Source organism: Uloborus diversus, chromosome 10 (assembly GCF_026930045.1).
Source record: "Uloborus diversus isolate 005 chromosome 10, Udiv.v.3.1, whole genome shotgun sequence".
In the NCBI taxonomy this organism is placed as follows: Eukaryota; Metazoa; Arthropoda; class Arachnida; order Araneae; family Uloboridae; genus Uloborus; species Uloborus diversus.
Genome location: NC_072740.1, coordinates 74,291,415 through 74,435,593, shown reverse-complemented (window position 1 = coordinate 74,435,593; position 144,179 = coordinate 74,291,415). Strand labels below are relative to the sequence as shown.

The 144,179-nt window shown below is 32.7% G+C and overlaps 1 protein-coding gene across 4 annotated transcripts; it reads right to left on the bottom strand.

The window, feature by feature from the left end:
- Positions 1-33,629: 33,629 nt before the first annotated feature.
- On the bottom strand, positions 33,630-102,611 carry LOC129231389 (inositol polyphosphate-5-phosphatase A-like). Of its 4 annotated transcripts, none has more exons than XM_054865690.1 (18): positions 102,401-102,611; positions 86,755-86,796; positions 83,404-83,504; positions 79,626-79,713; positions 79,392-79,455; positions 78,076-78,179; positions 73,298-73,414; positions 67,957-68,012; positions 61,571-61,655; positions 60,607-60,702; positions 58,257-58,331; positions 57,631-57,701; positions 56,670-56,778; positions 53,259-53,333; positions 47,770-47,806; positions 46,218-46,304; positions 41,812-41,963; positions 33,630-33,822 (listed from the first exon to the last, which is right to left on the bottom strand). In XM_054865690.1, exons 1-16 carry the CDS (start codon positions 102,461-102,463, stop codon positions 46,261-46,263), a joined length of 1,227 nt encoding a protein of 408 aa, XP_054721665.1. In that variant the 5' UTR covers positions 102,464-102,611; the 3' UTR covers positions 33,630-33,822; positions 41,812-41,963; positions 46,218-46,260. The 4 variants fall into 4 exon arrangements, with proteins under 4 accessions (XP_054721665.1, XP_054721666.1, XP_054721667.1 ...); XM_054865691.1 differs by lacking the exon at positions 33,630-33,822 and adding an exon at positions 36,642-36,746; XM_054865692.1 differs by lacking the exon at positions 33,630-33,822 and adding an exon at positions 40,481-40,514 and having other exon boundaries at positions 41,812-41,975.
- Positions 102,612-144,179: the final 41,568 nt, after the last annotated feature.

Below are 144,179 nucleotides of genomic sequence, written 5' to 3'. Positions count from 1 at the left end.
CGAAGATAAACAACAATAACAACAACAAAAATGAACATGGAACGTTAAAAAATAAACTAGGAACATTGAAAACAAGAATTAATGAAATCATGGGTATTAAATTGCTGCTACGTTTACGAAGAGCTGGAGCAGCTGGCATATTAAATATTCTGCAAGGTTTATATATATATATATATATATATATATATATATATATATATATATATATATATATATATATATATATATATATATATATATATATATATATATATATATATATATATATATATATTGTGAAGCACGAGTATATAGGTATGTATACGTGCACACAAAGCCAGAAACTGATGGATGCAAACAAATCGCAATTTTGTTACACAAAGATGATTTTACCCAACATTTTAGTTTTTAAGAAGTATTTAGAGCAGTTGTTAAAAGTTACGGCCTTGTAGTAGCTCTAATACAAGCATCACAACAAAGGCGCAGCGACAGTTGAAACTTTTTTCAAAAGTCTCGTTATTGCAACAGAGTGCTTTGTGATTGCGATGCACATGTATTACAGCAGCTGGCCACAAATTTCATCAATCGGTTTAAAAATTTTCTTGAGACCTAAAATGTTGTGTAAAATTTTCTTTGTATAATATATAAATTTGTGACCTGTTTTGCATCCATCAGTTTCTGGCTTTGCGTATTGTGTTTGTGACCATATGTTCCTTATGATTCTTGCTTCTCATCCTTCCCTCTTACACATTTTAATAATTTGCCCAAAAGTTTAAACTCACCCTGTTTACTTGTATATCATATGCTTGTACGTGTCTACTCGAGTGCGTACGCGTATATTCATGTCTACCTGAGTATATAAGTGTTTATACATATACTAGTATAAGTGAGTATATACGTGTATAGTCGAATGTATATCTGTATAGATTAAAAATACTTCCAAATACTCATATACGTATTTATTGGTGCATTTATGTAAATACGTCTACGTATATACGTGCCTACACGAGTATATGCGTATGCATATGCATACACTCATAAATTTAACCCCGTTTACTGTAAAAACAATACATATTAAGTGAAATTACTATTTAATTTATATCTATCTGCCTTATACTTAACGATTAAGTGGCATTAGAAGAACAATATTTGTTAAGCCTAATATTATGACCACTTTACCCCATCTTACTTAAATTGTTCTAAAAAATTATCTAAAAGAGATTCAGATAACTGCTAATGAGTAAGAGTTCTTGAGACATGTAGGAAGCTTCCTATGCAGTCAATCTGCTCATAATTCTAACAAACAAAATTTCCTAAGGAAGTTAAAAGAGGTGTTTAGATTTAAAAACTTTTGATATTCACACAAAATATTTTTTTTCACCAAATAAAATTTTGCCAGTTGTAAAATTTTGTATTCAAAATGTAGTTTCTAACTGCCCTACTCTATAATAAAATTTTCACATTCATTCGAACATTTATTTCTAAGCTATAGCCATTTATTTAACGAATGACCACTTTCCCCCACTAGACCCAAAGCAATGTAAATTATCGCATAAAATTTCAATACTTCACTTAAAAAAGCTTTTAGAAGAACTCCACAGGGTTTAGGCCAATAAAATGTGTGGGAAATTTAAAAACATTATTATTATGTCGAAAATCACAATTTTTTTTTATTGTTTCATTTTATGAATGAGCAGGAGCTAAAAGTAAAACAGTAAGGTTAATTCTGAATAGAATCCAAGTGGTCTAGGCGTTAAATGTGTAATGTTAATCAAATTGTCAAAAAAAAAAAAAAAAAAAAAAGCACCTTGTTATAAAATGGACTCAACTTTACCTTGTAAGGAGCTGTCCATAAATAATGTCACAAAACTTTCGTCACAAAGTGTCACTGTTTACCTTACCCCTCCCCCTTTTGTCACATGTCATGCTATTTTTCAAAAATATTTTCTTATAAAAAAAATTCGTGTTGTCGCACTTCTTGTTACCCCCTCCTTCCCCTTTGCCACAAACTCACAATTTTACGAACTCCTCCACCCTCAAAACGTAATGTCATTTGAGGCAGTGAGAAGCAAAGGGATGTAAGTGGCAAAATTAAAAATTTGGAGATAAGTAGAACCAGTACACATGGTAGGTGAAGATCTCTTCTGTCTTGGGGCAAGAAATGGTACTAGTAGCCCTGGTAGTTGCTGCTATACAGCATGATTTAGAAAAAAAATTCAATGAAAGCCTACATAGAAGCTAATCTTTAAACGCGTTTTACTCAGAACTTCAAAATGTCCACTTGCATCCCTTTGCTTATCACTGCCTCATTTGTGGACAGTCAGACAAAATTTCGTCACGCGACGTAATTCAAATGCACTGTGAGCTGCACTAAAAACTCGGTTCAAGTTGAGAATCACAGATCACAGATCGAAATCATTTTAACCACACCAGAAAAATAGTGGATCCTCTTGAAGTTTCATGGATACACCGGAATCTTGTGAAACGCTGAACCTTTATTTTTAACAGTGTACATATGGAAAAAAAAAAAGAAGAAAGAAACACACGCTTCAAGTTTAATTGAATTCTACAATATTTTTTTAATGTTGTCGTTTTATTAAAAAAATTAAGTCGGAATTCGTATGTTAAATTAATGGGGACAGATAGTAAAGAAAGGAATTTCATTCCTCCATTATGGAAGTGAAATCGTGTGAGGTCATTGAAAGAAATCTGACATCATGTTCGGAAGGACGTCCCTCCGAATGGCGGAAACGCAAAACTTTCGATCGTACTGAGAACATAATCTAAGAGAAAAATTTGTAATCCCCCCTTCCTGTTACCTCAAGCCTCTCAGTACCCCTCAATACTAAAACCAATTGCAATAATTTTATTTGTTCACACTCTCACGAGAAATAACAACATATTAAAAGCGTCTGCTAGGATCTCTTTCGACTGCGAGGCATTGAAGTTTTCAGCGTTTAAAGAATTGCGAAAAAAGAAAAAAAAAGGTGAAAAGAAAAGTTTGGTTACGGCACCAGTAATAGACATGCTTAAGACATCGCTCTCAGGTTAACTCAATTTTCTGGGCCTTTTAATATATTTAGAGTTTTAAAACTATTTTTCTCTCATGCAACTACATCTCATCTAACGTTTGGCTGCTTCTGGATCCTCTGAACTAGTTAATTCTATTTTTATTTTCTCAATTTCGAAGAAAGGTCCGACCCCAGGAACAGATAGGATGAGGAAAGGATGTGTAATGGACAGAATTCCCCTTTTCTCTTCAAAATATGCAAAAGCTCTTTATTTTTAGATCTAAAACCTTATTAATTTCAAACAAACATGAAACACCGGCAGACCTCGTGGTAGCTGTTTATAACCTTCCACCACTGCCCTGTAAATACCAACTGGCTCATAAAATTCACTTTGATAACACTAGATGGTTGCACCGTATTCATGGGTCACAGCAACATCAGTTTTACCCCCCTAAAATTCTTATTATTTAAATCCAAACTTACGACTATCTGTTACTGGTGTCGTTACTCTATTGCATATTTTTGAAAGGAAAAAAATTTCTAAAGATGGTGAGATTTTTGACTTAGATTCATCAGAGAAGAAAAAGTAGGCATTTTAACTTATTGCTGGATGAGTTTAGAAAAATGAAACTTCGGGAAAAAAATTAATAAATAAATAAATCAACAAATAAAATAAAATAAAAAACGCATTTTGAAACGCCTTTTCAAAAATCTATGAAAATAAAAAAAGTCGCTCCACTTTAACGTACCCCCCCCCCACCCGTTTTGCTAGATTGGATTTTCTGCACTAATTTCCTAATTTCTCTGATGCAATCAGTTCTAGGTCTTTGAGGTAAAAAATGCTAAAAATCACATAAAACGTAAAATCTTTTTTTTCTAATTATTTTATCAGAAATTGGGAGCCGAGGTGCATACCCTCGGCAAAAGCTACCCCTGTGTACCACATTTCATGTTTCTAGGTCTTACCGTTCTCATGCGTAGAGCGTCACACACAGACACACCAACTCCTTATATTATTATAAGTGTAGACAGACTCATCATTTCGAATTTTCCCAAGATGGAGGGGCAATAGATATATACTTAATGTAAATTACCCCAAAACACAGCGAAAATCATCCTCATTTACCACGTGTAAATACATTAATTTCCCAAAACCAAGGCCTAAATGACGGGCCTGCGTGTAGATGATTTTAATTTCAAATTTTTATTGGACACTCCCGGAAAATTGTTAGACAAATATAAAGGAAAAAAAAAAGGCAATGGATGCTCCGTCTCAAAATGAAAATTAATGCAGAATTTTATCTGAAGCATGTTATTTGAAAGGAAAGGTTTTTAAAGAAAAGCAAATCGGAACGGCGTTCCGGACTGCCTTCACCTTCCGATTGGCACCTGAAGGCAGTCCGGAACGCCGTTCCGGTTTGCTTCCGAGTGGCACCTGAAGGCACCTTCATTAGTGCTGAAACCTCTGCTCCTCTGATATAAACGTCTTTCTTGTTTGGATCAATTTTGATGAGAAAACATTAATTTGTATATGTGAAATCTCTGTTGTGAAAAACTTAATAAATTATTATTTTGTTTAACAAAATGTTTAATAATTCTGATCGTTATTCAGCCTGTTATTTAATGGATGAATCTGATATTTCCAAATTTGGGTTTCCATTATAAAGAAAAAAAAAAACTAGAACATTATTTTAAACTCATTTCTCAATGAGTAAATTTCTAGGTTCGGGTCAACAGAAACGCGCAAAACAAACAAATGAGTCCAGTTTTTCATCGTTTATTTTTACACAATACATAAAAACATTACATGCACTGTAAACAATGAAAAATTTTTGCATGATTTTAAAATTCAATTTTAATTTCTAATAACAATGTTTTTCGAAATAAGCTTATGAAACAGCTTTTAACTTGGTCATTTTTACAATATACCTGAGGTTATGTAAGACATCAAATAAAACCAATGACTTATGTCTGATAAAATATATGTATTAACAATACATACAATACGAATTGCCCCGTTAATAATGAAACATCCGAAAAAAGTTCAAAATATTTAGTCTGAAAATATTCGTGGGGGGGACCTTAGTTTTGCATAAAATGACTTAGTCTCTATTAATAAAATAGATTCTAGAGTCTTTGTTGTTGTATTTAATGAGAAAATTTTAATTCTAAGTTTACTTTAAACAAAAACTGTTGACTTCAGAGAAGGTGTAACAAACAATTCCCATCATACATAAAACAAATTGAGAGTAAGAAGCTTTTGAGAAATTGATCTTTTATTTATCTTTTTATAAAACCAGCCAAATTCATTATCGACTACTATTTAGCTATAGAAGCAATATAATACCATTTTCGAACTTTTTTTGTTCTGCTATTGCAATCGACTTCTTAGTGAACAAACTGAAGTACTGTCCGCCTCTGAGAAGTTGAGTTGTGGCCTTGAGCAAGTCCACTTCTTGTAAGGGAGAGCAAACAGTAAGAAGATGAATTGTCAGCACAGAGTTGGGCTACCATCAAGCTTTTTGACCTTCAGCCGTTTTTCCTCACCCCTATTTCAGCAAGTGGAATCGTTAAATCCGCCGGCCAACGGAGTTCAACTTGCCAGACGCGGACAGTAGATAGTCATGTTGATAGTTACTTTTTGCATATATGTTTATAGGACAAATACCAATTACAACCGATTATTTAAGCATCAATTTAAATTACAACACAATTTTTTTTAGTCGTTTTCCCATATTTTGCTAAACAGGACACTTATTAATAATAACGCAAGTCAAATGCAATCGATTTCTCGAGTATATTTGTTTTAAAGTGAAGTATATTATCAACTGTTTAAGCCCATGAATTATTTTTACTGTTATTGTGTTAAGGTAGTGAAATAATCTTCATGTTCTTATTTTTTTATCTAAAAAAATATTTTGCATCGATTATTTAGCAATAAAATAAAAATCGTTATAGAAATGTGACATTTATGTATGGGATGATGATTGAAATAGTTTCAGTTTAACGGATACAATCAATTCTTGCGAATTTTTAAAGATAGGAAAAACATTTAAAATTAAATTGAATACTTATGCATAAAGCTAAAACTGACAGCAATAACTTATGTTTGTTTTCAAAATGGGGAGGAGAGTATTGGCTAATTTTCAAGCTTATTATCTTATTAATAATTTTTGTTATAATTAGATGTTATTGTTCTAGCCATAGAATTAAACTTATAAAATAATATTGGTATAAGTATAAAATGAATTTTTGTAGCTTATTATTTTTAATAGGAAAAATATTTTTCGTTTTAGTTATTTTCCCATGAGAATTAAAATTTTATTGAATGAAATCGTATTGTAGCACATGCTTTCTATACATTGAACAATTTTCGTATTGAATACTTACACATAGAAGTAAAATTGAAGTATTTTTTGGCACATAGACTCGATTGACTAGTAACTTAGTCACACATAATTTCACAAGGCAAACAAATTTTTAGTTATTTTTGAGCATAAAACTAATACTACGAAGCAGAGATTAAAATAGTACAAACACATTATTTTTTTTTTCTAACAGCATTTTAATGTAACAAAACAAAAAAGTATACTTGTTTAATAAGACAAAACTAATTACTACGCAATCAACATTTGACGTATAAACAAAATCAATATACCTACACATTTTTTAAACAGCAAACAATTTTTCCAATGTTCATAGAAACATACAACCAACATTAAACAAGTAACTTTTGGCTAACACTTAAAATTAACATTCTTAGACATTGTTTTTTTGCTTTTAGTAGCAAACGGATTTCTTATTGTTAACTTAAGAAGGCTCTATTCAAGGGGAAAAAAATGGTAGCATTCCGCTTGACTCTTCCTTTAAACCGTCTCCGCATAGAAATTCCGCAACCAGAGACGGTTTGAGGGAGGAGTTGTGACGTAAATCCGAAGCGGATTATAACTTGTTTTCTGGAATAAAGCCCTAAAACTTAAAATTCACATAATAGAGCTTTGTTTTGAAGATTCGCAAATAAACTTTGTATTCTCAGAAAAACTCTGTTCATTTAGAACGGTGTAAATAATAAACAGCAATACAATTTTAATATAAATTTTAAGTAGATTAATTTGTATTACGATGATGTCTCATGATTAAAAAAGCACCTTATTAAAATGATAGAGAACCTTATTGCGCATATAAAAATCACTAGGTGGTATCATTGAAAAGAAATGTCAATTTACAAACACGTGAATTTAAATCATACCTTTTCGCTAACGGAGAAGAAAATTGGGGACACATTAAAGCTTTTTGTAGCCTAAGAAAAGAGTAAATAAATATAGTAAAGAAGAGAGATCAGTAAAAAAAGGAGAGAAAATAAATACATACAAACTAACATTTTCATTATAGCGTACGACCATTATTTTTCGATATAATATTGAGTGATTCCAAGCTAAATTGCAATTCAAGAATGCACGTTTGCAAGCTCAAGAATGCAATTAAATATTCTATAATTTAGTAACTCATTTTCATTAGAGTAAATTTATGCTTTTTCTTATTATTATTACGTTCATTTTGAAAAAAAAATTAGTTTTTTAAATCAAAATTGCTATTTTCTTCATTTTTCCGAAAAAAAAAACCACGAAATTTATTAAAAACTTTTCAAATTCAAGTATGTTAAACTCTTTCAGCTGGATGAAAACAACCTGCAACATAATTTTGCATTGAAGCAAGAAAATGTTGCATATTAACTCTTTAAGCGTAGTATTTTTTGTGAAAATTTTATTTACGCATCACAGACGTTAATTTGGTCTTTTATTTAATTCTTACTCAAATATTTATTACATTTATCAATAACTTTCTCACTTTTGTACAACGAATTCGTTCCTAAAAACCTTAAAATATCATGGCTATGAGATTACAGTATAAAACAAATTTTGCTTTATAAATACAATGCCATTTCTTCTCATATTTTCTGGCGTAAAAAATTATCCAGGCATAAAGCTAATGAAAAATAGGCGAAATTTACAACCTGTGAAATGGCTTTTCTTTCTTTTTTCTTTTTTTTTTTGAGTAATCACATTGCTTATTGTTCTCATTTGACCGTTTTTGGTGTCCTAGGATTTTATTTTCCCCCCGCCTTCCTCTGCAGAGACATAGAGATATCAAGAATCGCAACTGAATTTAGCGATCGCTAAAACCAAAGGAGCACAAATCTCTGAGTATACGCAGAGAAAAAGTTGAAAATGCTTTGCAAAAATTAGAAATCGGGATTATAAGTTGAAAGTCAGTTGAAAAGGCTTTAAGTTAGAAATGCTCGCTCGCTGTCGCAAACAGCCGAATTTAGCAATTTGCGTTACACTTGCATAAATAACTTAGAGAATCAAAGCAACAAAGTTCCTGCGTTCAAGACTGTCATTATACTTAAATTAAAAGATTTTTTTTTTTGATAAACTCAGTTATGCCCCCAAAGAAATTCATAACCTAGATATCTATTAAATAGAGAGTAAGACATTTTGGGTGTTCAATGACATTTTCAGATAAATACATTGCAGGAAACAAGAATTTACAAGGATGTTTTCGTTTGAGTAGCAGATTTTTGTGATTTGCACATCCTATTATTTTCCCAGCTGCTTGTATGAAATATGAATAAAAAACATTTGCACACACGTATAGCAAAACATTGAAAGTGAGCCACTATTACGTACAACATTGACATGTGACGTACAATAAACACACAAATGAAAAAAGTGTTCAAAGCTTTCCGTCAAGAAAAAATAAAACTTCAAAGAAGCTTTATACATTAAATCTCTAATGCAGCGAATAACTAAGCCACATTACTTAGCACATACGAATTGCTTCAAAGTGCAGCTTTGGTGCAAGAATATATAGTTATTTGAAATTCATAAACTTTTCAAATCATCTTTTGATTATTGATTACACAATATTTCTATTCGTTAATATATTTGAAATATTCTTTACATATCTATGAGAAATTCAAAGGTAAAGTTTCCTATATAAAGAGATACTGGCCTCTAGTCATTTCTTATAGTAAACTCTATTGAAGACCTCTGTGCAAGGGGATAGCACCAAATTTAGCCCGTTTTGCATCTCACATTGAAATACACGAAAACAAAATATTATCTTTCAGTCTGTTCAAGAACAAGACACTCAGGGACGCCCTGAACATTTTTAGGTCAGCGGAAATGCTCAATTTTCCGAATGAAACTTCAAATTTCGCCGAATGAAACTCCAAATTTCGCCGAATGATGATAATTTTACCGAATAGACTCCACATTTTGCCGAATTAGGAAGAAAAAAATTGCCGAATAAGAAAATTTTTGGAAAGTCACAGTGACCACCAGTGATCTTCCATCAGAGCACACCTGGAAACACTTCAAACTAATATTCCATGAGATGTTAAAGGAATGCAGCTGTACAGGTTACTTTTCAAGAGAAGAACGATAAGCTCCTCAGAAACTCAATGCATTATTTTGAAATTAAAGTGTTTTTTTTTTACAATACTCTCTTTGTTTTCTTATAAGAACCAAATGCTGTTCATACTTTTATAAAATACTCACAATGCATTTAAATTATTAGATGTATTTGGAACAAGAGCGGGGCAGCTCCAAAATCTTTAAAAAATGTATTTTTAAAACGTTTTTGTTATTATTTTTTTGTGATTCCTGAAAGTTTTTTAAATGTCGACCCGTTTCCTTCTTGCACCGAGGTTTTCAGTTATAATTAATGATCGATAAACTTTTGACAAAAATTGAAAGCTTTTGTTTCTGAGAGTACCTCAAGAATGGCACCAAAGGTAATTTATTTATTAATTGAGCAGAACTTAAACAATATTGAGCATCTAATTATCTTGAGCTGAAAGCTTGTGACTGAGTAATTATAAGCATTGAAAATGAAAATTTCAGCAAGATTACTTTGTAACCAAGCCTAGTAAAAAAAAAAAGCTAAAAAGAGAGAATGATTCTTTGTGCTTAAACTCACCGAAATGCTTAGTAATTGGTAGATTGATAAACAACCTTGTGATTCAAAAAATTGGAGGGGGGATGCAAGCATGTGTTCCGGGCTTACAAGAATCTCCTTTTTCAATGCTAAAAAATTAACTTCAGTGATGTAAGCAGTCATAGTGAAGCTTGAAGGCTTTACATCAGCAACTCCTTGTAACTCCTGCTTGCGTACGCACTCGCGAAAAAGAGGTTAATTGTAACCCTAAAACATGTGTCTGCAATCATTTTTCAAGTCACAAGTTGAATCTTCATCTTCAGTTTTTGCACAAATATAAATGCTTACTATTTAGTTTTCTCTCTTAAAAGCCCAAAACATTAAAAATGTTTAAATTGTTATCATATTAATAACCTGTCCACTTGAAAATATATCAATGATACTAAACATAACAATGAAACAATTCGACAATCACTATAGCAAACATTTAAAATGTTACAATTAAAATCACAGGGAATAAAATATCACGCAAATTATTCAGTATATATCTAACCTTGAAACAGAAAACATTTATCACAATATACACTACCTAAAATACTTCAGGTGCTTAGAAACGAATTGTATTCGTTAGCACGGCAACTTGCAAGAAGGTGGTTTGGTTTTTATCAGAGTTGTTTCAGCGACGAACCTTTCTCAAAATCGAACATCACTGGAATTTGCTCTACATAATTTACGGAAAAAATCACAGCAATATAATCGAAATACTGCATAAATTTTATTTTAGGACATGGAACATTTCTTCGGTTCACATTTCGTGTAAGATACATCATATTTAATTTACCTAGTAAAAGTATCAGATGAAATGTCTTTAAAAATTATTTTGAACAAAAGTAAAATAATAATTATCTGGACATACACACACACATAAAATTCCCGCTGTTACATGAAACTGAGTATTATGAGGCAAACATACATCAGAATAATAATATAACTACTTTCCGTGGAAGTACGATTTAATGGCTGATGTTTCGTTAGGCATGTCTCAAAGTTTTTCATGAATAAACTCAAAAGAAGTTCCAATAAAGTTATGTTTGGAACTTTATGCAGTCATTAACAATATATTTGTGCTGCGAATAAGTAGACATTTTAGACAAAGCAGTAGCCAGAAACGTCCTGAATGGACAACAACAATGGAAAGAACATCCTGCCCTGTCCTGGCCTACAAGCAAATGTAGTTATCGTTGATGTCGGACATGAAAGATTCCGTTCTTACATTCAGTTGTTTTAGCTCTGAAAAATTTTCAATCAGTATTTTTCCATTACTCATTTCCATAAAATAAAGTTGATGCAGTTTTTCAACGTTGCTGAAAATTAATCGAATGAGTATAGACTAGTATGTAAAAAAAAAACGTACTTGACGAATCCAACATGTGTGAAACCGTACACAAATAATAAATCTGGTAAGTTAGTACTACACAAACTGACAAACTGCCCCAAAAAAGATTGCACATGTTTTAAATTCCTAAAAAAATCGCTAACAGAGAAAATAAAATAAATAAACAAACAAAAACTACAATAAAAGGAAAAAAAAAGAACTATCAGGTTTTATTCACAAACTTTTTCTGCTGTATATGGAATAAATAGCAATTTAAAATTAATTACATTTCAAACAATAACAGGTTTAAATGCTAACATGTTTAAATGATGTTTTTTTGTTATTGTTTAAAAATGCAAAAACCATAATTAGCAAAACCCCGTAATTTGACATCATGAAAATTTGGCATCTCGAATAATTCAGAAGTCATCCAATGCATTAATGTTGTACGGAAACGGTACTTCTGCATCGAAGTGTAGCATTATTACCACGAGTTTTACTCCCTTAAAAAAAAAATAAAAATAAAATAAAAAAAAAATAAAAAAAAAAATAAAAAAAAAAATCTTAGATCAGAAAACACTATTTCCATGATTTAATCAATTGTGCATGAAATTTCAACAAATATTAATGCTTATTTTAGACATTAAACAATGGGCATGTGATTCGAACATACTACGAAACTCTTAAGTAGTTGTGGTACTGCATACTTGAGCATGTTCCTAAAAATGGATTATGATTAATAGAAATCACTCTAAGTTCCCTTTTCGGTTTTAGGGAACATTTGGAATGTAAATAGGATGCAGCTTAAACATCTCATTTAATTGTCTGGAAAAGTCGGACGAAACTGGTAACCAAAATTATTTTTTCTTTTCTTAATCAATCATGTGAATAAATACTTCAGGTTTCATTTGACTAATAAATTAGTCCCCTCACCTTCCTTTTTTTTAACGTAAAAGAAATATATTTCGGAAAATAAATAAATCATTTTTAGAAAGAATGCAAGTACCCAGTTTCACCCGACCAAGTCGGATAAAAACGGGTACGTGTTGGAATATTAAAAAAGCTGCTTTTTATAGCTGAAATATTTAATTATGGCAATAAATTGGTGTAATGGTCCTTTTCCACTGATAAACACATATGAGGTAGTGAGAAGTAAAGGGAAGCAAGTGGCAAAATTAAAAATTTGGAGATGACCAGTACAAATAGTAGATGAACCCCTCCTCTGTCATGGGGCAAGAGATAGTACTAGTAACCCTGGTAGGTGCTGCGGTATAGCATGATTTAGAAAGAAAATTCAATTAAAGCCTACCTTGGACGTAATCTTTATACGCGTTTTACTGAAAACTCGAAAATGTCCACTTACACCCTTTGCTTCTCACTGCCTCATATGGTTCCAAACACAGAAGAAAATAAGTAATTTTGAATAATCCATTTGGAAAATATCTGATAAATTAGCTGAATTTTCTTTGAGTGTTAAGAACTAAAACCACGAAGAAAACTTTTACCATGCTCCTTTGCATTGGAACAGCCCAAGGCCTCATTACTAAACAGGACAACTAAGCCATGGCTCAGGGTTCCCACTTTTTAGGAGACTCCAAATGGCTAAAATTGCTTTAGCCAATAATCTGATAAGGTTAAAATTGTGAGGTTTGACTACAGGGGTCCCCGAAAAACTGCTTGGCCATAGGGCCTCTCTAAGTCTCAATCGAGCCCTGGAACATCCCCCTAATTTATGCATACTTCAAATCTTATAGTGGAGGCCCTTTATAGTTGTATCAAAGAACTAAACGATTCTGGCCAGGAGTACAGTTCAATGCAAGTTATAAAGACTTGGTCACTTTTCACATGATGTTGAAGTGGTTGAGTTAATGCTGAATTTTATATTTTTGTTCCCAGATTTGACAGAGACCTAAGCAGTTTAAACTCTAAGTTCTTTTTTTTTTTTTTCAAAGTCCGAGTTTAGATTTATGAGGTCAAGAGGTAGGAGTTATTGTCTTTACTCGCCTGTAGGATTTCTTCATTCCCGGGGTATTTTTGCACTACCAGGTTTTGTCCGACTGCAATATTTTAGAGAAAAGAAGGCCACAACATATTTTAAAGATGATGCAAAATCTGGTTTTAATAATTTCAAATAAAAGATTAAAAATATGTTATGAGCTTAACCTAAAATAAATCTTACTGAAACATTTGTAAAAAAAATCGAATCTTTTCCATGCCTCGTTTTTAAATCATCGTTAGTCACAAACAAATTGAATTCACGGCTTTTCTTTCAACTTCAAAGGACATGTATGAGTATCTTGTCTGCGATAGCAGTTTCATTTGTTTTCTGACAGATTGCAAATGTAACTTTGTCGAAATTACCTGCTTTTTCCACCCTGCCCTTTTTTTCCCTTTCAATTTTCCCTTACTCATTTTTCCGCAATCAAAAACGGATTCATTTAAAAAACATAAATATATAAAAAAAAAAACTTGTATAAGCAGACGACGAAAAAAGTTTGATTTTTGCAAGTTTAAAAACCTCTTATACAGGTTGAAAAATATTTTTTTTAGTAAAAGTCATTTCAAAAGGACAATAAATAAATAAATAAAGCTTATGAAGTTATATAAATCTAAAAACAGTGAACGCAAAATAAATAAATAAATAAAATAACAATATAAATAAATAAAAAAAGAAAATTAAAATAAATAAATGAAAATTTTAAAATGCAATAAGGAAAATGTTCGAATTATAAGCAAAACATGATAGTTATAGAATGAAAAGCAGAGCTAACGGGTGACTTTGCCCCACGGGGTCTCCCATAGCCCCGAAGAAGTAACGAGTGACATACTGGACAGCATCGGATTTAATTTCAAAATCAAGCAGTGTAAATGACTATTTGATTGCGTAACTTTCATTGATTTACACAGCAGGCATTTTGAGATTAAGTATGGATAGTGATGATGTCGGAAGCTGTTTAAGATGGCATAGCCCAATCCTTTCCCTCGATAAAACTTTCGAAGATATTTAACCAACTCAGTTCAAATTCAAAATTGTATTTTATTATTATTATTTTTTTTTGTCAGTCAAGAATTATCATGGTTTGTTAGCATAGACTGTGGACTTAACAAAACTCAAGAACAAAAAACCTTATAGGAATTAGCCACAAGATCAACGTCAAAATTCTGAAAACCACACACAGAAGAAAAGGTTTATAAACAAATTGATTGTTTCTGTTGTTTCATGGCGTGCAGCAACTAGCACCATCCTATTGAAACCATATTTCTTCGAAGTTCACATCGTCCAAATTACAAATAATCAAAATTACCAAAAATTATTTTAAAATGCTGGAAATATAAATCTGGTATACTAATGGCCACTTGTTCTATATTTTACATGTGTTGAACACTATTCTCACTAAAGCAGCGGCATGAGTTTGCAGACCTTTATGATTTTCTTTTCTGGGAAACTTGATGCGATCATTAACATGTGGCTTTGATAAGTTGCGGATTGACTTTGACAATGTCTACCTCTTTTTGGAAAGTTCAGTGAAAAAAAGGGAACTGTTACTGGAGCGGATTCGAATTGGAATACCTTCAGAAAACTACTACGAAAGTTGCTCAACTCAGCTCAGCGCCAATTTCTCTTCCCTATTACCTACAAAAGACATAAACATTGTCAACGTCAAGCCTCAACCCCTCAACTTATCAAAATCAAAGCCACACTATAAATGGCATATCCAGGATTGCCAGGTGAAAATTTAGAAAAATAACCAACCGTTTCGTGAAATTAGCCTAAAATATTTATAAGACATTTCCGGTGTTTTTATGTGCAAGATATGTTGATTTTACATCTAAATACTTAATATTTTTCTAAATATATTGTTCAAAAAACTGCTTTAATATTCTTTCTAAATCTTTTGATCAATTAATTTTACAATTTTTTTAGTATTAATCATGTTGCGTATGATAAATACTAAGCGAAATGTAGATCAGTTTGCCTAATACATTAGATTTTTTTCTAGCCAACTGTGATGCAAAATAACCAAAACGGCTAATATTAGTCACGCCTGGAAACCCTGGGTCTAGCCCTTGATTTTTGTAAACAATCTAATTTTCCATATATCAAAATCTACTCTTTTCGGAAACGGAAGATAATTGGATAGCCAGACTCTGCTTTTGCATTCCTTACAGGTGTCGAATTATCGAGGCTTACTATGTAAATGCCAAACACATTTTCTTTTTGCTTACAGAAGGCATAAATACACGCATAAACAGTCTTATAAGCAACCATACCAATAATATCAAAATCATTGTGCTCTCAGAGGTTCACACAAGCTTGGAGTAAAATATCTATTGGAGAAATGTGGAGACAAAAATGAACATATGACTAGACTGTGGTTTCTCTAAATATCCGGATAGGAGATCCAGGGTGTTTTACATGAATAAATCGACTGTAAGTAGTTGGATTTTTAGCAGCTGGGAATGTAACGCTGATGCGTGGCAGGTTAAGGTGCAGTTTACCAGCGTTCGGAGGAATTACTCGGTTATCTCTGCATATGGTTTCTGCAGAAAAAAGAATACAATATAATACTTTAAAACATTCACAATATGCATTGAAAATTATAGAACATACATCAATAATTATATACATGCTCTTGCGTAGGGTCAGTCGGAGTAAATGGAAACTGAAATTCAATGTTTCTACTAGAAATTCTTCTTTCCTTCTTGGATGAATTGAAGTATAAAATGCATGCGTACCGGTTCCCATGTCATGGGAGAAATCGAAGAACGTGCATTCGACTTCGAAGATGAAACGTAAAAGGCTTATCTCCTCGCGTTTCTGGAACATTAAACCTCTCATCCTCTCGGAAATATTCGAATATCACCATTGATATTATTTGAGGAAGATTATTTATATTGTGCTTTAACGAATCCGGCCTCCATAGTGTGTTCAAAAGGATTATTGAATTTCTAAAAAATAAAAATATCAGCGCGCTCAAAATGTCCCTAGCGAAAACAAGGGATCTTCGGCGGAAGGCTGCCCATTCGCGCCCTGTGACGTAGGATAGTGACGTTTCAGAAGAGCGCACTTTTGCGCGTGGATTTTTAAAAATTCATTAAAAATCAACCACGGTGTTTTAAAATTCGGTGATGGTGAATTTTTTAGTTTTGAGGGTCAATTAACAATATGCAATAGCCAAAATATGAACATTTAATAGGTTGCAACTTCCCTATTGCGCAATCAGTTTGGAAACCTAAGAAGTTCTCTACTAACGATACTCAATCTGCAACCCGCAGGTCACATGCAATCCATTGAATCCTTCAAAATTGAAGCATTCAAGCATCTACAGGGTGCGGCATATCAGCATCTACAGGCGCGGCATATTTCGGCATCGGTGGAGTTGTGGTGGGGATGTAGTAGAGAAGGTGGTATTGATCAATAGTACAGAGAACCAACAATGAACAAATGATGGATGACTATATTTGGGGAGTTATTTTTGAAAGTGAAGTGACCTACACCCTCAAAACTACATTGCTAGATTAGTGGTGGGGATGTAGTAGAGAAGGTGGTATTGATCAATAGTACAGAGAACCAACAATGAACGAATGATGGATGACTATATTTGGGGAGTTATTTTTGAAAGTGAAGTGACCTACACCCTCAAAACTACATTGCTAGATTAGTTATCAATTTGTAGATTTTTCGTTGAAATCTATTACTAATTTGTGAAGTATAATGTTCTCTTTTTGTTTTTGAATAAAGAGGAAATCAAAATTTCATGCGGTGTCCTGACCACAAAAACAAAGTTTTTGCAAGGGAATAAAAATTGTTTATATTTTTATGATAGTACCAAGTTGATAACTTAAACACAAAAATCTTGTAGTATAGTGTATGAGAATAACAAATGAAGTTAACATTCAAACAATTTAGAATTGCTCGGAAATCTTTTGATTCCCACCTGCCGTCTTGAAGAAGACTTGCAATCTTATGTTATTCTCAAGACATATTTTTTGAAAAATTTTCATTTTTTTCTGAGTGAATTTTCATCAAAATAGCACTCGAAAACTTAAAAGGTGGTGTTTTCTTCTATTTTTGTTTTATGTTATTATTAAGGTCTTTCGCGTTCTTTTTGACTTGAAGTTCCAGAATAGATCGTCATCCATTTTTCTAGACATTCGACAAAACGTCAAAAGTCCAAAATGACTGGTCACTGGTCAATTAAGGTCATACAGTATTAGTTGAAACTTATAATGAGCAAGCATTTAAAAAAGTATTTTCTACCCTTTCGTTCAATATTTTAAGAAAAATTTGTTTCAACTTCATTCTATTATACTGTTAAAACTACAAGTTGCATTCGTCACCTTGTATCTCTTACTAATATGAAAAACCGGCACCCTTAACCCAACGTGCACCGTGGGTGTAACATTGTAACCTAGTTGAGAAAAATAGCACATTTACTGCTTCCTACAGTGGATCTTGCCCCCCCCCCCCCCCGTGTTGTGTGCGTTTTTGAATACTATTGTGTTCTATTTATTGTTTTGAATTATGATGTACGAAGTCTTGGCACGTTTTTCACACTGAATTAAGGTTGAATTAAAATTTGTCATTTAAGGCATTCGGACTTTCCAACACAATTTAGAAGTGTTTGTGACTTCAATTCTTCTATCCGAGCTCTAACTCTCATACATACCCTTGGATTGTTCAGTATTTTTAAATGATATTGACATTTACAACAGCATGATACCGAAAATTTAGGTATTTATGGATCATTTACAGGTTCAGCCAAAAATATTCAGAAAGATTACAATTACGGAAAAATCAAATCGTTTCATAAAACGCAGGCGTTTCATAAACGTTCAAAATATTTTAATCAAGAGTAACATATTGATACGTAAATATGGTTCGACATTTGAATATCCTTTTTAAACATAAGTAATCTAATAGCACTTTATTTTTCTTTTTTAAACAGGAACATTTTTGGAATTAAAAGTCAAAACAAATTGTTAGCATTCTACCTGATGAAAAACATTGTAACAGAAATCCGAAATAAATAAATAAATAAATAAATAAAATAAAATAAAAAATAAAATAAAATAAAATAAACGCGTAGACACTGCATTCGTTTCTTGCAATAACGCCAACGAAAGACATAAACTTCAGGGGTGATTGTGTTCCGGTATTTTACCGAATTTCCGGTATTTTCGGACGTATTTCCGGTATTTTTATGTCCGAAAATACCGGAATTATGTTTTTTTTTGTTATGCTTTTATCTCCCTACCTCCGCAATTTTTTAAAATTATATAATACTCATCAAATATACCTGCAAGAGCCTTAAGATGGACACCTATCCCTTAAGATGGACAAATAAATGTCAAGATAATTTGTATAACACCAGCTCAAAAGTAACTTTGTAACCCATTAAAAATTTAATCACATGTACACACAATATTTTGACTCAGAACTATTTAATACTATGGCAAAGATGCACTTTAGTAATAAGGGTCAAAGATTACCCCCCCCCCCCGGTCTCGCTTTGAAACTTTCAGGTATTTTTTGATGAACTCACAACCACCCCTGTAATAAACGTAAACAATTTAAGTCATGACGACATTCTTCAAACACAGAGAGATTTCTTTTTCAAACTGCCCCCCCCCCCCCTTGCTCCATCAGTTGGCTAACGTCTACGCAGTTATTTTATTGAGATGAAAAATACATTTAGTGTATCTGCTGTAAGAGTTGAGTTACGTCATTGCGATATCATTCTGGTCACTTATTAATTATTTCGTACTGCAAACAATAAACATTTTTGGGGAAAATCCGCGAGACCACTGACGCTATAAGCAAGTAATACCATACATTATTACACGTAATAGAAAAAGTCACACATCACTATGTTTAAATCGGTTATCTAAACAATAAGTAGTACTGCAGTTTACTTCGAAATACAACTCTGAAAACACTAAACCTGTTGGAAAGCCCTAAATGTTACACCATGATTAAATGCCTGTACTTACGAAAAGTTTGTAAGATTTGTCCAAGAAATGTTGAATATTATTCCAGTTTCGTAGTCTATTCAATGTGAAAATTTAGTACCAACAACAAAGTAGCCAGCTTCGTCGTCCGCCATTAAAGTGGCTGAACTGAACTTACGCTGGAGCGCATACGCGAGCGAGGCACCCTTACGTAGGAAAAGATTCTGCTATTGGCTAGTGCGTGGGCTGATGGCTCTTCATTAGCTTCTTTCATCCATTGAGGTGCTAAAAGATATCGGAACAATATTTCCTAACCTCCATGGCACCCTGTGGCTCCGTCTTTGCACCCTAAGGCGGAAAAGGGCACCCATCTGGCACTTCTAGTTATAACAGTGTACTACTAATTAAACGAAAAATAAAAGGGGCTAGCATCTGCGCTTGCCAAAAACTAAAATAATATAAATTCTCCAGTTCACAACATGCGTTTTTTTAGCATCCAGGATGGCAACTGTAAACGTGAATTTTTACCGTGAGGCGAGTAGTAACGATTCTAAAAACGTGTAATGCTTGTCCTGTATCCCAACTGACATCGCGAAGCAAAGCTTTACCATTAACTAATACGGAACACCAGTAGCACTAAAATTTGTTCATAACTTACTTTTTTCTTAAATCATTCTCCGTAATTGTTTTCGGTTTTAATTAATTGTTTTATTTTGTTGTGATGATTAATGTTCTTCGACAATGCATTAATGCATGTGTTTAGTTTTCTATTTGAGAATTTTCCTCAATGGTTTCTTTTTTCATAATGATTCATTCCATTGAGAAGAGATAAAATGGAGGTAGTGAAGACTTTCATTCGTGAAGGAAAGACCCCAAGTCACTTGATAGATTTAAAAAAAAAGCATTGGAAGAAATAAGGTTTCTTTCGTTAGTTTCACGGAAAACGTGTCAACCATTCGTCGACGTTGAGTCACATGACATAAGCTCTTATCCCAAGCTTTTTCTTAGCCAATGATTGGATTTGCTTCTTCCGTTTTAATTCCTGCTCTAAGATACATTCCCTTTCACTTTTCTGCAATTTTTTGAGGGAAAGTGTGTTTACTTTTACTCATTTTCATGTACTGAGTGGCAGAATTGAACTTGTGACTTGAAAGAGATAAAACGAAAATTAAAATTATAATCAATGACCAAATAGTGAGTTTTTTAAATTAAATTCTTTGTCCTTTGGTTTTCTATTGCAGTCGAGCTTGGATTACATCTTGCAAAGCACCATAATACGCTTTCTTAACGTACCTCCTTTCTGTACATTGATTTTTTTCGAATTATTCTAAATTTTCCTGAACCATCTTGCCCAATAATATTTCAACCGAGCACTACATTAACTATAGAACTAATTTTGCATCATTTTTTGTATGATACGTGTTGGGTGCTCTGTATGTTACCACCGGATACTCTAAATTGTCTCTAGTAGGAAAAATAGCGTTTCTAAAATGCATCATGAATTCTACTTGATAAAATTCAAACTCATTAGTTTCTTAACCCTGTTTTCAAAAACACAATGCAATGCTTTCTCTTTTGCCAAAATTATTTAATTATGACAAACCTATCACCAGCACAATCACTAAAAATAAATAAAACAAACAGCAAATTATGTAATGTGATAAAAACCTTGTGAATAACAAGTCACTTAGTCTTTGCAACCCGAAACATGACAATAGACCAATAAACATTGATTAGTTCTAAGTAAGGAACTCGACAAATTTTAAACTTATAAAAGTTGTTTCTGATATTATTCTTACTTAAATGTTTAAAATTCATAAGAGTTCTTACATTTTTCACTTTTGAAATCAAAAATAGGCTTTCTCCTAAGTTATAACAACTTAGAACAAAGGAGAAGGACTTTTCCGAAACATCCGATATTAATTTAGATTATTTTTTTTACACAAATGGTGTCAAAATTCGCTATCTATTTACTTATTTATGTTTTGTAATATTCAGCCAATACCATTCCAGCATCCACCAACAAGTTATTGCTAACACAAGCGCCAGTACTCTGGAGTTTTAAGGAGAGAGAAGTGAAACAAAATTGTGATTAATGGAGTAGGAAGCCATGTAGGATATCGTTTCAATTCCATTTACCTTTCTATTTTCTTTCTTTTTTTTTAGTTCTTACCTTGTAAATGAAATGATTTTTTAAAAAAATTATGTAAACTTATTACGACAAATTCTATAGCGCAAAAGACAAATGCGATTGAAAAATATCAACATTTCAATAGTCATTCAAAAATAAATAGCTCACAAGCACATCCGAGTTTAATATTTTTCAAAAATTTTTGAATTGTTTCTTTAGTTAAAAACAATTTTGTTTTGCATAAACTTATGTAAATGAGACTTATGCACATGAAATGGAAATAAAACATATGGAACAATATGTATATTCTGATTTTTTATGATACGTTTAGCACCAATTTAGAAATTTGCAAAACAAATCTGTGAGAATAAATTGCAATTTCTTTTCATAAAAGAAACCTTGATTTCTATCGACCATTTTTCAAACCGAAACCTAAGTGAAAGAGCGAAAGGCAAAAATAGAAAAGTATTGATCACTAAAATATAATTTCCTTTTTTTTTTAGGTTATGGTTCTACCAGGTTATATCCATCTACTACTCTCCAGTAATTAGTGGGGATGAGGAATTACACGATTTACATACTACTGACGAATAGTTTTTCTGATGTGGCAAGTGTATTTTCGTTCATAATGTTTTTTTAAAATTTTTTAAATTTATTTATTTATTTTTTTTACAGATATTTATGTTCTTATTTTGTTATGTTATAATGTTATGTTGTAATTTATGTTTTGATTTTGTAGTAGTTTTTACAGCAGGGAAAATCATATTTTGTGGAAGAAATAAATAAATTTAAAAAAAATCGTAGCGAAATTTCGATTTTTGGAGCTAAAGGAAAACACGACTATCAATAGATTTTTAGTTTGTCCCTAGTGAGAAAAGGTACTAAAATTCTTTTAAAAAAGGGCCCGAAAAGGGACCTTTATCTTAGTTTGTAAAGGATTAAAATAGAGATGCATTGGTTAATCGGTCGTAACAAGCTTTGTCGATTATTTATAATTGATCAATTGTTACCGATTAATTGGTAATCTTTTTGACTGCTTAGAAAAAATACTTTTTCCGTTCATTACTGTAAATAATTGATTAAAATAATTTTTCAGTTAACTTGAAACAAATTTTTACCGATTAATCGGTAAAAATTTAGTGAAGTTAGATTAAAAACTGTTTACAAATTAGTATTTACTCTTGCTTTGAACAAGAAACCATCCTGAATGATTTTATAACACCAAACAATGGTTTCGAAATCTTACTACTGTACCTACATTAGATTAAAATTTAGAAATTATAGTAGAAAGGATGTGAGCAACACACAAATTAAAAAAAAAAGAAAGAAATTTGCTATTTGAGTTTACAGGGAAAATACAAAATGAAACTTAAATTTTAAAGGAAAAAAGGGACCAGATTTTGAAAACATGGGCTTAAGAGACGCTTGTAACTGAAAAAGAAACTTTTAGGAAAAAACGAACCTGCTGGGAACCTAGTAGCAGGGAAAATCTAGTTTTGCAATAGAAACATAAATAGCAGTTTTAATTTTATTTTTTTAAATGGAAATTTAAGCCTGCGTTATGCAGGCAAAAAAGAGAGAGAGAGAAAAATAGTCCTTAAACAAGAAACCTTGTAGAAAATGATACTTTAACCAAGTTATTTTTAGAATTTTTCTTTTCTTTTTAAGTCAATTCTGATACACGAAACAAGTTTAGAGAGATAGCAAACGAGATAATTCTTAAACTGTAGATTTTGAAACTAGCTAACTGAACAGCTCAGAGTAACTATAATTTTCTGAATAACAAATATTTGAGAAAAAATAAACTAGCAAGCTTTGTTTTTGGTTCTTTATATAAGACACAGTACATTATAATGATCGAATAAAGTAGTTCATAAAATCCTATTAATTGAAAGAGTAAAATAAATGTAAATCTACAGTACGCCCACTTAAGCCTCTTGTCACCCTCTTAATTTCGGAACGGCCGCTGCCAGTGGCGGCTCGTCACTTTGGGCCGGGCCCACCCGACAAAATAGTGCATAATTAGATTATTTAAAAATGTCTTTTGTGTTTCAGTTTTAAATAAAATCAGGGCATGAAACTGATTTTAAATTTCTAGCACTCTGCTAATCGCTAATATAAGAAAAAAGTGTTCCTTTTCTATCAAATAGCGACAGCGCTTTAAGAATGATTCTTTAGGCTAGGCCATTTTAACGGCGGCCCACAACTTAACCAACTGCGAGCATTAAATCAATGTAACGAAAGCGGCAAGCGACATCACCCGGAACGATGCGTATGAGCCGGCTCCCTTCCTGCCCCCTCGAAAAATATCTTCATCCAATAGCAATAGTAGAAGCAATGGGAGGAATTCGTCTCGACTCGCGTCGCTTATACAAAGTTTCAGTGAGGCGATGGGCAGAATTTTTGGAGCCCACCCCACGGGGAAAGGAAAAGTTCTCTCATCGCTTTCTCTCTCTTGATTTAATCCATTTTTTCCTTTTCTTTAATCTTAAAAGGCTGTTATTATGAGGTACAGGGGTTTACAATATTTTGGGTTCCCACTCATTTCATTGCATGGGATGTCCATTTTGATTTGTTTATTTTTCTTTATGGAACTTCGCGCATTCTCGAAATTTCTGAATGGACATTTTATTTTCGAAAAGGCGTTTACCATTTTTTAAGTTTCAGTTTGAATTTAGGATCAGTTGGTTTTCAGTGTCGTGCTGATATAATAAGAGTTAAGACTTAATATTTCTGAATTAAAAGCTGCACCTAAAACAATCTTCATTGGGTGAGATTTTTTCAATTTTCTTATAAGCTATGATATTTGGTTAAAGTAATAAGTCTTAATCGTGTTGGCCTTATTGTCATGCCTTTTCTACGCCAGAGTATTCCAACGCTGAGCAAACCTAAATTATTACACAATGAAAATTAAAAGTAATTTAAATTTCTTATAAAAAGAATATATTGGTAATTAAGTAAACTGTGTTTCTGGAAAAAATAGTTACCAGTTTCGTAATTTGATATATATGAGGCAGTGAGAAGCAAAGGGATGTAAGTGGCAAAATTAAAAATTTGGAGATAACCAGTACAAATGGTAGGTGAACCTCTTCTCTGTCTTAGGGCAAGAGATAGCACTGTTAGTCCTGGTAGGTGCTGCTCTACAGCATGATTTAGAAAAAAAAAAAAAAAATCTATGAAAGCCTACCTATGAAGTTATCTTTAAACGCGTTTCACTCATAACTTGAAAATGTCCACTTACATCCTTTTGCTTCTCACTATCTCATGTAATAACGAAGCATGTTAAAGTGAAAGTTAATGCTGCTGCATGATCCCAGTCACAATCTAATTTTTGCTATTCTGTATGGGAAAAAGGAGGGGGGGGGGTCTTATTGGTCTTCATTGCTTTATTATTTGGCAAGCCCACCTTAGTTCTCTTCATTTCATCTGTTTTCCTTTTTCTTGTGAAAACTTTATACAATCGTCAGAGGCAACCCGCAGGGCCGATCCTAGCAGGTGTGCAGAGTGTGCACCGCACAAGGGCGGCCAAAGCAAGGGGCGGCCGCAGGTCGCATCAAAAAGTTATTTTAATCAAGCAAAATTCCTCAAGAATTTCTCAAAAGATAACTTATAATAAGTCAAATAAATGTGCTAAATTTTAAATGTTCAATTATCAAAGTAAGTGCCGATTTCCCAACAGCATAGCATAGTTTAAGAAAAATAGATTGTTAGGGAACATTGTGCTGGTTCATTGTCCATTAATATCTACTCTTTACACACATACTTCATTTGGTTGCAAAATTTATGACAGAACCGGTAATCAGGCATGGATACAGGGGAGGGGAGATGAGGGAAATGCCCCCTCCTGAAGCATGAAAGGGTGCCTTCTAAAAGGAGCACTCAGGGCCACTAATTTTACCCTCCAAGCTTTTATAGACCTAAACAATGAAGACATATTTTATATATTATATTTAAAAAAAAGCTATACTGATTAGATACTCTCACAAGCATTTCAAACAACAAATTCTGTTTTCAACAATCGCGGCTGCGACTGGAAAATTGCGATTCCCCTGAGAGTCAAATATATATGAATGAACTAAAATTTTGTATTTTTTCCCCTTTACAGCATTTTTTTCGAATTAAAATCACTCATGAACTGCCCGGTTTGAGATCAGGGCTCTTGCCCCGGGTAGTAAATTTAAACGTGGCTTCAAAACGAAGATCCAAAAGGATGCCATGACCTTCTTGACGAGACTAAAGAAGACTTAAAATGGCGTTTTTAGGACTTTAATTTCAGAAAATTTTGCTGATTGAACCACCGATCTTAAGGACCCAATTAAATCTCTAATTCACCCCTTCCAACTTAACTTAATCAAACATAGCCTGAAAATGCTGGCTTTAAAATCCAAAATGTGTTTTCAGAGGACAGCCCTTCTTAATGTCATCAAAAAATTGGTTAATTTTTTTTTTCCTAATTCTTTTTCGAAATTTTTGTGATGTAGAGCCCCGAAATCCATTCCCAAACATTACTATTAAAGATAGTCTCAATTAGCGTCTTTAGAGAGGCCCCTAATCCCACCCCCTCAGTTTGAAATTGACTTCGGTTTAAAAAAACAGTTCGTGAGGATACACTGAACCCCTGCCCGCTTTTTGTCCCATCGTAATCAAACAATGCCTAAAATACGATTTTGGAAATTCAATTCCTAAAAAACTCTAGAAGAGAACTGCCTGGCTTATGTGACTTTTTACGGCGCTAGGGCATATACCCATCTATCTTCGAAGTGAGGTGGACAAAAGTCTATAGTTGTGTTTTTCAGGTATTAATATCGAAAAATATCCGAAAGATCCGCCGAAGCTTCCCAGTTTTGTAAACGTCACCAAAGATAGCATAAAATTGCGCTTTTAGAAATATCCGCTTGGGAGCCATAAAGCCCTTCCTTCCCAAAAATAGCCTAAAATGGATTTTAGTTCCGAAAAATATTTCGGTTCGGAATTTTTTCACGTTTTCCCTATCGTTTTCAAATATAGCCAGAAATGGGTTTTTGAAACAATAGTGCCAAGAAATTACCGGAAAAAAGCCGCCAGATACCTTACCGTCACCAAAGACAGCCTAAATTTGCGTTTTAAACTTCAATTTCGAAAACTTTCAATGGGAGATGATTGAATCTCCCTCTCTCTAGCAACGTCAACAAAGATAACCCAAAACTGCTTATTTAAAGCTTCAGTTTCGGAAAATTTTCGGGAAGAGCGGCGATTTTTCCTAAGCTACGGTCACAAAAAATAGCTTCGAATTGATTTCAATTTTGAAAGAATTTTAGGAGAGAACTCCAACATTACTTTTCCCCTGAAGTCTCGAAAAAGTTCCTAAAATAGCGATATTTAACGTCAATTTCGAAAATTTCTCCATGCACCTTGAATATACCCGACTCTTTTCTCCTTGCAACCAAACACAACCAAAGATTACTAAAACTATTTTTCATTCGCCAATTTCAATAATTTTCTGGGAGCAATCCCACCTCCCCTGATCTCCCTCCTCCATCCTTTCACTGATGTCACCGAAGAAAGACTATAAAATGCGTTTTTACGACTAGTAAATTTTGGCATCTATTATTTTCTTCAAAAATATAAATTGTACCTAAGAAGTTTCTTACTAGAAAATTTTTCTTCATTTTTATAAGTTCAACCTTCTGTTTCTTTTTATTTATTTTTCTTTTTTTAATTAGAACTTGGTTTTGAAATTTGAAGAAATATTTATATGGGCGTCAAAGATTAGTCAAAATATGCAAATTACTCTTGAAGGGCGGCACAGTAGGTCTTTGCACACGGGCGGCCGACACCCTAGGATCGGTCCTGGCAACCCGACCTTTTGGGAGGAGAGTGGTTGAGTTCTCAATTCACAAAATGAAACTCCGAATTTTACCGAATGATATAAATAAAGCATGCACACATACTAAAACATAATTAGAAGATACATTAGGCCTGAAATTTATATGGACTCCAAATTTGCCAAATAAAGAAACTTTTGGGAGGCCACAATGACCTCCATCAGGGCGCCCCTGATAACAGCGGGCCCACCAGCCAAATTAACCCACGAGCCTCCACTGGCCGCTGCTATCTTTATAAACGTGGTGTCTAGGCAGTCTAGGTATGCGTTACCGAATGAGACCGCTCAAAGCGCCACCTGGTGGGAGAATGCGGAGCTTGCTTTCGGATCTCGAAATCGCGACGCGATGGGGGGAAGAGTGAATTACTCAGTTGTAGAGCGTTATCGATGTGCGGAAGATATCTCATTGACGTGAATGGAAAAAATAAAACGGTTAAAACGCGCATTTGGGTTTTCGTGATTCCCTACTTTGCAAAGGTGACAAACGATGAAAGAAAGAAGAAAATAATTATCTATAACAATATACCTTCATTTAGGATGCTCAGACCTCTCACCGTCAGCAGCAATGCACATTTGGATCCTCGTTTGAATGTCACATTGAACGAGTTGGAGCATAGAGGGTGATCAAGTAAACACAAATAATGCACGTTTTAACCAAAATTTTTTTTTCCAGATCCATGTTTTTCGGTACAAAATCGTAACGCTCTACAACTTTGTACATAATACACTTAATTCGCTTATCTTGTTGCGTCTTCGAGACGCGAAATCTAACTCTGCTGTTTCCCACCAGGTGGTGCTGTGAGCGGGCGGTCTCATTCGGAAACGCATGTTCAATTTACTATACCTAGACACCATGTTTATAAAGATAGCAGCAGCCGTTCCGAAATCAAGAGGGTGACAGGGAAAGGACTTTAGTGGTCTTATTGTATATTGTTTTAATTACTCAGTGAAATTTGGATAATACTTTTTATGTTTTGATTTTTAAGGAACCAACTTTGACACTTTTTGACGATTTCTATACACATCTTCCATACGTTTTTAGTAACGGGACGGGAATTTTACCCAATGTAATTGCACACCTAAAATATAAAACTTCTCAAAACACTAAAAATATAGAAAGGGCAGGTGTGCAAATGGGCTCAAGCAAAATTTTCTGAAGTCAGTGTGAAATTTTCGGAAACTATGAGGAAAATCGAATTTCCCCCCGCCCCTCCCCTGTAAAAATTCTTTAAATATGCATACAGAAATCATTGAAACCATAAAACAAAACCATTTTAAAAAGTTCTTTTTTTTTTTCAATTTTTAAATGTGCTGTCATCCCAAAATTTTCGGAAACAGCAATCCAAAACTATCAGATCACAAACACCCCTTGATTAAAAGAAAACAATGAAACACATTGAAATAACACTGTTTCAGATATAAATTTCAATGACACAAAGTTGTAACACGTTTTTCTCACGTTAAGATAACCTCGACGTAACACTTAAACAAAACAATTTGTGCAATCGCTACTTCGGGTTTTCTCTGACGTTCGCTACCATATACCATGAAAATACAATATTAAGCATTTAAAAGGAATAGTTGTGTGACACGAGACACTCACAACAATGCAGAAACAATTTGTAACACCGTAATTCACATAATTTCAGTAAAATAAAAACTTACATGAAATACACCGCCAGCTCAGTCAATTCCAGCCGAGGACTGCAGTTTCGTGCTTATTAGCACTCATCTGCCTGGCATAGGAGTGACTGAGCTGGAGGGGGAAAACCTCTTAAGGAAGCCAAGAGTGCCAAACAAACTGGTAGCTAATACAGAATTAGCACTGACCAGATGAGTGATCGAGGCAATGGTTCGGTTCAACTCGAATTTTGAAGGCAAGGCAGGTACATTCAGTAAGTTACAGCCCTATAGCCAGGGCTAAGGCAGAAATACATGAAATACACTGTCAACTCATTCTGTATTAGCTACCAGTTTGTTTGGCACTCTTGGCTTCCTTAAGAGGTTTTCCCCCTCCAGCTCAGTCACTCCTATGCCAGGCAGATGAGTGCTAATAAGCACGAAACTGCAGTCCTCGGCTGAAATTGACTGAGCTGGCGGTGTATTTCATGTATTTCTGCCTTAGCCCTGGCTATAGGGCGGTAACTTACTGAATAAAATAAAAACTTGTTTTGCTGCACCTATAATTGATGATCCCTCCCCCCATTTCTTTTACACAGAAACATATTTAAGAAAGTAGCTTTTTTTCTTTTCTTATTTTCTTTCTTTTTTTTTTTTTTGTGACTTTAGAAATAGTAAACATTTCCTTTCTGAGAGACTATTTTTCTCCTCTTTCGTAATTTTCCAAAAATAATTTCAAAATTTCGTGCAATTTCTTTCAACCAATTTTCATAATCATATTAATAAAATCACATAATGTTAATTAGACATGAAAATTTAAAAATATTACTGGCAGCCGGTAGCATTTTTGAATTTAAATTGATTTTAAAATTATTAGTAGTTATTTAATCCAAGTTTTTCATTAATTTTTCAAAATGTTAATGAAGATAACTTTATCATTTTATAATAACAAAAATAATTTTTGAGATTCAACAAAATATTACAATATGAGAATAATTTTTGAAAATTGCTTGTATAGTGTTGAACTTGTCCATCTTGAATTTCACGGGACAGAAGAAAAATTCGGGATAAGGAGGTGTCGAAATATAGAGGTTTTGGTAAAACTACTCAAATAAGCAATTGAAACAGAGTCAAAGAGTTTCCAGATTCTTTTGCATTGATGTTGTTGAACATTTGATTGTATGACTTTTGTGATTATATGCTTGACTAATTTTAGTGATGATAACAATAAGTTTATCCATACCTTTAAGGAAAAAAGTTATCTTTCAATGCTTGTCATAAAAAAATGTTAAGACTATTATTTTATCCTCAATGGAAAAAATTAAACATTAGAACATCATCAATCCAGAAAAAACAAAATATTTGTCTTTAATGACTCAAAAGCAAAACTCATGAAGCTTTTTCCCTCTTCAACAACCCTCCCAATCCTCCCAGTTTCTTAGTGAATGGAATTCCTACAAAATTTGTTCCTTGTACTTGGTTTTCCTTGGACTACATGTCTCACAAGATGTTTGTAGGACTACATAACAGCTGATATTAGAAAGAATGCCCTTTTCTCCAAGTTCTGGTTTTGATTGCTGGGGATCAAATTCAAAAATAACAGTGTAGCCAGAATTCGAGATATAGAGGTTTAAGGCAGGGTTCGTTGATTTAAATCAAGTGATTTAAAAAAAATCATTGATTTAAATCAATTAATTTGTATCAAGTGATTTATTTGACAAAGTTATTGATTAAAATCAGTTGGTTTTATTTTTATAAATTACTTTCACATTTTTAGAATGTGTTGCTCTAAATTTAACAATACTGCATTATACAATCTTTACTTCAACTGGAAAAACTACAAACATACATCCCTCTTTCTGTGTGTGTAACAGAGTTTCCAACTCTTGCAATATTGCTTTTACTCCAGCATTAGTTCAAAACAAAATAAAAATTTGCAGTTTTTCCAAAACACCATGATTAATATAGTAAAATAAATAATTGTTCAAAATATTTTACACTAAAAACGTACATGTTGGAAACCTTATCTTTAAAAAAAGCATAAAACAAAATCACACCTTATCTAAACATTATAACATATTCATAAATCTTAAAAATTTTTTGAATATTCAGAACTTATCCTAATTGTAAGAGTAAGTGGAATGGATTGCAGAGTTTAGATTGCAAGGCTTTTTGCCTTCTTCATATCAATTGAACAATTTAATGAATTTCAGAACTTTTGTTGACTCTAAGCTAATTAACATAGAAAATATTTTTTAGAATTCTTCTTCTAAAAAGTATGAAAATTATAATTCCTGGAAATAATGGTACCATCGTTTCCTAGAATTTTAGTAAAAGGATTGGTGGTTGTAGCTGGGAGGGGTGGGGGTGGGGGTAGTGTTAAATTTAATTTGAATCCTGCATTTGTATTAAAACTCTGGTCTACTTATACCTATTATGAAAAATAGCTATTGTCATGAAATGAAAATAGCTAAAAAGTTGCTTTTTCATCTATTGTATGAAATAAATTATGTTTATAAATGTCTATTAATTAATACCTACAAATTTTTGAAGATTTTTTAACAAATTTAAAAAATTTGCTTTAAATAAAAAAATCTGATTTAAAATTTAAAAAAATTTGATTTTTTTTATTTAAAAAAATTAAAAAGATTACAAACTCTGACTTGCAGTAAAATTTATTTGAGATAAACATGATAAAAAGCATTGAATTTTCTATAAATTTAGGGACACTGAAACTTTTTGACGCAGAGAGGTTTTTGAGATAGGCAGGTTCGAGATAAACAAGTCCGACCGATCATATGCTTTGAGATGTACTATCATATGATCTTCAGATAACTTTTTTTTTCTGACTGGAACAGACTGTATATGTTACTAATGCACTAAAAAGTTTTCTTTTTATTTAAAAAAAATCAAAAAGTTTACAAAACCTGGTTTGCCGAAAAATTTATTCGAGATAAACATGATAAAAAGCATTGAATTTTTCTATAAATTTAGGGACACTGAATTTTTTTGACACAGAGAGGTTTTTGAGATAGGCAGGTTCGAGATAAACAGGTCCGACTGTATTATCATATGCTTTGAGATGTACTATCATATGATCTTCAGAGATAACTTTTTTCTGACTGGAACAGAGTGTATGTGTTACTAATGCACTAAAAACAGAGTAAATGTTTCATCATTTCACTTTGCTCTACATCCCCTACTTTAACTAATTTTAAATAAAAGCGTAGATATGAAACACAAAGTATTTTGTTGTACAGCTAAATAGGAATTCTTAGATCTAAACAAATTTTAGGTTCTTTGTTGGTGTATATTTACAAGTTTAACTTTAATCATATTCTTATTGCATTAATGTTAACTAAGTAAGGCTTTAAACAATGTAAAACACTTTTAAACGCCAAAAACAAGCTATTTTTGGAGCTTAATTAAAAACCATAAGTAAAATTTAGTATTAATACATATAGATATATATATTTTCATTTTATTAGCAACACTGCCTCGTTTTTCACTGAGATATTTCAATATGTACTGTATATTGTTGGATGATTAAAAGTACCTTTATAGGTAATTTTTTTTAACAATTTTCCACTGCTGGTTATGACGATAAGCTTTATTGAAATAAATAAATGTGCAACAGATTTACTCTATTGAAATATAAATGGCGTATAGAATCATATATTGCATTTAAACTATTACAGTGACAATATATGTATAGCATACTGGAATCAAAACAGCAATTACATCATAATTCCTGAATCCACATTTAATTTAATTGTTAGCTTCTTTAGAATACACTTATGAAAAAAAAGAAACCCTAGACAGCAAAATTTTGCATGAAAATTACTTCTGATCAAATAAATAAATGAAGAAAATTTGGAGGCTATCAATAACAAAGTTCTATAGCAATCGAATATGCATTGAAATCGTAGAAAAAAATGAAATATTTCAATTTCAAAGCACAACATCCATCCAAATTTCTTCAATGGTTTATTCTTATGCTACATTTCAGATAGGCAAAACTGCAAAATCTTAGGAGCCAGGAAAAAATTTTAGGCACCAGACAAATTTTTTGTCTTAGAATATAGGCAAATTCAGAGCAACATGTCTTTTGAAAGATACTTGTTCTGAAAAAAAAAAAAAAAAAATACCTGCCAAGGCATTTATTTAGTCACCTGGGCTTTGTCGGACATTGTGTATGATACAATTAATTCATTCAATCTCCGTGAAATATTTGTATTTTTTTTTTTTTTTTTGCTTTGAATGCTCAATAAAATAGTTATTCATAAAATTGCTTTTTTTCCCTGTTTCTTGAACATTGTAGAACATAAAGTAAAGTTACAAAAAATAAATAACTTATAGTTAAAAATTATGAGGAACAAAATTAAAATCTTTTTCTTACTCCACACATTAGTTTATTTAATTAAGCATTCAATAAATGTCAACAATGTTTTTCATTTTAATTTTTGAAGTTACGAAAAAAAAAAATCAAAGCTTAACTTTACACGTCATCTTATGTTGGCATATAATAATGTTCAACAAGTGTTTAAAAAGCACACTATGTACCATTGATTGCAGGGTTGAGATCAATAAAGAATTTTAGTTTTTATCAAGAAAAAGCTGTTCTTGAAAAAAATAAAAATTTAAGAGGGAGACATGCAAAGTGACATTATTTGCAGCAAATTATAGATAATTCAACAAATATTAATATTCAACTACAAAACACAAGAAAATAACACAAAAATTGAAGGAAAACATTTTAATAAAAGCTCTTCAGAGTAAAACTCAATAAAAGTTACTTTCAACATATATCTAAAATTATTTACAAATAAATAAAACAAACAATAAAATTTAATTTTTCAACAAAAATTGCTAAGTCAGAGTATGTTATGAATTCCACTGAGTAAAAAGCTCAATGCTATTCCCAAGCAGAGGACATACTAAATGCAACCTAGGTAGGAGAGAAAAATAATAAAAAAACAGTCATTCTTTAATAACTTTCTTTATAATGCCAGAATTTAAGACAAAATAATAATAAAATAAACATATGAATCTAAACTAGTTCTTAAAAACATGCTATAGGGTATTAGAGGAAAAATGATGCATTGTCTAACACTATTCCAAGGTTTTATATGGGAAATACAATTTTGAGTCACTAGTTCAGAATGAAATCATACCACTACATAATATTGATCCTCAATCATTTCTATTGTATATTCATGTTTGTGAAAATTGCAACAACATGAAGGACTCATTGGAAAGGAACAAATTTTATTGCACATATTACTCATAGGGCTGCCAATAAATGATCAAATTTACAGACCAATGAATTAAAAATGACAGACCTAAATTAATATTGAATGTAGCTACCCCGAGCAGCTATGAGATCCTGTATACATTTTGGCATTGAATCATAGAAGTGCTGAATGTTACGATTGGGAATAGCGTCACATATGGCTTCAATCTGAAGTCAATGTTCATCCCTACACACTGCCGGACGAGACACATGGGCAAATCTCCAACCAACGAGATCCAAGACATGCTCGATGGGCATCATATCCGGAGAACGAGGAGGCCAAGGAAGTAGGGTAACCTGTCGTGCTCCGAAGAACCCTTGTACCTTTTGTGCGAAATGTGGACGTGCATTGTCCCTCTGAACACTGCACCAGGAATGCTCTGAAGAAAGGGCAGTACCTCCAGCGTCACATCGTTAATACAGTAGCGATCGCTATGGAGGTTACCCGTAATTTGAAGTAGATGAGACTGCCCTTGATATTCAATAGCGCTGCAGACCATGACGCCTCAGGCGCCAGGGCCTGCCGTTATGCCGGTATGACGTTAGATTGTACACGCTGGGAGGTGACGTTCCCATGTGTAAAGCCTGACGCATACACCTCCATCGTTTTAGTGCAGATTAAGTCTGGACTCATCCGAGAAGACGAGCTGTTGCTAGTTTGCACGACACTGGGCGTGTTGGTGGGCCTATTGAAGCCGGAAGCAACGATGGTTAAGGGTGAAGGTATTCTTGTTTAGGAGAATCCTTGCGTGCAGGTCCTGGTGCAGCAGACATCGACGAACCGTGGATGCTGCAAGTGCGACATGATCCATTACAGCTCGACGGGTGAGGTGTAATGGGTGTCTTATCCTGTGGTGTCTTATGGTTATGTGGGCTGGTGCAAGCCCTTCGCCTGATTTCAGCGTCCTCTGTCCATCTTTTACAAATATGCATTACAGTTGAGGCATTACGCCTTGTGCGGGTGCTAATTTTTCTATACATAAGTTCACTCTCATGCATGCCGATCATGCGACCCCATTCAAACTCCGTTACTCATTCGTATGATATTCTGCGTTTTGGACGAGGCATATTGAGTACTAGAGAAACATTTACCATCGTCAGATAATGATACACCGATTTCAAAAAACCTTTTCAGCCCTTAATGTACAGAGTCTGCGCCGCAGTTCAGAGGGCATTTCTCAGTCCGCGTATCCGTGACGTCTCTCAAATTCTAATCAATTGCATAATTCCTTCTTGGTGGTGCAATTTTCACAAACATGAGGGTATTTAAAAAGGAAAGATTACAGTAGGGCAATTCCATGTCAGATCCATCACCTTTTTGACCTCCTCACCATTTCCGATTTTAATGAAATTTTGTGTGATGGACACATATGACAAGATAAGTAATCCTGCCAATTTTCAGAATTCTACTTCAAAAATTCTATGAAATACAGTGTTGTTAAAAACTTAAAAAGTGAGAAATAAACGGAAAGTTGTGACATGCAAATGGCTGTAACTTCTATTCTAATTATAGTAGAACAAAAATTTAAAAACCATTATAAAGTTAAAGAATAAAGCTTTCTATTGGTATAAAACATGGCTTTCTCAAGAGAGATTTAAGTTTTAAAGTTCATTGTCTGCCAACCCTGTGAACGTTTTCAAGTGTTCACCATGGTTCAGTTTACCGTGAATTTTGACCTTGAATGTCTCAAAACACGCCCCCTTTTAATTTCTTTCAAAAATATACATATTATAGCTCTAACACTTCTCTTCCTAAACTTAGGCTGGGGCTGCAATGCCAAGGTACTGCAAAATAAATCAGAAATATTTATATACAATATCAAGTAGCTCGAACTATTGATAACTTGAAGCTATTAGCCGATCCCATAGGACTGCAAGTTTTCCGGGAGTCAACTGAATTTTCGTTAAATGCTTCACATTACTTATTGTTGCTCACACCTAATATTATTGTTTTAATTTTTGGACGCATTATTATCATGAAGTGAAAACAAAACTCTGTCATCATATGGGAAGTTTTGTCAAAGGCTAAAACTTGCTGTTTTTATTTCCAAGATCTGTTGCTAATTACAAATAAAAATTACGGTTATCTCATATAAAAGTTCTGTCATATTCCAACTAGTGATGTGCCAGATGGTTAAAAAAGTAGATCCGCGGATACGGATACCGATCATTAGTGTCAAGTTCCGCGGATACCGATCTCAAAATTTGTTTTTGCCCAATTCAAGCATCCAAGCTTAAAATTTATTACCGAAGGTATTCCCGTCATAATAATAACACTGTTTCTTCAAAAAAGTCATCTACCACGAAAATATAATAGAGACTTGATTTACTCTTTAAAGAAATCTCCGTTAAAATTGAGGGAGAGTTGGAAGGAACGGGTCAGCGCTCATTAATGCTTAAATAGAATGTGAAAAAATATTTCTTGCTTACTTGGTAGATGTAAGATACAGGAGCAAGAGTGCAAAGCTGCTACTGGACAGGCTAGAAATAATTTTTCGCATTTTATTTCAGCATAAATGCAGCGCTGACCCATTCCACCCAGATTACTCCGACCGACGGAATAACAGAGCCAGGAACACCTTTACAAACAATAAATAGAGAATCTTGTCTCACTTTTTTTCAAGGATGCCGAGAAAAACCAAAATGAAGAATAACAGAAACCCCAAATCAATATCAAAAACTAATATTAAACTAAAAATAAAAAAAAAACATGTCTTAGAGGGCCATTGGCGTCTGAAATGATACCTTGTAATTTAAATAGGGAATAAAACTTAATTTAAATGGAATTTAAGAGTCTTTTATTCAAATATTTTAAAATGTTTAGAATAGAAAAGATCCGTTTAAGATCCGTCAAGAAAGTAACGGAGATCTTTATTTTTCCTCGGATATCCGCGGATACGGATACCCAGAACATCACTAATTCTAACTCTTTTTTAAGAAACCTGTCGATTTGTCAAAATATGCATACTTTATGAAGAATACGCCCAAAAAATAAAATTAATTTTTATTGATATTAGGACAGAAATAATGTAAATCATCTAACAAAAATTTGTTAAACATTCCTAATTTTTTTGCAGTCCTTTTCCGTTGCGGTCCTCGCCTACGTTTTGGTGCAGTGGAAGAACAGTGTTAGAGCTACAAAATACATTTTTGTGAAGAAATTCTAAGGGGGTGTGTTTTGAGATATTCAAGATCAAAGGTCACTGTGAATGACCTTGAAACTTAAACCTGTGGTTAAAAAGTCATGTTTTATATCAATAGAAAGCTCTATTTTTTTTAATGGTGTTTGAATTTTTATTCTATCATTAGGATAGAATAAAAATTCAGTCATTTGCATGTCACAACTTTCCATTTATTTCTCACTTTAAGTTTTTAACAGACCTGTATTTCGTACAATTTTTGAAGTAGAATTCTAAAAATTGGCAGGATTACTTATCTTGACATACCTGTCCTTTACACGAAATTTCATTAAAATTGGAAATGGTGAGGAGGTCAAGGCGGTCACTGACCTGACATAAGGAATTCTGCAATCTAAAACATGTGAATATTCCTGATATTTTTTCAGTATCTTGCCATAACGATCCCACTCTAAGTTTTGGTGTAGTGGAAGAATAATGTAGGAGCTATAAAATATATTTTTTTGAAGAAATTTTAACTGGACATGTTTTGAGATATTCAAGGTCAAAAGTCATGGTGAATGACCTTGAAACTTAAACCTGTCGCAAGAAAGTCATGTTTTTTATTAGTAGAAAGCTCAATTTTTTAGTTTTACAATGGTTTTTGAATTTTCATTCTACGATAATTAGGAGAGAAGTTACAGTACATTACAACTTTTCGTCTTTTTCGTACTTGTTCAGTTTTTTTAACAGCCCTGTATTACGTGAAATTTTTCAAGTAGAATTTTAAAAATTAGCAGGATTACTTATCTTGTCCTATATGTGCCTCACACCAAGTTTCGTTAAAATCGGAAATGGTAAGGTCAAAAACTTTTTTTTTCTGATTAATTTGTCGTGGAATTACTCAGTATGAATGAGAGGTTGTGTTTTATTTAATTAGACATACACACATAATCTGCAAATGACGAATTTCCGTCACAATTTTGAAGATGCTACATTAGTTACTTAACAAAAGTTCTCGTAGTTAATACTAGATTCATGCATTTTTATAATTAGAATTTACGAGAGGGGGAAGAAAAACAATTTTGCATTACTTGGGTAGATCATTTATTCAGCTGCAGATGCTTATGGTAATACAACATTTGATTAGAGTATATTCTGCAGAAAATGATCAAAAAATGTAAGGATTTATTTCACGTAAAAATCCCCATACAATTAAGCTAATGCTATACCGATACGCAGCAATATAGCTAAGGGTTTTTTCAAGATGTTAAAACACTTTTTGACCTTTTTTACAACAGCGAAAGACACTTTGGAGGAGTGAAGTTTATAAAAAGAGTGAAGACCATACTACTGATCAGTTCAATTTAAAAAAAAAGAACTTGACTGTCTATGGATGAAACTGAAGATGGCCAGAAAAGAGAGATGTGTACCATTTTCAATTTCAACATATAAACTTTGTCATTTCGAGTTTAAAAGGAAAAAAAAAAAAAAAAAAATTTGAATGTAACACTTTAATATTCCAACTGCCTCCCCCCATTCTACAGTGCTAAATTTTTATGTAAAATGCAAAGCATGAAAATATGCTTGAGGATTAGGCAGGCATATTTTTGACTTTCAATATGAAGAACACTTGCAGGGACACTAAAAATATCTTTGCTGATAAGCCTTATATTTTCTTTTTCACTTCATAAAATGAGTTAAGCTAAACTTGTACTCCAACTAGATATTTTCTCTGATCAAAATTAGAATAGAAAATTGACAGTTCTAGTTGGAACTAGAATGAACTTTGGCAGAATCGAAAATTAGGGTGCAAAATTGGCACTATTACATCCTAGTTGAGAAGAAAATAAAATACTATATTTTTTAAAATCAGAACAAAAAGTTAAATTGGGACAAACAATTTTTATCAGGAAAAGGAGGAATAGCAAGAAAACTTCTAATGCAGTGATCATCTCTTATCCCAGAATTCTATTAAAAGTAGTACAATTTTCCTTTTCTGGAAATTTCTCAGTAAGTGTTTTTCCAATTAGAACAGTTGGATTACGTTACTTTTAGCTTCATATTAATTAATGACTTTGTGCTTTAAAAATAAATTTCCGTTAATATTAAGTGATTGGAGATAAGAAGAAAAAAATAAATATACGAGGGTAGATCAAATATAAGCCGGCATTTGACCATAACACAGTGTTAGTAATAAATCTTAGGTGGTACTTTGCCAATATGTCTAAGGAGAGTTTTTGCATTCCACACTTTGGAGATCAGGGCCACTTCAGTACGCCATAAATGAGCAAGAAGTGCAAACCTCTGTTCCGCAGGGTTGCCAACTGCTCTGCATTTTGCGGAATTGCTCCACAAAAATGGGGAAACTTGGCGGCTTTTTTTGCTCCTCATTTCCCGGTTGACAGTTTTCAAGCTTAAATTTTGCTATTTTATCATAACAAACATGTAAACATGGGAAATTAAAAATAACTATTTGTATACTCGTGCTTAAAATGATTTATTAAAGCTATAAAACAATTTCAGATAAGTGGTTTAAGTTATTTTTATTGATTTTTATACAAAATACCGAATTGCTCCGCAAAATTTTAAATTGCTCCTCAAAATCACAACAGATGCTCCTCAAATTGTTTCTCCAAGAGGTTGGCAACCCACAATCATTATTAAATTTCACGCATAAGAGGGCACCGAGCCCTCTGAAATTTTGAGACAGTTTCACACAGTTTGTGGAAGAAACACTTTGCAAACTTGAGTGTGTGAGCAGGATAAAAAATATATAGCAGAAAGAGAAGATGTAAAAAACGAACCTGATGAAAGGAGATCACAGACAAGAATCACAGTAGACAGCATTGTTGCCAATTGTGACATTATTGAAAAAAGACAACTAATGCAGGTTATTACTGTTGCCTTTTGGATACAGCAGAAGCAGCATATCACAGCACAAGAGGATACCAGAATATAAGTAGCACAATTATTCTTCACAAAAATGCAAGACCACATATTGCTGCTTTAAAATGGGAAGATTTTTAGAAATTTCATCAGACACCTCTGAAACCCCTCTGCACAATCCAGATTTATTGCCTTGTGACTGCCATTTGTTTGAAACACTCCAAAAAGACCTAGGAGCATAAAAATTTGATGACAATGCAGTTGTATAGAGGAGTTTGTGCGCAATTCGGTAGGCACATGTCCTCCTTCTTTCTATCACGACGGCATCAAAAACTTAGCAATCTAATAGAAAAAAAAAAGTGAATCAGAGGAAGGATGTAGATAAAGGATAGCTTATGCAAAATGTTTTACAATGACAAATGATACAAACAATTTTTAAAAGAAATTCCAGTTTATATTTGACTTACACTCGTATTTTAACTGTTTTGAAATAAACTTTGGTTAACTACCTTATACTGCACTTTTTATATAAACATTATCATAAGAGAGTCATAACCACCATAAAAACCAATTCAGTATTGGTTTTTAGTGGGTAAGATTTAACATCGTTCCTGAATACAGAAGAACCTTGTTTATCTAGTCCTTGTCTTCAAATAATCTGGATCAAACTTGTAATTTTTTTGAATATTTTATATTTGCATAAATACTAATTTTAAAATAATGAGAGCAAGAAGTTAACTACAAGCACGCCAAACATTTGCCATTATAGGTTACACACTGAACCATAGCAATCTAAAAAACATCATGGCATACTTGAAGCATCATCCTAACACCACTCTAGCTGAACTATTCATGATAGTGTTTCCAAGGTCATGCTTCAGTCAAATGCTTCATGTGTTTGAAAAAGAAGGCAGTGAACCAATTCTTAGATAAGAAATGATATGACAAATTATTGTTTACATTTTTTGATGTCTATGAATAGACATAGAAGATTTCAATGTCTAGGAAATAGCAGTTCTATGTAATTTTGTTACAAACACTGATTTCATTGTAATAAACAATAAGTCAGATTATTTAAGGATTTGTTTTGCTACTACCCATATTACCCAGATTTCTGATTGGCTAGATTGCTTTTGGTCCCAGTTAGTTTGGATAAATTAGGTTTCACTATATAACGAATTCATAACCTAGCTAAATTTTTAACATTTGAAAATGAAGTTATAAGTGCAGCAGAAACTATTAAAAGTAGTGTTAAGTTCAAATTGATTGAACTGTCCTAGTCTCCTCAGTCTCATTTCTCTCTCTTTCCCAAAAACTATGGAAAATGTAGGAGTTTTTTGATATCCTAATAAATGACTAAGTTTTTAAATGTTTTCCTTACAAGTTTAGTTAGAATGAAGTTTTATTACATCTTTTATGCTAGTAAATTACTCGTACTTAACTCTACAACTTGGATTAAACCAAAAGTTTTGAATCATAAAAAATTTAAGCATTTTCAGGACAGTTAAATAAAACTAATAACAACTGAATTTTTTAAAACTTATAAAATAAATGAAAGAAAGAAATCAAAAATATTTTTTGAATTACAATATTTTCGATTAAATAATACGAGTAAAATACTTCATTTTGACATTATTACCATTACATCCAACCTGACCAGATCTTTAGGACACTATTCAGAGTGCTTTTCAGTAATCTCAGTTGACCTTTCCAACTATCATGCTGACAGATCAGTCATAACATGTTTCCATTTGAATTCTCTGAACTAAGACTCTAATGTAAATGTACTCCCTGTAATTAAAACTATGGTGATATAAAATAATCGAGATCTGAAAAGAATTTCATCTGCCAAAAATAAGATATTAAAAGATATTTTCAATAACAGAAAGAAACACATTTTTGTCATGTTCATTAACATTATTTCACTTTGATTATTCACTACAATATCACTTAGCCAAATATGAGAAGAAAAAAAAAACAAGACCAGTTAATTCCTATATGCTTGCTATAGATATAGGGGGCTATCAAGTAAGGCTTTAGATGTTTTGTACGAAAAAGTAGTTAAAAATGAAATTGTACATTGCATGGTTGTATCTCTATTATAACAGAAGACACCTGTTTCTGCTATTGAGCTATAATACTATGAGGAGAGAGAACTTCCCCTTCTTCAGCAATGAAGCTAATGGTCAGAGCTCCGAGAGAGTATGGCAAAACACTTTGCATAATAAAACATCTTCTTTAATGGGAAAAGACTGCTTCTTTTGACATCTCGAATTGTGCAGATTAAGGACTTAAAAAATGCATGGCAAAATGCTTTACAAAATAAAGCTTGAGTTTAATTGTGAAAAGAGAGCTCCTTTTGCCGTATTTGCATGGACAGAAAACAAACCACCGTGTTCATCTGCCTCATAGTACTGGAGCTCAATGGTTTGTGCAGATGTAATGTCCAAGAGAAGTTATTACTTATAGCAGTAAAATTTGGCAACTTTTAGTTTCTAAGCTAATGTAATGCACCTAAAAGCTTACATTAGAAAAAAAAGTTTTTGAATGGTGTTTTGGGTTTTTTTTTTTTTTACATAGCAAAGATTCTGAAAGCATGCATAGTCAAAAAGGGAAACAATTGTTAATTTAATGAACATCTTGATAGTTGAAATCAATTTTTGCTGAAAAAATAACTTTTTGGAAAATTTTTTTTAGAAACAAAAATTAAAACTCAGGCAGAGATTCAAGTTTTTTTGCAATCTAGAACTGTTTTTGATGCTATAATTAGTGCGTTTTAACCTCTCTTAAAACAAAAAAAACCTTTTTTTAATAATGATATTTAGTTTAATGTTTTCTTGGTATGGTTATTCTAGCAGTTAACTGCATTTCTGGTGGATCGTGATGACTATTTTTCTGAGCTCACAATTTGACATATTAAATGTCCTTTAACTTTCCTAGAACTAGAATCAATAGAGATATTTTGAGGTAATATTTAACTTACTGAAAAATGAAATTTGTCTTTTTTTTATTTTTCTTATACAAATATAAAAATCATAAAGAAGAAATAAGTATATGATTCTCTTGCATTTCATGCTTAATAATTACATGAACTTATACTTGTACGTGATAGCAAATGTCTCAAAACTTATTTTTCTTATTTTTGAATACTTAACAATTATAATATAAAGAAATAAAGTAAAATATTATTGGCAGTTAGCAAAATTAACTATGTCCAATATATATATATATATATACATATATATATATATATATATATATATATATATATATATATATATATATATACATATTTATATATATATATATATATATATATATATATATATATATATATATATATACATATATATATATATATATATATATATATACACATATATATATATATATATATTTATATATATATATACATATATATATATACATATTTATATATATATATATATATATATATATATATATATATATATATATATATATATATATATATATATATACATATTTATATATATATATATATATATATATATATACATATTTATATATATATATATATATATATATATATATATATATATATATATATATATATATATATATATATATATATATACTTATATATATATATATATATATATAGTTTTATGCGTAGTTAGATTCATTATACTTTCTGTTGCTGTATGGTATGGTTGTAAAGATTTTGTGAATCATGTATCATGAAAATATAAAAGAAAAGTCATAAGTCACTGTAGGTGTTAGGGAAATTAACTTTGGGAACTTTTTCTTGAACATCGGTAATACAGTTGAACCTAGTTATCACGTCGATCTTGGGACTGTCTCACTGTTTACTAAGTGTCATCATAGTGGGAGCACATCTTAACCGGAATAGATTAAAAATACCTAGTTAAAAAATATTTTAATAAAAATTACATGCTTAATAAATCAATTATTAGTATAGTGTAAAAAGATTCAACTAACATCATTTTGAATTATTGATGGACAGGGCTAAAATCATAGGAAAAAATATTTTATTTATTTTTACTCTAAAATTTTTCTAAAAGAGTTTGCTTATGTTTTGAAAAACAATTGTACTTTCTGTAAAATTAATTTTGATGTAAAAAGAGATTCTGACAAACATTCCCTACCTTAGGAAGAACACTGTGTAATCTTTTCTATACTTTAAAGGTTTTGTGTATTTCTTGTCAATCTAATTAAGGGGTTTCATAATGCTCTCTTTCGCCTATGGGAGAAACTTGTCATGACCAACTACAGCTGAAAGCTAAAGCTATGGTTTTTCACTGATCTTGCTTATCTTCTTAGTCCAGTTTTAAAATCAATTTGCTTTGGATTCCTTTCTCTTGTTTCTCATGTCAAAGATTAAAATCTACAGAGCTTACACACATGCCCCACCATACTTCAGGTAGCTTTAATAACACTTATATAAATTTTATCGCTTCTCAGAAATTCTTACAATAAACTTTTCCAGGTCTTTCCATTATTTTACAGAAAATATTTCATATATTTCATTTGTAAAGAAAAATTTGATTCTCTCTAAGCAGCCCAAAATGTTGTGGTAGTCAGAGTTTTACAATAAAACACTTGTGAAATATGGAGCTGTATGGCATTAAAATTATACGCAATAAATTCAGGACTTTGAATAAGTGACATGAAATCCGGATTTTATGATTACAAGGTATATATGTATAAACAACATTAATGAAACACAAAAACTGCAAGTTATTACGAACATATATTTCAGAGTTTTGAGAAACTCTTTTTTAAAATTTAGAAGACATTAGATCATAAAAAAAACTTTGAATAAAAGCAGATTTTGGAAGCAAAAATAACATTTAAAATTATCTTTAAAGAGCTTTATTCAAACAAACGTCAAAAAAATGCATGAAATTGTTAAAATTGTAAAAAAATAAATAAAGTGCTTCTATGAAATAATACTTGTTATAAAAACACCATGCAGATAGCCTTTGTAGTTTTTTTTTTTTTTTTCATTTTACATTCTAATTTAATTGAAAAAAAAAAAACACTTCTAGTTCTTGTTTCTATAATATTCATGCAAGTTATAGATTTTAGACCAAAACACTTTTTATTAGCTATACAACTGATAATTATTGCAGAAAATACCTACTATTTCTTTAAGCATGAGTCAAATATCAAATATTTTGGGATAAATGGCTTATAGCAGTAAATTACCATTGATACCAACTTATATAAATTACACATATATCTACCAAATAAACAGGCCTTTAAAATATTTTTCTCTTTAGTAACAGTGTGAAAGAGAGTAAATTTTGAGATTAAACTTTTGGATTCATATTTTTGTAACATTTCTGCTTATTGCCACATTATGCTTTCATTTTTCATAGTTTTAGAAAATATTATAACCAAAAAAAAAAAGGCTACTTGTTCAGCATCTGAAAATGTATGACAGTGTTGAAATAAAATTTATTCTCAATTTATCTAACTTTAAGCAGTAAATAAATGTATAATACGCAAAAACTTTTTTTTATGAATTTTAAAAATTATAATTCAGAAAAATGTATTACTAATATTTCAAAATAGAGCCATAAAAACTTCAGACTTTACATAGTTATTTTACAGGAATATAATCCCTAGATTCATGCACATTATTTTCATAAATATTGTAATAAATTACCATAAGAGATTCATATGAAACTAAGCATTTTCGAGAAATTTTGATGATGTTCCAAAAGTTTTGAAGCAATAATCAACTGTATTAATTGTACAGCTAACCATGACCATTACTTTTCATTTTGGAAGTTTATAGTTAAACTGGATACGTAAAATGGAAATTGAGACGCGATTGGTTTAGAAGTTCTTTTAGGAAATTTTTTATGGATTGGCTGAATAGTACAAACAAGTTCAAAGTAATTTACTGTTTAGACAAAACATAAGGTACATATATAAAATGATGAAAACTTTTAAAAAACATGAGTAAAAAAACATACAATGATAAAATGACACCAGGCATTTCACATAAATCGGATGAACCAGAAAAGTACTCACCCTGAATCAGTAGCTATTTTTCGGCCATCTGAATGATGCATACCTATACTGAAAACACTTGACTTGATTTTCTGTGATCATCACCGTCTTATATTAGAAGTAGAATAGCAAGGTGGAAAAATACAGATGCCATTATGAGTAATATGGATTCTACATGAACAACTACATGTTAGTTTAAACACACATATAACTGATAATACTTTTAGGATGGCCCAATAGCTCCAAAAAGTTTTACGCAGCACTGAATCGCACAAGAGGTGCTATTGATTTCGAGACATTTCATGGTGTAAAAGAAATATAACAGCAATCTGATGATTAGTTTCAAAATGTGAGTCATTTTTCAACTAAAGGAGCAAGCCAAGTAAAAATTAATAGGAAGATAACATATATCTCAGAGATATTTACCAATATTATCAATTGAATAAGTTCTAAAATATTACTTTTGCAAATTGAAGAAAAATGAAGTATGATTTAAAATGTTAAAATTACTCAGTCATTTAAGCATAAACAAACAAGTTGGGCCACCAGAGTTATCTAACTGATCTATTATAAAATTTCAAAAAATGCAGCCTCTGGAATGTATTAAAATTTAATAACCTAAAGTAGTTTTTGCAAAAAATGAAAATTTTCTTTTTCAGGAGAGAAAGGGGGGGGGGGGGGAGGAGGGTTGACAATGAAAATAAATGATCTAAACTGACTGCTTTAATGACTCATATATTTCAACCACTTTACAACTGACTTATACATCTTTGGTCTTCTCAACACATCATGTATCAATTAATCCATAGAACATCAAGACATTATTACTCAGGGCCATTCCAAACGTAATTAATGTCTGCATTACAACGATATAAAAGAAAAATTTTACAAAAAAAATATTTACTATTGTGTGCTACTGAAATACTAATTTTCCCATTTTTTATGAAACAAAGATAATATGATTAATTTAGAATTGAATTACTCCAATAAAAACACTTTCAAATTGAAAAGAAATTTAGTTTGAATTTATGATAGGAAATAAAAATAGTTGGCTCCTACTGTCAGTTGCCAAAAGCAAAGACTAACACTTGGGATAGATTCCATTTTAAAAAGTGGAGAGAGGTTGAGGATGGGCACTTTCTGCTCGCACTTGCTATCTCTGTCTTTTCCCATCCTACTTTGGAAAAACTGCTGAACACGTTATTTTTCAAAATTGGAATCTGGGTTTCCATCCTTATTTTGATAAAATCAGAGCAGATCTGACTCATGCGCAAAGTGGCAGAAAGTCTCAGCTAAGGAAATCAGACAGCATATCTCAATATCAGATGCAGCATTTTATTATTAAAGAGTTTTAAGTAAATTTCCCTTCATAATGAAATAAACCTCATTAAAAAGTTTAGAAAAAAAAAAAGAATTTGTGAAAAAAAAATTAAAGTGCATAAGTACATTTGAAACTAAGGCATTATTCTTCAACACAAGCAGTATCAAATAATACTTAATATTAGCGTCGTAAAATTCAATGAATTTCCCCATTATTCCTTTAACAAAACATAAAAATGAAAGAAAAACTTACCTGTATGTCTTAATAAATTGCACATCAACATGACAGGCTACAAAAATAAAAGCAGAATTTAGTATGTTGTATTAAAAATAATATCTTCAGACTATAACAAAAATATTTTTTTAAATGTAGCTACTAGAGGGTCATCTCATTGAAAAGTACAGCATTTCACCCACTTATAAAAGAAAAAGTTTTAGATGTAATTTAGCACCTTCTTAATACAGCCCTCTGAGAAAAAAAAAGGAGTTTCTAATACATAACAATAATTTTCTCCTTCTTTTTTTTATTTTCAAGGGGGGGGGGGCAAAAAAAGAACTAAGTCATTAGAGAAATATAATGGTTTTCCTTAACCCTTCAAGCGGCCGTGACGTAAAATTCTTTCACCCAGCGATGTATTGAAGAGCGGCCATGTCGAAAAATTTCGCCATGAATATTCTTCCATAGAATTTTACGCCGCAGCCGTTCTCGAAGCAGAATATTCAAGGCCAAATTTTTCGACACGGCCGCTCTTCAATACATTGCTGGGTGAAGGAATTTTACGTCACGGCCGCTTGAAGGGTTAAAGGATCACCATGTTTTTACTTGTAGCCATTAGAATTACTTAGTGCAGATCCATTTCAGTGTTTTCAAAAATTGAATTATTCAAAATATAAAAAGAATAAGCAAATAGTGCACATCTCCAAAATCTGTCAATACATGCATTCCTTAAAAACTGTAACTCAGTACCCAATTATGTGTGTTTCAATTTGTTCCATGCATTTCTTAAGATGAAATAACTCAATTTTAGAAACATGAAGTACTTGCTATGATGTATAAAATAAGTTCCCTAAATTTTCTCTACATTTTTATCAAAAAAAAAAATATTAATTTTCCCATGCTTTACATTTTACATTTATTTTTGCTTTCTCTGGATTTATTAAATTTTTTATATTATTTCACTTTTACGAAATTAACATCAAAAAGACAATTAATAAATACACAAGACATTCATTATAAATTGAGCAAAAAATAAAATAGTATGAAATATTTTAAACTGGGTTAATGTAATACAATTGAACATTCATCTCTTTATTTTCAGGGAGTTATGAAGAACGTTAATGCCTGTAAGAACCTAATCTCAGTAATTTATAAGTAGCATGAAATCAGGCTTTTTCATTCTTTAAATAAAAATCCTAGATTTAATTTGAAAACTAAGTTTGAAAATAGAGTCTTTGCTACAAATATTAAAAGAACAAACATAGCATAATGTTAAATACTTGACAATTTTCAACATATTGCACTGCTGCTATGAAGCAGCTTAAAGAGAATAAAATTAGCATTCATCATGAATTTAGAGCAACATATTATGCACTGCTCTTCATATTTGCACATTGAATGCTCTAATATTTTTTATTTAAAATAAAGGTTTACAAAGAGGTGACCTGCGTAAGTGGAAAGAATTCTTGTACTAGTTGGGAGGATACGCAAATTGGGATCAGTGGCGGATACAAGGGGGCGGGGGGGGGGGTCACAACCCCCCCCCAAACCACAGGGAAAATTATGAATGTTTGCTTTAAAAATATTAAAAAATGTCATAACCATGAGGAAAAAGTAAATACCTTTTAGAATTCAATTTTTTGGGCATAACATGAAGTGGTGGATACAAAGAAAGAGGGGGAGGGGGTCATGAGAGTCGTAACCCCCATCCAATCTGCAACAACACTTTTTAATCTGTTATAAGGTTCATTGCATTTGAGTAGTGAAAATGACTCCTCGAAAAAGAAAAAAAAAGAAAACCTGACTGAAACCATAAGAGAAAGTAAATAATTTTTGAATTTCATTTTTTTTTGGTACTACATGCCACTTTTCTATTTATATGTAGGCAGTAAATTAGCTCTGATTGAGACAGTCTCTTCTTTGCGGCAATTGACTTCAGGGGCCAGTATATTGAAGTGTCTGCCACCCGATCGCTTTTAAAGGAAAAAATTTAATCGCCGATAGCTATTGTAATGTGTCAGTATTTTTTATGTAGATCATTCTTTTCTGTTGTGATTTTTAGATAGTTTCGTTTTTGTTTGTGCTGAGTTTATTTTTAAATGAGCTGTAAATAGTTAGTTTAAATCAGTGTTTTAGACTTAGCGTCAGGCAAAAAATGTAAAATTTTAGTATCGTGTTTGCCCAAAACCTCTTTATACGAGGGTTTCTGTAGTTAGCCCTTCGTATTAGATGGAAATTGCGCTGAAAAAGGCTGTGTTTGTAAGAAAAGGACTACCTGTAACCAAAATAACGAAGCGTTCTGTGACAAAACATGGTTGTCTTTTTTGAAAAGTTTAAAAAAACTGATGAATTCAAAACCTATGGAAATACATTCGGAGTTCTTGTATCAGACTCTGAGACTCTGATGTCTTCATTCAGCTCTGATTTTTTGACAATTGAAAAGAATCTGTGAGTATTCATCAATGTTAGAATTATAACCATAAAATATTCAATTTTAAAAAAGATTTTTGCCGCTTTTTTTACTATTATTTAGTAAAGGTTATTGTTTTTTTCTGCATACAAGATGGATGTGTCAAGTATTATGCTAATGTTTAATCAATATCCATATGTACCACGTTCATAAAACATTTAATTTTTTATTACATTTTCGTAGTATTTTTTATTGTATTATGTTGGCTGGTGTGAATACTGGTCTTAACAGGTTGTAATACAACTTAATTCGGTCATTTTAATGTATTGAATTATTATTAATTAAATTTAATTAATAATAATTTTAGTATTTAATTTATAATTGTTAAAATTAATTAAGCTTTCGACCAACTATTAACAGATTTTGGGCTTTTGTTGACACCTAAAGAAACCTAAGTTCAAGAAAGTTGTTGTACGAAAGACTACATTTTTGAGCATGACCCCCCTAAAATGAAATCCTGTATTCACCCCTGATTGGGATAGCAATATTAGCCTTATTTTATAAATAGTTAATCATCACTGCTTACTCAAATGCCTAAGCTTTGTTTATTTAATCTGTGCTTAAAATGCAAAGCGTTATGGTTAAGCATTATCAGACAAATGAGTTGTTAACTGTTAACATCACCTGGTCAGTGATGTCATTGAAGATTCGAGAAAATTGTCCGAAGCACATTTTCACTTGCAAAGCTGTTCTTGAGAAGAATCACTTCAGCTTTACAAAGCAAGTGACTGTATTTAAAAGCAGTTTCATCTGAGAAGCTTTTTCTCAGTTTATTCTTTCACTGGTGCAGTTAACTGCTCATTGCTTGCCTTTTGGTTACACAATATTTTCAAGTAATTTGAGCTCTCATTTCTTCACTGTAGATATAGGAGAACTTATGTGGAGCAGTGTAGTAATAAATTATTCTTTCATGCAAGTAGGTAAATGAAGAAATGACACTCAAATATAACAAAATAAGAAAATAACATTTCAAACACATTTCAAGTTAGCTTTGAAAATATCTTTAAACAAAATTACCAAAGTAAAAACCATAAAATTGAAAGTAATAATAATGCAAAAAAATATTAGTGATTTTACATAGAAATTCATTTATGCAAAACATTAAAAAATATATAGAAATATTAATGAAAGGAAAAACAATTAACAAAATAATATGCTTGAGCAAAGTGTTTTTGCTATTTATAAAGAAAAACCTACAATGGTACCTAACATGTATTTGCATTAACTAAGTTCTGTTAAAATACTACTTATCATAAATTAAGGAAAAATCTCAAAAATAGAGATAACTCTGAAAAATAAGCCAAACTGTATAAAATTTGAATATATTACCAAGTAAGAATTGCTCAATAAAAGTGCACTATGCAATAAGTGGCACTGAAATCAGAGTGTCATCTGTGAGGAGCATAAAAAGTTAATGTTTGAGAACAAGCCTATAAATTTCCCTGTGATACTGACATAAGACATCTGAGATAGTCATTTTATAACAATGACTTCCAGTCATCATTTGCGTGCAGAACTACGATGGAGAGCTATTGGGAGTTTAGAGGCAGGACAAAGTCAAATAGAAGAAACCAGATGGCTAAATGTGAGTCCTTCTGTGGTTCATAGATTTTGGAGTCAATTTCAAACCACAGATTTGGCATCCAGACCAATGACCCAGCCAACAGCTACAGCGACCGCCGATAACCGATATTTGAGGTTATGTGCACGCAGGAATAGAGCAGCTACTCTGACTCATCTCAGATCCTCCCTTGCTGCAGCCACCGGAAGGTTGGTGTCAACGTCAACCGTGCATAGCAGGCTTTAAGAAAGCGCTTTGTATGTGAGGCGACCAGCCATTTGTGTGCCACTCACACCTTGCCATAGGAGGGACCGTTTACAGTGGGCATGACAACATATCCACTAGATGCTTGATCCATGGAGGGCTGTTCTCCTTTTGGATGAGTCTAGATTTAGTCTAGAAAGCAATAGTAGGCGTTATTTAATTGACATGGTGAGAAATTGGAACCCGTTATTATCCATCAAGCATCTGAGAAAAAGATGGATATGGAAGAAGCAGTGGCTGTGCTTGGGGTGGCATCTCTTTAGGTGGACGCAGACATCCATGTCTTTCCAAGGGAAACCCTGAATGCTCAGGTTCATAGAGATGACACCCTTGATGCTTACATGGGGCCATACGTCCGGGCAATAGACCATACTTTTCTGTTATAGGACAATAATGCTAGACCACACACGGCTTGCGTCATAGACGATTATCTTCAACAAGCTAAAATTCTCTGCATGGAGAGGCCAGCTCGATCCCCGGACATGAATCCTATCGAGCATTTTTGGGATGCTTTAGGGAGATGTCTAGCTGCTCTCAATCTGCCCCCTTAGACTCTTGCCACACTTGTAACTGCTTTGCAAGAGCAATGGCTTTTGCTTCCAATGGAACTGATCGACTGTATCACACATTGCTCTACATGTTGTACTGCTGCTAGAGGGGATCACATTCTATATTGAAGGTACTTTTCCTGTAGCAAAGTGACACCATCAATTTGTTCATTTTATACTTGTGCTAATTTCTATGATACCATAATGATCTGGTAATTTTTAAAAAAATGTTATTTCATACCTTACTATGTGTTGTAAATTGTAGGTAATTTATATAAAATTCTGCATGTTAAATTATGAATTATCACCATTTTTGTGATTTTTCCTTAATTTATGATAACCAGTGTAATCTTCACAAACACTTTTTTTTTAACAGCAACAGTAAGCACATGGTGATCATAATTTAAATTTTAATCTGTTTTTACACATAGTAATTTTAACACATTCTGCACACATTTAAATGCATAGATGGTGGTACAGTTGAGCCTGCTTATTAGAATTAATTGGTTAAAAGATTATCCTGCTTAAATAAATTTTCAAAGCATCAAATCAATGTAACTTGTTTTTTTTTTTTTTTTAAATCCTAGATAATAGAAATATCCAGTTTATTAGAATAATTTTTTGTGGTAAATTGGCTATTCCATTAAGTGGGCTTGACTGTAACTGTTTATGGCTAACTGACCTTATGATCTCCCATTCCAACATGTGCACCAACTAACTGATAAACAACAGGACAATAGGAACCATCTAAAGGAGTCTGAAAGAAAAGATAGAATGAAATATGAGAGAGAAAAAAAGAGAAATAAGTAAAGTAACAAAAGATATCCACTTAAATTATAAATAATAGTTTGTGACAAAATATTCAAATAAGCATAATGTCTGTTCAGCTATTTTAAATAGCTAATTTATTAGAGTTATTCAAAGTGTTGCTTAGGTAGGAAAACACTTTAAATTTGTATCTGCTTGTATAGTTACGAAATGTTGTAAGTAACTGAAATGTTCTTTATCAATTACAGACTATGGGAACCAAGAAATTATAATATAATTTAAGCTTTTATACAACTACAAAATATTTAATCAGCATAAATTCATTACTGGACACTCTTTTCGTTGTTCCACATTCCTTCCTTTAAAAACCTTTAATTTTTTTACTTATACACGTTTTATGTAAGTTAAAAATAACTAATTGTAAGTTTAAATTTCTATTTTTCTGCACTGTTTGGGCCTTCTCTAAGTCAACTATTAGACCAATGCAATGGAATCTGAATCTGAAGGTACCATTTTGACACTTCAATACATCTGCCATTGTTGTTATTAATGTACAGAAATGTGCATGAGTGTCAAGCTGCTCATGCTGCCTTAACTCAAAACAGGAAGATTGGTACAGGGTACGTATGACTAGAATTTCTCATCGAAATTCCCAAAGAAAGGCAGTACTGGATACATAAATGAGGCTCAGCTTATGTGAAAACAGTTACTGTGTGGAATAAAAGGCAGTAAAAGCATCAAATTTCTCTGGCTTAGCTTTAGTTCAATCCTTCCACTTGGGATTATGTTCTTTCTGGTGATCGACCTAGTGCAGCTAACTTTATTTGCAGTTTATGAAACACTTATTTTTTTTCTTAAAACTGAAGTCATTTTTAGTTAATGACTCAAGCAGAGATGTGGAAAATTGAAAACTAATTTTAACTTTCAGCTTGAAAGTTTGCTGAAATATACTCACTGTGTGCAAAGTTCCAAATATTTTATCAGCATGAAGTTTATAAAATAACGTTGACATCTAGCATGCATGCAAGATTCATGCACCTCATACAACACATCATTGGGAGGTGTAGTCAGTGGCGTAGCTACGCTCTCTGCCACCCGGGGTGGTTACTCAATTTGCCACCCTTTTCATGGGAAATAGTTAATATATTTAAAGAGTCAAAAGTGTTTTAATAAGATTTTAATAAAGAAGAAAATAGAAAAAAAAATTCCCTTCTTATTTTTCTTGCAGAAAAAACATAAAAGGAATTCAGAGACCCACCGAAAAATTCCGAAAGTTAAGTCAAAGTTCAGAATTTTAAGCAATTTTTGGTAATGCTTATAGAAAAGAGGCTTTGAGCTCCCTCCAGACATTTTTTAAAAATTAAAATCAGTTTTATGCTTTCTTTGGTGGCATTAGGGGGGGGGGGGGACTTCTCAAGGTAATTTGTCAAAATTAAAGTCTTAAAAAAGCAATTTTAGGCTATCGTTGGATATGTGAAGGTATTGGGGAAGGTTCAGTGGCACTATCCGGAAAGCTTTTCAACTAAACTGAAACACACTTATAGGTAAATGCAGGCTGTATCTAGTGGTGTAAGGGCCTCCACTGAATCCAACAAAGACTGGATTTTCCTCCCCAAATCAATTTTAGTCTCTCTTTGATGACGTTAGAGAGAATAGGGAAAGTTCGGGAGCTCCAGAAAATTGCCGATGCCAAAGTTTCAAAAACGCAATTGTAGGCTATCTTTAACAGCATAAGTTTCCAACTTTTTCCAAAAATATTGAGAAGTCAGATGGTTTTCCCATCTCCCTATGAAAGGTTTTGAAAATGAAGTCCTAAAAACGTGATTTTAGCCGTTGTTTGATGGACAACATCATGAGAGAGAGAGTTCGGAGGGGGGTTTCCCACCCGAAATATTTTTCGAAACTGTTGCTCATTTTAAGCTCTGCATCACTGAGAAAAGAAAGTTTTGTGATCTTCCCTTGGAAATTTTTAAAAATGAAATTCGGAGCCAACTGTGATGACGTAAGGTGATTTTGTCATTTGGGGTCCCTACCTTAGAATTTTTCTGAAATTTAAGTTTCAAAAACCCAACTTTAAGCTATTTTCAAAGTTGATGTCCTTAATACACATATTAGACTATCTTTAATCACATTACAGGAAGGGTCAGGGCTTGCCAGCCCTCAAGAATTTATTAATATTGAAATTCCGCCCCTCCCTAGCTATGCCATGCTAGACTGGGTGTGGTTCAGATGTTATATCATTGGAATGTATGGTATATTCATGCATTGGAATGTACTAATATGTATTCTCAAAGGTTATATTCCCCCCCCCCCCCAAAAAAAAAAATTAATAATGGATATTTTCTTTTTTTTTTTTTTTTTTTTTTGAGACAAATAAAATATAGATTTATTTTTGAGAAATAAAAAACAATATAGGTAAGCAGATCCCGAAAACGAAGGTAACTATCACACATTAAAAATAAGTGAAGAGTTTTCTCCTTGGAAGTAGAAATGGACATGAAAAATTGTCATTAGTTGAGTCTTTCAATGTGTGCATCCATAAAGTATGCAAAGGAAATTTAAAATAAGTGAAATAAGTGGAGCTTAGAAGATGAAAAACTTTCAGGAAAAGGCAACAAAATTCATCATGCCTGTCTAAAAATAGTCTAAGAGTTAACTATTAGGAGGAGAAGATTAAACGAAAGATTTCAAAAACATATCTAACAATCTAGATGGAATGAACAATAATTTTTACTTATTGTTCAGAATAACTGTGGATGAAGATGCGGGAAACTCCATGATATGCATAAATTTATAACAGAACACAACTTTGATGAATTTTTTGATGCAATTTGTGAATGAAAAAAATCATTAAAATCTTTAGGAGTAACTTTTCTTCTGAATCACTTTAAGCAGCATTTAGACACTTGCAGAAATCATTAAAAAAGTATTTAAACACTGGAATATACAGTACCACCTCTTGGACTACGAATGAATGCACCTTTGGACTGACTGTAAATGAGTTGCAAACGAAGACTGATGAAAATTGTAAAATCTTAAGAGCCAGGAAAAAGTTTTAGACGTCAGAAAAATAATTTAGCAGATTTTATAGGAAAATTCAATGTGACATGACTTTTGAAAGATTCTTATAGCATTTTTTTTTTTTTTTTTGTAACCTGGGTGACCTGCCACCCGTTATTTGTCACCTGTGTATAAATATTGTACTTTCATTTCTAAGATTAAATATAAGTGCTACAATATTATTTTCAAAAAGTTTACTTATTAACACCTTCTTAAAGAATACAGAAAAATGTTACAGGATTAACAGCATACAAAATCAACTCACCATATTGATAATTGACAAAGCACTCTTACTCAAAAGTATTCTGTCACACCATGATGGACACCTTGTCCTCATATAGGATTTTCCAGAAGGATCTTCTTTGAATGGGTAGCTGAAAATTCCAGAGAATTGACAAGGAAATTACTAGTGCTGTATCAATGCTTATACTTGAATATTTTCTTTGAAATTTGATTAATAGAACCAATTTTATAAATACCAGTTTTCCAGAGAAAAAAAAATCTAATAATTATCACTGTGAAAGAACATTGAAAAAAGGTTGATGCTGAAAAATCAAGTCAGAAAACTATTTCAAATTAATTATAATAATGATGAAATTGAAAAAAAAACATCAAAGGGGTTAAAAAATATTTAAAGTAATGACTATGCAGTAATGCACAAGAAAGTTTCAGACAGATACAGGAATGAAACACATATTTTAATAATATACTGCATTAAGTGACTGAACAGATAACAATGTATGGTAAATTAACATATAACAGCATTTTACTAAATAATAGAGGCACAATACAATTTATAAATAAAATATATCGGATAATTTCATAAGTATAAAGAATTTTTGCCATAAACGACATCAATGAGGTTTTTTAGTCCATGCCAGTATATCATGAGACTTATGCAAAAGAGTTTTAAGCAAAAATCAATCAAAACTAGTGACACAATGCAAAAAATAAGAAAAGGAAATAAAAAAAAACCTTGTATTTAATCTTTACATGGGTAAGTAATTGATTTCAATTGAACTCAATGCAAAATTTCTCAGATACAATTTACTATAATATTATTTTTACAGAAAAAAAGTGCTTGAATTATAAAAGCTATGATAATTTTATTTCAACTTTTTCAAATTTCTATTTCAAAACTTTTTTTATTTTGTAATTTAAAAAAGTTTAAAATTAAAATGTAAAAGAAATTCAGGTGCTTCAATTATAAAGTTTTCAAACCTTACCTTGGAGGGAATGTAATGTCAAATTCAAAGAACTCTTCAAAGACTTTAGGTTCTCTATCATATTCTTGCAACTATTGTCAATATAATACAAAGTTACATAGTATCCAACATAAAATTAACTACAAAGAAAAGTTTAAAGACTAACAGTTTGAAAAAATATGATGATTCAAAATATTGATGTCTCAGAAATAACATAATTGCATACTTTTGAATGTATCACATTCAATGAAGCACACATGCATTTAAAAAATACAAACTGAAAAGTGATTTGCAAGTTTTTGAATAAATATCAAGACATTTGCCTATTTTTTCTATAACAATTGAATTCCTTTATTTCTGAAATCTAGTGCCATTCTAAGTATTTTTAGAAATCAAAGTCACCAATTCACAAAATATTGATAGTTATCATTTTATAGATTTTGAGTTTTTAATGTTTTGCAAAATAAGTAATCTTTTTATTTTTTAAAGAAGCAACCCACGTTCGTTATATTTTTTTTATTATTTTTTAAAACCCAATCTGAAAAAATTCAATGGATTTTTAAAATTATAAAAAAGAGCAAAAATTTTCCTTTTTGAAAATATACACGGAAAAATGTCGATTATGAAGTAAACAAACACCTACATACCCATTTGTTGATGGTAGCAAATGTTTCTTGATGTCGATCAAAATCAAAAACTTTTCTTTCCAAAGTTAAGACAACCTGAATTTGGAAAATGTGATTTAATTGCATGAAGTATGAATTAAAAATGAGTTGTAAGAATAAATTAATAAATAGAAAAGTGCAAATGGTTAGTATTGATTAATTTATTTTAATTTGCATCAATACGTACAGAAGTATTATATACATACTCTATGTATCATTTTCAAGGTATCTGCTACATTTCAAATTTTGAAATCCATGACTTTCCCTAACTTCTGCGTGTAATTTTCCATGACTCAAGGGATGCAATTTTTTCAGAAAAAAACTTTTTTCACAAGAATAATTAAATCAGTGTTTCATGAAAATTATATTGCAACCATCTAATCTATGCTTTGGACATATGTTTAAAAAAACTCAAATTAAATTCAAATGTAACTAGCTCAGCTACCATTATAATTTAAAAACAACTTATGCAACACATGAAATAATTAGAGTTTCAACTTAAATATTTTGCTACCAAGGACATACATTTATAAACCTAATTTTTAAAAAAATGTCTGTTGGATTCCAATAAATCATACAAAATTTTCATATAGGAAAGAAATTACATGCAAACTAATTTATTATTTTTTCTCTGAAAAAATTGATATATGATACACAATAATTTTCCAATCACTAAATATACTGAAAAAAAGTTTCAGTTGCAAAATGATTTTTCAAAATAAAAGAAGTTTCAAACATGCAGCAATAATGATATTGTTACGAGTTTAGTGCAACTTCAAACTTTCTTTAAATGACGACAGAGTTTTTGAGAAAACACAGGATATTTATTTACAACTATGTACAAGAAATATTGTTAACTGCCAAATTAACCATAGCAATTAAGCAAATATCAATTAACACCATAAACAAAACCGTAACACAAGTATTTACACCAAAAATACGCAAAAACACAGAACAAAGGCTACTACACACATCCAGCGGAACGGCTGAAAATGAGACTCCCACAGTTAGAAAGCAAACTAACTCTCTCTCATTCACAAGACGACTGGCGTTTTATGCTCAGCAAAGAAATATCCAGAAAATCCTACAATGTTCTACCAATTTCTCATATTTTCTTTTTATTCCATTCACAAATCTTATCATTCAGAAATGGGAGGACCGTATAATTCAGTCGAATGTTGAGGGGTGGTTTGTACATTACAAGAAACTATTTACAGGTTACATTACTAAGATAATTTTAGATGAAAAATAATGGAATAAACGCCAAATTTAGCCTGATTACAACAAGTTAACCATAAAAATAATTACTATTTACAAAATTTATAACAATATAAAACTGATGGTAAACAGGAAAACATTTAAGCTTGGTTTTTTTTTTTTTTTGGAAATTCATAAAATAAATATTTTAATTTATAAAAAATTAATGAATCTAAAACTTATTATTTTTTTAAAGCTAGTAGTTATTTGAAAAATCTGACTAGCAATCATTTGGAAATTACTAAAATAAAGTTTACAATAAATAAAATAAATTATGAGAAAAAAACATTAAATTGCAGTATTAAATAATTAGCTTAGACATTACCAGATATGCTACCAAAGTTTTAGGATGGGCTACAAATATTGAAAAAAAATCCCAAATCTGTGATTTTTTTTCACTATTTTCGCACTTTTTTTTTTACCCTTGAAAATTTCCTGATTTCTGCATTTTAACCATGTCCTAAATGAATTCTTTCGAACAATTTTATTTTCTAATATCTTCATTAACTTAAGATGCAGCTAAAATTAATGATAGTTTTTATGAGTCTCTTGAATCAACACAGATACAATTGACTTAAAATTTTTAAGTCTAATAAGAGTGACAAAATTAGAAGTCTACAAGTACTCAACTACACAACATTAGACATAAAAGGAGGGTTAAAAATAAGGCTAAACACATTATTATAAATGTAATAGCGGTAGAACCACATAGTAAAGAAAAACAAGCGAGTATTATAGAAGAGGATGCAATTAGATTTCGTAAAGTGTGCAAAATTAGGACTGGCATGTAAAAGAGTAAGGAACGGTAAAGATGCTTAAATTTTGCACCTAATCTCTACAAATAGGTAAATATGCATGTTCTTGAACTCAAAATCCACAACCAGTTGTTAATTTTTATGATACTTGAGAATTTTTTGCTGAATATCATGACTTTCCATGACCATTTTGAATCACAGTCGAAATCCATGACTTTCCAGGTACGTAGACACCCTCCCAGAGTAATGAATTTTTACTGTAAAATTATTTATAATAGCAACAAACAAAATACGGGAAAAAATACATCCAAAGTGGTTACTTTATTCTCATTCTGTGGATCTTTGTACAAAATTTTTTCAATTTCTCCATTTTTGGCACTTTTTACATAGACAGGCACAGTCTGACTAGTCAGTTTCTAAATATAAAAACAGAAAGGATAATATAAAAATATATTATATATATATATATATATATATATATATATATATATATATATATATATATATATATATATATATATATATATATATATATACATATATATATATATATATACATATATATATATATATACATATATATATATATATATATATATATATACATATATATATATATATACATATACATATATATATATATATATATATATATATATATATATATATAGATATATATATATACATATATATATATATTTATTTATTTGAACAATGAAAACTACATACAAATGCAGATTTATACTATAATATTACTATAAATTTAGAGCAGAAAGTGAAAAAAGAAAGCTATTTTTTTAAAAACTGCCTTTTAAGTATAGAAGAGAGGAAGCAAATTTAAACACTATTTAGTAAACTATAATTTTCACAACAATATATACATTTTCAAGGGTCTGGCCAGAAGAAATTTGGGTGTTATTTTTGGGTCTATTCAATGTTTTCTTTGGTATCACTCTTTTCTGGTATCTTTTAGTGATATGCTTTTGGTTCACTAAAAGGAAGGAAAACTACTCACATTTTCAAGGGTCTGGCCAGAAGAAATTTGGGTGTTATTTTTGGGTCTATTCAATATTTTCTTTGGTATCACTCTTTTCTGGTATCTTTTAGTGATATGCTTTTGGTTCACTAAAAGGAAGGAAAACTACTCAAAATCTGATGATACCTTGAAGTTTAATAACTTTGTTGCAAGAAGCGCTACATAAGCGTTTCAAATTTAAAAAGGGGGAAATTCTAAAGACTTATGAAGGAAAGGAAAAAAAGAAAAAGAACAGATCATAAACTTACTTGCACAACACCTTTTGTATCTAAGCGAAAATTGAAATCACCGAAAATAAAAAATGGCGTCTTCTCATATGGATCAACTGAGATTCTAAAAACAAGTAAAATAAAAGTCTTAGCTCAATTAAAATTCAACTAAGCACATACAATTCAACATTGAATAAATTAACAATTTTTTAATTTAACTATTTTAAGAATCAAATTCACTAAAAATGCAGTGGAATAAAGAAAACTTCTTAGAATATGTTGTTCGTGATCATCATTAATGTATTCCACACATATAAAACAGAATTTAAAAAGTATATAATGAAATGCACTTATTTTATTTATTTATTTATTTATTTATTTATTGAGAGGCAGGGGCGGGGTGTTTCATTTTCAAACACAACATTATGTAACTGCATATAAAACTCTATCAATCTGAATTTTTACAATGTAAATTATTAGTTGCGTATTTTTGGAATTTAAAACTCTGTTCATAAAAATGAAATATGGAAATCAAAAAGTTTTACATTAGTGTCTCAAAAATTCTGGATAATTGAGGCTCACACCTTGGATTGTTGAAAGCTTGGATTGTTTGGCAAATTATCCCTAGTGTTTGAAATTTTTCAGTTTGGATCACATAAAGGTTCGCACCTTTCACTCCATTGAACAATGAAGAGGATGTATCGTCTTCATGAAAAATGTGTCCCTCATATTGCAGCATAAATTTTCATTTTCATTACTTCTCAACAAATTTTGATTGGTTTTATTTCATGAAGTGTAAATGTATCTTGGTGTGTAAACTTGTAGGCTCAAAAAAAAAGCATTTTGATAAGTTTTTCTGCGACACTTGAATGTATGTATATGTGTGTGTATGTAAGTACATAACACAACAAGAAACAACAAATCATAGTAGGTTAAAATTTCACATACACGACTCACACGATGTCAAGCTGAGCATTTTTTTTTAAATATTGCAATTAGATATTCCAAATGGGCTGTTTATTCGTACTTTGAGCCTGAACAATATTAGAATTCTTTTTTTTTTGCATCAAGTTATTATCTCCAAGGCATATATTAATCCATCTCTAGCACTCAATGAATATTTCATGAAACTGGGCAAATGTTGTTGACCGACCTCTCAACACCTTTTTTTTTTACTTTATTGTATGTAAGCTAAGAAAGTTTTACAATAGTAAAACATTTCGACTTTCATCTTTTGATTTAAATAATTTTTTAGCTTCTAAAAAATGTAACTGAAAACACAAACAAAGCACCTCAAATTCAACAGAATCTCAGACTTTTGAGACTTGAATTTTTGACACTCTACTCTACTTCTTTACAGAGAATAAGAGAATATAACAAAAATATCAACTCTAAAGAAAACATTAAATATTGTTAAATGTATGTCATGTGAAAGAAAAAAGTCAATGTTAAACATGAAAATGCAGATCCTGATCTACTAGGCAGTTACAGGGGGTAAAAACTGTTTGAAAGGTCAAAAATACTGATCTAACTGACCAAATTTTTGAAATACTGATTAAATTTAGCATAATAATTAGCAATATTAGTTAAAATGGATGATTGTTCTATTTGTAATGTATGGCAATATCTAATTTATAATGTAAACCTAATCTGGTAAAAATTTTAATTAAAAGTTGTAATTTAAATTAACATAATTACTGCAATAGAATAAGCAGATACCAACATTATTATTATTATTATTATTATTTTATCTTACAAGGCAGGAAAATCTTTTAGATGCTATACAAAAAAATTCTGGGTGCCCTGGCACTCGGGATTTATCAGATCATGATGATGAGAATGATAAACTTTTACTGCAACTAGGAAAATACATTAATTTAAAAGATCATGCAAATGTGCAAATGTTCAAAATATTGCTAAATTATTGAGCAAAGTTTTTTATTATCAATCACATTACTTTTTCTTTCAAAACTACTGGAAAATTACTTTAAAAATTCCGAAATCAGGTTAGCTCCCCAGAGAACCACAGCCTTCCACTGGATGGCCAAAATTGATCCCAAAGCTCCTATGATAGGACTATCCTACAACTGACTCCTTTAGGAGTCCTTTGGATAACAAAAGCAGGAGTACTCCAATAACACTCTTTCTCCAGAAGCTGTTTTTGGATCGAGCGAGTTTTCACACATGTGTGTATTTGTTATTGCAACGCCATTTTTGATCTCCGTATTTTTGGCTGCACGTAGTGACTTCAAGTTCCGTTGAAATTCAGGATGTCTGATAGTTAGTTAAAAGTTACACATTTGCTTTGGTTTTATTGTTTGATGGAGAATATATTACTATTTTTCAGTTTGGAATCTTTTTTAGATTTGTTATGAATTTGTATTTTCTTGCGGGAGGATGTTTCTTATGTTTACATTTGTTTGGGCGAGTGTTTTTTTACTGATGAATTGTAGAGTAAAGAAAATAGGATAACACTATGTTTCTTAGTGGTTTTGAAGAAAGTTAGAAGAGGAGAAAGCAAAGAACAATACTTGTTGAGTTACGACTTTAAAGAGAAATTGTAATTAAATTCTCTTCAATGTTGAAACTTTGCCAGTATCTACTACTTCAGATGGGCATGAAAAAAAGCAAGTGAGTAAATTTTTTTGACATTCACTGTACTTACTAATATTAAATCTTAATTATGTGCTATTTAAAAGTATTTGCTAACATTGTAATTACTTGTTGTTAAATATGTTGCTTGATATCAAGCTCAAAAATGTTGTTTGACATCAAATTCAATAAATATTGTTTTACGAAGATCTTCAATCTTTTTAAAAAAAATTATGATTTTTTTTTTAAAATCATAATTTCTATTTGAGTGGTGTTCTTCCTTCCCAATCTCTTAAAGAACTTTCAACAAAGTAAGTATTAGGTCATGTAAGAATACTACAAAGTACCATTGATTCATTAATAATTGATCTCAGACATAAATTTGATTTTTTTCGCCTTTATTTAGAAAGATGTCTCAGATGGTGTGTGGATCAAAAATCCCCCAGAAGCTTTATTATAAGATAACATTAGGAAAGTTTCTGGATCTAAAATTATCCAGAAGCTATTATAAGTTTACATAGCTGCCAACATATCAACTTTCAAAATCTTACAATGCATGCCGTGGGTGTATTTGTACGCTATTTTAACTAACACACAACCAACCGTTAAAACTAAAAGTACTATATTTTCAAATCTTTACTTGTAATTAATCAGCACAGAAAAAAAAAAGAAAAAAAAAACTGGATTCACAAAAGAGAAACATAGGATTACAACAAGCAGTTAGTTTCAAAAAGGCAGGCCTGTGCATTTAAAAATGTAAGAATACAAGTGTGCACTTTTAAAATATTGTCTAATATTTTTTCTGTAAGATGCATCATTTAATATTAATCTTTAAAAATATTCTTTTGGAAGAAACTAATAACTTGCTGTATTATCTTACTTTTTCTTTCGTAAATTAATGCAGTCAGCTGCTTTTGCTGAAACTTTATTTAACTGGAACTTAAGCTTTCTTAAGTTGATGAGTTAGCAACATTCAAAAATTTTATTTCAATAATTTATTCAAAACAATAGTTTTTTTTTTTTGTTGTAAGTTCTTTATGATTAAAACGTCATCCAGTATTATCAGACAGAGAACTGCACAGCTCTGTCTTTGCCTTTCTGACACTACTGAATCTTCTTTTTTACTCTGCATTGCTGTGAGGTATAGCTAGAATGGAAAACATAGAAAAGGAGAGCCTTTCGTACTTCAATGAACCATTGGCATCAACTAATTTCTTCAAAGCACGCTATTTTTTATCCATCCTCTCCTTTTCTAGCACAACATCGGGCAAATCATCTATTTGTACAGAGCGAAATTCATTTTGGAGCTTATCTTACGCTCTTCATCTGCGGTTTCTCTATTCTTCTGAAGCAACATAAAAGGAAACTCATGAAAAAAAGCAATACCAGAGATCTAAAATCTAATTATCTTACAATTATGCAATAAGATCTTACAATACCATTTAAAAATCTTACAATGTAAGGCTAAATCTTACAATTTGGCAGCTATGAAGGATATAAGGTATCAGGGGACAGTTTCTGAAGCAACAGTCATCCAGAAACTGTATTATAAGATACCAAAAGGATCATTTCTGGAATAGGATGAAAATGATTATCCAGAAACTATATTATAAGATTCATGTAAGAAACTTTCTGGATTATACAGAAGCTGTATTATAAGGTATCAGTAGGAGAGTTTCTGGATCAATAGTCATCCAGAAACTGTATTATAAGATACCACTGGGATTATTTCTGGATTAAAATTGTCCAAAAGACATTCTTAGGATAGTTTTCAGCCAAAAAAGAGATGTTTTCGTGTATCTTACAGTTGTCTTAATACTATCCAAAAAGTGTCAGATAAAGGATGTCTTTTGGATGAAAGCAGGAGTACTTTTTGACAAAGTTACGACAGGTATAGGAGCATTATCAGATAGCAAGCGGATGTCAGACTATCCTGAAGATGATATCCGCAGGAATCCTTAAAGATATTGTGTTGTTAGGATAGAGAGAGTAAAATATCTATAAATTGCACATTCAGTCCAGTTGATTTTTAAACTGGACAAAAGCACTATAGATTTGTTAGTGAGTAAATATGCCAACATATTTCAAGATTTAAAAGGCTTTCAGGATTTATGTTTAAAAAAAAGAAAAAGAAAGAGAAAAGTTAAACAGCTCAAAAGAAAGTTTAGCATTTTTTCAGCAAAACCAAGCACACAAAATGTCAGAAGATTGTTTAATTGCTAAGAAGCAAATACTTTTCTGCAGAATTTGAATTCCCTTATATTACTATTTATTCAACAGAGATCCACTTCCATGACTGCAAGCAAATGTAAAGTCATTTTTTTTATTACTTAATGTTTCAATTTAGCTAGTAAAGGACAGCTGTAATTAACCTAAAGAACTATTTTGGTTACTGCTCAATGCATGGACACAAAAAAAGATAAAATAATACCTCCCATTTGAGAAAAATACCTGTCTTCCAAAATTATAAGAAGAAACAACCAAAAAAATTTTGGAAAATTCAAAAATGATGTGTTAATGACCTGCCTGACTCTTATATTATAAATCTGCCTCTTAAAGGGGGAAAAAAACAATTACGAAAGGCACTTTATAGCAAGACCTGTGCAAAATATCAGTTCTGGTAATTCATCACTGCCACTTAATTTAAATCAGAACTTGAGTTCCCCATAACTTTGACAGAGGTTCAGCAATGGATCAGCATTTGCTTTATCAAGGAGCCAAAATTTTAGTAAAATTTCAATAAAAGATTGAATTTTTAAAGGTGGTTTGTGCTTGTAAAAAATATAAAATATTTGGTGCTTTTTTAGGAATATGTACCTTAGAAAACCAATAAAAAATCCCCTTAGCTACTTTAACATGAATTATCTTATTGAGATATTTGTACTGAGGTAAATAAGGATAAAAAATAATTTTGTAAATTTGAGTCGGAGAAAGATTTGATATCCTATATATATATATATATATATATATATATATATATATATATATATATGTTTTTTTTTTTTTTTTTTGCTCTTTGATCAAGAGGTTCGTTCAAGAGAGCGCAAAGGGTTCCCCAAAGGATAAAAGGTTGAACATTTCTGGTCTAGATGAGATATGATAGTCCCCCAATGACTAGAACATTAAATAACAGTCCCCATTTTTGTTTGAGGCAATGGTGCTTATTCTCTCTGCTTTGGATTAGTTAACTTTATTTATCTTTCTTTCTGTCACATGAGTCCTTTGAATTTGAAGCGAAAAAAAGACACACACACACACTTTATCGTGTACTATTTTTTAGGAATTTTTTGTTTTTATTGGCCATTTTGGTTTAAACTTGTAGACTTTGAGATGGTTTATTACAGCGTTATTTTTTGAAACCAACTTCTCTTTGTTTCAAAAACTGCAAAGATAAAAAAAAAACTCTGAAAAAGAATGAAAATAAAATGCAATGAAAAATTCAATGTCAGAAAAGTAAAAATTTATGTATTTGCATAGGGGAATGGGCCACTTTTTAAATCGCAATTTTTCTGTTGTCTCATTTTCGGGATAGGCTACTTTTGTTAACCAATTTTTTGTCTGACAGGATAATATTAAAATTTCGCTTTTTTAATTTCTTATAGCCCTAAAATATTCAAATGTTCTCAACATTTTCAAGCTTTAAATAGTGTGGAAAGGCATGATCACGTTCAAAGCAATAAAACACAGTAAAGGAAAAAAAAGTATCTAATGTGAAATATATACCGCTTTCTCTAAACAAAATTGTAATCAGATTTAAATTTTTGTCATTTAATGCTAGCAATATATTGTATTTCTTACAGGTTTCATTTTAGAAAGCTACAAATTTAAATTACCTTTTTAAAATGTATTCTAATGCTTGCTGCCTATTTTTGCTATACCTTGATGGACACTGAAAACAAATTAATAAATATTATATACGTATACACACATATATAGTCACCTCAAAGCAACAGTAGCGTATCTTAGTATTATTTCTGCGATTAGATGTCTTACTGTTGCACTTAGGCGATGATATATACTGGGTGGTTATAAAATAAGTACCTCTATTTGGAGCAGTCTGTAGCTTGACGGAATCATCCGATTGCAACCAAATTTGGAATACTTACTAATATTGAAGGGGGAGGAGGGATGGTGCTATAAAAAATTTCAGTTGCAAAAATTGCCAAAAGGATTAGCATGTAAAGCTGGGTGGTTTAATTAAAAGTGTTACGGGCATGCTTTGCTTGCGCATGGCGGTACAAGTTCAGGTTCAAGGAGTTGACCATTGAGCTGGAAGATACAATCCAGGTGATGTGCAACGTTTTCAACTAGGGAATGCGACTCATCTAAAGTGATGTTTCCAAGCTGGCCACGCTATTTGAAAATACCTGCTTAATGTCCTATCAATCATCCGAAATGTTGCCATAAGAAATTTTGTACTGCTTGCCTAATATTGGGTGAGGCCCAATCTTGCTTTGCTTTTCCTTTTTTACGCATTCCTAAATTCATGTAAAATAGATGCAGCAATTGAGCTGTTAATGTAGAATAGCTTAAAAACCAAAGTGTGATCAGGTAAACTGAGAGGCATCTCGTATTTTATGATACTGCAGTCATTAAGCAGGTCATTTCTGCAGTCATTACTGGCAGAAATGACTGCTTCTTTAATTTACTCATGATTACTACAGTGTTCGCATTGTCAGGGCCATTTTTTGAAGGCTGCAGCGCCACCTGTTGGCACTTTTTGCAGCTAACATTTTTTATTACACCATCCTTCTCCCCCCTTCAAGATTAGTAAGTGTTCCAATTTTGGTTGCAATTGGATGATTCCTTCAAGCCACAGACTGCTCCAAGTAGAAATACTTATTTTATAACCACCTGTTACATACACACAGTAACATCTCATTACAGTTAATAAAGAGACAGCAAAATATGTCTTTTCACAAAATTAATGTTCAATCCAGTTTTAATTGCTATTAGAATAAGATTTTAAAAATATTGTTTTAAAAAAATAGTGATCTATTAAAAATTCACTACAACGAAATAATTTGCTACGGCAACAACTCTTAGTTGTTTTACTTTTGGAACACAATGAAAGAAAAAACATTCAGGGATCAAAGTGTAAACTTTAAAAGAATTTTTTAACTATGAATAAAAATGTTCTAACTTGCTATCATTTCACATTAACAGTTATTGTAAAGATCTGTTACGAATGAAAACAATGAAGAAGAAGATGAAGAAAATTAAATCATTGAAGATGCTATGAAAGTTGCATCTACAAGAATTTTTTAACTATGAATAAAAATGTTCCAACTTGCTATCATTTCACATTAACAGCTATTGTAAAGATCTGTTACGGATGAAAACAATGAAGAAAGTTCTGAAGATGAAGAAAATTAAATCATTGAAGATGCTATGAAAGTTGCATCTACAAGCCTTGGCAAGTTTAGAAACTCTAAAATTTTATCTAATGTATCAGAAACCAGCTACAAAATCTCTTTTTGGCTGCTTCTTCTAATTCAGTTGCATAAACAGGGCCGTCGACAGGATTTATGGGCACCTATGAAACTTTCTTCAGAGCCCTGCTTTTACATAAATATCCTAAATATTGTCAGTGGGTCTAATTGCAATTGGTAGTTGCAAGGCATGTGATATGAAAAGTGTAGGGGAAGGGGGGGGGGGAACAATTTTCACATTCCAAATGCCCTGAAATTTGATTATTCTTTGTAGTGTCATGTGAATTTCAGCTGTGAGAATTGTTCTTTAATATTCATTCAGTTTTCTGCACTTTCTAAACCATAAGTTTTTACTCTGTACACTTTCATACTGCAGCTCTAAAATAATGTTTGCAGCAAATTAAGTTAATTTATTGTTCATAAATGTATTTATCATAGTTTCTTGTTGAAGGTACGCTTAAAACTCTTCAACCCACCGACAAACACAAAGCTGAATTATTTGAAAAATTATCTAGATTAAACAATGCATAAAATTATTTAAAAGAAATGGTGAAAATGTTTAGAAAATAGGTACTAATGAGAAAGCAACACCCTAACCATTCAGACAGTTCAACTAAAGCTATAACTTGTTTAGCTTATAGGTAAATTTAACACTGATTTTAAATAAAACAGTGACACAGGAGAGCCCATCTCCCCCCCCCCCAAGAAAAAGGACATCCCCCCAAAAATTTAATGGTCCTCACCCCCCTAGTTGGGCACCCCTGAGTGATATAACAATGCCCCTTTTAGACATTTGATGAGGAGTGCTTCGTCCAAAATTTTCCCCAAATTAGGTAACAGTTTTTACTTTAGAAACAACACCAGAATTAGTTTCATTTTGTATCACTGAACTTAAAACTCAAATCAATGTATATTTTAAAATATTTCATCAAACTGAGCTGGCTGATAATTTAAGTTTCAAACACTAAAAATGCAAGTGCTTTTTTTTTTTTAAATTTTTTGCCTTTTGTCCATTTTACTAAAGTTCTGGTAATCTTTCAAAAATAAGCAATATTTTTTTTAGCCTTGCAATTTAAGCAGAAAAAAAAAACATATTTATTTTTGGTTGATGGAGTCAATAGAGGTCTACGAAGATAAGGACAAATAGAATTTCTCACTTCGAACTTGTAAGTTTAAAAACTTGTAATCCCTAGCAGAAAGAGTTTCTTCAAACTAAAAAGCTTTTAAAAAAAGAAAAAGGTATGGGAGGGACTTTTCTTTTTCTTAGGCACACATCACGGGCCCCTATGCAATGTATACGCTTGCCCCCCTCCCCCTTCTCGATGGCCCTGTGCATAAACAAATTTTTAAATCAACCGTAGATTTCATGGAATAAATTTTTTTACATTTGATTTGATGATCATTGCAATAGTGGTGGGTCCATATTTCTGTTTTAGAAAAATATAATAAACTTAATGTTACTAATTTTTCAGCCCTTATACAAATTTTTAGCGCAACTTGAAAAACATAATAACTATGAGTTTACAATGCAAATCAAAAAAATTATGCATCTGATCGATATTAGTAAAATGAAATTTAATTTATTTTTTATTTTGTACCAATGAAACTCCCGTCACAACAAACAAAATGTAAGATCCCTAGAAATTCATTGTAATGGGATTTTACTTTACAATATCAATTCAAGGTAATTTGAAAATTGGAATGAGGCTGGTTATATTTCAGCTGCTGGTACAACTGGTTCATTTTGCACGTGGAAAGATAATAAAAATAATGGTTGTCCATTTAATTAATGTTCTAATAAACCATACAGTAGAACAGGGGTCTTCATTCCCTTTTACTCAAAGGGATAAATTTTTGGAGATGAAGCAGGTCAATAATCCAACAATACTTCAGTTCAGATGGTTTGGGTAGCGCTAGGCCCCTCCGCCCTCCTTCATCAAGGATTTTTTTAAAAATAAATGCTAAGTAGAATGGGTATAGCCAGGATTCACATTAGTAAGGGGCAAGCCAGGACCTACAGCAGGGAGAGAATACTGATTTGGGTTTCAGAAAGTTTCAGTCTCAGCGAGTCATCCTATGTTTCATCCAAGTTTCTGTCTTCTCTTTTAGAGTTGAACCGAATATTGCAGATTAGTCAGCTTATTCATCCAACATAATTTTCAGGATACCACTTGAAAATTACTACATCAGCTTCACGGTGATAAAGACATCGGCAGGCACTTTCCACAGCATAGAGAGCATAAATAATAAATGGTTTTTCATTGAAGCTTTTTCAGCGAAAAATATAGTACACTTTCTTCTTCTTCGGAACAAAATATTGTGCACTTCTAGTAAGTTAAAGGTTTTGAGTGTTTTCCTTAAGCTTACTGAAGCATTCCAGCACTGCATTTAGGCTACTCCAGCGGGTTTTGTTTTGCAATCTGCAATGTACTTTCTCAATTTTTTCTAAAAAAAATCAGTTGAGAAATTTTCTAAATCGCAAATTTCTGGGTTTAAAATTTTAGTGATGATTACGTTTAGAATTTTTACGCAATTTTTGAATTGCTGATGTATGAAAACAAAAACTTTGTATGAGAATACCAATTCATTCTTAGAAAAATATATTCTCTTTTCATTGTGCTCTAAAATGATAAATCCACAGTTCATCATATGAGACACAAAGTTTTTCTGGCTCTTTTTGTAGATATACGAGGAAAGTGATTCAAACTTTAAGAAGCTTGTGAAAAGATTTGTTTTATGAGCACCAAAAGTTGGAAAACGTTTGCATGGAAAATCTTTAAGGGATTGGAAATGTTGCAGAACTAATCCTGCTGAATATAATGCGGGATCTTGTGGGATTTGGATTTCGTGATTGGAAAACCTTAATAAGATGCATGTGTGGCATGGGCATAGCCTGTGTCAGACATGGCAAATGCTTTAAGTGGTTGAAATGGAGATGGAAGATGCAATGAACATATGTAGTCATAAAGGAAAACATGCTTTCCTCATAGTAACGTTACAAGAAATGTAAACTGGTCGAAATTTAACATGTAAAAGGCTTTCATTTCCAAAAGAGGTAAAAAATTGTAAATAAAAGTCTGTTGGGAGGACAATAGAAACTCACTTAGCAGCCACCTCTTTGGTGAGCTTTGGGCTCTTTTATGTTGGTTTTCAAAGTAAAGGACACTGAGATCTGTACAAAGTATTCTAAAACCATTTCTTCTAGTTAAAAATTAAATATCAACAACTAGCTAATTCGTAACACATCAAGCACCAAAAAAATGCCTAATATTTTACAAACTATATAATTATTTCAGATAAACTTGACAAAAACAGTATTTCAACATTTGACAAAATTTTAAAGCATTAAAAAACCAGAAAATTGTTAAAAGCTCTGTGCATTTGCAGCAATTGAAGAAATTATACCCTAACACCTCATTTTTTATGGGAATTGAATACCATCAATGGAACCTTTTCTATACTATCTATCAGCAAAAGTAGAAAAATATTTATTTTTTTTACAATTTTTGCTAAAAACATCAAAACACAGTATTTGGCATAAATTTCAACACACTCTGCAGCAGATCAAGAAATTGTCCTTCAAACTTAAGATTTTTGATGCAAACTTCGTTCTACCAATGGCTCCTTTTTTGCACAACCCATCATCAAAATATGCAAAAAAAAAGTATTTTTTGGCCCACCCTACTGTATATTCAAATTCAAACACATAATAAACTCAACTTAAAGAAAAAATACTACTTACATCTTCAATGGCAATGAAATTAGATTCGTCATGAAAAAGATGAACATTAATCATATCAAAAATTGTGTGACTGATTTTCCATCTCGTTCTCATAAAACCTTTCCGAGAGCCTTTATTCTAAAATCAAAAACATAAGTTATAATTAAGGTACATAAAATTGTATTTAACGATTCATTATCATTAAGTACCCTGAGATCATTTAAATTGCTTTTTTTTTAACCATAAAAAAATTGCGCAGCTTTTAATTGTTTTATAAATTTTACTGCACTTATCCTTTATTAAGATCCTTCCTGAGATTGTAATTTAACTCAAAAGACAAAAATGTTAGCTAAAATATTCAAAGCATGTGTAAAACAAAACATATACTGATTGTAATAAAATTTCTAAAACCATTAGCAGTGGCGGCTTGTAGTAAGAAAAAGTGAGGGGGTCAGAACCAATGCTGTCGTGCAATCAAAAAAAAAAAAAAAATATTCGTGAAAGGAGAGGTAGTAATATGACATTGGTCGTAAGTATAAATATTCATGCAAGAAATAGGGCTGGAGTTATGTCACCAGAAAGTTTTCAAAATTGAAGTCATAAGAACCAAATTTCAGGCTATCTTTAACTCTCTGATGGTTTTGACCGTCTTATCATGCCCTACCGAGCACATTTAAAAAGCATTTTACACTTATTTGTCTGATGCTAAATGTTCATTGTCAAATGGTTGAAGGAGCAGGGCAATAGCTAGGCAGTGATAGAAGGTAGGGTACTTGATTTACATGGCAAGTTACTCAAAAAATATTTCTCATGGGGAAGAATTTCACGCATCTTACTCATGACCCAGGACCATCAGAGGGTTAATGATGAGGAAGGAAAGGGGTTTAAGAGCACTCCCCTAGCAATTTTACTTGAAGTTTCCAAATGCTAAAGGTTATAAAATCTTCAATGATGTTAAAAAGATGCAGGGGGCACTTATGCTCTCGCATAAAAATTTTGAAATAGAAGAAGTCCTAAAAATGCAGTTGTAGATCACTTTTGATGATGTTATGGGAAGGAATTTGGCTCAGGACTCTATTTCAGATTTTTTTTTTCGAAATCAGTGTCCTAATACTAACTCTTATAAATCAATGGTACACAATATTTTTTAACCGAAAGGCTGCATCTGATGTTAAGATGAATCTTGCATGCCTAAGCACATACAAAAGTAAAATATATTTTTTTAAATTTCTAGATAGTATGGGAAAACACCAAAAATTAAAGAAAGTTTCAAACCAAGAATTGTTGTTATCAATACTGCAAGCTTGTTTTATTAATAGGAAGTTGGTACTTGCTTTTAAGAAACTAATTTCTAACTATTTGCCCCCAGAATTTCTATTACCGAATGCAGAGGATCAGTTGTTTTAAAAGGGAAGGGGAAGATAATTTTCGATTCGTAACTTTGAACATATAGTCTACGATCCGGCTGCAAAATTCTGCACTCATTGAGTATAAAGTCCAAATCAAATTTTTATATTACATTATGAAAGGGGCAATGTGTTTTGGCTAGTTGCCTAGCAAGAAGTGCTCACAAGTATTTTTTTCAAATTAATATTGACATTTTGGGGTAAAAATAACGCATTTGTTATTAAAATAAACTATACTCTACTTCAAAGAAATATACAAGGTCTGATCAAAAAGTTGCAGGACTTTTGAAATTGCGCGGGAACAGAGAGTGCTAGAGACTTCCAGTTGGCAGCATTGTTTAGAGTAAGTCTTCCCGAGCACAGCTGTTGTTTCATAATATTGATAACCTTCTCCAAACGGAAGTTACAGCTGTTTTACAGAAGCCACTTCTTTGTTTCTAGCTTTTTCGTAATGGACAGGAAAGTAGAGCAGCGCGTTTGCGTCAAATTTTGCGTTAAATTGGGCAAATCATTCGTGGAAACTTTCCAAATGCTTCAGTACGCTTTCGGTGATGAAGTAATGAGTTGTTCACGGTGCCATGAGTGGTTCAAACGGTTCAAGGAAGGCAGAACTTCAACGACAGATGACCCTCGTTCAGGAAGGCCTTCAACTTCAACTGAAGATGCTCAAGTGGCCAAAGTGAATGCCCTAGTGCGTTCCAATCGACGTTTAACGATTCGAGAGATGGCAGAGGAGTGCCACATCTCATTTGGGTCATGTCAGGAGATCCTGACCGAAAAATTGGAGATGAGAAGGGTTGCAGCCAAATTCGTTCCACGTCTGATGACAGAGGATCAAAAAGCGCACCGCCTGGAGGTTTGTCAGGAGCTCTTGCAAATGGCCAGTTCCGACGAAAACTTCTTGAAAACCATCATCACAGGTGACGAGAGTTGGGTTTATGGCTACGACGTGGAAACGAAGGTGCAGTCGTCCCAGTGGAAGTCAAAAGGCTCACCAAGACCCAAAAAAGCTCGTCAGGTGAGATCGAACGTCAAAGTGATGATCACTGTTTTCTTTGATTCGAAAGGTGTGATCCATCATGAATTCCTCGCACAAGGTGAAACAGTCAACAGATTTCGCTACCTTGACACCCTGAGAACTTTGCGTCAAAAAATTAGGCAGAAGAGGCCTGAAATGTGGGCGACCAGCAAGTGGTTTCTCCACCATGACAACACGCCCTGTCACACCGCCCTCCTCATCCACGATTTTTTGGCCAAAAACAACATGACAACCCTTCCCCAGCCCCCCCTATTCACCTGATCTGGCCCCCTGCGACTTCTGGCTGTTCCCCAAGCTGAAGTACCCGATGAAAGGACAGTGATTTCAGACGATAGAAGAGATTAAAGAAAAAACGCGGGAGCAGCTCAACAGCATCCCCGAAGAAGAGTTTTCCAGGTGCATGGGTCAGTGGAAACACCAGTGGGAGAAGTGTATTTCCTCCAGAGGGGGAGTACTTTGAATGTGATAAGTTAGAATAATTGTAAAAAAATTTTAATATAGAATTATTGAGAAAGTCCTGGAACTTTTTGATCAGACCTCGTACCTAAAGAACTTGAAAAGTTATGGTTGCTGTTGCGCAACTGGCCGCAAGCTATTCGCAGCCACATGTAAACGGGTACAATTGGTGCACATTTATGCGCTCATAAAGTATAGTCATCATTTATATATCAAATTAAAGCTAATTTTTTTCTGAACATAATAAACTAAAGTTGCCTATGCAAAAATGACCACAAGTGGGGATTGCCAGCTGTTAAAGATTGCTTAGAATGAAAGAGTTAGAGCTTTACAATATTCGTTCAGCAAGGATGGCGATAGCCAGCTCTACGCATGGGCGTATCCAGAGAGGGGCAAGGTTAGGCAACTTCAACAGTAAAAAATATTTAGAATTTAAAAAAATTAAATTGACGGTTGTTTCAATTTCTAAATTTATCAAAGAGTTCATTTGTCGTAACTTGTTTCTGAGTTTGAAAGTATATACATCTTTTTTGGGAGCTCATTGAAGAGGGAAAGTAATTGGTGTTTAATTGGGTTAATACCGCACTCATTTTAGAATTTCATTGCTTCTAAAATCTTAAAATAAAAAGGGGGGGGGTGTTAAAAACCAGTCTCCTAACTGCCCAAATGATGGGCCTTTTCAGGTGCTCCACGAACTTTCATTTTATCAGGATGGAAACTCTCAATGGGCCAAATGGAATACCAAATTTCCCTGAATGATGATAATTCTCCTAAATTAACTCAAATTTTGCCAAATGATATTTTTATCATATTGTCAAACATAACTTTCTGAATGGTGATATTTTTGCCATATCATTAAACAAAATTTGCCGAATTTGCCCATCAGGGCTTCCTTACGGCTGCCTCCCTCACTCTCCTTCCCCTGTTCTTTTTTCAAAATTGAATTTCCGAAAACCACATTTCAGACGATTGTTGGTAATGTTAGGGCGAGGAGGTTTGGGTGCTCACTCCTGGAAATGTTTTGGATTTGAAGTCCTGAAATGAGTCCTCACTATTTACTCTTCCCTCCTATCGTACTAATTAAAAATAAAATAGAGGGAAAACTTGCCCAATTACCAAAAATGAAATTTTCAATTTTTATTTGTTAAAAATTCTAACCTTTGCGGCCCCAAGAGTATTTTCCGAAAATTTGCTATGATTTCCAAGATGATATTTTACTTCTTTTTTAGACCCAGGTATGCCGAAGGTATCTATAATGTACTGAATACTTTTTTGTTAAACTGTTTGAAATTGTCAGCAGCCCAAACACACAGTTTGATAATTTTTAAACAATGCAGATTCTTAAACACTTCTGAATAATATTTTAAGATTTTTTTTACAGAAAAAAATATTTTTATCCTTTATATTAACTTTTAAAAAATAATTTTTAATATTGGGCATTTTTTTTATGTCACTAAGACGAAACTGGCTGCCCCTTTTTTGAAAAATGTCGAGTTAGGTAATTAAAGAATACTGATAGTTGAACATCCCTAAATGAAATTTTAAGATTGTATTTGCTTTTTAATTTTGCAGAAAATAACTCCATTGGTCATTTTTACTCATTTTATTACATATAGCAATGATTTTTTTTTTCTTCACATCACTAAAATGAAATTAGTGGCTCCTTTTTTGAAAGTTCCATTTGACTACAGCTCTAGAACCAAAAGAAAACTTAACACGTTCTCAGATGCTCTACAAGCTCTCAGCAGGATAAAATTTTATTTCTAATAATAACATTACCGGTGAATAATTTAATATTAAGCCACAAAAAGTGACAAGGAATGGCTCCCCCACCCCATACACATGCTGCCACTGGTCATTAGGAAAAAAAGTATGAGATACATAAACAAATGTTTTACTTCAGGAAATAGTTCAGAAGGAAATTTGGATTTTTCTTTTATTTCTACATGCTCAATGTTGCCCTTATGAACTTCTTCACCAATGAGAGGTACAAATTTTGAGCCTAGAAAACAAAAAAGTCAAACAATGCAGATCTTATGAGTAAAAGTTTGGCAAAAGTAAAAAAATTTATAAAAAAAAGAATCTTTTCATATGAAACAAAGTTTCTGGCAGAGTTTTCAAATTTTAAACTGTCATTGAATAATTAAGTTGAAAAAATGAAAAAAATATCAGGAATTTTTACATTATGCTACTTAGGGCTTTAAAAAAAACTGAAATGAATGATGCCATAATTGAAAAGTTTAGAAACTTCATAAGAGAAAGAAAATTGAGAGGGAAATTAATATGTGAAATACATAATTTATCACTACCTACCTAAGAGATTTGTCTGTGTCAATGGACAATATTGGAGTTTAGAATAATTACTAAGAGAAGATTATAAAGTAGTTTGGAAAGAATTTTAGAATGGGAGTTACAGCAGACCCTGATTTTATGCAGTAGTTACATCCTACAAAAATGTTGCTAAGATCAAAATGGCATAAAATAAGACTTAATAATAGTGTTAAAATAAGGGATAAGTTCCATAGATTTAAAAAAACAACAACATTCTAGTGACAGATAAATATAAGTTTGATGAGCACTTATTTTGACATATATGCACAATGAGCGTTAAGAAAACATGAATGAACTTAGCGTTTATAAAAAAAAGAGCTTGTTATGATAGATAGAAAAGAGCTTGTATGATAATTGCATTCATTAACTACTTTTCTCTAGATCTTTGTAGAACATTAGCGCATTCATGACTAGTCATGTCACTTCAATGAAGAGATCGTCTTTCACTAACAAATGAGAAAGATCATTTGCCATTGTCAAAGAATGACTCAAACTTTCAACCTGAAAGTTTTTGGTTGCATGTCATCGATGTTGGTATTGTCATTGATTTTGTCCTCCTTTGTCACTTCTAAAAGATGTTCTTCCAGCAAGCCTTGAGCTATGTGAGTTTAATAACTTCACTTATGGAAAGCACTCAGGAACCAATTACAAAGAATGTCTCCAGTGGCTGAAGCTCACTTAATAGCAAGAAAAATGCAATTTATTCCATGTTATCTGCAATCTCAGAAGTTTGGATTTTGAAAGGGTAAAAATTTTATTTGCTTGCAATGCCGCATCCAGGTAAAACAAAATAAAGATGTCAAATCCTAAACCGTGTATTATCAAATCCGCATAAAATCAGGGTCTACTGTAGTTGGAAAATTGAATAACAACACAAACATACCATGAAAATCCCAAATGTGGACATCCTTTAAGCTGTTATGGATAAAGTATAAGCTCCCCAAAGCCTGAAAGCAATAGCAGAAAATTAATTTTACTTTTAGAAGCTGGGAAGAAATTTAGTTTTTAAAGAGGAAGCAACCAAAGCTCAAAATAGGGGGGGGAAATATTTTATAATGAATAGCATAATAAAAAGCATTCAGTTTGAAATGAACTTAAAACACTTGCTTGAACTTACAGTAAATATTTCTGGACAGGTAAACTCTTCATCAAGAAAAATCCTTTTATGACCAAAAGGTTTTAATTCTTCACTTGATAATAGAGTCCTAAAAAAGAAAAATAAATGACAATTTATTGAAGAAAACTAATACTAAGAAACAAGCAAACATATCCCATCCCAGGGGCGGCATTTCAATATTTCGTTTGGGGGGTCGAGTTTCTTGAACATGAATTTCCTCAGTACGGTATAAAATACATATTGGTTAACAAGAACTGATAATTAACTGGCTTTAATGCTAAGAATAATTAGGTTTGTAAAGAACAATTAAAAATTTTGCGTCCGAAGCTTTAAATTAATTTTGTTATAAGTTATCTCACAAAATATCTCGGTACTAGTTTTTATTTTTTAGTAAAGTGTTAATCTGCTATTTTTGGAGTCAGGAAGAACAGAAAATTTTGTAACTATAGTTAATCAATATCCAATGACTTAATTTATTGCCAGTATAGCTAAAGAGGAAGGTCTTGCTTTGCCTCATTGCGCTTCGAAGACAATTCTCTATCCTCCTGAGACACAATAGTCAAAATTGGTTGACGTTCAGTTCTCCTACAGCTTTCTGGTTGTGTGCGGAGTTTTTTTTACACCGATGAAGAGTCTCCATTATTGTAGCCTTGAAATAGCTATATGCTGTATTTTCGTGTAAATTTGTGCTTTATTTACGTTGGTTTTTCCATTTAATCGCGAAAGTCATCTTTCAAATGACTGACCTGATTGAAACAGTCAAAAAACAATGGAAGCAAGAAAGTTATGTCAAAAAGCACATTTCCTTTAGATTCCTCTCTTTAAAATAACCAAGAAAGCTTTTTAAATGGGCTAGTATTTATTTTGTGTCATTAACAAGTATAGTCACAATTCAGAATTCACAAAACAATTCCTCTTCCCTCATGCTATTACTTATATGTGTAATATTTTCTTTTTCGCTTTCTATAACCGACCTACATAATATTGAACTTAAGACCAATAATAAATATATCTCATTAAATCCTGTCTCAGTTTCTTGAGAAACTGAATTGATCAGTTTATTGAAAATATTGCTTTAATATTTTGACCAAAACTTCATCTGGGTTTTGTCACCTCTTCTACATTGGCATACAGTAAAAACAGTTATGAAAAGTTCTGTCACAAAGTTCCACACCTGGTTCAAGTATGCATTAATGTGAAAATTACTAAGAGTTTCAATTGTCGATCCAAGAATTAAGATTAGCGAATTAAAATTTTTATGATATGTAGCATTTAGCAAAAAAATGCTCCGCAGTATAAACAAAGTAAACAAAAAATTCAAACAAAAATGCATACATATTAAAATGACATCAATTTTTTTTATCACTGAAAAGGTCGCTTTCCAGTAATTCTTCCAGGGATCTTTTAGAGATTAAACTCTTGAAGACCATCTTGTGTCACTCAGAGATTGTCAAGTAAAGAGCCTCAAGATGCATTTGTTGATGTGAAAGTATTTTTTGATGTGGGATGTTTTTCAAAAATAGCATATTTTTACAAAAAATTTCCGTGAAATCATATGATACATCGAGTTGCTAAAATGTGTTTTTAGTACATGGCATCAATGAACACTTACCAGCTAAACATTAAGTTATAATATAAGCATAAAAATTTATGTAAAATGAGATGGAATTTACGCGTAAAAATTGCGCAGTCTCTACACTGTACGGGCATCTCATACAAGATGCACCATCATAACATAGATTACTCAATTTTGAAATATTTAACCCATATGAAGAGATTACTTCTTTAGTTAAGGCGAACACTTATCCTCCATCAGTTTTTTTCTGTTCTGAAAATTCAGGCAAATGATTTTTAAAGTTATCTAAATTGAATTTTCCCATTTTTTATTATTCTTAGTGAAAAATTTGGGGGTGCAACTGCCATCTCTCGCACCCCCTATTTGCCGCCCCTGTCCCATCCCTTTTTTAAATGCAGATAAAATAATAGTAATTAGCAATCAATTTACAAACTGATTATAGAAAAATAATAATTATAAACATTTACACTTTTTAACACTTATAATATCCTACACCAATATTCAGTATTATGGAGGAGATATGAGAAATGTTCACATGTGTCCCTGGATGTTGTGTTCACAAGTGTCCCATCATCTAGCTTAGAACTAACATGCAAAAAAGAAGAATTCTTAATTTAGTATAAAAGTTTCAGCATTGTCCAAAATTTACCTGAAAGTTCATGTAATGTAATGATGTGCAATTATTAATACTCGTTTAATAGTTAAAATATGTTTTCATCAAAAAACAATAATGATAAAATTATATACCCCCGCTAAGTCAAAGAAGTTATCATTAAAGAAACCTAAAATGGCTTATTGCTCTAAAAGTTCGTCCAAAAGGTAGAACTGAAACTGCCATTACTTGAGAATTTTTCAAGATTTTTTGCTTAAAGTTATCTTAGTAAAACATACCATGTTCCCATGTGCCCCCCTTTCCTCTGTGTATATGTATATATATATATATAGACACACAGTGAAATCCCATTACAGGAAATACCGATACAACGAAGTATCTGTTACAACGAACAAAACGTTTGGTGCCGTTTTAAAACCCATTAAGATAATGTATAAAATTTCTTGTTTTAATGAAATGATTTTTCTAAAAATTCGAAACAACAAAGTGTTTTTTTTTGGTTATTGCTGTTTTCTGAAATCAAAAAATGACTTTCACAAGTCGTAACAGGAAAACTCAGTTTGCACTTTCGAAACAGAGCTGTTCAAGGTAGCTTTATTCAAGGTGGAAATCTGCTCATGCTGAAACGTAACCTGATGTGAGACACCAAATGCCAGTGTCTAGCCATGCACAGTCAATTTCTACTAGCCAAACGTGAGGCACCTTCAGAATTCACAGGGGGGGGGGGGGTCAGGAAGATTTCAACTTTTCATGTGGTCAGTAAAGTGACGCTCATAAATTAGAATCTTTTATAATGTTTTTTGGAAATAAATTTCTCAAACAAAAGAAGATAACTTTCAGTAAAGACCACCAATGAATAAAACGTCAGTGTTCCATATTTTCCTCTTTGTTTTTCCAGAAAAGAAAATGTGTTTAATTATATTTTAGATTGTTAGCAACCGTAAATGTTGCATATTAATCATATTAGGGTGTAGATTTGCAAAATTAACATTTTTATAAAAATAAAGTTTTAAGGTGATTCCTTACAATGAATATTCCGTTGCAACGAAAAATTTTATCGGTTCCTTTGATTACATTGTAACGGGATTTCAATGTATACAGTATACTTCCAGCGTTTTCATTGGATTCTGGTAAGTTCTTTATTACTGCTATTCAAACGTTTTTGCTTATGTTGCATTCTCTTTCATCCATAAGCTCATGTCTTGCGCATTGAAAAAAAAAAGGGGGGGGGGTCCTGTGCAGCCACACAGGTTCCTGCAGCATCCTAAAAATGTGGGGCTGTCGGCAACTTTATGAAGGCACACAAGCTTCTATTGCACAGGGCAGCACAAGGGCTAGCTCCTCCTCAGAATCAAGATTGATTGATGGCAAATGAATGATTTGAAATTTAAATTAAACTTAATTTATGCAAAACTAGAACAGTTATCATTAAATTTTAATGAAAAAGATTAGCAGAAAATTAAAAAGTGCTGCATTTTATATGCAGAGCACCAGTTCCCCCCCCCCCCCTGCTTTTAAATTCCATTTTGAATTTTATTCTGTTTCCAGTGTTTTTCTTTACAGAACAAATGAAAGATACCATATCTTACCTTAAAAATCTATCTACATACTGCATTGATTCTCTGTAATTTTTTCCGCCAACTTCTTGACAATGAAGAGCAAAAAATTTTGGTTGGCAACATCGTATTACCTGATATTAAAATAAAAATACAGAATCAATAAAATAAATTACTTTTATTTGAAGTTAAAAGAGGCAAAATTGGCTGTTTTCAATACTTTGTATAGTCGGACTTGCTTATGATAAGCACAAATGAACCATGTATTTTGCTTGTTATAACCAAGAGCTTGTGAAAACCAGGATCATGGGGGGAAAAATCAGAAAAATTTGTACATACATTCAAACCTCCATATATCTGACTTCAACATATCGAAATTTTCTATATATTGAAATACCAGTAAATTTATATGTTCATTACATAGAAAAAGTGTTTCTATGTATCAAAAAAATCTCTATATATGGAATTTTTTTTTCGAGACATTTGTAGATTTTTTTTTTTTTTAACTTTAGACTTTGTCTCATGAAAAATGAAGGTTAGAGGAGAAAATTATATTCACTAAAGGTTGCTACGAAACTCATAAGGAATCCGGAATTGAGGGGTGTGTAGAAAGGTCGTTGTTTCGTTCTGGAGTTCTTAAATTCCCTCAAGTTTATTTCAAATCTTAGTTGCAACCAGTAACATTGTAAAATCAGTTTCAAGTTATCCCTTTTGTCTGTTGATTATCATTCCTAGTCTTTTTAGCTGCAGTAAAAATCATTCAAGTTAAGTAGATTGATTTTTTACTTTTCTCTTAATTACATTGTCAAAACAAAAATCCCCTAATGTAACGAATCAAGTTGAATTGCCGAAGAATGAAAATGTATGAAGACGCAAAAATGTAATTTCTGTTATTTTTTTAATGATTAACTTTTATTTAATTTGATGCTCGTATAAATTAGAAATTGGGTTTCAGACACAAAAATTAGCTTTAATTTTAACGTTTTAAGAGATTTTTGTTTTGTGTTTGTGCCATTATTTTCCAAGAAATTCTTATGGACTGAGAAACATCAGCATTTGTACCATTGGTTCAGAATTTTTTTTAAAGTTTTTTTGTGCACCATCTAGTACCATGAGGGTGTTTGGTGTTCCAGCCTCAAATTCTTCACAACTGACACTACCATCTCATTGCCTTTATTTATTTTTTTTTCTCATGCTGCTTCAGCATGAACTTCAGCTGCAACATCCTTGGAAGTAGTGCACATCAAAAACAAAAGTTGCCCATACTTTTCTGCAGACGTTATACTTATTAAGTTTTGGTCAACTTCAGCATGTTAAAGGACTTTTTCAAAGAAGGGATTTGCTGATCTAAAAAGGTAGAAGTCAATGAAATTTCAAGAATCACAAAAATATTGCTAGCTTTAATCTGGGTTTTCAATTAAGAAGCGAGTTATAGCATTATACCGACCAAGACTCTCATTTTCTTGTTAAATCAGGGCTCGTTATAAGTGAGTCCAACTGTATTATCAAATATAAGCTGTAATCAAGTAGCATTACAAAGTTAGAAACTACAGTGGATTCTCTATTTTTGGGGGGAAACCAGTTTAGACCGGTCAAAAAAACCATTTTTGATTGTCATAAAATGTTAGTAGAACTATTCAAGAATATGTTGCCGAAATTTCAATTCAAAATTACGTTCAGTTTCAATGCTATGAGAATTAAAAAACTGTGAAGATTCGAAAATGTTCACAGCAGTTTTTTTTGCAATCGTGTTTTTCTTGAAACTGGTGTGCATTCTAGTACAAAGTGTAATAGGCCAATCGTTCTGAAATTTTGTGTGAATATTCTTTATTCAACTACACTCTATATGAACCTCATTCTGGGATGATATTACTCTTAAAAATATTTTTTAATGCAAAAAAGATGAACAAAAATGGTATGAAAACGTGAATTTTGTGATCTAATACCTCAAAAGCATGAAATGTTTTATTTTTTTAAGCAGAATTAAGTTCATATTCTGAGGAAATATGTTACAGTAGAAGACCATTATAACGCACACCTTGGGACCAGAGCTTTTGCGTTATATAGGTTTTTACGTCATATAGATCATTTCACAAATTTTGAAACTAATATTCAGAATATATATCTATAAAAAAGCACTTCAGAGTGAGTTTTATCTGCAATGAGTATTAAAGCACCAGACCAATATTAAAATTATTTATTCACAAATAAATATGTTTCACAATCAAAATCCTGCACTTCTGCTAGCTTCATAGTTTGCATAACAGCTGCATTTTCAAGAGCCATCTAGTATTTTCTGTGTTTACTGTGAGTCTTAATTTTCATTTAAAAGCTTTAAATAAAGATATAAAGATGGAAAGATGAAAAACTGTTCCAAAATTTAGTTTGCCTAACAATTTTTATGTTTGCAAAGCAAAACAGAGGGATTTTTTTAAACTTAAAAACCTATTGTTTACTTTTGAAAAGTAGTGTGGTTTATAGAGAATTGCATTATATAGGTCGGCGTTATAACGATCTTCTACTGTATTAATGAATAAAAACAATCGTAATATTGCGCATTTTTAAGTTAAAGTTGTAAATTTTTTTTCTCTTTTCTACTTTTATTTGTTTTATGCATTGTATATATATATATATATATATATATATATATATATATATATATATATATATATATATATAAAATTAAGCAAACAGAATTTCAAATATTAAACAAATTATAAATAATAAATGATGATAAAAAGGAAAAATGCAAACAGGTATTATATTTAGAACTGTATAAAAATACCTATTAGGATCTAGTTCCATGAAATTAATCATGAATATTTTCAAAAGTTGATACTTCTATGCAAGGAATGCAAAGCTCTCTTTGCAGTTACTCAAAAGATCTGCTAACTACCTAAGTGTTCCTCATGACTGCAAATACTTCTAAGTACAGAAAAACCCCTTAAATGCGGACACTAAGGCGACAGTTTTTGTTTTTGTCTGCAATAGAGGGGTGTCTGCAGGATAGGGGTTTAATGTTATTTGCCTTGGAATTGGGGAATAAAAAGTTGTTGGCATAAGAGGAGGGATGTCCGTTTGGAGGGGTTTTACTGTAGATGAAATATGATTGCAGCTATTAAGAACTCACAATGACCACATAATGTGTGCATCAATTGCTTTGTTCCATGTTTTTTTTTTTTTTTTTTTTAAATAAATGGCTTGAACAGTCACCCCCGAGGGTCCCCTGTTCATATTAACTAATTGATACAGTAGTTCCTGAACGAAAGAAATTAAGATAGCTCAACTGCAATACTATTTACATCTTATTAACATGGAATTTAAAAAAAAAAGATGCTACAGCTGCCAGTTGGTGGAAGAAATATTTAAAAATAAAAAGCTTACCTGTAATATTTCTTTCATCCATATATTCAATAATACTTGAGGCTATAACAGAAAATTGCATAATTAAAAATCACATTTTTACATGAATGGTGATGAAATTATTCAGATGAACTTGGTAATTAAATATCATCTACAAAATTTCACTTTCTGGTTGAAATTGAAGTGCTAAAAACTGAATTGCAAGTCATCTTTAATGAGGCGTGGGGAACAGTCTGGATCGAAATACATTTCCCAGCTAATGTTTTTAAATAGAAGTTCTAAAAACTTTATTTTAGACAACCTTTGATTAGTGGGGGAGTTCCCATATGCAAATGTCACAACTGCAAAGAGCCCCCACCACTGTAAAGGTACGAACACAGGGCATGTACAGAATGCGCATCATAAATGTTTACGGGATAGAAAAAGGGGCCTACAAAAATGCATTGCAACGATCCCCAAACAGAGGGTCTTTGGAATCTTTCCCCTAGAAGCTTTTTAAAACTGGAGTCATAAAAATGAAAGTTTGGAATATCCTTAATCATGGGCGGATTTATAGGGGGGGGGGGCAGAGGGGGCAATGCCCCCCCAGTTTTGGGAGGACTTTATATAGTAACACATCTTTAAAAAAAATTTAAAAAAAAATTTTATTTTTTGAATATTTCAGAAGGGCATGGGTGGATTTATAGGGGGGGCATAGGGGACAATGCCCCCCAGTTTTGGGAGGACTTTATGTAGTAACAACACAACTTCCAAAATCTTAAACCAAAAAAATCATGACTTTTTCTTTTTTGAATTGTTCAATGAAAATGAAGAGAAAAGCAAATGTCCCCTTTTCTGATGGGAGAAAAGAAAAAAAAAAACGAACATTAAATACAAATAGTAGAGCTGTCACTGGGGTGCTGAAAATGTGTCTTAATTCACTATTTTGGACTGAAAACCATTTGGGCAAGTATATGAATGAAAATATGGGCTAAACGAGCTATACATTAAGCTGCAACACTTATAATAATTGACGATTATTTTAAAAAATTAGAACCTAAAACAAAGGGGAAAATTAGTATGTTAATTGGCCTTTTGAGAAATTCTAAAAAACATAAGATTTTTTCCCTTCTCTCTCTCCCTTTTTTAAGAGAGAGAGAGAATAAATACTATCGCAAACTGAATAAATTTTAGTTATCTGAGTATTCTGATTAAATGAATCTTTTAACTTAGAGGGAGAGAACAATTTTACTTACTTTATAAATACTGTTTAAAAAGTAAGGTAAGTCATAATCATCTAAGTCTAAGTCAGTCAGTCCTTGTCATTATTGAAATCTAAATAATTGAGTCATCAAAAGTTTTGGAAAAATTTGCTGAAATTTTATAAAAAACTTAACAAAGATTGGAAAAATCGTAAAAATCCTTTAACCGTAAAAACTGACGCATTTTCGTAAAAATTACAAAAAATCAAGCAAAAAGTTGCAGGTAAGAATGAATTACAAACAGGGCCGAATTTGTCTATAAGATAAACAAGCTATTGCTTAAGGCCCCTGCTTTGAAGTGGGTCCATAACTCCCAAAAAAAATTCATGATTTGTTCCTTAAAAATGGAAATTGCTTGAAAAAACTATTTTCATTTTTAAGTGCTTGAAAACCTTGAATATTTAGAAACGTGTGGCTACAAACCTTAAATTTTAAAATTTCTAACAAATGGTAGAAGGGGAGGAATGCCAACATATGTCAAATTCAGCTACTTGCCACATCCTGTATTAAAAATGTAAAAATCATGGTTCTCACGTTTGTAATATATTATTTGAAGTAAAGTTTTGTGACTCACATGTTTCATATCTTGCTATTTATTCAATCCTGAATGCAGTATTTTGGAAATTCTTTTGTATTGATTGCTTTTATCTTACTTCTTTCTGCATATTGTCTATCTGTTTAGCACGGAAAAAAAATACACACTACTTCTATTTCTTTTCGTTTTCTGCCCAACTTGCAACTGAAGAAAGTTGTTGTCATGAGAAATCTATGGTTTCTTTTTTCTTTTAAAGTTAAAATAGTTATTTCTCCCAAAGTATGAAGAGGACTGCAAAAATTTACAATCAAGTACTAAAATACCAGAGACTGGAAAGTACAAATAAAGGGCATTAAATAATTTTATTTATTCCAGAGTCCTTGAAAACAATTAGATAAATCTTTCAAAATTCTAAGCAAAGTAGGCTCCAATTACTTCTACTGCATATTGTTAATCTGTTTAACCAGGAAAAAAAATGATACACTACATCTATTCCTTTTCGTTTTCTGCACTACTTATAATTTAAAAAAGGTTGTTGTAATGAGAAATCTAGTTTATTTTTTCTTTCAAACTTAAAATGGCTGTTTCTTACAAAGTTTGAACAATACTGTACAACTGTATAATCTAGTTATCATTTTCTATGTCTATCCAATTAACCTTTATAAGGCTTCAAACTGCAGAATTTTATATCCATTTTACAAAATTTCCTCCGGGGGAGAAACCCCCGGCCCCCCAAAATTGGAGATATTCTATTTCCCACTTAAAAGGGAGCCCTGCGTCACTCTCTTGATACCAGCTCCCTCTCTTAAGGTCAATTCAAAAAGAACAGCATAAAAACACACATTAATAAAAAAGACACAAAAAAGTAAAGCATGGACTTATGCATCACAGGAAACAAACATAGGAGTGGGGGGCAATAAAAATGTTGCTAAAAAAATCCTGCCCCCCCCCCAGGAACTCAGTCCTAAATCCGCCTATGTCCTTAATGATTTTGCAGAGCCCTCAGGATCTTTTGAAGTTAAAGCTAAAAAAAGCACTCACAGATCACGTTTCATAACATTTGGGGAAGGGATGGAGTTCAAGGACTCTCTCCTGGAAATGTTTGGAAATTGAAAAGCTGAAAACTCAACTGTAGGCTATCTTTGATGAGGCTAGAGAAAGAGATAAAATTTGAAGATTCTCCTGCATTTTTTTTTTTTTTTTTCAAATCTGAAGTCTTAAAATTAAAATTTATTTTTAAGGATATGTTTTGGCTTACCACAAAAATTTTCTGAGTTGAAATTGAAAACAAAAGTGTAGACCATCTTTCATGACCTTCGGTGAAGGATTGGAATTTGGGTCTCACCCCATAAATTTTTCAAAATTGAAGTTCAAAAAATGCAATTGTAGACTCTTTGATGCTGTTAAAGAGCAGTGGTGACAATTTTGGGGGGAGGGGGGGGGGGCTCACTTTTTATAGTTAATGTATTTATTTTATTTTCCAAATTAGAACCAAAGGTAGAAATTAGTTTTTTTTAAAAAAAGCAAATATGTCAAAACTATCAGAACATAATTATTTGTTTTACTTTGTTTTTCTGATTCCAAAACATTATTTAGCATAAGCAGTAACTTTTAATGTATGTATTTATTGTTTAGATATTAGTAAATCAATTCTTTTACTTTAACAAGTCATACTTGTTTTGAAATTATTACCAAGTGTTTGTGACATCTCAAAATACTTCAGGGTAAAGAATGTAAGTCTAATTCATGTCAAAGCGTTTCTTGGAGGAAAGTTATTGAGTACATAATTCATCAAAATCTTAAGAAAAAAAAGCGAGTTAAATTGTTAGATTTACATCAATTTCCACTTATCTGCTCTCAAAAGGAGCAGTAGCAAAATTTGTACTTCTTCCTCTTTTTTTCCATTTCCTGCTGCCGATAAAAGTTCCACGCCTCTTAGTTCTTTTTTATGCCCCCCCCTCACTTATAAGCCCCAATAGCTACCTCTGTTAAAGTGGACATCACCGAGGGCCCCTTTAAGAGATGTGACACCCCCCCCCCCCTCCAATATTCAGAGAAGCGGGCACCAATTTCAAATTATTGATGAGAAAAAAGGGATAAAGAAACACTTTGGAAGTGTTAAAAGTTTGAAAAAAAAGGAATGAAAAATGAAAAAAGTGAAATTTTTATCTATCAATTATTAGGCAGATTTTTACTGTAAAAATATTCAAATTTAGTAAAATGAAATAGCTATTGAACATGACTTGCATTATTATATTGCTATTCATTTAAAAAGAAAGGTTTTTTTTTTTATCATGGTAAAAATATTTAAAATTAAATAAATAATAATAAATCAATTTAAAAAAAATACTGTGTCATTAGTTATTAGCAAAGGAAAACACCAGTTTAAGCAAGAAAATTTAATGAATATTGTAAGCAAAAACTTACATAAAAAAATCAAAAAAAAAACATAGAATATGCTAAATGTGCTCCTATTTCGAATCCAACCGTAGAAGTTAAAAAGTCCAAAGTTTTTTTTTAAAAAAAAAAGCTTTTTGCTGAATTAAGCTGGCAATTTTTAAATCTCAGATTTGCATGCCAAAAGTTTTTCTGGGCAGCTCTTTCCGTTTGCAACCTCAAGTTGTCTTTAGGAAACAAATTGTAATCCAATACATTTTGAAAAATTAAAATTAATTAATCCATTATTGCATTTAATGCAGTGATTGATTTAAAAATTGTTATACTTTATAAAATAAAAATTTTTAACATTTTGAAAAATATACATATTTGGAAAAATATAAGCATTTAATTTTTAATTTTCCATCAACTCTCCTGTTTTGTTTGATAATCAAAGAATGAATAGGGTGATTCGCCAGTAATTGACCATTAGTGGAAAATTCTATAAGTTCTATTTAATTTCACAGGAAAAAAAAACTGGAAAAAAATTGAAAAATTTCCTATGTGTCTATAAAAACTATCAGGATCAACGGTTACTAATCATTTTTCTGTTTTTCTTACTATTTTTCAAGTTATTTCGAATAGAAGTTAAAAAGGGAGATTTTGTCAGTAGTTGACCATTCACTTCCAGTAGTTGACCAGCGTCTGCCAGTAGTTGATCACTTTTTAAACACTGTAAAATCTGAAATCTACACTGTTAAAATCGACCAGATGCATGCCTGTATGTACTTATGTTCCCTAAAAGGTCGCCCCTGATTGGTTGTTTTGTGGATGACATCATCACAGATGTCACGTGACTTTGATAATGGTTACATGACAGTGATGACTAATAGGTTAAAATGTTGTGAAAACTTCGTGATATTTGTCACCAAAACTATGTCGCCAAAAAATGGTGCGAACTTTATATTATAACTTTAATTTCTTGCCAAGCCTATAGACTACAAACGCATATGACGTCATTGATATATGAGACGCCGAAGGCACCTCAGGCGGAGAATCTAGCCACACTAAACCGCTCATATAATGCTTAAATATTAAAACATAGTACTAAAAGTAATGCATTGATATTATGAGTGATCAGTGTAAGTATAGTAAACTCCCATTTATCTGCAGAATAGGGTGACATGGTAACCACCGATAAGTGAATTTCGCGGATAATCCGCAAAATAAATTAAAAGCGATAGCGAAAAAAATCAACACACACACATACTTTAAAACTCTGCCAACAATGACCTATTAAATAAAAAAAAGTCGCCAATTTTGGCAACATTTAGCAGTTTCTCGCCAAATTTGGTGCCAAAAATATGCCAACTTAGCGATAGCTCTAAAATTTCTCGCAAGTCCATAGCAGCCACTCCAATCACCATCATGTAAGTCGCCACAGGACCCGAATGTTACCATCAATACGAATCTAGTCAGCCTAATCACAACCAGAATAATGCCTTAATATTATAACATTACTGTTAAGTAACCCTTACATGAAAATTTTTTAATAGTTTATACGGGGTGTCCAAAAGTAACTTTCCCTATGTACGGAGTCCTAGCGGAATATTCACTGAACCTATCGATCCAAAATTTTAGATACGGTTATTCGAAGGAATGCGTTTGAGATTGGTGATTTTAAACATAGCAGTGATCTCCTGGCTGCGGTTACAGTGATAGAATCTCAAAATTTTCAAATGACAAACCAACTTTTTCCTTGCGCAAATTGATCAGTGTATTGATGAGCCAGAAATGGCGGTGGATCAATCAACGTGTGACGAAAGTTGTTTGTTCGGAAATTTAAGCACCAATTGAAGAAACATGCTTTCCACTCTGCATTTTAAAGATTTTTTCCTTAAGCTTGGCACATGGCGTTTAGTGGTTGGTGCTTCTACTATTGTCTTACCCTGTGAGTTATATGCAAAATGCTTCTCTTTTATATTGTCACTAGTATAAACAATTTTCATCTTTGCAGTTCTTGTCAACATGCCACTTGTTACAACGCAATTTGAGGTTCTTCAATACACGGATCAATTTGTGCAAGAAAAATGTTGGTGTTGCAATTCGAAATTAGTTTACTATTATAGAATCTGTGTTAGTACTACGTTGTTTAAAATTTTCGCAAATAGGAGAACATCTGTTCAAATAACTGTATCAAATTTTGGTTCAGCGGACAGGCGGCTAGTTTATTACTTGCAAAAAAAATTTTTTTTTGAACAAAAAAAAAGCATTATATTTTATATTAAGCTAAAATATGTTTGTAATCACTTTAGTTTCGAGAAAAAAGCTTTAAAACCAACATAAGTTCATTACTTGACCATCCTGGTCAACTACTACTGGCATTAATTGCAGTTTAGACAACCAGTAGTTGATCACCATTCAATCCCAGCATAAATAAATAGTAAATTGATGCAGTTTTCTTTATTTACTTAGTATAAACATGGATGATCAGCATATATCTGTAAATGAATCTGAAGAATAAAATTTAACGTCGAGGAATACGATTAACCATTTTATTCCATGACAGTTCTCACTAGTAAGAAAAGTGATTTTCTTGAAAAAATTTTCCATATGTCTTTGTAATTGTAACGTCCTAACCTTCATTCAAAACTTTAGTTACAACTATAAATTATAAGAGAACACTTCATGGGATGCTATAAATTAGTTCCAGCAATCAGATTAAAAAAAGCTACTTATTTATTCTTGTTTAGTGCTTGAGTGGTCAACAACTGGCAGGTGGTCACCCACTGGCGAATCACCCTACTTCATTTCATAAAAAATAGTTTCCTCCTTGTACTCTTTTCCTTTTGCTGTAATCACAGTTTTGATAAATCACATTAGATCTGTTTCGACATTTTCTAGATCAACTGCCAGTGCGTACAGGGTTCGTACTCAATTTCAGAAACAAAATGAAGGAGTTTTGGAGAAGTATTGAGGGAGTAAAATAAGATTTCGAAGGAGTACTAACGGGCTGTCATTAAATGATGTTGCACTTTTTTTCAGCATATTTGACCCCCTTCCCCTTTTGTCACTAAGTGTCACACTTCACCCAACTCTTCCTCTCATCACATATCCATATTTTTCATAAACATACTGTGTGATGTCACTTTTTGTCACAATTTCATGAGCTCGTCTCCCTCTCAAGGCATGATATCACTTGTGGATGACCCTTTTTACAATATCATAACTGCGATTTACTAGACAATTGTTTTTTTTTTTTAAACAATCACTTAATATAGTACTTTTACTTATGCATTTTTCAACATTTAAATAATAATGGACAACCTGACTTTTGCTGCTGAGAGCGTTGTGAAGGGAAAAACAATAATCATAAAACTTGAAAAAAAAAAAAGCCAATAACGATTTAATCATGTTTTACTTCACTTATGAAATGTCTTAGCCATCTAATAATATTTTCATCTTCAACTTTTATGACTTCTATGATTAATTTGAATCACATCTTTATGAAAAAAATAAATGTATGAAATTATTATACTAAAATCGCCCTTGTGATGAAGTTAAATTGTTGATTGAAGTATTTTACATTAAGGAAGATTATCTAGTCTTGAACTAAAAAAGAAGGAGTTTTGAAGGAGTTAAAACCAAAATGAAGGAGTTTGAAGGGCCCTTTAAAAAAATTTCCAAAATGAAGGAGTATTGGAGGAGTTTTGAAGGAGCGTACGAACCCTGTGCGTAATTCTTATGCACAGCAAATGAAACAATCTCTTTAAATCATCTTGAATAAACAACACACACTAGCCCCTCATTTCAACATTTTCCGGGGGGGGGGGGGGGCAAGAGTTTGTACTCAATGCAAATTTTATAGGAAGTGTTAAAAATCATACCCACTCCCTGACCTTAATACACTAAACGACTTTTACACTAAATGACGGGTCTGAACACACACACATGCATAGATACATATTATTGATGTACATATTTATATCACACAAGGGGCGGGGGGCACAAAACAGTTTGGTGTTCATAAGAGGGCTATAACCCAAGAAAGGTTGAAAATCCTCTTACTAGCCTAGTAGCATTTCTTTGTGCAATTTCCAATAAAGAAATAACTTTCCTTAGATTAGGAGACCGAAACAATAATAAATTACAAAAATAAATAAATTACAAAAATAATAAATAAAATGAGTCGATTTAGAGTAGCATATGATAAAACACCTCAAAATTTTCAAAAAGTTAAAATTATTTTCAAGATGCAAAAGGATTGAAATCTCAAACAAGACACGCAATTTTAGGCGACGGACGTGCTTCAATGTTGGCATGCTTCCAAAACATATGTTTGTGGAGGAAGTTGCAGTGGATAAAGATTAACTGAGAAAAATTCGGAAAAGAGAACCAAAAACACTAAAAAAATCAGAATCTTTTCAGATTTAGAATATGAAATTTTTGCAGAAACTGCCGATTTTCAATAAATATCTTTCAACTCAAGAAAGAATTTTGCACAAATTCTGCAGATTTCTTTAAATTCAAAGTAAACCCAAAATTCCGGCAGATGACTTATAACATTCAACGATTTTCGCGAGCTTTCCACTGAATTATCGTAATTTCCGCGCGCGCGCGAAAGTAGATTTTCATCCAATTTAAAGAAATCTACAGAATTGGTACAAAACTCGATCTTAAAATGGAAGATATTTGCAGAAAATATGCAGTTCCTGCAGAAAATTTGATTCAGTTTTTCTCTCACATTTGAACTGAATTGTTCTGCAGCTCAGACATCTGTTCTGCGATGTACCTCGCAAATTTAGTAGTATTCTGCTTTGGGGGTCACCAGCAAAAGAATTCATGTTTTCAATATGCAACTGTATGTGAGAGATAATGTAGCATAAAAATACACCTTCAAGAAGATGAATCAATATATATATTTCTTGCTAAGTTATTAATTTTTAGGTTAAAATCATTTAGTGACAGAAAAGAAGTGAATGAAAAGGACAAAATAGTATTTTGTCTGGGGTTTTTTTTTCCGGGATTTTCCTGCTAGCTTTTTTTGTGATGAAAAAAAAAACACCTGATAGCAGGATTCATACTCATTTCTGAAAGTCAAAATTAAAGACTTTTAAAGGACTCTTTAAAACAATTTTAAGGACTCACCAAAAATATTTAAAACTACATTTAGAAAATACCAAGCTATTACTTAATACAGCATCAAATAGTTTCAGTGAATTACATACTGTAAAATCCTGATCCATGATTGCAATTTTCGATTCTATTCTGGAACAAGATCCCTTTATTTAAAATCATTTAGCCTTTTTCGATCATCACTCATTTGAGTCATTATACACTGGTGTGCAAAAATTAAGGACGAGACAGTTTTTTCAATATAACTTTGTACAAAAGCTTTCCAAATCAACACATTTAATACCGTAAGATCCCCAATACGTAAGGACATGTGTAATGTAAGCAACACTTACTAAAAGAGAAATCAGAGGGATAAAAAGAAGCTTTATTGAAAAAGTAGCATGGAGCGCAATGCGAATGAAGGCCGAAACATCCCTGTGATGGATGTCCAGCAAGAAACATCTGGTCTTTAGTAGGGGATATGATCTCCCCCGACTGCTAGGCAGGTTTCACAGCGTCTGCCCATGCTGAGAATGAGGGTGTCAATGAGTTGTTGAGGCATTGCTGCCCATTCATCTTGCAGTGCCAATCGAAGCTCCTGAATCGTTACTGGTGGTAAAGTACGAGCTGCTAAGCGTCTGCCTAGAAAATCCCATACATGCTCGATGGGATTGAGATCCGGAGATCGTGCCGGCCAATCCATACGTTTAATATCCTCACTCTATAAGAGCTGTTCGGCAGCTTCTGTGCGATGACATGGTGCATTGTCGGCCATGAAAAGGAACTGCGGACCCATAGCGCCTCTAAAAAGACGCACATATGGAAGAAGAATCTCGTTACAATAACGGGTCCCGTTGACTGAACCGAAGATGTGAAGGTCTGTACGACTACCAAGCATGATGCCTCTCCAAACGAGAACACCGCGACCTCCATACCTGTCCTTTTCAATGATGTTCGAGGGATGATTGCGGCTTCCCCGCTCTATCCAGATGAGTATGCGATGAGAATCGCTACTCAGACTGAATCTGCTCTCATCTGTAAAGAGTACTCGTCCCCATTCATTGTCTCTCCAATTCCGGTGTTCCCGGCACCACAGAGAACGCCTTCTCCGATGGGCAGGCGTTTAGAGGTACACACCGTATAGGGCGTCGTGCAAACAGACCACCACCGTGCAGTCTTCTGGCCACGGTAAAACGCGATATCGGTCGTCCAGTCGCCTGTGTTGTGTGTCTAGCGATTTCTCCCGCTGTCTGCTGCTTGTTTCTTCTGGCCTGTAAGACAATATACCGGTCATCTGCGGGTGTGGTTCCTCGTGGACGACCACTACTGAACCCCCAGATAGCTGTTCCTGTAGTTTGAAATTGTCTCCAAAGCCGTGAAATGATGCTGTGAGCAATTCCGAACTCTGCAGCCACACTTGTCACACTGCGGCCTTCCTCCAACTTCCCAATGATTCGACCTCGGGTAAAAGCATCCAGATGTCATCTAACAGATTGACTATTCGCCATTTCTCGCTGAGGCAGCAACTCGGTGTAATTTTAACTGCTATACGGCGTGCAATCTCTTTGCCAGAAATACTGATCTTACACCGACAACATGCTTTATACTACTCAGACACTCCCCCATTACGTCTGCCTGCATATCTGCGCATGTGCTACTGTACATCATCTTACTTAATCTCCTGATTGGTCTTTCTGTCCGCTCTGCCTTTTTGTTCAGCTGATATGCTAATTTTTCGACTTCGTCCTTAATTTTTGCGCACCAGTGTACAAAAAATGTAGGTTTTTGAAGCTGAAATTTATGTAAAAAAAATAATCTTCAATTTCTTTTAAAGTTAATTTAAATTGGTCCTTTAAGGCCCCCTTTTCCTCTCACATAATTAATCACATTCTTTATTAATTATTTTGTAACTTTTTAACCGACTTCAAAAAGGAGGCGGTTATCAGTTCATACCGTATGTATGTTTTTTTTTTTTTGTTTGTCCACTCATAGCGTCTCACCTATTGAACCGATTTTGATGATTCTTTTTTTAATGGATAGAGGATGGCTCAATTTAGGTCCCATTACTTTGTTTGACCATATTTGTTCTCTAGAAAAAAAGTTATGGGCAAAAAACAGTAAATTTCCCTATTAAATGATTAAAATGATATTGTAGCGTTCGCACTTTTCATCCGTGGATAACGGTGGCTCAGTGGTAGAATTCTCGTCTCCCACGCGAGCGACCCGGGTTCAAATCCCGACTAGGACAAAGTGAATTTTACTAAAATTTCGTTTCTACTGTTTCCCGTATTTTCTCGAATGTTCTATTAATTTCTGTATCTTTTCAAGTCTGGAAAGATCCAGCATTTTTTCAAGTTGTATATAAGGAGATGTAACGTACATTCGTGGTTCTGAATAAAGATCTCGAGTTGAGACTAACGAGTATTTGCTTCATTTGGCTTTCACATTGTCTTCGCTATCTTCATCTACGCGACAATATGTAACTCATTGTTATAAAAGTTTGGTGCCATATAACTGTAACATTAATAGTAATTGTAATGATAATTTTGAATAAAGGCTTTTCTAAAGCAATACAGTGATATAGAGCCGCACTTCTTACTAAGTAACTTCTTACTTTTACTGAAATATCTACATTTACACTAAAAAGAATGAAATAAAAAAATTTTGAAAAAAAAAATAGAACCGACTTCAAAATTGCTCTAAAAAGTGAAAAATAATTTTATTCTTTAAACACCATCGATAATACTTTTAAACATAATTTTTGAAGTTGGCGCAAAAACAAAAAGTAAAATCCATTGTAACCATGGTTCGTTCATATTTTTATCAAAAAATCATCCAAACTTTGGAACGAAACATTTATATCGTTACTCAAATATGCTGTCATCAATGCATAATGCATGTGGTAGTAAAGAAACTGGACGTGGTTAAATTTATACTTGTAGTTGAGTTATGGCTGTGAATGATTTTATCGATCGTTTTTGCGCCAATTTCAAAAATTATGTTTAAAAGTATTATCGATGGTGTTTAAAGAATAAAATTATTTTTCACTTTTTAGAGCAATTTTGAAGTCGGTTCTATTTTTTTTTTTCAAAATTTTTTTATTCTTGTAGTTAAAGTTTTGGACCTGGAACGGAGGGTACCGTATTGTAAATATATATTTTAAAACTTTTCATTTTAATACAATTGCATCTTGTTTGAGGAACACGATTTGAACTGATTAAAATGTACACATCTTTCTTAAAATGGATTTTTTTAAAAAGTTGTATGCTCCATTTCTCATTGTATATCCTCCATTACATCTATAATGTAACGGAGGATACAAATTCTTATGTTTTGGTATGCAAAATGTGTTGATTTACGGTTAACTCAACATGTTATTTAGAATTTCCTAAAAAAAGTTATTCAATTTTAAGAATAAAAAAATAGTACACAAACAGTTATTTCCCTTTTAACTCGAGAACGGAGGATGCACAAAGTTAAGGACCTATTTGACTTCAAAGAGAATATGAAAACCCAGAGTTGAAAAGCGCTACTTGTGATTCTAAACCTTTGTAATAAGCTGCCAGTACTGTCTTTTGGAAATTCTAAGACTTAATTAAATCCTGAACGGAGGATACAAGAAAGACTGACAGTGATTCAAAAAATTATGAATGGCTATATATTTTTTTATTTTATAACATAATTCTTTTAAAATATTAAAAAAACATCAAGTGATTCAAATTTCACTATTAATTGTTATATTTTTTTTTGTATTGAGTAAATAAATGTTAAAGCAGATGGGAGGAAATGTGTTGTTACATGTAAGGGAGGCATACAAGTATCCCTTCGTTCAGTGAAAAAAACATTAAAAAAAACTTATAACATTATTAATTTGTATTGATAATTTTCAAAATTTGTTATACTTTTTAAATCGCATAAAAAACTCTTGAAAAATAAATATTTTTGAAACTAACCACCCTGGACCTAAAAAAGAACGTTTTTTGTAGAATGACCCATTTTCATGTACCTCCGAGACTTATTAACAGAAAACAGTTTTCAAGTATTATATGATGTAAAAGAGAGAGTAAGCATCAGTCACTTAAGAAACCCCAATTGAATTAACTTTAGTATGGCATTGAAAATCTTAGTCAAACTCCAATCTTGGTGCAACTTATAGACAAATGCATTGACACCTGCCTTTCTTCAATCAATGCTCGCTTTTTGTTTTACACTAATATATTACAGTAAAACCTGTGAAGTTGACCACACTTGTAAGTTGACCGCTTTTTTCAGGCATGGAATTAGCCCTTATCAAATAAATCAACCTTTGTAAGTTGACCACCTGTTTAAGTTGACCACTAAAGTAGTGCACAATAAGTGGTCAACTTACACAGGTTTCACTGTACCATGTTCGAAAAAGATTTCATTTTCATGAGATGGGTGATAGTAAACATTATAAAAAGAACAAGAAAAATATGTCGCTGTACGGAAAATGAAAAAATACTAGTATTTCTATTTCAAAAATAATAATTTTTAAAACTGTGGTTAAAGCAAAATTTGCTTCTCCCTGAAAACTTGCTGCATTGGGCAGCTGCCTACTTTGCCTATAGGGAAATTTGGCACTATATATTACAGTTTTTTAAATTTTATACACAATACGTAAACAGCGTTTTTTAGCATTCCCACTTAACGGGAAATTTAGATATCTGGGATAGCAATTATCCCGAACATCTTAGATAATTGGTTCTCTACTGTAACTACAAAAAAAAAAGCGATTCATTTCGAGGTCATCTCCTAGGGGACGTCTATCTTTTTCATGGTTTCTGTATAAAATTAATTTGTTTGAAATTCACCCTCAGTCCAGCAAAGGGACAAGAATAACATTTTTCCACATGCTACCAGGTCCGATGAGAGGCCATGTCAGAATAGTCAGAAACTTGGGATCCAGCGACATCGACACAGGCACTACAACAAAAAAAAAAAGAGGAGGGGAGAGGAAGAATAAAAAACAACGTTCGTCTGGATCTGCCACCCCCTCCCCAGAAAATTGCATGTTTGTAGGCGAAGCGAGAAAAATAAAATTATTCATTATTAAGTTTCCGCCTTTAAATCCATCATCTTCAAACTTTATCAAACTTCGGATCATTACCAAAAACTTCAACATGGTGGAAGTAACTGCATCAAACATTTGCCTTAACGGATATCTTAAAAAATTATGAACTCTTGTTGAAATAATTACTATATGTATGTAAAATACTGTAAATTTTGAGCAATTCAGGACAAAAAAGCTACATTTAAAGTTACAGCTTGCATTATTAAAATTTAGTGTTCTCATTAAAACACTGAAAACAGAAAAAAAAAATGTAACCTTGGAATGTAAATATTATAAATTTCTGACAGTAAAATCCCTCTAATGCAGACACTAATGGGACAAATTTTTTTGTCTGCAATAGAGAGGTGTCCGCAGGACAGGCATTTAATAATGTTATTTACATTGGAACTGGGGAATTAAAAATTGTCTGCATAAGAGGGGTGTTCGTTAGCAGGGGTTTTGCTGTACATTATGGAAAAGAAATTTCTTAATTTTAAATTTTTCTCAAGTGCTAAAAAACTCCTTCGAAAAAAAAAATCCCCACAAAATTTACGTTTGCCTTTCCCTTTCAGGACCGTTCCTATCTCTACACACAGAGAAACAATACTTTGCATAAAATTCAAAATAGTAATGTTAATAGTATATTTATTAGTATTAGAAAAAAACCTAGAGCTTAAAAGTTCAGCCATATGGAAGTTAATTTTCAAATGGTGTAAATCTTAAGTGAGATGTAATTCTTTATAAACTTTGACACACAAAAAAAAAAATCTCCAGATTTGTAAGACAGAGAGAGAGAGAGAAATATATGTTCAATGTTTATGAGTGCTTGCAATACAAATCAAACAAAAATACACTTTCATATTCGAAAAATCTAACTAATTGAAACAAAATACTATTTTACATCATATTTAAGAAATGCAAATTTAAAAACTGAAGCGTAAAAGTAATTTCAATTTGGTAAATTGATCAGCGTTACAGAAGAGTAACTTTTTCACGTCACTTTCTCCGAGCACAATGTAAACAAATCGGTTACAATGATACTTATTAAAGTTTCACGTAAGTAAAGACACATTACTTTCAGTAAGATAAACAAAAAGAAAGAGAAAGAAATGATCTAACCAAGGATGGAGTGTTTAGAGCGTTCGTGTAACTGATACATTCCACGAGTATATTTGTCGGCGATTTCGGAAAAAAATACACCATAAAATTGCACAAGAAACATTTTTAAAATGTAGGATAGAAGACAGCAGTACAGTACAAATTTAAAATTTAAGCGCACTTGGAAGTAATTAACAAAAGTCTTCATAACCCCCAAAAGTCAGCACTTACATCTTCAAAAATAGATCCAACATTTGCAGAGATAAGCAGTGTAGGAACAGATTTATCCTCCATAACAAAACTTTCCCGCTTAATTACATGTCCGATTTAGCAGACGACATACAGATATGAGTAATCTTTTACCGAATCTGACAGTTATAAGCTACACCCTTTTCCAATGACACCAAACATTGATATTGATAGGCTCATCAGAGCTCCAACTATTTTCACTGTTTTTCATTAGAGAGTTCGTGTTGAGTTGCCTGTAGTTTGCCCGTGTTTGCTGACAGACCGATCCTCAACCCTTATGCTCGCATCGCCGCGGTTAACCGGCGTTCATAAAGTTGAACGCATTAAACGAGTGAAGCGAGTTAACCGAACGAGGCGCTCAAAAAGAGAACGCGTTATCTAACTGGTCGTCCAGAAAGTGTAACTCTGTTAATTTAAATACACCTATGGCCTACTATTTCTAAGGTCTTAATGGGGAAATTTTAAATTAAAAACACATTTTGTATTATCTTTAACTGATCAAGAAATAATTCAAGATACTTTGCTTAAGTCAGGACATGTCTGATTTTATAAAAGTTAGTAGATTTTCAGTGAAACGTTTTCCAACTGAAATGGAAAGTATGCAAATAAATTTTCTTGAAAATATTTATCGCAGAACAGATTGAAAAATCCAGAAAGAACGTTAAGAATTTGAACAATAAAAAATAAAAGCTTGGAATTTTTATTGCTAAAATATCGCGCCAACTTTAATGCTCTGCAAAAGCTGTCATTATCGGTGGAAGAGTTTCGCCAAAAATCTGTTTATAGGGTTATGGTTTTAGTATTGTGTGAAAGAATAATGTATCTTGACAAGATTTCGCATATCAGTTAAATCATTTCCATGACGAATGAATTAAATGCATGATGATTTCTTTTGATATCCAATCATATTGTCATAGAAATAAATTATCTAGTGTTAAAGGTTACTCTTGACAGTCTGTCACGTATGTGCACTTTGTGACAAAAATGTTAGCAAATGCCGGAAATGTCACGAAACTGGACATAATATGTACTAATGTATAGAAAAAACAGTACAAAATGAAAATGCTGTTCGAAGCGAACCAAAAATTTATGAATACCGAATTCAACATCGTGAAAATGGCTGCGTCAGAACAACTTACTGTGTGTTCTGCATTAATTTTTTACTTTCGTAATACTTTTTGATTTCTAATCTCTTTCTACATGGGTCAGAATAACCAAAAGACTTTGAAAAATCTTTTCAAATGAATAAAGAACAAAAAATTATACATGCGAACAAAAATTTCTGTCATTTAATAAGTTTAGAAGCAATTTATACGTTACGGCGTGCGTTTGCTTTAGTTTTTTCATCCGCCATTAGACAGTGACTGCAGCGTCCCCTATAGTTTGCTGGAGTTGCGAATACCGGGGTATGCACCAATTTAGTAAACAAGAGACTTTTCTATGCATTTTTTTTCCCTCCAGATTTTTTTAGAAATTAACAGAATTTGCAAACAGTGGGGTAGAAAATAGAATGTGTGAACAACAGTTTTTTTTTTTTTTTTTTTGCTGTTTTATTAAATGTGCAGTTTATTGTTCTGTGCAAAGAAGCAATGATAGAATCTAAAAAAATATTTTAATTTTGTTGGAATATTGAAAGGAATCTTGACGATTTGTTTTCTTTTCTTATTTTATTCAGAAGAAGAATCCTCTAGTATTTTCTTTCGTCACTATCTTCAAAAAATATATCCTCCGCAAAAGCAATGATCTGCGTCGTCTGCTTCCTAACGTCCACCAGCTTTACTTTTAACTGAGCGTTCAAAAAGTGCACGCGGTTAACAAAAAACCGACGAGTTAACTTTATATAGTTGGTGACAAGACTTGGAGACCAAAAGACTGGCGATATATCGCCAAGTGTCCGCCAAATTATAACACCACTTGGGTTTAAATCGAAATTGACAATGATTTCCCCCCAAAAAGGGACAAAAGATCCCTTTAGAAACACCCGAATGCAACCAAAAGGGGAGGTGCACAACTGGACCCCACTAGGAGTCTACGTACCAAATTTCAACTTTCTAGGCCATACCGTTCTTGAGTTATGCGACATACATACGCACATGCGTATATACAGACGTCACGAGAAAACTCGTTGTAATTAACTCGGGAACCGTTAAAACGGATGTTTTGCGAGTCTATACTATAGCGCCTAGCAGGCACTATATCTATACGTTCTTATTTGGCACTTATCCACGTGTGGTCGAGTCGAAAAAAAAAACTCAACATTCATTCGGGGGGTGAGTAAAATGGAAATTAATATCGATTTTTGAGTGAAAACTTTTTCGCGAATACAATTATTCCTTTTTTGTAAAAGGAAGTAAAAAAAGGGAGGGGGAAGGAGGGTCCCTGCGACGGATGGGACAGCATGAACCAGCATTGGGCCTTGCCAGCGGCCCAAGGGGTGCCCTAAATTACATTTTTGGGAGGTTGGAAATTCTTCATTTGCACCCTGGATCTTCAAATCTCGCCGAAAGATAATTTTGCCGAATCGTCATCAGACACAATCTGATCAATGAAGAAATTTTTGGAAGGTCACAGTGACCTTCTTGGCCGATCTAGGAAGATTGGGCATCGGGAACATTGGGTGCTGAGCATATATTCGGAGCCGGGAATTTTCGGCACCCAAAGATCTCCGCACCTAAAACCCTGGTGGCGCACAATGTTACCGGCGCCCAAAGTTCATGGCTCCCCGATCTAGGAAGATTGGGCGCCCGGAATTTTGCGAGCTGCACATTTTGGACGCGGGAACTTTGGGCGCTCAAATGTAAATGAGAAAGTGAATTTAACTTCATATATGAGGAGCTTCATATATGATTAGCTTCATATATGTGGCAGGTGTACAAGTAGCATTCCCCCGGAAAAGTGTTGAAATTGTAGATCCAAAAACGCATTGTTAAGCTATTTTATTAGAGAATTATCGAAGTTGTAGCACTTTTTGAGGATGTTAACTTAAGAAGAGGTTCAAAGGCCTTTGGTTTTTCCTGGTAAATTTTGCGCTATTGAAGTCTTAAAAGCCAGTTTAGTAAACCATCTTTAATTAGGTTAGAGGAAAAGCTGAGACGCAAGGAATTTTCTTTAAAAAACGAGCTGATGTGTGCATCACATGACTTCCTTTTACTCCAATTTAATGTCATTTCCCCATTATTGGCAATTTTAATGTGATTCAATTATTTACTCTCTAAATATCACCAATAGTGGCCAAACTGAAACAAAATTTTTAAAAAAATTTAAAAAAGTCTCCAAATTTGTCCCCAAGTTGGCGACAAAACTTGGCGACCAAAAGACTGGTGATATATCACCAAGTGTCCGACAAATTTTAACACAACTTGAGATTACATCGAAATTAACAATGATTTCCCCCCAAAAAGGGGCAAAAGACCCCCTTAGGAGCATCCGAATGCAATCAAAATTGAAAGTGCACAACTAGACCCCACTAGGAGTCCACGTACCAAATTTCAACTTTCTAGGACATCCCGTTTTTGAGTTATGCGAGATACATACACACATACGCACATACATACGGACGTCACGAGAAAATTCGTTGTAATTAACACGGGGGTCGTCAAAATGGATATTTCTGGTGTCTGTACGTTTCTAGGCATATATCCACGTGTGGTCGGGTCGAAAAAAAAACTCAACATTCATTCGGGGATGAGAAAAACGGAAATTAAGGTCGATTTTTGAGTGAAAATTTTTTCGCGAATACAATACTTCCTTTTTTGTAAAAGGAAGTAATTAAGCGAATTGAAGTTTGGAAAATGAAATTTTATACCATGTTTGATGACATTTAGAAAAGTCTGAGGCTCTCCCCTGGAATTTTTTCGGAATTCAGGTGAAAAAAATCGCAATTAAATTCCATCTTTGATGAAGTTATTAGAGGAAGGGGTGGGATTAATCATATTTTTCGAAATGAAAAATCCAATGTTAGACGATCTTTAATGATTTTAGATAAAGGGGTGTTCGAGGTTCCCCCCCCCCCCCCCCCATAAGTTTTCGAATCGCTTCTAACAACACACAATTGTAGGCTTAGGAAAAGGGTAGTAGCGGATTTTAGGGGAGGGGGGGGGCTCTCCCAAAAGGATAAATTAATTAATATATCATTTATTATTTTTTAATTGACTTCTATATAACAAAGAAATGTTTTTAGTTATTCACAAAGATTTTTTTTTCTTTTTAAATTTCTAATGGCAAGGCAAATTATACTAATAAAACAAAAATATGAAAACATGTAGACCAGTGAATAAGTTAACAGAAATTGACCGAAATCATTGCCTTAGACGTTCTCTGGCTCTCCAACACAGGGTCGTCTCTGAGTCGCTACAGCCGCAAAGTGCCCCGCATCGACGCAGATGAGCTCTATTGAAAGGTTCTCCCGGATCGCACAATGAACAAACCGAGCGGGAAATCAAAAATGATAATTCTATGGATTAACAAAGAATACAAAACATATTTGAGTACTGGTATCGAGCACTAGTTTCGAATTAAAGGGAAGGAACGTAATATCGCGATTTGTTCATTAATTCTTCCTTGATGGAATCAATTATCAATAATTAACATTTAAAAAAAAGTGTAGATCTACCTAAGACTTATTTCGATTCAGGAAGCTATCTGCGAAATAATCGATTTATTTTTCAGTTAATACAAATGCAAAATTAAACTAATCATACGTCAGTTTTTTGGCAAAACCATAAATAAAAGGAAACGGCATGGGGCATCGAAATGTTATTTCAACTACCTCATGGTTTTGAAACACTAATCCTTTTATGTTGTGATGCTATGATTTTCTTAATTACATAATAATAGTTAAAATAAAAATTAACATATAAGAACTCATATGAGGTATGGGTTGATTTAACAGCCTTGAACTTGTGTTATAATCATTAAGACAATGCTCCTAATTAAAACCACTCAACTTATAGCATCTCGGGGAAATTTTATAGGGTTTAGTATTTAATTGGCTCGAAATGTTCAAGATATTTTACGTCCACATTCAAAGAATATTAGTGCATACTATTTATATACTTAAAAGTAAATTCATTGGCCTTAAAGGATCATTAAAAAAAATTTAAATGAAGTCATGAAATGAAAACTTTGATGTGAAACAGTGTGAGTGTGTGTGGGGGAGGGGGGTGCTCTTCAATTACCCGAGCCCATTCCAAAAATTATTTCTGTATCTTCCCCTGGAAAGGGGTAGTCTCAGGGTCCGGATCCCTCTCATGAAGCTTTAAGGCTCTTCTATACCGTCCATCTTGGTTTTCGACGCTAATGCTTTCTCTACGGGAAAATCTGCTACCTATTCAAAGCATAACACGAGAAATTACTGCACTGTAAAAAAAATCCGGAAACGTTTCTGAGTATATCGTGCAGCTGCGGTTCATGAAATTTTCAAAAACGTTTCTGAGTATTTCGGAATTCTCTTTCTGTAATGTCCAGAAACGTGTCTGAGTATTTCGGAATCCTCTTTCAATGTTTCTGAGTATTTTGGAATACTCTTTCTGTAATGTCCAGAAACGTGTCTGAGTATTTCGGAATCCTCTTTCCGTAATTTCCGGAAATGTTTCTGAGTATTCTGTGCAGCTGTGGTTCATGAAAGTTTCGAAAACGTTTCCAAGTATTTCGGAACTCTCTAAACAATTTTCAAAAACGTTTCCGAGAATTTCAGAATCTTTTATCCGTGATTTTTTCTAAAATATAATTTTTTACTATAGTAATGCATACCATATCAGTTTCAGTTCTTTCATATCTAACAGCAATGAAACAAACAATTTTAGAATTATTCGTGAATTTTTTTTTCTGAATTTCTGATGACAAATAGCATGGTTAACAGCATAACATATGCACAGTTATAAATTTTTCAAAATTTATGAAATAATATAGTAGTTTCATTCCTATTCACAAAATCGTCAGGGGAGGGGAGGGGGGTACTTTCTCAAAAGTGGGATTGTTTGTTAAACAATCTTAAACTTCAGTTTTTCTCACAATATTTTCAAGACAAAATTATCAACATATTGTATTTTTAATTCAGAACTTAAAAACATATCTTGTATCAAACTTGATAGCTTTTACTTTCGGATAAAATTTGACAGAACTTACCTTCCCTTCGCGTCAAGTCTATTTCTCTGACGAAAAAAGTGTACCGAAAAGTGCCAACAGAGAAATTGGTGAATTTAAATATGACACCAAGTCCTCCTGTTGGAACCATTCGGGGTGATTCTTCTGTTCTTGCCCTTTTCCAGTTCATCACAAATATAAATACTTTATCAAAATAGGTTACTGATTTTATTTTTACAATGTGCGCAAAATGCATTACATATTTTATTTATTAAAAAACATTGAATTCTATTGCATGATTACTCCATTTCATATATACGAGATCCCCCCCCCACACCATAAGAGAGATGGTGAACCCATAAAATGCTATAAAGCGCCCCCCCCCCTTAAAAAAAGCAATCCCTGAAAATGTCAATGGCAGTCTGCGTGGTGAACGCCCCTCGTCTTCTCCCCATATGTACATTGTATATTTAATTAATAACATAGTATCAAAAAAGGATCACTTTTAAAACAATGACATGAAATAATTTTTCTTTTTATTTCGGCTTGTAAATGCAGCTGTTCCATTTTTGCCTCTGGCTCATTCCTCCTGACTGTCCTATATTAAACTAGTATATCCACGAAGGAAATGTTATTTACCGAACAACTAATGTCAAGGAATTTTTTATTGTCAACCACATTTAACAAAATGAATAAGCACATGAATTAATTGCATAACTATGTAGCTTACTAATAGATAACTGGGCCATTTTCTAATGGTATAAATATTTTTAAATAAATGAATAAATTATAATAAAAAAAGATAAATAATACTGGCACATTTTTTGTGAAGCATATTACAATACTAGAAAACATTTGCATTACCATATTTTTAATGAATTAAACAATTGATTTTTTTTTTTTTTTTTGAACCAATGTATGTATATCCAAGTATTTCGAAATAACTTTTCTGTGATTGCTTTTCAAATATAAATCTTATTTCTTTTGCGTAATTAATCAGTTTCAATTGGTTACAACAAATAGTACACTGCGCTCACAGGTATGTAGGACAACTTTAAATTAATTCGATAAACCCAAAAACAGTTACAATTGGAGCCTCATCAAATGCAAATCAACAAAAATATAAATGTATATAACATGTTTTAAAATATTCATTAATACTTACAAGTGAACATGAGCGAAAGAAAATCTAAGTACCTCCATTACAACTGGATAAGTAATCCAAAGGGTTTCGTTTCATTAAGTATAAAAACGGGTGTTGAAACTATTCACGCTTGAACACACAATATAAATGTAATCATGGTTGCACCGGAAATTGTAAAGAAGCAAATCGTTATTAACTAACTTAATAGCTGCGTACATCTTCTAAAAAATCAAGAGCAACCCAAAATGCAAAGGCGTAAAATTAGTTTCGACACAATTTACTACTCTCTAGACATGAAATAACAAGCAATCCAATGCTAAACAGTTGCTGACTGCAGCAACCATAGAAAAGGAAAAAATTAAGCTCTCGTTATTTTCGACTCACTGGAGCCGAAGGATAAAATACGTTTCGAAGCATTGCGCCTCACTTCCGCTTCTAGATGTCTTGAAATAACAAAAAGCTTTCTGAATAATGAGGAGTTCGCTATTGGATGAAGGATTCTTACTATTTCGGAGACGTTTCCGATATATTCAGAAACGTTTCCGAAATTTGTTACAGTGTGGAATATTTTCATGCGGCTTGTTTTAAACGATGGCTATGACACAGAACTAGAGATGCGCTTTATTATTTTTTCTGTAGTTATTTTAAAAAAAATTTAATAACATATTAAAACTTTAAACGACTATTTTCACACGTTTGAAAAATGATATGGAAAAACGGAAAAAGGAGCGCAAGAGATTGAACATTTCTCTTTAAAAACATATTTTGAGTTTGTTTCTGAGACAATTTGTTCGATTGATATTCTCCACGGAGTAAAGCCTTATTTTCGAAAAATTCTGAAAAACTGCGAAAAACACGCCTTCCACCAGACCACACCCATTTCCCCCCACACCCCACTTTGAGGGACCACTTTCTCTTTTCCCCCAGGGTCTTTGGCTGCTTCTCCGCTTTTCCCCTCTGCCTCTCGGCAGGCAATAAACTGGATCCCTGCTGATTCATTCTTTGTCGTTTTGTGTGTTGGTCTTGTATCTATGTGACTCGACATCCGTTCTAAAAAGAAAACACTTTTTTTTTCTGTATTCGAGTTCTTCGATAAGTTTTTGAAATTATTTAGGTGATATATTTTTCAATGCTATTTTAATAGAAGTACACCGTTTGAATGTAGAAGTTATTTTGTTTAAAGAATCTGTGTAAATTACTGCATCTTATAATGGGAAAAAATGTGAGTCTTCTCGTTCGAACATTCATATACATATTTCAAGAATTGTCATTGCTTGAACTTTTGTCTTAATCATTTGCGCATAACCAAGATCAAAGAGCTCTACTCAAGCCCGCGCCAAGCCTGATCAGCGCCGTTGTGCAAATGTGTTTTGAGCGCCTTTATGCAGTGGCATTCGGCGAAAATATAGTTAACAGCTGGATTGACGTTTTGTAGACCAATATGACGTAGAAAAAAATACGTTTGGCATTTAATTCATTTTGAAAAAAATGTAAAAATGTGTATTTAATTTTGGATTACAGCAGGCTCGGACTGGCCCGCCTGCCAACCTGCCCGAGGGCAGGTGCGCCCTTCCTATTGGAAAAAAAAAAAAAAAAAAAAAAAAACTTGTCTTGCAAATTCAGAACGAAGTTTTCTAATTGATTCGAAAGCTCCCATACCTTCCCCACATTTTGAAATTTTGAAAATTTTCCTCTGAGCCCGGTTTCCCTAATGTTATCGTCTAAAATTTTCCGTCTTTTGAGTTTCAATTTAGAAAAATTGAGTTTGAATTCCTTCTATCCCATCTCCCCTCCCTTTCCGTAATTTTTCCAAAGATGACCAACAAGAGCGTTTTTAAGACTCTTATTTCAAAAAAAAAAAAAAAAAAGAAAGAAAAGAAAAGAGAGAGACCTTCGAATCTTCAATCAAAAAGACTGCCTATTCTGGAACTTCGATTTCGAAAACGTTCTGGAAGAAAGTTTCGAATCGCATTTTTTTCCCTAACGTCATTAAAGATGGACGGCAATAGCGTTTTAAGATTGAAATTAAAAACAATTTCTGGAGATAAAGCCACTAGATCTTCTCTCTTCATCTTCTAACATCATCGAAGTTAGTCTAAAACTGCATTTTTGAATTACATGAAGAAGTTTATTATTGTTGGTAGAGTTGGTAGGGGTTGCCGTTTGAATGCAGTTGTCTAGGCGTTTGTCAGTGAGTTTTTCTACATTTAGTTTCAATGAATTTTATACTGGAAAAGTTGAATTTCGTATAGATATATAGCAGTGCATTTTATAACATAATGACCACTTGACATCAATGTCGCCTAGAGAAAAAAATCTCTTTCAGAAGATGCGAAATCAAACCACTGGGCGACTTCAGAAATTCGGAATGTACGTATTCATTATTTTTTCTAAATTGCCGTTTTTGGCACTTGATTGAAAAAACTAGTAAAACGTGTTTTCCCCTAAAAGTTTACAAAGATGGCCTACAGTCAAGTTTTTACAATTTCAATGGGAAGTCCACAAAATCTCTCCTCTCCCAAATAAAAAAAAATCGTCTAAAATTGTGTTAAAAAAATTCCGGGAAAAGGTCACCAAACTCTCTCTCTCTCTCCATCCCCCCCCCCAACACATCACAAAAAATCGTCTACAACTGTATTTTTATGACTTTAATTCCGAAAATTTTGCAGGGGAAAGTTCCTCAACCCCCTCTCTCCAATGCCATCTAAGATTGTCAAAACTTTTGAATTTTTGGAGCTTCAATTTCGAAAAAATCGCCGGAATCGAAAACTTTTTCGAAAATGTCGTTAATGAGGGCTTTCAATTACGTTTTTAGAACTTCAGTTCCGAAAACATTCCGGGGGAAAGCCCTCAATCTCGAGTCCTTCTCCTAACGTCAATGAAGACCCACTAACTTATGTTTTTGAAGTTTCAATATTGAAAATTTGAGGGTTTACTCCGAACTCAATCCCTTCCCTTTACGCTACCAAAGATGGCTAACCATCGTATTTCAAAGCTCCAATTTCCAACAATTTCCGATGGAAAGTTAAAAACCCCGTTCCTTCCCCCTACGTCATAAAAATTGGCTTACAACCGCGTTTTTGAGACTTCAATTTCAAAAAAATTCTGGAGAGGAGCCCCCATGTCTTTCTTTCCTCATCTTTCAACATCATTCAAAGATTGTCTAAAACAGCGTTTTTGGAACTCCTAACATCGAAAAGTTTCTATTGAAAAGTTCTGAACCCCTTGTCTTCTGCTACGTCATCAAAGATGGTCTACAATTGCGTTTTTAGGAGTTCAATTACAAAAAAATTTCCGGGGGTAAGCCCCCGAACCCCCTGGTTTTTAGCAACACTAAAATTGCGTTTTTGAAGCTATCATAAAACAACTGGGGAGAACTCATGTCTCTCATCTTTTCCTTCAAGAACATAAAGATAGCAAATAATTGTGTTTTCGAAAATATACCCTTAAATTAAAAAAAAATTCCGGAACGGGACCCCGAAACCTCCCTTTTACTTGTTAACCTCCAAATAGTCTAAAAATGCGTTCCGAACAAAAATTTTGGGAAGAAAGCCTGCAAACACTCCTTTCTTTGCGCGAATATTAAACAAAACTCAATCAACAAACAAATCCAAAACTATCTTCAAATTTTATTTACAAATGCAATTTTAGTATTTCATTATGTTCGGTACGTAAACTGGTAAAAAGAGATGCCATTTTGTTGCTGCAACCTTTCTTTTATAAGGAAAAAAAAAACAATTGAGGACCTGAATAACAACTGAAAAAACTTCACGAGTTTTCAAACGAATCAAAAGTTAAAAGATTTAATTTAGATAATTAGAAACTCTTTTTTCAGTTTTTTTATTCTTGTGTGTGTGATACTCGAAACACATAACTTTTATTCAAACTCTTTGAGCGAAGCACATTACACGTTATTCGGGGGAAAAAAACATGCTACAAATTTTTAACTTTTTAAAAAATTTTTATTTTCATTAGTCCACCCTCCCCCCCCCCCCACCGTAATGAATTAAGCAATCGTCCCTCTCAACAGGATCGTCTGGATCCGCCACTGATCGCTCTTCTAAAATGATCGTCTATATCCTTTCCGCGATAACCATTGGCATGCGCCTTCAGAAAAATTGGGGTATGCGCCTTTTTGAGGACCCAGTCCGACCCTGGATTACAGTGCACGTGTGTGATTACAGTTTCACTTCATATCTCGAACTTATTTCGAGTTCAGTAGCTCCTCTGATATGCTAATGCGTTTAGGAAAAAGAAAATATTTTAAATATTAACAATTCTAAAATACGGAAGGCATTGAATATGATATCTAAAACAAATACATTGTCCAAAGCTCTTTTTCTGACACAGAAATTGTTAAAGAAAAAGGAGGGGAAGAGGAATCGAGTAATTATGGTCAAGTCGTTACTTTTTAAAACTAAAAAGTTAGCCAAAATTATAGTCTACAATATACCAATATTACGCACAAGTAAAATATATGCAAATATACTTACAATAATTTTTATATGATAACATGAAATAGTCGAATTTAAGCGAGCAATAATTAAAAATCTCAAAAAGACATATTGCACAGCATTCACGCCTCCACATGAAGAAGAAAAATGATAATGTATGCATTAACTAGCATCACGTGATTTCAGTGTAAAAGATTGCACTCTTGAAAAGCATGTTTCGACACATAACAAGGCAATATTTTTTCATTTTAGATAGGCAGCGAGAGGATTGCTTGCTTCAGTGAGCAATGTAATTTCACCGTCACCATAAGATATAATCAGGGCCTGATGAACTCACGGTCCGGTAGGTCCAAGGGCCTGGGCACCACAATTTTAGGAGCACCAAAATGGGGGTAAATTTCTTTATTTCTTTCCGTTTTTGAAAACTTCCACACAAAAAAATTGCAGATATTCCTGTGAGAGGGGGCACCAAATTTTGCCAGGGCCTGGGCATCACCTAGGGCTGAGCGGGTCCTGAATATAATGAAAAGTTCTTTTTCCTTCTTTGGTTGGAGGGATCCCCCCCATTTGGAACATTTTTGATTGGTAGTGAAAGGCGCCTTTTTGACTCTGGCGTCGTCGTGAGTCTCACGACCTCACACATAAGGACGGCGCGGCCATGGATCTACTATCTTAATTCACAATGGTTTTTTCGAACTCCTTTAATGTTTCATATTAGATAAAGTTTTTTTTTTACAATATCAATTTATCAGTCATTATAACTGTGTGAAAAAAAAGGAAGGAAGGAGACTGCGAACAAGAAAGTTCACTATGGTAATACATCAGCAAGTATCTATCTTTTTCCCAGATAATTGGTTTTTTTTTTTTGAATTTTCATATTATTTTGTGTTCTTCCTATACTCAAGATGGAAAGGGATCACATTTGATTAATCCAATTATATATATATATATATATATATATATATATATATATATATATATATATATATATATATATATATATATATATATATATATATATATATTCAATTTCATGCATTTTTTTTCCTCCCCTGTGACTTTATAGAGCCACAGGTGAAAGTATTTTTTCTAAGAATCAACAAAGGGGGTCATGATGAATGCAGCACCTCGTATCAAAATGCTTCTCCTTTGAAGATTGTACATATTTCAAGAATTATCATTACTTTTACTTTCGTCTTGATCATTTGCGCATGCTCACAATCAAAGAACTCTATTCACAATTTACAATGCATTTTCCGAACTCTTTTGATGTTACATAAAGTTGATTTTTGCAAAGCGAATTTGTCTATCTTCGCAACTGCGTGAAAAAGAAATGAGACTGCGAACAAAGAAAGTTGAGTGTGGTGATACAGCCATCAGCAAGTAATTTAGTACCTCACAATCTTTTTTTTCCGATGAATGTTTTTGGAATTTTCATATTATTTTGTTTTCCTCCAATACTCAAGGTGGAACAGGATCATATTTGATTGACAGTTTTGAACTCTAAACGAAAATCTTTTTCGAAAATACTAACAAAACCATGTTCCTTCCTTTTTTTAGGAAGAATTTTTTTCTCGTTTCATGATTGATGGCAATCTTTTTACAATAGCGTTGTTGTTGGTACACGTAAATATTTTTCGAGACGCTTTCATGATAGATAACGTTTTTCATTAGTATACTGTGCTAATCATATTGTTTAACGCCACTCTATTTTTATAAGGAGTTTTATTTATTTCTTACTATGTGAACAAAATGTTTAAATAACAGAGAGTGTCAAACTGAAAGAAAAAAACATTCTTTGCCTCAAGATTAAGAGATCAATTTTTTATGATACGGAAATTCCTAAATACCACGTGCTGACTATTTTAAACCACTGTACGCTTTCTTACACTTTATTCATTCTTTCGAAGTGTATTTAAACCATTAGAGTTCAATTATTTACGTTTTATTATATGCATTGGTAAAATTTGTGAACATATAATTTTTATTCTTTTAACAATACGCTCAATGAATTGAAATTATCTTAAAATGTTGATGAATAGGCACATCGACGACGATGAAGTAGGCTTTTATCCAAGAAAAACAACAGTAAAATTCCCAATTTGCATTCAGAGCGTGATAAAGGGCTTTTGTACGTAGTAACATGGCTTTTCTCAGATTTAAATCAAGTGTTGATTCTGCATGCAACTGTCAAAAATACTAAGCTCTGCAACAATTTGCTTTTAGCATTACTGAAAGGTGTCATTTCATTCTAATTATTTAGTACACGTGTATAAATAATGAAAGCCTTAGTAGGTATTTATCAGTGGCGCACACAAGGGTCCAGCTCCCATAGGTCTTGCTTTTTTCCCCGACTGATTACGATTCTATGTATGTTGTGCGTGAAATAATTTCAAACAAAGGTAACAATAACTTCTGTTTTAATAAGTGAAAAAAATAAAACCCTCATGTTAAGAGATTTTTTAAAATATTGTGCACTTAGCCTGTGAGAAGAAGAATGGGGATTATAAATGAATACACAGTAATAACTATGTTTTTAGTTTTGTGACTACAGATTAAAATGAGATCCTTTGAACTTGAATTCATTTTTTAATTATGAGAAAAATAAAAGCGTAAATTATTTAATTTCTGGTTATTTATTTACTTAACGCTAATTATTTATTCATTAGCTTATTTTTTACTGTTTTTGTTCTCGGGAATCGATAAAATCAAATCAATATGTTTGACGGCGTATTAATGGAATGAGACTTTCGACCTTGGACCCTCCCCTTAAAAAATTCCTGTGCGCCACTGGTAATATGGTATCCTTCTGATCACTAACAAGACAACAGCATTTTTTTTTCTCTTCCTGTTTTCTATCGTGCCAACATGCAGATTCGTCAGTTTCTTTCTTTCCTCTTTTGATGCGCAGAAAATTCATAGACAAAACAACAGTATAATTTTCTAATTAAAAACTGCACAGAAAATCCTTGTACAGGGCGTGAGTGTTTTCGAAAGATTTACTCTTTTTGCTTTTTTATTAATTGCAACATTCATCAAACTAGCAATCAGCAAACCTAACTACACAACTACCAAATGTTTTTATTTCATGCTCACACCGACATCCGCAGAAGTTCTTCGACATTTTTCTATGATTGTTTTGCTTTTCTTTTCAAAAATAGTTTCAGAAATTTCTGTAAAAAACAAAGCAATCTTTTATTGATAAAGTTATAAAGATCATCAGTGTTCCGCTCGCCCCCTCCCCCTCTATTATATATTAAAAAATACATAAATGAATGAACTGAACGAATAAATATAAAACAAATTTAAAAAAAAAATGAAGATTATGCCGCCCATGAATTGCAAAACAAATACAGAATTCGATTCGAAGAGTAAATGTGGAGAATTGTCCCGCGGTTCCAAAGTTTTCAAGTAAAAGTGAGAAGGGTGGTGGAATGGAATAGGAGAATTGGATTCTTTTTTCTTCACCCTCATACTCGTGAGTTCTTTCCGCTACGCCGATCTGTTGTCGTGGTGAGAAACAGGCCGGTGGGGGGAGGGGGACATGTTTTGGAACAGAATCCTTCTTTTAGCTCTCTGCCCTCGTCCGACCGCAAAGGAGTACTGATGGGGACAGCTAAGATTTACGACTGTCCTTTCAACAACTCAATGATTGACGCTGTCCATCATGAAATCAGACCAATTAGAAGTGCAAAAAAAATCGAGTTAGACCCTCCCAGATACACCCCTTGTGTTGCCACAGATTCTGCGATTTCTCCCAGTAAGATTTTACGGAGAGGTTTAGAAGAGCCTTAAGTTAAACTACAATATTGAAAACTAAAGTTATTCCTTTCTGTTTAAATCAATTTCTTCCTCGTTTTATCTATCTTGTGTATGTATGACTTTTTATATCAAATTGAAATAAAATTATGACAGCTTCTATTTACATTTCTAAGTTACAGAGGTGGATATTTTTCAGCTGGAAACGCCACTTGAGGATTATTTTGCCAGGACACTGGCCTCTTTCTTCTTTGATGATGTTTACAGAGTGGCGACAGAAACAGTGAAAAAAAAATTCCCTGATTATGTCCACCAAATTTCCATGATATACGTTAACATTGATAATGATTCGTCTTTTTGCCCTACTAGAAAATCACTGTGTGTTTATATAAAATGCCGTATTTGAAATGTTTTTAGCTGTTAATTTAAAATATATTTTAAAAATATGCTACTTTTTTATAATTTAAGTAGCAATTTTTAAAAATTATATCAAATGAATTTCACTGGAAAAAAAAACTATAAAATAGTACATTAAATTATTTACACGGAAATATTATAAGAAATTTGAAACAAATACTTTTCTTCCAGTAGCCACTTTGCATAATAATTCTAAGAAATTATTAAAAATAACCCTTAAAGACATTTGTCTATATATATATATATATAATCATGATAAAACTAAAAAATTTAAAAATAGAAATTATTTTGAACTAAATTTTCAAGCAGAATATAATTGCTGCAAAAATAAAAAGTAATACTGAAAGTAAAGAAGTAATGTAAGTATACTTATATAAATAAGAGATATATTTATGTATAACAAATTAAAACCTTTTGACATTCATTTAATGGAACTATTCGCTTATCATGATCTTAGATTTTAATGAATGAATACAGCCTTCTAACTATTAAAAAATAATTAAAATATTTCCTCAAGTAGACAAGATAACTCAATTTCAAATGAGTTCATTATTCATTTTTTTTATCCAAGATTACGTTTGTAACAAACGACTTTAAAATGAGAAAAAAAGAAACAATTTATTTAATTTCAAAATATATATGTATATAACTTTGTTTCGAATTAAATTCGAATTTTTAAAGTCTGAAGGAAAAAAAAAGATCTTTGTATAATCTGCGGCTTGATTTTGATGAAACATTCAATTTTAGAAATTGAATTTAAAACATGAAGAAGTAATTTTTAAGCTTTTCAAAAAAATAAATATTTTTTCTTGAAATCATGATTATAGTATGCTAATTACCTAGAGACAACAAGTAGAGGCAAGGGCGCTAAGGCAGTAATGACAGCTTCTTCTTTGCTTGCAGGGTTGTTTATTTTACGTAAATGCGTATATAGAAAATTCAAGCTATGTAAAATTAACAACCCTATGGACGCAGAAGCAGTGTGAGGAATTGAATCCTGGTTTTTAAGTTAAGGTTCAATACTTTGAAGTTGAGGAAAAAAAGATGGCCGAATACGCAGCAGTTTATAATCTGCACCTCATTCATTTTATTATTTTTTTTTTTGCAGATCATCGGTGATAATGCAGGGGTATTGTGGTACTTAATTTTGCAAAGCAAAAAAAAAATTCATTTTATCAATTTTCTTAGAATTTGTTATTTTTTCAAAATTTTCAGATTTTCTTACTAATTAATAAAGTTGTTGGGCTTAAAAGCCTTTATTCAGTATCTTGGAGCGCTTTTAATTTAATTACAAATGTTAAAGTATTTTTATTGAAACTTACCTCCGATATGTTTTTGCAACTCCGCGTCCTGTGTCCCAGCGGCGGATAACTGAAATTGATTCGGGCATGATCGTGCAACATCGGAATCATCCTATGACGTAACACCCGATGGTTGAGATGTTTTTGGCTACTTTGAGCCGAAAAAACGAATAGAAAGATTGTTAAATCACTTAATCAGGAATAGTTGAGATGTATATCTCCAATGCAAAGTAGGGTGTGTCATGGGATGACGTATCGCGGTCATAGAACGTATAAATAGATTGATCGAAATATTTTCAGTGCTCACTTTATTGTTTGTGTTTACTCCCCATTGGCATCTTGCCATTTTTTGTTGACCTATCAGGGATTGGTCTTTGAAGGTTTGGCAACCGTGCTAGGTTGTTGCAGTGGCGGATCCAGCCGATTGTTTTGGGAGGGGCCTTCTGAAATTTTTGAACAAACTCCGAACTCCCCAGAAATTTTACTAAAATGAAGTTTTAAAAACTCAATTTTCGGGGTATCGAGACATTAGGTGAGTGGGTGGATTTAGGAATCTCCGTCGAAAATGTTTCAAAATTTAAATTTACGAGTAATTTTTGAAAATTAGGAAACTAAAAACGCATTTTGTCTATTTCTGATGATCTACGGAGAAAGGTCAGGTTTCGGGCGCTGGCCCCAAAATACCTTTTGAAAATAAAGCTTAGAAACCAAAATATTCTGCCATTATACATTGAGAAGTTAGAAGAGGAGGGGTGCACTTCTAGCTCTTCAGCTGTTCAGCCTAAAAATGCACCTTTATGTAATGTTTGTTTACATTAAAGGAAGTGTGAAGGTGCTTAGAATCTTTCCTTCTTGAAAATATTTTGCCTTCGAAACTCTAAAAATTCAATTTTTAACTATATTTATACATATTTTAGAAAGGGATGGAAGATTCGTGAGCTCCTCCAAACACCTCCTTTTAAAGCTACCATCACGGTATAAACTAGGGAGGGAGGGGTCATATCAAAAATCATTTGTAATTGAAGTCCCCAAAAATTTCATTGAAGTTGCTTTTAAGCAAGTTAAATGATAAGGGCTGGATAAGCTACTTTCCGTTGACACTTTTTCAAAATAAAAGACTTAAAATGCAATTTTTTGCTACATACGGGAAAAGGAGGTTCTACCCCTAGTTTCAAAATTAAAGCCATAAAAACGAAAATTTAGGCTCTCTTTGGTCTTGTGAACAATAGGTATACTCTCAGAACAGCAGCATTTAGAGATCGTCCACGTGCCTGTAGTTGGAATCAATAAATGATGTAAACGATGGAGAAAATTTTTTAAAATAAAAGTTTTGTTTTGAGGATAGGGATATAATTTATCTCCCAATTAAGGTCTATACTTCTTTTTCAGTAAAACACATGTGTTAAATTTTGTTATCTTCTCATAATATTTTTTTCTTTTTTTTTAAATTCCTTCAATCACAAGGCTTTGGGAGGGGCCATGGCCCCCATGGCCCCCCTCTAGATCCGCCCCTGGGTTGTTGATGGAAGTTGCGGCGTGCTCGAGTCGTTTGTTGATGCAACGTTTTTGAATTCAAGCAGGGCTTGAGATAAGTTTTACTCAGTGTTAATTGCTGTTTAAAATATTTGAATTACTCCTTTTTGTGGAGGGAAAATGTCACCATTGCTGAAGGTGTTCGCGGGAGATTATCAAAAGATGTAGCTTATTGCAACTAGGCCTAATACAGGGGCGGACTGGCCCTGAACTTTTAATGTGGAAAAAAATTCATGCCGGCCCCATCCAAAAAAATTTGGATGTAGTTTTTCAAATCTAAAAAGTTTCTAGTGTGTTTTTAAAAAAAAAAAATCCTCCAGCACCCCCTCACCTCTCCCCCCCCCCCCGCTGAAATACCAAGATTTTTTTTTTTTTTTTTTCAGAAATCCTAATTTAACTTTTTATTTCAAGCAAACTAGTGAGCAGATTGATTTAAACCAAGCGTACAGCAAACGTCCATAATATACAGATGATCTTTCAAGGATCAAACTTTCTAAAAAATATTTGCAAGCTTAAATTGCTCTACGCTATAATAATAATAATAATAATTAAAAAAAAAAAAAAAAAAAACACTATGAAAACTGTGTGGCTTTTTTGAAAATCCGCATTTAAGAGTATTTCGTTTATGTAAAAGTGAATAAAAATCTTATTTAAAACAAAACGTAATACATTTGAGGCAGTGAGAAGTAAAGGGGTGTAAGTAGACATTTTCAAGTTTTGAGTAAAACTCGTATAAAGATCACATCCTAGGTAGGCTTTCATTGAATTTTTTTTCTAAATCATGCTATACAGCGGCACCTCCTACCAGGGCTGCTAATAGTACTATCTCTTGCCCCAAGACAGAGAAGGGGTCCACCTACCATTTGTACTGGTTATCTCCAAATTTTTAATTTTGCCTCTTGCATCCCTTTGCTTCTCACTGGGAACCGGACATAACGTCCAGATCCAAAACGTCCATGGATATAACGTCCAGGTCCAAAACGTCCGAGGGACAAAACATCCGTTATGTCCGGCATTCGCTTCTCACTACCTCATATGGCCATGAGCGGTACTATTTACCCTTTAGAAAAAACTCTTTTTTTTTAAAAGTCTTTTCTTAAAATTGTATTGTACGTATTCAGACTAATAAAAAATTTCATGTAAACCAAACGTAATATATCAGTTCCGAATGAATACATCCCAGATCATGAGACAGTGAGAACTGATCGGAAATATCGGATAAGCCCGAATTACTCTACGGAAAAAAAAAAGAGTTTCGCTCGGAAAAGTCGCCATTTGTCTCAGTGAGAAAACTGATTTTCAAAGGTATCTCTCAAAATGTTATCTAGTAAATGAAATTTATTTGTCAGGTTCTAGAACTAAAGTGAAAATCATGGGATATACACTTGGGGTGGTGGGATTGCGGTCTCCTCCCCGGGCCCTTGGTTTTAACGTAGATTTAGATTGCCAATAATTTTAATACGGTAGTTTATATGCATATAAAGATGGTTATGACCAAACTCCCCTCCTCTCCCCACAGAAGGCAAGTTCTGGCCGCGCTTGTACTTTATAGTATATGTGTGGCCTATGCTACATATTAACTTGCCTTTAATAATAATATTCCACTGACTCTCAACGGTTTCAAGTAAGAACAATTTATTTATCAGCTTCCAAGATTAAAATTGAAAACGGAGAAATGTATTGGGAAAAGCAATAAGATGTGCGTATTCTTTTTCGCAAGTAAATATGTTCAACTAGAGTTTAACCTTACACTTTATTAATCTGTTTTAAGAATTCATTAAGATTGTTTATATGAAACATAAAACACCAACTTAATATAGGAAATTACGATTGGTTACTGTAGCGTAAACCCTTTCTCACTTTCTCTCTCTCTCTCTGTTTTTTTTTTTTTTCTTTAACTAATTTGTTTATTTAACAGCAAAACTGAAATTTACTTCAGGAATGTTACTACGTCATAAAATTTAAAGCTAAATGTAAAAACAATTCAGGAATTAAATAGATGTATCTAAAAATGTGAGACATTTTTTTTTTTTAAATCAAAACAAATCACATAAAAGCTTATGGATAACTTTCAATATGAATTACAAATTCTATAGCATAATTGCTGATTGTCAACTGAAATTTTAAGTTGATATTCATTTTGAAATTAACAAAAGTCCTCAAGAGAACGTTATGAAAAGGATATTTTGCTTTTTATTTCTACTCAAGTGAAATATCCAGTATATTTTAAATCAGTGGTTTCCAACCTGAAGCGATTATCCCCAAAAGGTTGATTTGGTTCCTTCAGGGGGCAATGAACATTCAAAACAAAAATTTAAATGATAATAATAATAATAATAAACATAAGTAATAAACATAAATCATTATATTTTTTCAATTTTTAAATTCTAATAATTTGTGTTTATTAATAATAATAAACATAAATCATAAGAACAGGGGCGGACTGGCCCTAAACTTTTAATGTGGAAAAAAAAATTCATGCCGGCCCCATCCAATAACGTTTGGCTGTAGTTTTCCAAACCTAAAAAGTTTTTAGTGTGTTTTTTCAAAAAAAAAAAAAAAGGTTCCTCCCCCCCAGCAGCCCTCACCTCTCTCCCCCCTCTCCCCCCGCTGAAATACCTAGATTTTTTTTTTTTTTTTTTTTTTCAGAAATCCTTATTTAACTTTTCATTTCAAGCAAACTAGTAGGCAGATTGATTTAAACTAAGTATACAGCAAACGCCCATAATATACAGATGATATTTCAAGGATCTAACTTTCTCAAAAATATTTGCAAGCTTAAATTGCTCTACGTAATAAAAAACTACTGTGAAAACTGTGTGGCTTCTTTGAAAATCCGCATTTAAGAGTATTTCGTTTATGTAAAAGTGAATAAAAATCTAATTTAAAACAAAACGTAATACATTTGAGGCAGTGAGAAGCAAAGGGGTGTAAGCAGACATTTTCAAGTTTTGAGTAAAATTCGTATAAAGATTACATCCTAGGTAGGCTTTCATTGATTTTTTTCTAAATCATGCTGTACAGCAACACCTACCAGGGCTGCTGGTACTATCTCTTGCCCCAAGACAGAGGAGGGGTCCACCTACCATTTGTACTGGTTATCTCCAAATTTTCAAATTTTCCTCTTGCATCCCTTGCTTCTCACTACCTCATATGGCCATGAGCGGTACTATTTACCCTTCAGAAAAACTCTTTTTTTTTTAAAGTCTTTTCTTAAAATTGTATTGTACGTATTCAAACTAATGAAAATTTTCATGTAAACCAAACGTAATATATCCGTTCAGAATGAATACATCACAGATCATGAGACAGTGAGAACTGATCGGAAATATCGGATAAGCCCGAATTAATCTACAAAAAAAAAAAAAAAAAAAGAATTTCGCCCGAAAAAGTCGCTATTTGTCTCAGTGAGAAAACTAATTTTCAAAGGTATCTCTCAAAATGTTATCTAGTGAGTGAAATTTATTTGTCAGGTTCTAAGAACTAAAGTGAAAATCATGGGATATACACTTGGGGTGGGGGATTGCGGTCTCCTCCCAAGGCCCTTGGTTTTAAGGTAGATTTATATTGCCAATAATTTTAATACGGTAGTTTATATGCATGTAAAGATGGTTATGACCAAACTCCCCTCCCCTCTCCACAGAAAGCAAGTTCTGGCAGCGCTTGTGCTTTATGGTATATGTGTGGCCTATACTACAAATTAACTTGCCTTTAATACTAATATTCCACTGAGACAACGTTTTCAAGTAAGAACAATTTATTTATCAGCTTCCAAGATTTAAAGTGAAAACGAAGAAATATATTGGGAAAAGCAATAAGATGTGCGTATTCTTTTTCGTAAGTAAATATGTTCAACTAGAGTTTAACCTACGAAGATGTTCAACAAAGTGAAACTCAACCACTTAAACAAAAAATATAACTATTTATACTTCTATTGTACGAGTTTACATGCTTGCTGAAAATAAATAATAATCGAGTAACGAAAGAAAGCACAACACAGAAATGGTCCGACTTAAACCTTTTTAATGACATAAATTAAGCGAAATTAATGAAAACGAAATAATATTTGAAAAAAAGTTACTCAAGAGTAATAAACTAAAAATGACAAAATTAATATTACTCTTCAAGAATCAGTGAAAATGTTTTCATACAAGGCCTAATTTCGTCAAACTGAAAAATCTAATAATAACTTTGTAAATTTCAAATTAGTGCTAAATCTTATCATTTTATCCGGAAAAATTTTATCCGAAATTTGAAAGTATGCTATTTAACGAATTTAAACATTGCATTTATCAATTTGACACTGAATAATAACATTAAAATTGAAAAGTATATGATGATAAGATTTTTAAAAATGTACTTTTCGTACTAGTTGCAATATGGTAGTGCTAATAATAAATTAAAAACAAAGTTTCTGGGAATACTGCATTTCAGATTCGGAAATTTTAGATTTGCTTTTAAGATTGTAACATTAAAAATATAAGTAAAAATAGATACATTATTTATGATTAAAATGGTCAAAAACACTTAAAGCAATCACACTTATCAATCTAGCTAAGAAAGAAAAATCTATAAACAAGCATTACAAATCAGTTAACAGGAAAAAAAAACTTCAAAAATAAAGATTATTTGATGAAATATTATTAAATACTTAAAATATGGTTAAAGAACCTATTTTTTGTCTTCTATAACTTAGTGTATCCCTTTAAAAGATAGGGAAACAAAATTTTACAGTATTTAAGACATAATAATTACTTAAATTTTTCAACATTCCTTTTTAATTTTATCAAAACATTTCTTTCAAAGCATGTAACTTATATTTTTTTCCTTAAAAGTAATAGATTATGAATATCCGTTAAAGACTACTTGGTACTAAAGATAAAAATAAAAGAAATCGGGAGAAAAAAACACATTTCTACAACATTAATCTTTCTTACAAAAAAGTCTACTTTGTTGAGCAACAGCATCAATGGTATCCTCTGAATCTATTTGATTTAAAATATCCTTCTCTACAGACATCAACATGAGAGCTTCTAAATTTTCTTGAGAAAGGGTTAGACAAAAAATCATGAGTGTAAAAAAGAAATGAATTAAGTTCAGGAGGGCCATGCACATCCTCATATCTTGGACAAGCATACGAATTGTACTCAGGGCAGGTTCTGGATACCGGAACAAACCCTTCTCTCTCTTCTTTTTTTTTTTTTTCCCTTCAAGTTTAAACTGCACAAGTTTTTTATTCTTCCAAATCCTAAATTTCATACCAAAAAGGGGGGGGGGAGAAAAGTATTCTGCTGTCTTTGAGAAGTACATTAATAATCTTAGTTTATTATCTCCCTTCAAAAATTAATTACTCTTGAAAAAAAAAAACGTAAAAAATGTGTGTAACAATAATTGGATAAAATTGGTACAGTATTTAGGCTTTAAATTAAAATAAAGTACAGTAAAACCTGTAGAGTTGACCACCCTTGTAAGTTGACCACCTGTCTATGTTGACCTCTTTTGTCAGGAACGGAATTAGTCCTATCTTATATAATGAAGGAAAACTTCTGTAACTTGACCACCTGTCTATCTTGACCACTAATGTACGCCAAATTTGGTTTGGAGCATTGTAAAAAAAAACCTTTGTAAGTTTATCACTTGTTTTTTTTTTTTAACTTTCTTCAGTAAATTATTTTATTTTATTATTTATTAATTTATTACTATTGTATTATTATTTGATAGCTTTCTAAGAATGTTTTTAATGCTTTGATGACGGACTAGCAATTTACTAACTAAACAGCAGCATAAAGCTTATGCTGCTCTTTATTCTCCAAACTTGTTTTTCATTTGTTGTTCTATTTGAGATAGTTTTTTGTACTTTGTTCAATAAAAATAGGTGTCAGTAGAAAAGTACAAAGTGTTTTCTTTCAGTTGCAATAGGTTGTAGCAATTCTGGAATTGCGCTAAGACCCGTATCTGTACATTTTGGGCCCTCTGCAACAAATTGGGTAGGGCATCTCCCTAGTGGCCCAGTGTCTATTTGTAAAGTTAATAAGTCTCAATGTTAGTTTTTTTCCTTCAATTTCTAGGGCCGTCAGCCCCCTTGAGGAAGTGAGCCCCTCCCCCCCCCCCCCCCGCACTGCGGGTACGCAGATATGGGCTTGCTAAAGAGCCCTTCTGGCTTATTTCGAGTGTAAGGGATTAAGATATAGGAGATTTTAATTTTGCCTTTATGAACTGAGAGAGTCGAGCTTGTTGCTCTTTGGGCTGTAAGTGTTACATAAAAAGGCTTCAAAAAGAAAGTTTTGTGAACTTGAAATTAATAAAAAGTATGAAATATTAAAATGAATTCAAAAAGGAGAAAGTCAGAGAAAATTAGCTGGCACATATGGAATTTCTAAAACTACGGCGTCTAATATAGTTTAAAACAAGGAAAAAATAATAAAACTATTTGAATAGTATTTTTAATTATGGTTTCACTTTCAATAATGTTAAACAATGAAAGTTAGTTGAACAGAAAGAGTAATAAGGGTGAATTCCTCGAAAAATGAATACACGGTGCGAGAAATGACAAAAAATATTTCAAAAAATCATTACTGCCCTTTATAAGTTGACCACCAAAGTACTGCACCGCGAGTGGTCAACTTACACAGCAGTGGCGTACCGAAGGAGGGGCGGAGGGGGCGGTCCGCCCCAGGCCCCGCTTTGACATAGGCCCCAAATTTCAATTTTTGGTTTTCACCAATATTGTCGCATATCTTGGTTTGAATGCTTAAACAAGTTGGCTTAATAAATCATAATTTTTTTAAAGACCAAATATTTGTTCAGGGATACAATCAATACCTCTTCGGGATCAATGGAGGGTTTATGATACCCAGGCCCCGCTTTGACATAGGCCCCAAAATTTTAATTCGTTTTCTTTTTCGCCAGACGTGCCTTATGTCATGGTTTAGATAAATAAAAAGTTGACTTTTTATGTGGAATGAATATTTTCTCAGTGACTCTTGCCTAAACAAAGAGAGGGCAAATTATGTCCCACAGGCCCCGCTTTGACATAAGCCCCAAAATTGTATCTTATTTTTTCTAGTAGATCTGTCATATACATCATGATTAGAAATATTAATCAGTTACCTATATATGCGAGTATATATCATAAATTTTGTTAAATATGACATTTTTTCAGTGACCCGTCGTAGTGTACAAAGGCACATGAGCGCTTGGGCCACGAATTTAATGGGGGCCCCAAATTTATTTTTAAATTAACTAAACCTATAAAAATCATTTGCTTTTATTTTGTTAAGTGCTTTCAGCAAAGTTTTATGCATTTTTTTTTCAAACAATTTATTAAAAAAAAACTAATGCATAACAGATGCACGTTTATAATTTTTAATCATTACAGTATACAGCTAAAATATCTGTTTTATGTTTTGTTTTGTGTATTAAGACTACGATGGTCTAGTCTTAATTCATACACTACTAATCGGGGGAAATTACGCTCTTCGCTTTAGAAATCGGATTAGTTAGTTAAACCCACGCATACGCAAAATTTTTTTGTCTTAATTTCTGTCGAACATTAAATATTTTTAATTCTACCAGCGAAGCCGCGCGGAGCGTTTTCTCCACTTCAATCAAACGCGCCAGGCAAGTATAGGGTCACACCAGATTTTTTATCTGAAGAACATAAAGAGCGTTTTTTTTTTTTTTTTTTTTTTTTGTGAGTGAGACCTAGCAGAAAAATTTTATTTAGACTGTGAACGTGTGAATTTCATCCTTATTTAGGTAAGCATGTTTTAAAAATATTTTTCTCTGAGATTAGGTGATGTTATCAGGTAAATAGTTAACTGGTGTGTCTTACTCAAAGGAATAGTAAAGGGTTTTTTTTCTGTAAAAGAAAATTTTTATCCTAAAATTAATTGAATCTGGAATGCCTAAACGTTTCTGTTCACTGTACTTGGATGTTCAGATGAAATAAATTTTTAAGATACAATATAATTTTAGGACTTTTTTCTGTTTTTGATATTTTCTGACAAAGCACAATTTTATTAAAAATATAGTATTTACTTAATTTTACTTAAAACCATGTGTTTTGCTGTGGTATTTACAACAGTGTCCGAAATCAAACCAACACTACTGAAATATGTAAAAATGTACCACTTAAAATAATTATTGTAATATATGGTACGTACACATAGTTTGAGAAACTTCAGTTTTAATACCAGGTAGGCCCCCATTTCGAGTAGCGCCCCAGGCCTCCATCTGTCTTGGTACGCCACTGTTACACAGGTTTCACTGTATGCAAAAAATACCTAATATCGATTTTACGTTCCTCTAAAATTTGCTTTTTTCAAGGAAAAAGGTGAGGGGGCGACGGATAAAAAAATGTTGGAAATCACTGTTTTAAATATTTATACTGTTTGTACTTTTATAAATTTTATCTTTGCTAAACGAAAATAGATGAATTGGACGGTGTTATACAAAAATGAGTTATCCAACAAAAATTTTCAAAAAAATAATGAGTTATTCACATAGGTTGGCAGATAAACTGATACACTACGGGGATACAAAGACGATTTCTATTAATATGCCATCTATCTATGAAGTTCAGTTTAGAACTCAATTTACTCAAAAGTACTGCTTGGTGGGTTGACCCATTTTTGTGTAACATCGTCAATTTGTTATAATTATAACTGACAGTTCAAGTTCTTATTATTTAAAGTGCTGATGACAAAAAAAAATTAAAAAACACATGATGATTAAAAATATTAAACTTACCTAAAAAAAATTCTTGTCACCCTTGAATTTAAAACACATGCAATCCCATTGAGCAGTCAACACGGTGTATAACAAATGACTCGTTTTTTTCCTCGGAGACAAAATTGTGGAGTTCTCAAAATTATCTAATTGGTTGAGAAAGTCGTGGATCTATCTATTGCAAAGTGCTGGGAAACAGAAGGAAAAAAAAAAAAAAAAAACGAAGGATGAAAAGGGGAAAAAAAAAAAAAAACTTTTTAGCAGACGTTTTGCTCTTATTCATTCTATTCTTAGGATGGCGCCTTTCTCTTATTTCATTTGAAAAAGGTTCAATGTAATCTTTTCCCAGACAGTCTCAGATCGTCTCAGATGGCCACAAAAAAAGATCCCCACCCCCAATAAAACTCCTTACCAGAATTCCAGGAAACATCAATCGCGAACAGATACGAGAGACACCTATGGACCCTGAAGGCTTCGCTTCGGACGAAGACCACCCAACAAAGACATTGTTTCGTTTTCCCTACGTAACAAGATACGGTAATAGTTAGGCAAGAACAGAGTAACGTCCTGAGAGTGACCATTGGAAAAGGCCGTCCTCCTCTCCCTCCGCCCCCCCCCCCACCCAAAAAAGAGCAGTTCTGGCTGCAGCCCTCGACACAAGAACGGCCGGCCTAGCTAAAAACTTTTTTTTTTAAATAAAATTGAGGAAAACGGCACGTACACATTGAATGCATAGAAAACGGCCCGATTTAAGGGCGGCCCATGTGGAATTTTCCACATCTCACACGTGGCCAGTCCGCCCCTGCATAAGAATTTAAAAATTGAAACAAAACAGCAGATATTGAAAGTGAAAACGTATGCAAAATCGATGGTCCAGAGTTTAGACAAAAAATCACGAGTTTAAGAAAGAAATGAATTAAATTCAGGAGGGCCATGCACATCCTCATATCTTGGGCAAGCATACGAATTGTATTCAGGGCAGGTTCTGGACACCGGAACAAACCATTCTCTCTCTTCTTTTTTTTTTTTTCTTCAAGTTTAAAATGCCAAAGTTTTTTATTCTTCCAAATCCTAAATTTTATGCAAAAAAAAAGGAAAAAAAAAAGAAAAATGTTCTGCTGTCTTTGAAAAGTACATTAATAATCTTAGTTTATTATCTCCCTTCAAAAATTAATTGCTCTTGAAAAAAAACATAAAAAATTTGTGTAACAATAAGTGGATCAAATTGGTACAGTATTTAGGCTTTAAATTAAAATTACGTACAGTAAAATCTGTAAAGTTGACCACCATTGTAAGTTGACCACCTGTCTATGTTGACCTATTTTGTCAGGAACGGAATTAGTCCTATCTTATAAAATAAAGGAAAACCTCTAACTTGACCACCTGTCTATCTTGACCACTAATGTACGCCAAATTTGGTTTGGAGTATTGTAAAAAAACCCTTTGTAAGCTTACCACTTGGTTTATTGTTTTAAACTTTCTTCAGTAAATTATTTTATTTTATTATTTATTAATTTATTATTATTGTATTATTATTATTATTTGATAGCTTTCTAAGAATGTTTTTAATGCTTCGATGACGGACTAGCATTTTACTAACTAAACAGCAGCATAATGCTTATGCTGCTCTTTATTCTCCAACCTTATTTTTCTTTTGTTGTTCTATTTGAGATAGTTTTTTGTACTTTGTTCAATAAAAATAGGTGTCAGTAGAAAAGTACAAAGTGTTTTCTTTCAGTTGCAATAGGTTGTGGCAATACCGGAATTGTGCTAAGGCCCGAGGCTGTACATTTTGGGCCCTCTGCAACAAAATGGGTAGGGCATCTCCCTAGTGGCCAGCAGTGTTTATTTGTAAAGTTAATAAGTCTTAATGCTAGTTTTTCTTTCTTTTTTTCTTGAATTTCTAGGGCCGTTATCCCCCTTGAGGAAGTGAGCCCCCCGCACTGCGGGTACGCAGATATGAGCTTGCTAAAGAGCCCGTCTGGCTTATTTCGGGTGCAAGGGATTAAGATATAGGACATTTTAATTTTGCCTTTATGAACTGAGAGAGTCGAGCTTGTTGCTCTTTGTGCTATAAGTGTTACATAAAAAGGCTTCAAAAAGAAAGTTAGTTGAACTTGAAATTAATAAAAATTATGAAATATTAAAATCAATTGAAAAAGGAGAAAGCCAAAGAAAATTAGCTGGCACATATGGAATTTCTAAAACTACGGTGTCTAATATAGTTTAAAACAAGTAAAAAATAACAAAACTATTTGAATAGTATTTTTAATTATGGTTTCACTTTCAATAATGTTAAACAATGAAAGTGAGTTGAACAGAAAGAGTAATAAGGGTGAATTCCTCGAAAAATGAATACACGGTGCGAGAAATGACAAAAAAATATTTCAAAAAATCATTACTGCCCTTTATAAGTTGACCACCGGTCTAAGTTGACCACCAAAATACTGCACCACGAGTGGTCAACTTACACAGGTTTCACTGTATGCAAAAAATACTAATATCGATTTTACGTTAATCTAAAATTTGCTTTTTTCAAGAAAAAAGGTAAGGGGGCGACGGATAAAAAAATGTTGGAAATCACTGTTTTAAATATTTATACTGTTTGTACTTTTGTGAATTTTATCTTTGTTTAACGAAAATAGATGAAGTGGACGGTGATATACAAAAATGAGTTATCCAACAAAAATTTTCAAAAAAATAATGAGTTATTCACATATGTTGGCAGATAAACTGATAGACTACGGGGATACAAAGACAATTTAAGCAAAATTCTGAATTAATATGTCATCTATGAAGTTCAGCTTAGAACTCAATTTACTCAAAAGTACTGCTTGGTGGGTTGACTCATTTTTGTGTAACACCGTCAATTTGTTATAATTATAACCGATAGTTCAAGTTCTTATTATTTAAAGTGCTGATGACAAAAAATAAATAAATAAATAAATAAATAAAAAACACATGATGATTAAAAATACTAAACTTACCTAAAAAAGATTATTGTCACCGTTGGATTTAAAACACATGCAATCCCATTGAGTAGTCAACACGGTGTATAACAAATGAGTCGTTTTTTTCCTCGGAGACGAAATTGAGGAGATCTCAAAATTATCTAATTGGTTGAGAAAGTCATGATCTATCTATTGCAAAGTGCTGGGAAAAATAACAAAAAAACGAAGGATGAAAATGAAAAAAAAAAAAGCTTTTTAGCAGACGTTTTGCTCCTATACATTCTATTCTTAGGATGGCGCCTTTCTCTTATTTCATTAGAAAAAGGTTTAATGTAATATTTTCCCAGACAATCTCAGATCCTCTCTGATGGCCACAAAAAAAGATCCCCACCCCCAATAAAACTCCTTACCAGAATTCCAGGAAACATCAATCCTGAACAGATACGAGAGACACTCATGGACCCTGAAGGCTTCGCTTCGGACGAAGACCACCCAACAAAGACATTGTTTCGTTTTCCCTACGTAACAAGATACGGTAATAGTTATAGGCAAGAACAGACTAACGTCCTGAGAGTGACCGTTGAAAAAGGAGCGGCTGTCCTCCTCTCCCTCCTCCCCCCCCCCCAAACAAAAAAAAGAGCTGTTCTGGCTGATGCAGCCCTCGACACAAGAACGGCCGGCCTAGCGAAGAACTTTTTTTTAAAAATAAAATTGAGGAAAATGGTACGTACACGTACACATTGAATGCACAGAAAACGGCCCCAGTTAAGGACGGCCCATGTGGAATTTTCCACATTTCACACGTGGCCAGTCCGCCCCTGGCCTAATACTTAAACTTGGCCTATACCTGGATTGACTTACCGGTGCTCTTATGGTGGTATGGAACTGTCATCAGTTTGAAATCATCGATGTCCTTCAGAGTGACCTTCATGATTGGATTTCCTAGATGTTCCAACTATAGTTCCAGAAGGTTCCGGTGAGATTCCAGTGTGTGCACAAGTTGGTGTTCCGGTATATGAAAAGGTTCTTCTAGAACTAAGCAAGCCTATCGGCCTGTGAATGATGGAACAGTTTGATGAATCTACAAATTCGATTACGCTTTGTCAAGAATTCTTCAGCAATGTAAACATGCGCATTTAGCGCAGGAAGGTGACATTGTACAATTTTTCTAAAATGTTTCGCGTTTTTTCTAAACGTGTTTATTTAACAATTTCACTTTGAAATTTCTGTGATAATTGGGGGGTTTTACAATCTAAATTAATTTTGGTATTTAACAAATTTTTCTTGTTGTATACTGTGATATTTTAATAAATGTTATTTATTTAAAATTACTTTGAGTATGTTTTATTTCTTATTGGCAGACTGCACGGCTTTTTGATGTTGGGGTTCTGCAAACCTTTTATTTAGTTCTATGAACTTAAGGTAAAGACACATTACCCAACAAGTGGTAGCAGAGTGCGTGGTTTGGTCTGCCCGTGGGAAATAAAATATTTTTTGATAATGGATAAAGATTATAGAAATATAGAAAAGTTGGGATCCCATAATTGGGCCACCTGGTCCAGAGATATTAAGATGGTCCTTATTGAAAGAGACTTATGGGAAGTAACCCAAAAGAAATTAGAGGGGGAAAACATTCCTGCACTTGAAAGGAAGAAATGTGGTCAAGCTTTGGCAATAATTTATTTAAATTTAGAAGGTGACGTAAAAAGACTGATAGATGATATAGAAGACCAGGGCCGGATTTAGCTTTTGAACCACTCCGTGCAAAAGGGAAAAATTGCGCCCCTTTTGAACTGCATGTATAAAGAGCCCCCCCCCCCCCAACAAATGAAAAAAACACATGATCTTTTTTACATTTTTTGGCAAACACATAAAATGTGTCAAAGTAACTTGGCAATTAATGTAAATTGTAAATAACAATTTTCAAATCGGTTGACAGATTTGATTCTGGTGATTTCAAATTCTTCATTCATAAGACAGCGATCTGAGAGAGAGAGTAGATCTAACGTCTGTGGCTTAAGTGGGAGTAAAAAAGCCAAACCCTGCGGCACGACAGTCCATGAGGGCCGAGGCCTACTGTGCCCAACTCAGTTTTCCTGACCAGGGGCACTGGGTTGCAAGGCATACGACCCGGTTAGGTGGTCAGCCTAACGCGGAACCCCCAGTGTTTGGTTCCCAAGTGCACTTGGTACTCATTTTATCGACCCACTGAAGGGATGAACGGCTGAGTTCAACCATGCTCCACCCGGGAATAGAAATCCGGGCCTGTGGCGTGGGGGCGCGAAGCGCTAAGAGCTCACAAATCAGGGGACTTGTGTTATCTATGTGGAATCTAGAATTAGTAGAATTATGCTTATGTGTTACATGCATATTACTAATCCTTTTTCTATGTGCAAATAAATAAATAAAACAGTTTGAATTTTGAGATTTTGAAATCAGATTATGTTTTTCTGCAATCACGAATTGCGATAGGACTCTACTCCTTGGGTTCTACTAATGGCTCTTATCGCAACAAAAATTAGAATTTAAGACTTTAAAATTCAAATGAATGCCAGGGGCAGGTTGTTATGTGCTGAATGTTGTGTGCTGAATACTTTTTTCGCGAAAAAAAGATTGTGTACAATCGACGGTAGTTTCTAAATAATTCGATTCCGAGGCACGTGGACGCCTGCATTATAATAGAAAAATAAAATCAAGGGACGGGACGTCGTTCAACGGTCAAGTGAAAACAATAAGCAATTCGTGATTGCTCAAAAAAAAAAGCAATGTGAACATTGCGTCATGGGTAAATTTTGCGCCTAAATAGGGGGTCTAGGGGTTACACCCTGGAAAGTTTTCTGAATAGTAGCTCTGAAAACGCTATTTTAGACAATCTTTGATGATTTGATGATGGAAGAGAAGGAATGTTAAGGGGACCTTAGTTTGGAATTTTTCGAGCTTGAGGCTCAAAACAAAATTTTAAACGATTCAAAATTTTAATTCTGTACACAAAATTTGAAAAACAGAAGGGAAGAAGAGGTTGTCAAAGCGTCTAGAGAAGAAAATTTTCCAAAAAAAAATGCAGTTGTTAGCAATCTTTGTCTTTTTTTATTTATTTCTAATGAGACTGTGTTAGAGGCTTTGACTTTTTAGACCTAGTGCGATCTCCCGATGTAGCATCCGTATGAGATGGAGGTACCTAGGCTCTTACAATGCGATGAGCTGGGAATTTAATTTTCCAGAGAGTACTTCAAGCCAAACGAATAATCGAAGGATCTTTCACATGCCGCAAAATCATACGACTCGGGAGCTGTCTATTTTATTCATCTTGAAAATCCATCGATTAAAGCCAGGTTTGAACCTTTGTCTTCAGGCGTAAGATACCAACGCCTAACCATTACACCACTCGGTCGGCAGGCAACACTTGTTAAAGTAAGGGAACGGAAAGGGATCTGGGATCATCCCCCATACATTTTTCGTCCAAAATACGTAATTGTAAGAGAAGGAATGGGATTGGAGAAATCTTCATTAGTAAATTGTCAGAAGTTTTAATTTCCAAAATCGCAGTTTTAGACGATCTTCGGGATGTTAGGATGAGGAGAATTTAGTGCCTCTCCCCTCGGAATTTTTCGAAATTGAAATCGTTTAAACAAAAGTCGACCTTTAAAGGTGGAAAGGGAAGGTTGTAAAAACTTCCGCGAAAACTTTTCAAAATTGAAATTATAATTACGCAAATTGTAAGCAATCTTTGATGACGTTAGGGTAAGGGGTAAGATTTGCGGAGACTTCCTCGGAAATTTTTCAAAATTAAAGTTTCGAAAACAACTTTAGACAATCTTTGATGATGTTATAGGGATCAGGTTTTAGGGTTCTAGGGTTTCACCTAACCCTGGGAACTCTTTCAGAATACAGTCCTAAAACCGGAAATATTAAAACTTTTAATTTTCACCCTTACCTTACATTTTAACATGTTTGAATTCAAAAGCTTACAGCCCCAGAAGTATATTTTATTGATTTGGACGGAGGTGTTTTTATTTATTTATTATTTTATTTTATTTTTGACTCTTGTGTGATAACTATGGTCATTTTTCTACTATGTTTCATTTTAAATATCGTGTCTCATTAATCTCCTGCAGAGTTCTTGTTTTAACCTTCGTTTTTTCCCTTCAACCATTTAACCACTTCTAATGCGACTTTTCATATCAATCGTTTAAATCTCACTTCTCTCTATCTCTCTCTACTTTGATTTATCTGTTTGAACCATATTTTAACGGCATATACATTTTTCAGCATTCAGCTTTGAGATTTTCATGGTAAGAAAAAATGAAAGTAAGAAAAACAGAAAGTGAAAAACATCAGCACCCCAGACGCTATCTTGTTTATTTATAAATTTATACATTTTTTAGTCTAAAGCGTGCCATGAGTTTCCAAATTGCACTGAATACTGTAAGAGCATTTTTTTCGCGAGGCTTTAATTTTCGCAACCCCGTCATAATAAAAATTTTTAAACCTTGTAAAAAATCTTTTTACGTCGGATTTTTCAATTTTCGCTTCTGTTTGCAAAAAAAAAACTGCGAAATTTTGTTTTCCGATGGGAAGTAACTGTAATCTTCCAAAAATTTCATAATTCTGGACATTTTGCCTGATGATTCTGAAAATTTGGAGACATAATCTTTACTAATAATAAAGCTGAAAGTCTCTCTGTCTGGATATCCGGAGAATGTCTGGATGTCTGGATCTCTGTGACGCGCAAAGCGCCTAGACCATTCGGCCGATTTTCATGAAATTTGGCACAAAGTTAGTTTGTAGCATGGAAGTGTGCACCTCAAAGCGATTTTTCGAAAATTCGATGTGGTCTTTTTCTATTCCAATTTTAAGAACAAAAATATCATAAGATAGACGAGTAAATTTCGAAATTATCATAACGTGGAACAGTAACATGGACACAAGCCAATTGGCGAGATACTAAATTATAACGTGGAACCGTAACATGGGTGCAAGCCAAGTGGCGAGAAAATTCACCATACATTATTTGTAAATATACAGGCGAACCAAAAGACCTTTTAATTTTTCTATTACTGGCAAAGCCGTGCGGGTACCACTAGTTGAAATAATAAAATGCCTAAATGTAATTATTTACTAAAGATGTAAGCACATGTGTGAATATCCATAATTTATCATTCTGCAAAGTTTAGAGCTCCGTTCGGCAGAAAAGTTCTCTCCTCTTAAAAATTTAAGTTCGAGGCGCCCCTGCTGGTGTTGATCCTACTTATGACAAAATGATTTTAAAATCTCTGTAATTAGTATAAAAGAACTAATACCTTTTACTTCAAACTTGTGCAGACTACGGTTATAGAATAGATAAAGGGATATCGCGATGCGCCCTCTTCATTTGTAGATGGTGCCAGTATTTTTTCCAGAGAAATTAGTTTTTTTTTTTTTTTTCAGCAGCTAAGTTGCAAATATTTTTCATATTTTGATTTGGCAATTTTGCGCCCCTCAAAAATCTTTACTCCGTGCCGGGGCACGGACTGACGGAGTATTAGTCCGGCCCTGAGAAGACCCAAGCGAAGCTTGGAATACACTGAAAGGTAATTTTGAACCCCCATCTCTGGCCAGGATGGCGACATTGTGGGAGTCCTACTTTTTATGTAAACTAAATGAAAACGAATCAATTGGGTTATTCGCTGCCAGGTTGGAGGGAATCCATAAATAACTTGTTGATAATGGTTATGTCACGGAAGAAAAGATTCGGACTTTTCAATTGATTCGGTATCTGCCCTCCAACTTTGACAGTATTGCCCAGGCTATTTACCGGTGGGACGAAAGTATGTTTACGTTCTCAAAAGTAAAAGATGAGTTATTAGCCGAGGAGGGTAGAATCAAATATTTGACTAAAGAACCTGATACAACAAATTCGGCAATGAATGTTTTTTCTAAACCCAACAGACACGGAGTGGCAAATGAAAGGAGTAAACCTTTTTTTAAAAACAAAATTTGTCATTATTGTAAGAAAAAGGGTCATATTGCCTCGCGGTGTTGGAGCAGGAATAAAGATAATCAAAATTAAAATGTAAATAATAAATCTAAATCAGACGCTCAAGCTGCTGGCATGTTTTGTTCAGTGGAAGAATCTGACGAAATCTCGGCTAACTCTACTATTCCAAAATGTGAAAATTCCTGGCTTTTTGATTCAGGAAGTACGGCACATTTTTGCCGGGACAAAAGTTTGTTCACAGAATTAAAGCCTGTTCAAAATACCCAAATGGAGGTGGCAGTTGGTAATATTAAAAGTAAAGTAGAAGGAATAGGTAGGGTAATTTTCAAAATAGAGTCAGATAGGAAGCTGATAACAATAACTTTAAATAATGTATTCTATGCTCCAACATTGCGCCGCAATTTACTTTCCGGATCATGTATTGACCGACAAGGTTTTAAAATAAGATGGTATCCGGGTAAAATTTGTGTTTTTAATAAAGAAAATGTTAAATTGTTTACTGCAGTCTTAATTAATAAACTTTATTATGTTAAACCAAGTTTTTATGTAAATTGTGAAAATACCAATTATGTTGATACCCCTACTATTAAGAATCACTTTAAAAGAGCCAATGCTGTGAATGTAGATATGGAGCTGTGGCATAAACGTTTTGCTCATACAAATATGGACACTATTAATTTAACAAGTAAGTTAGGAGCCACCCAAGGTCTTGAAATTAAAAGGGGGCCCAGATTTGAATGTGAACCTTGTAAATTGAGTAAAAAGAGAAAATGCTCTTTTAGGTCTGTTCCTGAGCGTCGGTCACAAGTTCCTCTTGATCTAATTCACATGGATCTGGCCGGTCCTTTTCAGACTGAATCCTTAGGGGGGAAAAGATACATTTATTGTTTAATTGATGATTTTTCTCGCAAATCTTTCGTATTTTTCTTAAAGAGTAAAGACGAGGCATTCAATGTTTTTTTGAATTTTCAGAAAAGAAATGAGAGGTTTCTTGATAGGAAAATTAAAGCTGTTCGTTCCGACAACGGGAGAGAATTCGTTAATGATAAATTTGAAAGTTACCTCACTAGCCAGGGGATAAAAATTGAGAGGACTAACACTTATACGCCTCAGCAAAATGGCGTTGTAGAGAGGTATAATCTCACGATTATGAATGGTGTTAGAGCAATGTTAAGAGATTCCGGGCTAGGAGAGGAATTTTGGGCAGAAGCAGCTATCCCAGGTCAAAATTCATGCTAGAATTTCTTTGCTAGCATAGCGTCACATGCTTATTCCCAGCAAGTAAAACAGCATAAACTAGCAAGAATTTTTGCTAGTTCTAGCAGACTTGCTAGCATGCCATGCACTGTTTTGGCCCACTTTTTATGCTAGCTAGCAAAGGACTTGCTAGCATGCCATGCACTGTTTTGGCCCACTTTTTATGCTAGCTAGCAAAGGACTTGCTAGCATGCCATGCACTGTTTTGGCCCACTTTTTATGCTAGCTAGCAAAAGACTTGCTAGCATGCCATGCACTGTTTTGGCCCAATTTTTATGCTAGCTAGCATAAAGTTTCTAGCTTGTGTTGCTTGAATGAGTTGCTATTCTAGCAATAATTGACTAGCACCACTTGCTGCTATTCTAGCAGTAATTGACTAGCACCACTTGCTGCTATTCTAGCAGTAATTGACTAGCACCACTTGCTGCTATTCTAGCAGTAATTGACTAGCACCAGATGCTTTTTTTTAGCTTTTCTAGCAAGTTTTTTACCATGTGTTGCTTTAATTTTTTGCTAGTTCTAGCAGACTTGCTAGCATGCCATGCACTGTTTTGGCCCACTTTTAATGCTAGCTAGCATACAATTTCTAGCTTGTGTTGCTTGAATAAGTTGCTAGCCTAGCAGCAATTACTATCACTACTTGCTGTTATTCTAGCAGTAATTTACTACCACCGGGTGCTAATTTTTCTTTGCTAGCAACCATCCAGTGCTCTTTTTTTAGCTTTTCTAGCAAGATTTCTACCATGTGTTGCTTTAATTTTTTGCTAGTTCTAGCAGAAGTGCTGGCATGCCATGCACTGTTTTGGCCCACTTTTAATGCTAGCTAGCATACAAATTCTAGTTTGTGTTGCTAGAATACGTTGCTAGCCTAGCAGAAATTACTAGCACCACTTGCGGCTATTCCAGCAGAAATGTACTACCACCAGATGCTATTCTTTCTTTGCTAGCAACCATCCATTGATCTTTTTTAAGCTTTTCTAGCAAGATTTCTACCATGTGTTGCTTTAGTTTTTTGTTAGTTCTAGCAGACGTGCTAGCATGCCATGCACTGTTTTGGCTCACTTTTAATGCTAGCTAGCATACAAATTCTAGTTTGTGTTACTAGAATAAGTTGCTAGCCTAGCAGCAATTACTAGCACCACTTGCTGCTATTCTAGCATAAATGTACTACCACCAGATGCTATTCTTTCTTTGCTAGCAATCATCCATTGATCTTTTTTAAGCTTTTCTAGCAAGTTTTTTTACCATGTGTTGCTTTAATTTTTTGCTAGTTCTAGCAGACGTGCTAGCATGCCATGCACTGTTTTGGCCCACTTTTAATGCTAGCTAGCATACAAATTCTAGTTTGTGTTACTAGAACAAGTTGCTAGCCTAGCAGCAATACTAGCACCACTTGCTGCTTTTCTAGCAGTAATTTACTACCACCAGCTGCATTTTTTTCCAGTTACCTTCCATATCAGTTGCTTTCCTAACATGATTTTTAAAATCTGATGCTTTTAGTTTAAGCTTTTCTACCATCCTTTTCTCGTATTGTTTTTGATTATGTTTTAGAACTTTTTTTTGTTGGTAAGATAACTTTATTTATACTATTTTAAAATTTCCCCAAATTATACTTCTCACTGTCGGCTTTTTCATATCGTCAACATTAGAAGTTAAAAATTAGTTTTTGAAAAACTTTTAAATGTGTACATTTCTTTTCTTATTGAAAAATCTACAATAATCTTCCTGAAAATAAAAACATGCCTCTTTTCATTTAATGTTTGCTTACGTTTTCAGCTCCAGAAGGCTGGAAGTTAATTTGTTTCGATTATTAATCAATTCATAATTTGTTGAACTGTAAAATATCCGTGTTTGAAATTGCCCCCAAAAAATTAATTGGTTTTCTATTTAAAAAAAAAAAAAGTCATACCAAAAAGTTTGTATTTACTTTTGAAATTCTAGTTTTGAAGAAGAAATGAAAATGTTAACCTTTTTTTTTTTTTTGTTCTTTTGAACTACTTCTGGTTCTTTATTACTGCTATGTGTATATGACTTTGTAACATACATATAATACATTTTCACTGTACTCTCAGATCATTATCTTGAAGCTTAGTGAGTAGCATCCCCATAAAAAAGGCAGAGTTGTATAACACTTCCTCTTATTTTTATGTATGAAACATTTTTCTTGTATATTCATTAAAATATCAATAATGAAACTAATAATGCTGCATTACAGCAATTAAAAAAATATATATTTAAAAAATAATAAAATGGGTAAAAAGTAATTAATGTTTAAATAGTAACTGTTAACAATTTTTTTTAATTTCAACCTTCATGTATTCTTTTATTATATTGGAGCTTAATAAATAACTTATAAATATTCTTATCACAAACACTAAGTTATCAAATCCGTCCTCTATTTCAGGATTTCACAATGCACATTTAATGTAAATTATTTAGTAACAATTTGCATTGTTTAGTGTTTCTTTTGTTCTAAGATGACCTGTAGAAATTTTACCTTACAAAAATGCTGCATTAAGCCTGAAAAAAATTGTTTAACAACATATCAGTATCTACTTATCAGTAAATCAATAAAATTAGTGTCGGTCTTGTTATACACATATGGGATTTTATTCAGCAAGTTGAACTCAATCTAAAAAAAAATGACTAAAAAATATACACACCAATTTATAAGAGGAAACATTTATTTCTGAAACAAGTAATACAGAAAATATATATTACAACAGGAAAAAGAAAACTCATAATCATGAAGAGCCAGAAGTTACACCACTTAACTTTTCTGCACCTTTTGCCAATCCTAGATAGATAAAAGAAACATATGAAAATAAACAATTAACTCAAATGCCTTGAAGTATAATTATAAAGGGATGAGTGGATGGGAGGGGATGAAACAACTTGACTTTTTGAAAGTTTATTTCCTTTCAGCCCCCCCGCCCCCAAAAGAACATGTTTTGTACCTAACAACATTTGGCTAAAAAGAAATAAACTTGCGAAATTGCAATAAATATCTCAAAAAAGTATTTGTTACAGCCCTTTTTTAATAATCATTACACAATTAGAAAAATCATGATGCTTATTGTTTACTGCATGTACAAGCAATGTACTTCCATGCTTCATAAATATTGGGGGGAAAAATTGCGATAAAGTTTTCTCTGTTTCATTAACACGGTTACCACTCAAGTCCGGGGGGGGGGGGATATTTCAAGTGTTTTCCCTATATGAATATGCAGTTTTAAAATGAAAGAACACTAATATAAACATTTATTTGCTGATAGCTTCATTACAGGGGGGAAAACATTTAAGAATAAGTAAAGAAAAATGTATCATATTTGAAATAGCAGTATGGTAACTGACATTTAGGCTGAGCTTTTTATTAAAAAAAAACTTTTAACCATGTATTGCTTACATCTTAAAAGGAAAAAGTTAAACTGAACAGAATAGACAACTTATCTCAATCTCTTTGAATTAATTTTGCACAATTCAAGCTATATGTCAATAAAAGCATAATGTAACCTATTGTTCTTATGATAGACATTTTAATATTTACTTAGGTATAAAAAATGTAATTAATTTTTTATTTCATTTACATTATTTATTTATTTTGTAGTTAATATATTTAGACATTGCATTTAGCAACTTAAACTTCTAAAATTGGGAATTTCTATTGGAATAGTAAAATTTCCAATTTTAATGGAAATTTTTAAAGTTTCCTGAATTTTCCCTGTTTAAAATTTAACTTATATGACTACAAAATTTAAACAGAAAGTCAAATATTTCAGTATTTTGTTAAAATTATAAACCATCTAATGTTTTCTAAAACCTTCGAAACCGAGATTTCTATCGCATCAGCTGCTGCATTGAGAAAGGAGATAAGATGCTTTTTGTGGTAAATTGTAAGATTAATTTAATATGATAATTATTGAAAATTTCTCCTAATCAAAAGGTAAATAAGTATTCCAAGAAGGCACTTTATATCACCACAAAGAATTTTTTAGTACAATAATTCAGTACACTTGGCTTGTTATATTATTGAAGTGATATAACAGTAAAATTGAACTACCATCATGTTAAGAGTTGAACTCAAATGCGAACCCCAGGATTTTGTTCAAATTAGCCTTTATTCGTAAGAACCGTGAATGAGTGATAACTGTGAA

Bases quoted from the DNA above. Each gene is read 5' to 3' on its own strand.
- LOC129231389 (XM_054865690.1), bottom strand. From the start codon at position 102,463: ATGGAGGATAAATCTGTTCCTACACTGCTTATCTCTGCAAATGTTGGA. The intron at 60,703-61,570 runs GTAAGTTTATGA...TTTTATATTTAG, and splicing joins ATACAAAAGGTGTTGTGCAA to AAACTGACTAGTCAGACTGT. The intron at 56,779-57,630 runs GTAAGGTTTGAA...TGGAATTTTCAG, and splicing joins GACATTACATTCCCTCCAAG to CTACCCATTCAAAGAAGATC.